The 144,179-nt window shown below is 38.0% G+C and overlaps 2 protein-coding genes across 3 annotated transcripts in view; one reads left to right on the forward strand and one right to left on the reverse strand.

Annotated features, from left to right (window-relative positions):
• Positions 1-1,684: 1,684 nt before the first annotated feature.
• Ccdc93 (coiled-coil domain containing 93) lies at positions 1,685-80,459 on the forward strand. 2 transcript variants are annotated; one of them, XM_013142499.3, is made up of 25 exons: positions 1,685-1,897; positions 6,237-6,350; positions 7,705-7,799; positions 13,377-13,488; positions 17,754-17,852; positions 18,495-18,551; positions 32,060-32,160; positions 32,705-32,722; positions 35,334-35,370; positions 37,946-38,038; positions 38,288-38,335; positions 39,152-39,238; positions 53,891-54,007; positions 56,804-56,866; positions 60,705-60,778; positions 61,913-61,994; positions 62,849-62,914; positions 63,977-64,033; positions 65,215-65,277; positions 66,810-66,918; positions 67,991-68,073; positions 69,777-69,814; positions 71,208-71,292; positions 74,975-75,088; positions 80,064-80,459. In XM_013142499.3, the coding sequence occupies exons 1-25, from the start codon at positions 1,856-1,858 to the stop codon at positions 80,115-80,117; spliced, it is 1,908 nt and encodes a 635-aa protein (XP_012997953.2). In that variant the 5' UTR covers positions 1,685-1,855; the 3' UTR covers positions 80,118-80,459. The 2 variants fall into 2 exon arrangements, with proteins under 2 accessions (XP_012997953.2, XP_012997954.2); XM_013142500.3 differs by lacking the exon at positions 32,705-32,722 and having other exon boundaries at positions 1,686-1,897.
• A 6,479-nt stretch (positions 80,460-86,938) lies between these two features.
• LOC100715649 (5-hydroxytryptamine receptor 5B) overlaps positions 86,939-144,179 on the reverse strand; it is a 67,362-nt gene continuing 10,121 nt past the window's right edge. The window contains exon 2 of the mRNA XM_023561047.2: positions 86,939-88,222. Within this exon, the coding sequence (XP_023416815.2) occupies positions 87,887-88,222 (336 nt within the window). The 3' untranslated portion in view covers positions 86,939-87,886. The remainder of the gene's footprint in view (positions 88,223-144,179) is intronic.

Raw genomic sequence — 144,179 nt, forward strand, 5'->3', positions numbered from 1 at the left:
CTATGCAGAGGTTCCACTGCTCTGCTACCATGGCTGTTTTGCTAATTTTTTTTTAAAGCATGCTACTAGCCCAATTCTGCCACTGTCACCCTACACAGACAATAAAAAAGGACAATTTCTTACTGGGAAAGTTAGCTGCTCATGTTTATTTAAAACTTTGCAAAGGCATGTACAACAAGGGGCTGGTGCTGTAGCTTCCTTGAATCTTGTTATTCTCCAGGTCCCTTTTTTCCTGGGGTACTTTATATGCAGCTACTTAGGCTTGCCTGCTGTGTAAGATTTTGTTACCTGTCCAGAGGCATTCAGTATCTATCTATTCACTCTACAGTGGTCATAAATGATCAGTAACCCTCTACTTCCTCTCAACTATACCGTTTCAGTGAAGGACAGTTTAAAGGTTACAAAAATAAATTATTTGAGAAATTGTGAGAATGAGCACCTTAGAAACTAAGTTTTGTTTGCTTCACAATGGATGAGCACCAGAGAACTGAGGACTGGGACTGGGGATGGCACACAGCTCTGGGTAACTTTTGCTAATTACATTTCAGAAAGAAATGATGTACTTATGGCCCTTTCAACTGCTTGTGTGCTCTTGTTCCAGACAAGCTTCTGATTTTTCAGGATGAACTATGAAGAGTACAAAAAGTGCAATGAATTTTTTAATGGCAAACACAGTTACTAAGTACTTATTTTTTTAAAAAGAAGGATAAAGAGAGAAATGTTTTTTGACCTAAAGGAGCTCATTTTCTCACACTGCTCCCCACTCCCATAAGGATCTCTCTTTTTAAATTTTTGTTCTTATTAGTGCATTCACAGTACATAATGAATATTCTTCGTGGAAAGTGTTACATGTAAATAACACATCCTAATTATCTTTTCATCCCCCTCCCTCCCTCGCCTCTCCCTCTGTCTCTTGGTCCCCTTCCCTTTTGTAAAGGCTCTTTTCTACAGCAAACGATTTCATGCAATTACTTCTGTCTTCACCTCTAAAAAACGGGGGGGGGGGGATGGAGCAGCCATTTGGAAAAGGCACGGGGTTTTGGGCAAAAAAGAGAATCCCTTTAACATAGTGCCATCCTCTGGGACAGACAAGAGGTGCATAATACATGTGATGCCACAGCTAACAAAACAGACTGAAAGAAGGCTGCATTCTTAGGAATAACCTTGAGGCCGGGGTTGGGGCGAGGCAGGGGATGCAGGGACTATCCCAAACCAAATGTCCTAGCAACAAGATGTTATAGGTTCAGATGCTGGGGAGGGCAGCGGGCATGAGGAATACTTGGGAGCTACATTCTCTGGTCCATATAGGGAGAAGCTGTCCAGAAGCCCGTTAATCAGGGTTGGAGCCCGGTTTGGAGCTAGAATCCCCAAGCTTATCTGTGTCCCGACTCTGACCCGGGAGCTGGAAGCATCAGATACGGCTTGTACGGAGAACCGGCCTCACTCGGAACATTTGATGCCTGGAGAAGGCAGAGAAGGGAGCTAGAATGCAAAACAGCTCTAAGATGCGGAAAGAACACCTCTCAGGAATCCCTTCGAAGGAAATTGAGAGCCCCTACGCGGAGACTCAGTACCCCATCCGCCCCACAGGGCGGGGGCAGATTCTAGCCTACTCTGCATTACGGCCCCGCCCCCCGGTGCCCCTCTGTCACTGCGCAGACGCAGTCGCGCCGCGCTTCCGCTCCGGCGCGCATGCTCCGCCGAGCCGCGGCTCCCGGGAGCCGGCGCTGGTCGCGGCGGCGACTGAGGAAGTTTCTGCTTTGCACTCCACCCGGGTAGCGGCTCCGCTGGAGGGACAGCTTCTTCCGGACGCTTGGTGGGCTTCGCTGCCGCCCATCGTCAACCCAGGCGGATCATGGGGTTGCCCAAGGGGCCAGAGGGCCAGGATCTCCCTGAGGTAAGGACCTCAGTCTCGCTCGCACGTCAGAGTTCCTAAGGCGAGGCCGAAAGGTGGGGAGTGGGCGGAGAGGGGCCCAGGGTGCTTTAAGGGTATCCGGTCCCCTTCCTCAGGTGTCCACCTAGGGCAAGTACCATCCCGGACCGCGGAGGAGGAGAGCCTGGCGCCCTGCGTCGGAGGGGCGGTGGGCGGCTGGGGGCGAACTTCAGCGGCTCGCGGGTCTCCGGGGCGGAAGGGCTCTTCCAGCCCGAACCCTGCCTGTCTTGGCCCCGCGCAGCCCGTGCGCCGCCACCTCTGCAGCCGTCCCGGGCCGTGCGCCCCTCCCCCTGCGCTGACGGCTGCCCCGCGGCCGGGGCCGGAGTCACGAGAGGTGCTCGCCAGCACTGTCCTGCCTCCGTCGTGCAAAGGGCGTGTGGCCTTGGACCACCTCCCCTTTCTCTCCAGGTCCGTGGGGTCCAGAGGTCAGCGCTCCGGCCCCCTGTCGTGAAGGAATGCCTGTGCCTCTGCATTTACCCGCTTGGGCTTGGGCGGCAGGAGGAAGTTTGGGAGGCGGGTGTGCACTGGGGTGGTGTTGGAGTGGGGACGCGCGCTTCGGTGGTACCTTGTAGTGGAGAACCGAGCCTGGAGCGGAAATTTGCTGCGTTGCCAAACGACCACAGATATCTTCTCAGAAGTGTTTGTTACTGGGTCCCAGGGACAGGATCATCGGTGTGTTGTTTGGAAATAAAGCGAAAGCACATTCATTTTCTTTTGGTTGAAAATATCATTTAGCTAGGTGGTTTGTGTGAATTTTCTCTTCTAAAAACTAGTCTAGTTTGTTAGATTCTGGAGAGAAATTGACGCCACCAGCAACGCATCCCCACCCCTTTCTAAAGTTGTGAATCAGGCGTTTGGCTGGGAGATTGATGCTGGGACGTGATGAGGAGTCTCTTCCCACTGACCTTTTGCTTCTCTGTACCCCTCCCAGATCTTCAGTTCTTAATTCCCACTAATTGAGGAATCATTATGTTCTGTACCCAGTTGGGAATATAGTGATGGAAGGACTGGCATAGTCAGTGTCCCCAGAAGGCAGATCCATTGTCCAGTTGTTTTAAGAAGACCTAGCAAGTGTTACGTTGTTAGAACTCCTACGTCAGGTAGACGTGCAGGTTGCTTTCGTTTCATGGAAGATTGTTAAAATTTTTTTATGATTTTTGAAGTTTTCTTTTTTTTTTTTTTTGCTGCTTTTTAATTCTAGGCTGTCATCGATCTTTAATCTGGCCTTTTTCTGTAGAATCCTATCAGTTCAGTCACTCAGTTTCCATCTTAAACCCTCTTGTGCTACAAATGGGAAGGAAATCTTTAACTTGCTGCTGGGTCCCTGTAACCTTTTGCACACTGCTAGGAGGCTGAGTCTACTTTTATGATTGTTTCCCAAGAGCGTAAAATAGTTCCTCGCAGTTTTGGAGGCAGCCAGAATGAATATAATCGGATTTTTAGACCAGTCTCTCATCCAGCTATCATTAGCCCAGTCCAGCTAATTCATTAAATTCAACTTTTAAAACCCTTTACTGAATGTTTGTGAAGGATAAAAAGACAGCTGGGCTTGGCCATGCCTTCCAGCTTGCATTAACTGTAGGACAGGGCAATTGAAAATTTATTGGGCCTTGTTTAAGAGCTCACAGTCATTTATTTTTATCAGAATTTTAGTTTTAAATGTGTGTTAGTCATCTAGGTAGCTTTTTATGGCTTCAAGAGAGGTTATTCTTTTATTCTTTGTGTATTAGCTGGAGGCCCTTTTCCATTTTCAGAGTTAATCTGTAAAGGGAATTTGGAGTCAAATATTCCAGCTCCAGTGTCTTGTGCTAAAAAGTTATTTCACAGGCTGTATTGCAGAAGTACAGTTCTCTTTTCTGGGGATGAATGGATGAGAACCAGTGATCATGCATTTGCAGTTGGGTGGTCCCTAGAGCTCTTTAGTGAGATCCTCCTATGATATGTTGTGTGCTTCGTGGAAGGATTTTCCTGATATATGGTGACTGAAAAATTGAAGTATTCCAATTTTACTTACCAGGAATTTTAAGACAATATTTGTATCGTCTGATTATCATTTTCTACTGCATCTTCATGAATTGATATTTGTCTTTTTCTCTGAGGCTCTTCACTTCTAGTTGTTTCTCAGCCATCCCAGACCTTTTGAGAAGAAAAACAGGGTGTGAATAATATTATTTGATTTTTGTGTGGTCAGTAAGAACTAGTGAGTGCTAATCTTTAGAACCTTTCATAGGCTGGACCAGAGTCTTTTTGAAAAAAAGGGGATCAGTAAAATGTACAGTAGCTCAAGAGTGTCACCTCCCCAAGGTGATTAATACACCCAATTAAAATTAAAATTCTGATGAAAATGAATGACTGTGAATAAATTTTCAGTTGCCCTGCACTATAGTTTCATTAGCATGGGACATGCTAATTGCATGTTTAACTTTGTATTAATGTATATCCTCCCATTCCTGAGAGTTTGAATTTGATTTTCTGTTATCAGTGTTATGACTATAAAAACACTGCTAATACATGACTTCATGTAACACTTGTGTATCATTCTCTGTTTTGTAAGTATGTCTGTTCCTTTTATTACACACAATACTAGGCACCCACAACTTAAAGTGGAGGTTTAATTTACCTCATGTTTTAAGGAAATTCAGTCCATGGTCAGCTGACTCCAAAACAGAAACAACATGGCAGAAGGGCACAGTAGAGTAAAACTGCTTAGTTCATGGCCTTTGAGGAGAAGAGCAGGAGAGAAATTGCCAGAAAGGGACAGGAGAAAGGAAGTTGGTAACCAGGGCCATAATCCTGTGATTCACCCAGACACACCTACCAGTTCTCCAGAGAAATCCCAAATCCAGTCAAGTTGAGACTCCACCCTAACCACAACAGTATTTCTTTGAACCAAATCTCATTTAGCTCCAGTGAGGTAAACAAATATGTATAATATATAGATTCTTTAATAAGCAAGCTGGTAATTCAGTCGATAATACAGGCATGTATGTAATACTTGACATATTACTCAGAAGAGCTACTTGGTACTTCATTGCATGAATGGCATGGATGGACATAAAATGGTGATGCAGAAATGAACATTTCAGCAGGATTTGTAAGGGGTGGCATCTAATAGGAGCTAGAATTTGACAGTGATCACGAGATTATTAGAAAATGTCAGGGGAAGAAGAATTTTGTGAAGTAAAGAAATGAGAATGAGCAGTGCTTGGTTGGCCACAACCATGTTAAGATTGTTTGGTGGCGAAATAAAGGGATGAAACTGAAAAAAGAGGAGGTTGTAGCCAAATATCTAATTGCTGAACCAAGAAATTTGAAGTTTATCTTATAAACAGTATATGATACATTGTGATAAGGACTGGGGATTAAAGAGGAACTATGTGAAAGCTTTAAGACAGAGTGAGGCAAAAAAGATTTAGAGGCAGTTATAATAGTCACAACATGAAATATGAATAAAAGGGAGTGCTATATGTGAGGTGCACAGCAAAGGAAGATATAGCAGGTGGTGGTGTACGAGGAAAGTCAGAGATAAGCATGAACATTTGAACCAGAACCCTTTGATGATGTTTTGTACGGAATAGTGATTTTTAAATTTTTTACAATAATGGAAGACAGGAAAGGCAGCTCATGAAAATAAATGATGGTTGCAAAAAACCTAGAATATTTAAGTGGATTTAAGTATTAAATACCTGTAGTAAAGAGGATATAATTGAAAATTTCAAATCAATCCAAATTTAAATATATTGATGCATTCATATTTTTAAGGGCAGTATATTATGTGGCAATAATTATTCCTTTATATGTCTGCATTGAAAACCTTCTATAGATTTGCTTAGGGATCTAGAAAAGAAATGCAGAAAAGGTTACTTATTTGAATGTCATTCTTTGTTCTTCTCGTCAGTAACTTCCCAGACTGAATGAGTACAGTTTAAAATCCAAATGTCTTGTTTTGTCTGTGAAGAGCTTATAATGTAGTTGAGAAGCTTGTCGTGTAGACCATGTATTAAAGAAAAGAAAGATAATGTGCTCTAATCTTCCTTTTCTGTGGATTCCTTTAGCATGTGGTAAACTCTTCTCCCAACCAGCTATGGTGATTAACAGCTTCTTGAAGAGTAGAGACCTCATATTTTGGAATTCTGGCAACACTGACCGTGTTTGTGTAGATGCTTATTGAATTTCACAGAAAATCTGGGGCAATGAATAAGCCATTGTCATCTATTCCTTGATAATGAGATTGTGGCATTATACTTGGTTTCCCTTTATTCAAGATAGCTTTTACTAGCCACACTTGTGACTTTTGTTCTAGGTCGAAACAAGAGAAGATGAAGAACAAAATGTCAAGTTGACTGAAATTCTGGAACTCTTGGTTGCAGCTGGATATTTCAGGGCAAGAATTAAAGGCTTGTCACCTTTTGACAAAGTAAGTGGAAAGTTTACCACTGGACTGTTTCTCATGAGGATTTCACTGTTTGTCATGGAAGAGAATGAAGGAAGAGATTGTTTTTGCTTCCTCCATTTCCTTGTTAACATCCTTAATGCAGATTCATTATGGAAATATTTTTTCCTAGTTAAAGAAATTAAGGATCAGCCACCAGATTGTTAAGTTACTATGCATGAAGTTTTAGAAAATGCAACAAGCCAAAGAAATACTTTCTTCATTCAAGGAACTTACAGGTAGAATGAGGTTATAAAATTCATGTTATAAAATAATCTGAGTTAACAATTATTCCAAGTCACTGTGTTCACAGGCAGTTGACATATATTCCATTGATAGCAAATGCTCTGAGTTTGGAGGAGGGAGAAGCCACTGTGAAATAGAATATTTTAATGTAGAAGAACCATGAACAATTACGATACCACAACAGAGGTTAAGGGCACTGATACCCCTGCGGAAGAGAGACAAATAAACTAACATGCATAGAATGAATGGCATGATACAATAAGTGGCACAGTATACTGTGCGCAGAATGTATCTGACCTATGGAGCAGGTTGGGAAATTTTTAGGACTCTAATACTGAGTAGTTTAGGAGGTCACAGTCCTGGCTGTGCATAATGACGTCATGTGGGTTATTTTATAATATGTGTCCAGGCCTAACCCATAGAACTTCTAGTTAGATTTGGGCTGAGACCCTGAAATCTTTATTATATTGGACATATCATATGAGTCTAAAATGTAGCCTGAGATAAACTTTACTGTTTATTGCTATATCAAGCCGTGTTTGAAAAACATTTTGTTTCAGAGTGGTTTTTGGCCTGAGACTTATTTGCATCTTAGAAATCCTGTAAAAAAGTAGAGCACAGATTTCCATCTTCTTTAGATAGATGAAAATTTGTGTGGAAATTAAATAACAAGCCCAGAAATGCCAACCCCACTGCACTTATGTCTGGTCTATAAAACAGTTCCTCTGGAGTCTGGCACTTGTCTGAAACTGGGTCAAGAAAATCTTTCAGCTGAAAGTTGATGTCTGTCCTCTTACTACGAAGAAGATCTGTAGATAATATACCCATTTAATAATAAAAATGACATTATCATTTCAAATACTCAGAAGCCACACATGACTGACTGGTGTTGAACAGTTCAGGTATAGAACATTTCCAAAATTGCAGAAAGATTTACTTAACTGCTATTTTAGATGAATGTGAGGAGAACATTTTCTCTTGAAGTCACATATTTTCTATATTTACTGAGAACAGTTTATGTAGTTTATCTACCTTTTATTTCTGCTTTCCCTGAACTAGAAAGAGAAAACAAATATTTCTTTGTTTCTTACAGGTAGTAGGAGGAATGACTTGGTGTATCACCACTTGTACCTTTGATATAGATGTTGATTTGCTCTTTCAGGAAAACTCTACAATAGGTCAAAAAATGTAAGTTATTTGAGTTTGCGGTAGAAGAGCATAAAGTGGGTTGGAAGGAAATTTTTGTGGGGCTGGGTCATTATGTGTTATATTCACATTCTTTTTCATTCATATTATGCTGTATGTAGTTATTCTTAATATAAACTTTAAATGCATACCTGTGGATTATCTCCAACTCTTTTAGCCCGAATTTGTTACTCTTCATGTAGCACATTTCAGAGTATATTTGATTTGATTTTTTGGTTTTTTAATTGCTATTACTATTTATTTGCTCAGTAATAGAAACTAATGGTACTAAGCCAAGGAAAATAGAACTGGGTCAGAAAATCCTATAGAAAATATTCATAAGTGTGTTCCAAAGCTGTTTGTGATTTTTCAAAACACATTGTCCATGCCATTAGTATCTTTGTAAGAAGGTAATAGCAGGCAAGTGAATCTCATTTCTTAGTTTCTTGGTGAACTGACCCTTTTTCCTATTATGGTCCTTATTGCTGGTAATACTTCCTGTCCTGCAGTCTACTTGTCTGATATTAACATAGCTACTGCCGTTTTCTTTTAATGTTTCATGGTATATAGTGTTTACATTCTTGTAATTTTTCTTCATTTTGAAAATTGGTTTCCTTAGACATCATGTAGTGAACATTTCCCTTCTTAAACAATCTGATAATTTTTTAATTACTCTGTTTAGATGATATTTAATGTACTTATGATATGGTTTATTTTAAAAATCTGTCTTCCTGCTGGTTGTTTTATATTTTTTCATTGACCTTTTTCTGCACTGATTGGGTAGTTCTCTGTGGCTCTACTGTATCTTTTCTCTTGACTATTAATTTTCCTTCTTTTTAAAAATTTAGTGACTGCCTAATATTAAGATATTTGTAACATGTATTTTTAATTAATTAGTCTTTCAGTAATGCATTACTTCAGATATAGTGTAAGACCCATATAACATACTGCTAATTCCTCCTTTTTCTCTTTTTGTACTGTATGTTTATTTTTTAAATGTGTTATATAAACTTCACAGTACAGTGCTCATAGTTTTTGTTTTTTGGTACTGGGAATTGAACTCAGGACCTGCACTTGCCTGGCAGGCGCTATGCCACTCAGCTATACCACTGACCCTTTTGCTTTACATCATAGATTAGCAAACTTCTACTGAATAGGTCCAGATAGTAAATAGTTTAGGCTTGTCTCTGGTTTGTTGTTATACTGCAAAAGTAGCCATAGATATATACACACAAGTGAGCGTGGCTGTGGGGACCTAACTTTTGAGTGTCTCAAGTTGTGCTAGATGTTTCTTGTATTTTTCAACTTTCATTGCAGCAAATACTCTTCCAGTTAATAGATGGAACTGAAGCTGAAAGAAGCCAGAGTGACACAGCTAGTGTATAGATTGTTTAATTTTGAGGCTATTGCTGAACATGTTTCTCGATCACATTTCCATTGACTGTATAATTCATCTTTGTGAAAGACATTCATCTGGGTGGAAATAGATTAGAGAAAGAAAAGGAGACTTCTCCTTTCCATTGCCTTCATTGTGTTAGGCAGAACCTTATTCTGCCTGCCTTTAAGAGAAGGCAGCTTGGGCTCCTTGTTAGGGATTTCACATGACACTTTCACAGTGTCATGATTCAGCAGAGCCTTGACCATGTTAGTAAATTATTTAGGATACACGGTTCTGCTCTCACACCTGCCAGTGGCCACCCTGACTTTGGTCAGGCCACTTCTTCTTTGGGTCTCAGTTCTGTAATCTGAAAGAAGTGAATTTTTGAGTTCAGATATATACAATTCTGTGATTTATTTCATTTTCTGAAATATTACCCTCTCTCAAGAAAAAACACTCCCAAAAGGATTAAAAATGGTTATAAATATACACAAGAATCAATAATAGTGGAAAAGCAGAGTAAAAGAAAAGGAAAAAAACCTGGGGACATGTGTAACAGGTCCTCAAAATGCTTTGTTTTCCAAAGATTTGGCAGTAAGCTTTCTGGCAGTGAACAGAAAGAAAAACGTGATAAATCTTCCTATTCACATTTGACTTATAGAAGGAAAATTGGTTCTTAGGAATCAAATTCTTAGTAATAAGACCAGTGGACTACTCTCAAGGCTTCATTAAAAAGAACACTATTTAGCATTGTGCACTTTAGTGGTCAACCATGAGTAGCGGGGCTCTGCATCCCTGCCATCTGCTGCTCTGAGATCATGGCATCCCAACAGGCCACTTGTAGTGAAAGATTTCCTCAGGAGGCAGTACATGGAGTCCAGGTGTGTGCCCTCCTCTCTTTCTCTCTGGAGGTAGGTTTTGATTATACAGTATAGGTGTGCTATACCTGAAGTTAAAAAAATCCATATATAACAGAAGGATATAAAAACAAAACTGATGTCTCTTCTTTGCATTCTACTCCAGATTCTACTGCAAATTCTTTGCATTTTATTCCCTGGAAAGAAACATCTTCAACTGTTTGAGGTTTTGGTTTCTTCATCTCCAATCACAGATTTATCTGTTTCATTAAAGTCTGATAAGAATGGGAAATTATCTCACCTAAACTCCTCACAGCATCCCCTTCATCTTCTTTCAATCTTTTATTACTTTTAAAAAATATTGTTGCCTAGTTTTAAACTTTCATTTTTTGATTTGTTACCTGTTTTTTTTAACTACTTAGGATGTACATTTTTAGCATCTTTATTTTTCCTCCTATTTTCATCTATCACTACCTTTAAAATGGTATAAGAGGATATTCATAATAAGTTGGCCATACTTTTCAGGAAAATTCTAAAATTAAATCTATAATCAGTTTGGAATAAGAGCTGAGAATTGTGATAGAATCAGAGTTCCTGAGTAGGTGGTAGAACTGGAATTTAGGTCTAGGTCTAACTTGCTTTATTTTAAACTGTCTGCAATAGAAAACAGTACATGAACACTTAAAAATTATAACACTTAAAAAAATAACTACGCATAATGACAAGTGGTCATTTTAAAATCTTAGACCAGGTGACCTCTGTTGTCCTCCCCCTGGTTTCTGAGTAATCGACAGACCCATCCCAAGCTCCAGAAAGAGGCTGAGTAGGGGCTGGTGGATATTTGTGGGAAATCTTTTTGATTTCCTTCTGTGCCTGCGGTATCCTTCCCTTGGGATACTGATGAACAGATGAATGGACTAGTGCTGAGGGGTATTCAGAGAGGACCCTGCTGGAAGGCAGGGTGTTGTGCTGAATTATCTTGGGGTCTCAATCTCTTGATTTTATTTAAACTGCTGACTGATTCAGTAATCCTATGTAAATCAGGTGATTTGTAACCACTAGAGGGAGCGCTCCTCTTGCTGAACCAAATGTAACTATAGAAAGGCTGTGTTCAGGGTTTGGTGCACAGGTGTCCAGCTTGAATGAAGTTAAGACATGCATTGAGCGAGACTCAGAATCAGCACTGGTTCTTATCTTCACTTGCTCAGCTTAAAGTCTGAGTAGCAGTGGCAGTTAAACACTCATCTCTTCCTCTCTTAAGTTTCAAAGGAATTGAACAGGCATGGGAGCCTGGTAGAGATCAAAATAAAAAATAAAGCTTATTAGAGAAGGCCTCGATGTGTTACCAAGGGGATTTTTTTATATTCCACTGCCAGACTATCCCGTTGGATCCCTGAGAAGACCTGTTAGCCACAAACTTCCTCATTGGTGCTGACCACACATTTCTTGGCAGAAAAGATAAGTGTCCCAAAGCAGCCTCCTCACAAAGCAGTGGCTACTGGAATGACTGAGACCTCCACGTGACAGCTTCCTTTATCCTCTCAGCCCTTTTAGAGCAGCTTCACTGCTTTCTGTTGGAGAGAGGTGAGGAGAAAGAGGCAGAAAATATTCTCCCATCTGACTCTCTTCTATAGGTAGAGACTTATTCCCTCTCTGAATATATGCAGTAAGGTATCAGCCTGTCCTCCCCATGTGTTTTTCTTTTAACATATGAGAGTAGACGTGGGTCAGTGGAGTTGACTGTTTCAGAAGTTTTTCCTTACTTATATCTCTGAAACTGATTTCTAGATAACAAACTTTAGTGTGGCTCTAGTGTGGACTTAAAGACCATTCTCTAGGGAATTGTTCTAGTCACTTTCCTTTTACTGGACAAAGTACCCAACACCACAACTTAGAAGATGATAGCCTTATTTTGGCTCAGTTTCAATCCATGATGGGCTGACTCCAAGGCAGGAAAAGAATAGCAGAGGTTTATGAAGGAGGAATAGCTGCTCCATCCATGGAAGCCAGGAAGTGGGGAGAAGGCATGATCTGGGATAGGAGATCTGTCCTCCCAAATCATGTCCCTAGTGACCCACCCACCTGCAACTAGCTCTCACTTCCTAACAGCCCATCCATGGATGAGTTCACTAGTGAGTATAGTGCCCCCACGATCCACTCAACCTTCTTCACACATGAGGATTTAGGGGGAACAGCTTAGATCTAATCCATAATGAGGGTTGTTTAGTTTTTGCCTCTAGGTCACTTTATTCTTACTAAGACTACCAGGGAGTAAAAATATCATGCTCCCACACAGGTCTGCATGCTGTGTTGAAGTTTAGTGTCAGTTGAAAGCACTAGCCTATTCATCTGTGTTGAAACTGTGTGTCATTTTCCCAGCAAGCAACTACAGCAAGACAAGTGGAGATTTCTTTGAAAAAGGAACTTTTTGGGAGACCCAAAATCTGTTGAATTTGAAATATCTGCTAAGCTATAAGTAACTCTGTTCACCAGGGCCTGCCTTCATGAGGAGATAAGTCCTTCGCTTATAAACAAGATCACAGTTGCTGCTATGACCAGCTAAGATTTTTTTTCTGGGTGTGGATATTACAGAAATGTAACTTAGAAGCCCTATTTCTCTGTACAGCTCCAGAAAGCCATTCCAAGTAACTATTTTTAAAGTTTCTCAGTCATCGTGCCTTGGCTTTTGGTATTACAGTCTTACCAAATAATCTTTTTTCCTTTCTTCTCAAATTGATATAAGTAAGGTATAAGAAACAGATCAGAGATCTGATGCCTGCTGATTAGAGAAAAGTGATAAGAGTAGATTTGCACACAACACCTCCTTTCTCTGACCATAAACTGTCCCATCCAGGCTGAGCTGAGAAACCTCCTCATCATAGCGAAAGTTTCCCTTTCTGTGGCAATAGTAGCTCTCCCAAATCTAGGATTGATTTTAGAGTACACACACATAATAATGTGTGTACTCTTAAAATATTTTTGTACCAAAGTATAAAAAGTATAGGTCATTAAAATTAAATGTGAAAGAATAGGGAGCAGTGATAACTTTATTTTACTATGTACAAGTATTACAAGTATTGCCACTTCAACATCACTATCATTTCATAAAGAAAACACTTCAACATTGAAAAAAACAGGAAGAAAAACATTTTAAATAAATGAAGTTTTGTGACCTTACATGCAAACCTAAGTTGTGCTACTTTTTCTTATTTTTCACTCGGCCAGGAGAAACTCAGTCATGCCCTTACTCTTGATCTATGAAGCCTAAGTCCTTGTATGATGCCCAGAATTTAGAAATTTATTGCTACTCACTATGTTTTCACTCTGCTTGTTTTTCTCTGACAGAGCTCTGTCAGAAAAGATTGTCTCAGTCCTTCCAAGGATGAAATGTCCACATCAGCTGGAACCCCACCAGATCCAAGGGATGGATTTTATTCACATATTTCCTGTTGTGCAGGTAAGATCTTCTGTGTGGTTTCTTACCCTCTCATTCCTATAATACATCTGGCCCTTGGATCATCTGGCCTGGATCCTGGGGTTTATAGGTGTGTAATGGATTTTTTGCAACAGAATGTGATAGTGTTGCCTGTCACCGTTTTAAAGGTTTCCAGTACACTAGGACCCTAGTTCAGTGGTGGTGGACCTACGACACACATGTCATTTTTCTTTTAGGATGAAGGATGTTAATGTGTAAGTTTTTTCTAAACTAAACCCTCAGTATTCGGGTTTAATTGCAGTGTTGGCACTTTGCGATAAATGAGTGGGTTTTGAGTTGCTGTTTGGGCACTCATCTCTCAAACGGTTCACCAGCACCGCCCTAGTATTACACTGTTACTTGTTATGCTCTTTCAGTGTTCTTCTCAGTCATTTTTATTATATTGTGAATAAAGGTAAAGCTCCAGAGCCTTGTTCTAACGTCTTTCTATTTAATATTCAGCTTTAGTTCATTCTTTACTTTTTTATTTTGTTTTTCATTTTTTGTTATTCTAGCCCTTCTTACTTTGTTCCAGATTTTTCTAAACTGATGCTTCCTCCTGCCACCAGACCTTTGTATATCCTTTGGGCTGGAATGCTCATCACTTCTTTCTTTACATGCATTATTCATGTTCATCCTTCTGATCTTGATTCTGCCAATCCTTCCTTTGCTACATATTCCTTTCCTACATATTCCTTTGCTTTGTTCTTCATGTAGTTACATTCCCTTCCTTCACAGGAATCTTCCTCCCTGGAGTTTATAACTGTGTGTATTGATGTGTGTGATTATTTATCTGTCTGTCCCTTAAGACTGCAAGCTTCATGAGGGCAGGCACCGGGCTTGTCTTGCTCACTTTTTATATCAGTGTGTCTGGCAATTTACAGGCACTTAGTTCTTACTTGACTGTTAAAAGTCTTCTGGGAGACTTCTCTTTGGCCAGCTTTTTCCCAAGGCTGTGATTGAGTGGCCTTTGCTGTCAGCTTCCTGTATTCTAGGCAGTTCTTGTTTCTGGACTTCCTAAGCACCTGGAAAAAAGGAAGAGCAGAGGACCTTATGTTTGTTTCCGCTGTATAAACATTACCTTGCACCTGATCCTAAAAGTGTTTCTATTTTAGACATCTATTATAATTCCAGTCCTACTTTTGAGGAAAGTGAGACTCAGCATAATCAGTTTGCTGAGGTCAGAGAACTGGTGGGTGGACTAGTAAAGATTCTAGTCTGAGCACTCTCTCTAAGCATTGTGCCCTCCTATTCCACCACTCACACAGCCATGAATAAGGTAGTTGCACAACTCTTGTTAGAAATCTTCTGGTTCTGTAGGATTTCATAGTGAGGAGTTAGGAGCACAGACTTTAGAGACTCCCTAGGTTTACTTCACCCTGAAGTTAAGCTTGGTGGTACACACCTCTGATTCCAGCACTCTGGGAAACTGAGTCAGGCAGGTGAATTAGAATTTTGAGACCTTGTCTCAGAATAAAAATAAAGGAAGAAAGAACTGGGAATATGGCTCAACATGAAGGCCCTGGGTTCAATCCTCATTTTAACAAAAAGAAATAAAAAAGCTTTGCCTCTGTCACTCTCTGGCCATCTGACCTTTAATGGCTTAACTTTGCATCTGACAGGATGAGAAATAAGTTAGTACATGTAAAGTATTTACATACATTACTGGTAGTGAACATTTTATAAGCATAAAATACTGGCTTGTGTTGTCATCTGTTCAGTCTTCCTCTGGACTAGACTTCAGATAAAATGTCTGAGTTGTGCTCACTTCAGCATGTATACTAAAATACCCTAAATTTTATAAATTTATAAGCTAAATTTGTTAATTTGAGGTTGAGAGAGTTCGGTTCAGAATTTGACTTGTATGTTTGATAAACTTTGTTTGATGCAAGGAAATGGTACCTTACCTTTTTTGTGAATATGAAAAGTCAGGGCCCCGTGTTGATGATTGCTGAATGCTCCAATACTGCCACACTGTAAAGCTGTTACGTATCCCTCAAAGCATGGCTCTTTTAGAGGTTAAACTTACTCAATCGCATGTTAGACATTTGGGAACAAAAAATTTAGTTCTGATGTTAAAAGATGAATGGGAAATGATGTTCCACGATCAGTTTTGGCATTTTGAGGATTTGTGAATGTTCCATGTTGTGAGTGGAATTTTGAGAAGTTACGGTCTGGACAGGAGCGCCTAGACTAGTGGTTAGCTAATTTTTTGATTTCATGAACGCATAAAATTATAAAGCAAAAAATGAAGGTTGATGTTGGGTCAGCACTTGTCCAGGCAGGAGTATTTTTAAAAGTAACTACAATCTTGTTTTTCCTATAATTTCCTAGAGGAAAGGCCATTTAAACTTCCCATGACAAGAGGACAGTCTTTCAAGTTGAATATGTTTAGCTTTATGGAAAACTCACACATGCCTCAAGGGTTTTCCTGTTTCTTAAAGCCTAGCTATAGACCAGTGGTTGAGAACAATTAACCTAGCTATTGCAAGTAATTCTGGAGGCTCACCAGCTATGTTCACAGCGTTTGACAAAGTACTCTGAAAGCCAGCTGAGAAAAAAATACGATTTAACTTCCAAACCTTTGTAGTTCTAGGGCATATCTTATTCTACCATGCCAGAAGTATGAGTGCTTGGAGGTAAATATTTGTCTCAAGCCCTGAGAGACCTATGGCAGATCTTGACTGCATAAGAGCTATCCCACTACAGCCCTTCCCTCTGGGACCCCAAAACAGAGCTGTTTATTCTCTGAGAGAATCCTGAGACTCAGCAGGCTTTCTCTGCCTTCTTCACACTTCAAGATCCCACTTAGGAATAACTAAGATTAAATCCAAGATTAATGGAGTCAGATCTGAAAAGGAAACAGACACAAAAAGCTAAAAACCGGGTTTTCTGATCTGAAAGAAAGCGGAGCTAAATTGAGTTGAGCAATAAGTTACTTTAGTGGTCCAGAGCTGTGGTCCTAGGGTGGGAGTATGGATGGATGCTCTGGTATTCTGGATGCTCTCTGATCCTCTTTTGCTTCTGCTTTCAGTCAGTGCCCAGAGCCACTGTTTGGATGCAGAGTGGGGTAGAGCAGTAGAAATAAACAGAAGGTACTAACACCAGAGGAATATTTCCCATCTAGTTATTGGCAGCCACTCCTGTCCTGGACACCCATTCCTAAATATGTTCTTTGCTTAAGCTGGGCACCCTCTACACATGATGTTCTTCTTGTATCTACTTTCCTAAGCTTCATCAGATCTGAGTGCTTTTGGTAAAAATATAGCTAGTACCCAAAAACTGTTTTGGGGGCTGGAGATGCTTTTTCTGGAAAAGGAACAACAACTCTGACAAATGATTTCCTGTGTTATATCCTTCATTAATAAAGGGAATAAATAGCAAGGAGAAGCACAAGATTTTTCTGCACCATATACTCCTTTCTGCATTCTTACCTGTAGTTCTAGGACCTTCCACAGGTTGTGGCGTGTGTGTGTGCGTGTGCGTGTGCGTGTGTGTGTGTGTGTGTGTGGGTGCGCATTCACATGCATGCACATGTGTGTTTTAATTACCTGAAATTTTGAGTTGCTTCTGGGTGTCAACCCAATCAAGCGGAAAGGATCTCCCCAGCTTTGTGGCTACAGAAGATGAACAAATTACGTTGTCTGTGCCTCAGATTCTGTGAAACTAGGCTAGTGTCATCTACCTTATAATGTCTTGAGGATTAAAAGAAAGTGGTGTATCAGGCTAACCCAGTGTCTGGGATTTTTAGTACAGACTGTTTTCAATCCTAATATTGTGGGGATTTTCTTATCAAATGAAGGGTTGTGTGAGATACTGTCTGTGACCTTTCCCAATTCCCTGTTCTGTGATGCAAGCAGCACAGCAAAAAGTTTCTGTACGAGCCACCACTAGGGCCAGTGGTTGGAGAAATATTTGCCTTGTACTTTAGATATTTACAGAGCACTCTCTGTTATGATTTCATTTGCTCCTGTTTCAACTGTGTACGATCAATAATATCAAGGAATTGATGATCTTTTTTTCTCAGAGAGGCAGACTGAAGCCTGGAAATGTGAAGTACAGTTTCAAAACACTTACGCAGATATTTGGCAGTAGTCCCACTGGGTCTTACCATCTGGAGTGCCCTGCCAGCTGCTTCTCTGTTAAGACAACTGCTGATTGGCATTCAGAAGATACATTATGTCTGAGCAGGACTTTGCCACAGTGAGATTTTATGACGACTCACATTTTCTCACTTATTTCTCTAGTGGCTGGTGAAACGAGCTATAGAAACAAAAGAAGAGATGGGTGACTACATCCGTTCCTATTCTGTATCCCAATTCCAGAAAACTTACAGTCTCCCTGAGGTCAGTATTGTGCTCTTCCTTTTTGTCCGCTGAAAATGCGTGTATATTTAGAGACTCCCAGGAAGGAGGACATAAAATTGACTGCCCTTTCTTGGTCTCACCTCAGCTTTGAAATGGGCTTTGTGATGCAATAGAAGTGCCCCTTTAGATTGCCATGGGGTGTCAGGCCCTACATTGCTGCCATTTCCTTTGAATTTTGGCACTTAATCCAGAACTTGTATTAAACTACAAAAACAGGGATGTATTTTTATGTAAAGTTTTTTGAGAGATTACTTGCTTAGGACATTTCTATACTAGTGATTTTGAATAATTAAGCTACAGTAATAGCTAAGTACTATGGAACAGTTACTGCATGCTAACATTTTGTATATTTTCTGCCCTTCCAGTTATTATTGTCCTTGTTTTGTTGAGATCACTTGTCTTAATTGCTACACTCCTTATGGCTGAACAGACCTATGCTGGAGGTGTCTACCGAGATTCTAGCCTTTTTCCTTTGCAAATACAGTACATTCCAATTTGTTGGAAACTTGATATGACTTGAGGCAGTACAGTGATAAGTCAGTTTATATGGAAGATTGTTGAAGAAGCCTATTGGGTTTTAATCTGTCTGTGGGATTTGTTTAATTCTTGTTTATCTTTCAGGATGATGATTTCATAAAGAGAAAAGACAAGGCCATCAAGACATTGGTCAACCTCTCAGTAAGTTCCCTTGCCCATATTTCTTGTCCTGGCACCACGTTAGTTTCTGGTAGCCCTTTTTAAACTTACAGCTCAGCTTCTTGTTTGCTCACTGCCCAGACACCGCTGTCTACAGGTAGAATTTGTCACAGCCAGTGCCTGAGCGCTTGCTTTCAGTTTTAAGGGAGAAATACCCAAATGCAAAGTGCTTCCTCATTTATTCCAGTGGCAGGAGTAAATTTTGAATTGCTCCAAAGAGCAGATGGTCAACTGGAAATGATAAATTGAGGGTAGTGCTGCACATCCATTCCCACTATGACTGGAGAGACTGAGCAGTTTCTGGGTCTCGTGGGTAACAATGGGGTGTCCTTTGTCACCATACACAGTGCTCCTTAATCACAGGGTATCTATACACCTGCACGTATTTCCCAGCACTTCTTTTTTTGAGACAAAGTATCACTGTTTAGTTAAGGCTGCCCTTGAACTCACTGTGTAGCCCAGGCTGACCTTGAACTCATGGGGATCCTCCTGCTGTGGCCTTCTGAGTGCTGGGATTACAGGCCTATACCACCACTCCCAGCAAGCTAGTGCTTTTCAGGACACTAAACCAGAGCCACAGTAGCATTATTAGTGGCACTTTCTGTCCCTGGCAGGAAAGAAGCCCTCGTGCCTCGATGTACAATCTTCTAGAAACAATGCATAGTATTACTTTGCATTTTGTTTACTTCATCTAAGCTGTATTATGCCTAAAGTTTTAGTCAGTTTTGTAAGATTGAGCTTGGCTTATGTATGTTGCATTAGGTGACTTTTATACTTGCGTTGCCTGTTAATATGCTACCCAGCTTCACTATCAGATACTTTACTCAGGTGATTTGCATAGCATTGTAAGTTAAAGGTTGAGTTTGTCTGCCATTTATCACTTTGTGAACTTGCTATGGAGTTTTTCTGGAAAAATAATTCTAAACTGATTTAGCTTAATAAGTTTGTGGTCTCCAAAATGATTACCCTGAGAAGAACAGTAGTTAATTGCTGATGAAAAACATGAAGTGCTCATGTAGAACAAGAAAGTTTTTGTCTCTTGATAGTTGTAATCTGTATGTTTTTCTCAGTTATATGGTGGAAATGGAAAGGATAGAAAACTTTTAAGATGGTGACACTTATTATTTCCAGATTTGGTGGTAGGGCTAAATAATAGAAGAAATGGTATGACATCAGAATAATTTCTTTCATGGTTATGAAATTGTATTAAAGTGTAAACAGTGTTGCAACATTCTTAAAGTTTTTTTTAAAAAGATTGGTGATACAGAGGAAATGAACATTAATCTCACAACACAGAAACAACCATTTTTAATGCCTATATTTCTTCTGTATTTTTAATGGGCGTTATAACCTTATTGGAATCATAATTGAAATCTAATTTTGTCACTTTCTTTTTGCTTGCCAATACAGTGGTATCTTGGTTTACAAGCTTAAGTCTTTCCACAATTTAGGTTACAGACCGAATTGGACAAGAATTGAATCTCCTCATAAGGTCAGCTTTGAACCGAACCATTGAAATTTGATTTGATTCTCATCTAATTTGGTTTGCCACTAGAATCATAGAATTAAGTCCATGAAGGTACCACTGTACAAGGTCTTGCATATACTATTAAAAATTCTTCTTTAACAGTATTTCTCATGAAATAATAACCAATTAGTTTGCTGTGCTGTTACTTTCTCCTGTCTTTGGTAATATTTTTTATCTTGAAAAAGTGATAACACTTTGAGGAAGGAAGTTGGGGGTCTGGTAGCTGGAGAGGAAGGGAAAAGAAATTTTTGCTGCAAACTACTATTTGAATTTCGTGCTAAGTTTTATATCACCTATTCAAAAATAGTAAGTACAAGTTAAAATTTTAATGCTTACTTGTATATACTTCATGTGCAAATCTCACCCTGAAACTTGGGTACAAAGTGAGACCATACTGAAAATAGTGCTCAGCCACATGACTGAGAAATTAAAAAGGTCTACATAGCTATTGAACTTCCTATCAGTAAAATTGGGCCTGACATCTATCATCTCTACACCCATGAAATAGTTATAGACCATTAGAGACACATTATTTCTCTTTGTTATTTGTAATAATGTTTTTCTTTTTTAAATCCACTTTCACTTGATGCTATGACTGCAGAGAGTTTGAAGAGATATAGCTGGGTGTGGTGTCACCCACCTGTAACTCCAACACTTGGAAGCCTGAGGCAGGAGGATTGCCATGAGAACAAGGCCATCCTGGCTACATAGTATGCTTAAGACTAGCCAGAACTACATAGTGAAACCGTATCTCAAAAAGACAAGCAAGCAAACAAATAATTTGAAGAGATAATGATGATGGACATAGTTCCCAAACATTATTCTGAATGTTTATAATTAACCCTTGATAGAATAAGTAGGAGAGAGGTAGGGATAGTACTATATAGAAAATGTAGGGGGAGGAAACTTTATGTAATATGTTCTGTTTTGTTGCTTGCTTATTTTGCTTGATAATATGGTGAGAATATCTTCCCATGTGAATAAATGTATGTCCAGGGGATTTTTTAGTAACTGCAGATTATTTGTTGCAGGGAACTAATTCAACTTAGTTTAGCTGGCATCCTTTTCCCTCTTAATCATTATGTAGAATATCCCATAGCTAATTTTTCTTTTATCTCTATTTACTAAGATATATTTCATAAAATAGAATTGGGTTAATCATTATGCTGACCGCTATTATAATCACTTGCCAGATCCCCAAGGAGAAAGCTGTAATGCACTTTAATATTTAAATTCATCATTTGGGTGTCTCTGTGTCTGGGGCTCATTCATTTTCCTGGAGATTATTCTGAATATTTCTGCTTTTTTGTTTGAATCTGTTACTTTCTTCTTCCCAACCTTTTTTCACAAAATAGTTATCCATTTTACACAAGGTCTCTTCTTGAAGATGGTATTTGGAGAAGCCATAACAAATGGAAACTCCCCAGTATAAGCCTCCTTATTTCTCTTCCACTCTCAATCATAATTATAATTGTCTTACTTGTGTGTTACACTGCTTACTTCTTCCTTTTTTGAGCAGTCAGCCCTCCATATCCATGAAGGATATATCCTGTGAATGAGATCTTTTACTTGCTTTTAACTTGAAGATGGAGTCCCTTCAAAATTTTACCCAAAGCCCGTGTGTGTGTGTGTGTGTGTGTGTGTGTGTGTGTGTGTGTATTTTTAATGCTTAGAATTTTGTAGAAGAATAGAGAACACTGAAGAAGGGGGAAAAAAAGACTTTGGAGCTTCCAGTTGAAAGGAAATGCTTTATTGAATTTACTGGATCCTCTAAGAGAAATTTCCTACTGCAGTGTTTTCTTCCATAGAGAATGCTGTGAGGAAGACCTTTTCATCCAGCATATAAAATGTAGATGTGGTGATAGTAAAACAATAGAGTATATCTTCCTAATAATAACATGTACATCATATATGGGTATGTGATATATATCAGTATTTTGTATTAGATAAGTACAGATGTATGTATATTTTTGCCCCACGTGTCGGGTACAGTTAACTATATTGATTATTTACACCTCACAATTCTTCATATACCTGTTTTACAGATGGAAAGCCGCAGAAGTTAAAGGAGGGAAGTGTTGCCTCCTGAGATTTGAGTATCACTGACCCACTAGTGCTTTGAGTGTAGAATGCCAGATTGATAGTGGCTGCTCTGTGTTCAGTAGAGTGGGTGTCTGTGGTAGTTGGCAGGGCAGCAGTCAGGGATTTGCTGCAAACACTGCAGTGCTGCAGTGATTCTACTTCCTGCACTGCCATTTGGAGTGAGGGCTCAGAGGTGTCACTTTGACAGGTGGAACCAACTAACCAGACCCGTCAACTGAGACCTGACTCTCACGGTGCAGGAATGCCCTTAAGTTTTGTTTTTTTACACCACTTGTGTCCTTTATCTTCTACCGGGACAAAGTAGCAGAATCCACAATGAAGGATGGTCATATTTGAGACATAAAACATTTTACAGACTACTTCTGAGTTCCAATTCTGGTGTCCTTTTGTCTCTGTCATTTATTACCTTGGTAACCACAGGCAAGTTTAACTTGTTTACCTCAGTTTTATATAGGCAGCAAGGATAACTATGTTCATGTGTGTAAGAATCAAACGGGCAACACAGAGAGAGCAGTCTACCTGTCTAGCATATATTGGCCATTAGTAAATAACAGCCATTATCACCATGATCATTATTAACGACAAAAGAGTAAGTTGATTCTGTGTATCTATTTTTAAAAGACCATAATCATATACAAAGCATGATTTTTAAAATTAATTGCAGATCTGAAATTATTGACACAATTATATTACAAGTCAGTATCGTTATTGATTTAAAAGAACGTAAAGAATGATAGACTGGGAATATCCTCCCAGATTTATTAGTCCATGATTACTTTACAGATAAACTGAGGCTTATTGAGGGAAGATCTCTCGCAACTTTATGTAGCTGAGTGGCAGAGTAGTGGCAGAGATAGGACTAGACAACATGCCTGAGTATTGTTACTTTAAACAGTGATTTGGCAATAAGTATTTTATAGTGTCCTAGAAAACTGTGACATTTAGGTCTATTGCAATGATCCATGTTATATACAAATTGTACATTACGTATTGTGAGAGGGCTAGATGAAATGGCTGATGGGTAACTAGAATGTCTACATAGGTAAATTAGTATAGTAGGAAACTTGGAGGTTAGAAGCCAAAGAACCTATGGGTTAATACTAGGCAACATAGTGTTGTAGGGATTTTAGACAAGTTACTTCATCTCTGCTTCCTTAGCAAAGTAAAAATCATTATTATGTGCCTTGTCTCTCCTTCACAGTGTGGTTAAAAAATACAATCATTTCATGAACTTAAATCTGTGATTCTGGTTGCAAACTGAATTCAATGAGAACTGAATCAAATTTCCCCATGAGGTCAGTATTGAACCTAACTACTGGATTTGATTTTGTTCTGGTCCAATTTGGTTTGTGACCAGAATCATGGAAAGAACTGAGTTGAACTGAGGCACTACTTTATATGAAGATTTGTACTTTAAAGTGGAAAGTATGTAAAATGCTAGCAATGTCATTGTTTGGCAATAAATGGTACTTTTAACTGTTTTCAGTATTTTGTTGTTTTAAAATCAGTCCTTTTTTAGAAGAATCCAATTTCATGTCTTGGGTCATTGACTCAGTGGTAACTAAGGAAGATCAGTTAAGCTCAATTATATAGCACTCCTATATAATTGTATTTAACTCCTAATTGTATGTATTTGTAATAGAGCCATTCAATTTCAGTGAAAGTTAAATAACACAGTAACTATGTCATTATATTTTTCACTTCACTGTAAGTCTGTTTGTGGTATCTGTAGCTTGCCATTCATGTGAACACCAGGAGCAAATCAGAGAGCATTTGTAGCAGCAGTTTGGGAGAACAGCCCTGCCAAGTCTGCAGCTGTCTTACTTTCCCTGTTCCTCAGAATTGTGGAGAGTTTATAATGTGGGTCACAGATTGTTTGAAACTTTTTATACTTAAAAGTAAAATAGAAATAACGTTCTGATTAATTCTGTGTGGTTGGGGGAGCAATTCTAATTGGAATAAAATGCCACTATTTGGAGAAAGCTGATGGTAATCCTTGTCATGGAATTGTCCAGAGACAAGCATCTAGTTCCTTGTTGGCACAACAGCTGCCTAGTGGCAGCAGCACCCTCAGCAAATTTTACAGAGGTATTACTTGACTGTCCATGTAACAGAGTGACAAAAAATATTTTTAGTATTCAAAATATTAAAAAAATTTATTGAGCACCCACTTATTTACCTCATACTGTATATGTAATATGTGTATAAAATGACTTCAAAATGCCATATAAAATAGATCTGTATTTGCTTCTACATTGTTATCTATTTTAGCTAAGCAGTGGCACAAATCCTAGACTCAAGAGGCTAACGTAGAGAGATTCCTTGAGCCTAGAAGTTTGAGAGCAATATAGACAACATAAGCTACATAACTGAATTTTTTAATCACTCTACTTTTCTGTATTAAAGGTTAAAAATCGCCAACATACGAAAATTTTAATTTTAGTACTGTATTAACAGATGTCTGTGTTGGGCAAACCAATTGTGGCTCTTGGTGTAGAAGGTCTTTGATTGGGCTGGGGATTTAGCTTAGTGGAACCTGCCTGGCAAGTGCAAGGTGGTGAGTTCAATCCTCGGTACCAAAAAAAAAAGGTGGGGGGGCCTTGATTATATAATGACCATTCACTTGAAAGCTTACATTCAAGAATAAAGGAATTTCAGAGGAAAAATCTGAAACCTTGTTTCTCAAGGTGAGAGTCAGTATTACAAGGGTCTCAGTTCTTCCCAAAGTAATCTAAATTCGATGTGATTCTAATAAAAACCAAGTGTTTTTTATAGTTAATTTGATGTGCTGATATGAAGGTAAGAAATATAAGTACCATTTCTAATTTTTAGCAGGATGAGCTTTTAAATTGACAGTATTGGGTTTCTTAATTTTCTATTCAGAAAAAAGAATTGGTTTTTATCTTTCATTATACCAAAGAAAAGTTTAACAGTTGAAAGTCCAAATGTAAGCTATAAGCTAAAGTAAAATGAGATTTTTTGGGGGTTGGGGATTTAGCTCAGCAGCATAAGCACCTGCTTTGCAAGCAGGCGGTTGTGAGTTCAATCCTTGGTACCAATTAAAAAAAAAAAAAAAAAACAATCTATGGGCTAAGAAGTGAAGCCAGGTACAGTGGGAGGTGGAAGCAGGAGGACCACTTCTTTGAATCCAGCTTGGACAGCTGGAGACCTGACGAAACCTTTGCTCACAGTAAAAAATAAAGGGATGTTAGTGGTGTGGTAACTCAGTGCAAAGTCCCTTAGTTCAACCACCAGTACTGCAAAAATAAACACAGTACAATACAATACAGTACATATCTAGGCACTGTAAAGAAAATGACTGATAAAACTGAATATGGAAAAACATTGAAATGTCATAGAACCAAAACCTACACATAGAAAGTTGATAAACTTTACTATTTGGATGAAAGTATTTGCTACAGAGGTAGAAATGAAAGGAACAATGCTCAAATTATAAAGCTTGCTTGCAAATTAGTAAGAAAGTAATGCCAAGTGTAGTGGCACATGCCTGTAATCCCAGAACTTCGGAGGCTGAGGCAGGAGGATTGCTTGAGTCTAAGGCCAGCCTGAACTGCAAAGGAAGACCCTGTCTCAAGAAGACACAAAAGAAAAAAAAAAAAGCTAAAGGACAGAATATGATTGAGATATATGGCAATAAATAAGATTCCCAGTTCCATTAATAATTTAGAGAGTGCTCATCAAAGTAAAGTTTTTTACCTATAAGATACATAAAAATTAAAAGCTTGTACATGTTGCTATTGCCAAATTATGGCTAACAAACTGGTAGTCACTTAAATCAGCACAGTTTGTTTCTTTAGCTCAACTTGATGAGTAAAACACCTTGGAACCAGCAAATTCACAGCTAAGTTCTGTGTTACTGATTTACTTCCACATAAGTACAAGCACTGTCTATAATTAAAAACGTGCAAGCTACCTAAATATGCTTCAGTGGGTAAACTAGGCAGTATCTATCTGTGTTAAGTACCATTTGCATACCACACAGGAATATTATGTTGTTTATTTTTAAATTTGTTTTTATTTTAAAGAGGAAAAACAGAAAAGGAAAACAGAAAAATGATATGTACAAATTCTAACTACAAGAACAACAAAAAACCCAAAACAATAACAATATAGGCTTTCAAAACAAGATGATAGAAACTTAACAATGATTGTAATATTGTGTACTGTTATCTTCAAAAGAGTTACTTAGATTACCAGATATAGACATACAAAATTGATTTAATCAAGCGTATTGTTGTTTTCCAAGAACTAATAGAATTAGTAGTATAATAATCATCTTAGAATAGCTTTTTCTTTTTCCCTTTTCTCTTTTCTCCTGTCTCTTACCAAGTTCCTTTTCCCCTTTGAGTGAGCACTTTCTTATTCTTTCACAATATGTATTGTAGATTTTAATCTTATTTACTCTTTGAGTTTCTTACACTAGGGAGACAGTAAGGTATTTACACGTGTGAGTTTGATTTACTTCACTTATGAGTATGGTCTTAAGTCTCATCCACTTACCTATAAAAGCCTTGGTATGGTCCTTCTTTATAGCTGAGAAGTACTCTATTGTATACAAATACCATATCTTTATTCATTCCTCCCTTGTTGCATTTGGGTTGTTTCCAAGATTTGTCTGTTACAAATTGTGCTGCTATAAACATGAGTGCATATACATTACTGTGGTATGTTGTTTTCAATTCTTCTGGGAAAAGGCAAAGAAGTGGAATTACTGGGTCAAATGGGATCTCTAATCCTAGCTTTTTGAGGAATCTCCACATTGATTTCCACAGTGGTTGCACCAGCCTACACTCCCACCAACAATGGAGAAGAGTTCCTTTTTCCCCACACTTCTCCAGCATTTGTTAATGATGGATTTCTTGTTCTTAGTCATTTTTTCTGGAGTGAGATGGAATCTCTGTGGTTTTAATTTGCATTTCTCAAATGACCCATGACCATGTTTTCATATATTTACTTGCCATTTGTATTTCTTCATCTTAGAAGTATGTATTCATCTCAGATGCCCATTTTTGGAGTGGGTCTTTGACTTTTGGGGACCTGATCTTTTTTAATTCTTTATATGTTCTAGGTAGAAGTCCTGTGTCTAAGGGACAGTTACTAAGATTTTTTTCCCCCAATTTGTGGGTTTTCTTTTCCTTCTGTTGGAGATTTCTTTTGACAGGCAAAACTTTAGTAACAGGAGATTGCAGCTGTTGATTCTGGGAAGGATTTCTCATGCAATTTGATTTTCGTTCATAAACTCTGCTTACCCCTGTGTCTTCAAGATTTCTACGTAATTTGTCTTCCAGTAGATTTAGTGTTTCTGTTTTAATATTTAGATCTTTGATCCATTTGACTTAGAGTACATGGCAATAGGCATAGGTCTGGTGGAAAGCCAGTTTTTCCAGCACCACTTATGAAAGAGGCTATCTTTCTTCCAGTGAGCTTGTTTGGCCCCTTTTCAAAGATAAGTGGCTGAGTGTATTTGTAGTTTTGGCTATTTCTTCTAATCTGTTCCATTAACCTTCAGATCTGTGGTGGGTTTGTTTTTGTTTTGTTTGCCAGTACTATACTAATTTTATCACAGTAGCTTTGTAGTATAATTTCAAGTCATGGGTTGTGATGTCTCCTGCCTTGCTTTTGTGGCCCAGAATTGCCTTTGCTATTCTAGGTCTCTTCTGGTTCCATATGAGTTTTAGGAATGATTTTTCTAGATCTGTGTGGTATGCAAATGGTACTTTAATCTAGAATTGCATTAAATCTGTATAACAATTTTGGCAGGATGGCCATTTTCACAGTGTTTGTTCTTCCTATTCATGAACAAGGAATGTTTTTCCATTTTCTGAAATCCTCTTTGATTTCTTTTTTCATAGTACTGTAATTTTCACTGTGTAGATTTTTACTTCCTTTGTTAGACTGATTACTAAGTATTTCATTTTTTTGGATGCTATTGTGAAGGGTGTGGGTTCTCTCACTTTGTCAACAAACAAAGTGAGTTTGTTGTTTGTGTATAGAAATGTTACTGATTTTTGAGTGTCGACTTTGTATCCAGCTATGGTATTGAATTTGTTTGTTAGATCTAGAAGTCTTTCAGTGATGTTTCAGGGGTCATGCATGTAGAATATCATGTCATCTGCAAATAATAATTTAACTTTTTCCTTCCTATCCTTATTCCTTTTATTTTGCACTCTTGTCAAATTGTTCTGACTAATGTTTCCAGAACTGTATTGAATTGGAGCATTGATAGTGAATATCCTTGTCTTGTTCCTGATTTTTGGTTGAAAGCTTTCAGTGTTGTCTATTTAGTAAGATATTGGCTGTTAGTTTTTCATATGTGACTTTTATCAGATTGAGATAAAGACTAACTACTCTGATTTTCTGTAGGGTTTTTATCGTGAATGAGTGTTGGACTTTATCAAAACTTTTCCTGCATCTAATGAGATGATCATGTGATTCTTACCTTTGGCTCTATTTTTTTTTTTTTTTTTTTTTTTTTGGTCTTTTTCGTTTTTTATCGGTACCAGGGATCGAACTCAAGACTGCCTGCTTGCAAGGCAGGCAATCATGCCGCTGAGCTAAATCCCCAGTCCCTTCCTTTGGGCTCTATTAATATGGTATATCATGTTTACTGATTTGTGATGTTGAACCATCCCTGGATTCCTAGGATGCATCCCGCTTGGTCCCAGCATATAATCTTGATTTTTTGCTGCATTCTGTTTGCCAGTATTTTATTGAAGATTTTTGCATTGATATTCACTAGCGAGATTGGCCTGTAATTGTCTTTTTTGGTTGGGTCTTTGTCTGATTTTGATATTAGGGTAATACTTGCTTCTAGGAATGAGTTAGAGAGAATTGCTTCCCTTTCACTGAGGAGTTTGAGGAGTATTGGCATTAAGTCTTCCCTAAATTTCTTACAGAATTCTACAGGTAGGCTAGGGATTTAGCTCAGTGGCCTGGAATTTAGCCCAGTAGCTCAAGCGTTTGCCTGCTACATGCAAGGTTGTGATGTTAATCCCTGGTACCAAAAAAAAAAAAAAAAAAAAAAAAAAAATCAGCAGTGAATCCATCAGGACCTGGGCTTTTCTTTGTTGGTAAGGTTCTAATTACATTTTCAGTTTTATTAACTGAAACTGGGTTATTCAGCAGTTTTAAATCTTCTTGATCCAGGCTTGGTAATTCACATATTTCCAGGAATCTGTCCATTTCTTCTGTGTTATCAACCTTATAAGAGAACAGGTTTTCGAAGTAGGTATTGATGAACTTTTGTAATTTCACAGGGTCTGAAGTGATTTTCTCCTTTTGATTGCTTACTGAATTTAAGTTTTGCTTTCCTTTTTTTGATAAGGTTGACTAGAAGCTTATCAATTTATTCTTTCAAAGAACTAACTCTCGATTCATTAATTCTTTGTATTTTCTTAATCTCAATTGCATTAATTTCCACTCTGATCTTTTTAATCTCTTTTCTTTGGGCTTTGGGCTTTACTTATCTTCTTTTACTAGATATTTGAAGTATACATCAAATTATTTGTGTTCATTCTGTTTTTTTGATGTGAGAGTTCACTACAGTGAATTTCCCTCTGATGACTGCTTTCATTGCATTCTGCAGGTTTCAGTAACTTGTATTTGCATTTTTATTTGCTTGTATATATTGTTTAATGTCTTCTTTAATTTTCTTGGTGATCCATTGATTATTCAGGAGGATATTAATTAGTTTCTATGTTTTTTCAGGTTTTTTTTTCATTAATTTCCAATTTCATGGCACTATGGTCAGATAATATGCATGGAATAATTTTGATTTTTTTGCATTTACTTAAGCATGTTCTGTGGGCTAGTATATGGCCTATTTTAGAAAATGTCCCATGTCCAGCTAAGAAGAATGCATATTCTGATGTTGTTGGGTGGAATATTCTGTACCCATCTGCTGAGTACATTTATTTACCAATTTGATTCAATTCTGTTACTTTTTCTCTGATTTTTGTCTGGTTGATCTGTCTCTTTTTGACACTGGAGTGTTAAGTTCCCCCGTTATGACTGTGTTATTGCTTATTTGATTTTTCATGTCTATTAATATTTGTCTTACATAGCTGAGTGTTCCCATATTTGGTACATATATATTTAGGATTGTTATCTCTTCCTCTTGAAGTTTTCCTCTAACAAGTATGTAGTGACCTTCTTTATCTCTTTTGATCATTCTTGGTTTGAAGTTTACAATGTCTGCAAACAGAATTGCTACCTCTGCTGTTTTCTGAGTTCCTGTTGCATGGAGTATTGTTTTCCATTCTTTGATTTTCCGTCTGTGAATTTATTTTTGAGTTAAATGATTTTCTTTTATACAGCATATTGTTGGATTTTGTTTCTTAATCCACTCTGCCAGTGTGTTTCTTTTGGTTGGTGAAATGAGACCATTTACATTAATGGTTATGACATATATATTGGCTTATCTTTGTCACATTATCTCTCTGTTGTTAGTTCCCTACTTTTACTTCTCTGTTTAATTGCTTGTCTTGCTTGTTGGTTGCTTTTTCTTCTTGTTGTTGTTCTTGGAATTATGGTTATTTCTAGCTCTTTCTGGGATATCTTTTTGTACTCTTTGTAGAGTTGGTGGGGTTGTCATAAAGTTGTTCAGTTCTTTGTTACGAAGTATCTTATTTCTTCATTGATTTTGAAAGATAGTTTTGCAAGGAACATCAATCTGAGTTGGAAGTTGTTTTCTTTGATTACTTGAATACTTTACTCCATGCTCTTCTTAACTTGATCTTTTGTGTTCAGAAGTCTGCCATGATTCTGATAGGCTTTCCTTTATAGGTGATCTGTTTCTTTTCTCAAGCGACTTTTAATATTCTATTCTTATGCTGAATTTGTAGCAATCTGTATGCCTCACTTATCTGGAAGTCAGCTTCTTTTCCTCCCATGCTTGAGAAATTTACCAGATGACTGCTGGTCACTGGGTGCAGGCTCTGTTTCTGCAGGCCTCAGAGATGCTTTTCAGGTGTGGACAGAATACTGGGTGCAGACTCCCCTACATTTAGTTTAAAAGAATGAAGTGGCATTGTATGTTAAATTTATTTCATGGAAATCACCAATTTATTTTGTTAAGAAAAAAATAGTTATAGAATGATACATTCATTACATTTTCCCTTATATAGGAAAAGCTATCCAAAAATGTGCATATATACCTGTAATTATGTAAATATACAAAGGTTTGGAAGGATCTACACCTGTCAGACAAACAGTGGTTGGTTAGAAATAAGTTAGATTTAGAGAAAGAGAGAGTAAGGCAGGACTTTGAAAAAAATTTGTGCGCTTCATACTGTTTGAAACTTTTTACAGGAATATATCCACTTAAAAATTTTGTAACAAATACAGAACACAACAAAAAACTGAAGAGTGTTTGATTACTTTCTGAGTTTTGTTCCATTATTTTTAGTTTATACCACAGCTGTTTTCACATCTGTAAATGATGTAGAAGGGTACCCAGCAAATATGATGTTAACTTGTTGGGCAGGGCTGGCAATTCATAAATTTATGTACTTGGACCTTTTTCAGTGAGCACTGATCATTTTAATAAATGTTTAAAAGTGAAGCCCCTCTTTTGTAGGCAGTAGTGTGCTGTGTAGGCAAAGCAAATCATCTCAAGTAACCAGAAGTCCCACTCATGGTCTTACCCAAGCTTTCACAAACTGTCTCTCTGTCACCTGTAGAACATGCTCCCTAAAAGCAGTTTCCTCAATGCCCTGTCCTACAACAGAAGCACTCACTCTATGCGGGAAAGGCTTGTAGCCCTGCTGGCTGGAGGCATCTAGCATCCTGTTTAGGTGAGTCTTATTAACCGAGTAATTTGTCTGTCTCATCCACTTAGGATGTTTACAAGCCACGTCGGAAGTACAAACGCCAACAGGGGGCAGAGGAGCTGCTTGATGAAGAATCTCGAATCCATGCTACACTTTTAGAATATGGCAGGTAATGAATGAGGCCCAGTCTAGGTATCTGTTTAATAAAAGAAAAAGCTGGTTTAAATGGCTTCAGTTGGGTTAACTGGAGTCTGTCCGATTGTGTTTCTTGTTATTACCCCTGAGATTTCCAGCATCAGGGACTTGCCTGTCTGATGTTAGCTAAATATCTGTGGCTTGCCTTTGCACTTGCCCTTTGGAAATGCGTTTGTGACAGTGGCTCTGGCTCTGCTCTCTTGAGCCTTTTGTAGAGGCTATGACATGTCTGAGCTTCAGATAATGCCACGTATTAAAACCTTAAGTAAACAGAAGAAATGGAAGTATTATCATCAATTTTATGTTTTTAGAATAATAATTTTGGATTTGTGTCACTGCTGTTTTAGGGAAATGACTAGAAAATTAGTGTTGTCACTTCTTAATAATACCTAATTTTTAAAAAAAAATTTTATAACCTATTTTTACTTTTGCAACCCACAAAGACTGCTTCTCTCCATTAAATATTTTGGCTGATGCTAGGTATTAACCTCCATTTATGTCCTGCATTCTCTACTTAGGGTATCCAATCCTTTGATGTGAGTATATTGCTGCCTGTTCTTTTTGCTGTGCCGGCAGAGGTTCCTGTCCACTGCTTTGCTTATAGCCCAGCCCTTGTTGGGTGGCTGGAACTAACTGCACTGACATTAGCATCTCCCTGAATGAACATCTGCTTTCTCCTTTTGTGTACTGGAGACCAGTAGGAAAGAAGTCATGCTTAATCCTTATAAGCTTCCAAGGAAAGACAACAACTTTTTTCTTTGAGATGATAACATAAAGGCAAGTCTTTCCTTCTAAAGGATGAAAATTAGTCTATCTAAAAATAAATGAGTTGGTTCTGGCCCTCAAGCCAGATGTGACCACCATGATATTTGTTTTAATTTTAAAAATAAATATGAATAAAGTAAATTCCTCCTTCTAGAAGCTCACGACGCAGGCCTGAGGGTTATGTATAATAGATAGTTCTTTGTGCTGTGTGGTGTGTGCTTGTGGTATAAATGAAAAAGCATACAACTGGGAGGGTAACCTGTCTTTAAGTGGTCAGAAGAGTTTTCCTCTATCATTATGGAGAAATACATGGTACTTGGTGATTGAGTCATTCAGATTTAGTTCATTGTTCCTCCGGTTAATTTATAAAGTCCTAAGGCCTTAGGTAAGGGCTAACTACCTGAGGGCATGTCCTCTGCCCCATGGATCTCCACAGACTAAAGGTATAGAATAGGAAGGAGTGTTCTAGATGTGAGGACACTAGCGCCAAGCTTTGGTGAGACCTGTGTTGGTTAGAGTTCCTTGTGTGAGAACAGGGTTCTGACACTGATTTCAGCAGAAAGGCTTCTTCAGCAGAAGGGCTTCCCATCACAGGGAAGGATGGGCACCAGGCTGGCCTCCCAGGCCTCACAGAGCTGGGCCAAGGGCACTGCTTATGGCTGCATGCTTAGGAAGATAGTCAGCAGCCTGGGAAATTAGGAAACTGGGGCCACTGCCCATTGCAGACCATGCCACTTCTGCCCAAATCAAGAAGCCCTTGTTGAAAGACCAGGAAGCCTCTGTGACAGTTGCTGGCCCTGAAATCACAATTCTTCTGTGGCCTTCAGTGGAACTTCTGTGCCCTCCTTCAGTCCTTGATTAATTGTTCCTCATTTACAACTCCAACAAATGCTCCCGATTGCTAAGACCAAAATAGTAGTCAGAACCCTAGCTGTCAGAAGTCTGGAAAATAGTCTTATTTTTCTGCTTCTGCAACAGTACTACAAGAAGATACAATCAATATTGATTAGGCTAATTCACAGAATTTTCCCCAAGGCTTTTTACAGAATTTGTGTGGAGACCTAAATAACTTTAGATTCAGTCTGTCATATTTTAATCCTATAGTTTTGTGCCTAAAGAATGGGAACATTGCCCGGTTCTCCAGTTATGGCAGAAAACCCAAGCTAAACTTATAGCATCTTGATTTTTCTATTTTTTCTTCTATGTTTAGTTTATTAATTCAGTAACATTGGAGATACAAAATGTAAAAGGGAGGCCTTGAATAGCTCTGTGATAGTATGCTTGCTTAAGCATGCATGAAGCGTGCGTTCAATCCCCACCATCACAAAAGAAAGACAGAATGTAAAAGTAGGATCATTACCCTCAAGAAGAAGGATACAGACAGATAACTAGGTAGTTGAGTGTAATTGATTCTGGGAAATAAGAGGAGTCTGCCCAGAAGCTAGATGGGGCCTGAACTGTAAATCAGGAAATGAGGGGGAGAACAGCACATGCCACGCTTCCTGTTCAGGCAGTAGTGGAGCAGGAATGTACAAGGTGAGGAGCTGCACTGGGGCTGCCATGGAAATCCCTTTCCTCCTGAGAGGAGAGGCATGCCTTTGACAGACTGCATAAAGAATGAGCAGGAAGATGGGAGGGAATGAGGCTGCAGGCACCAGAGCAGGAGAAACAGCACATGGGTGGGCAGGTGAGGCATGGCCTGAGTGTGGTCAGAGTGAAGTGTGCAATTGTTTTTCTTAAGCAGGTGCATGTAACTTAATTTCCTTACAAGCTCTTTAAAAGTATGTGAGGCTGGGTCTGTTTCCTTATGTTTTTGTTTTAGGTTTAATACTTTTGCTTTGTTATATTTCTTTTTTAAGACATAGATTAATTCGAGCCAGAAAGTAAGCTCATTTAAATGGAAATGCATTTCTCTGTGTGTGCGTGTGTGTATGGTTTAATTCAAGTTGCATTAAGTGAATGCACATTATTGACATCATCCCTGGATTATGTTTGAAAATAAAAAGATAACATTGTAGAGCATGTTTGGCTTGAGCAAATACATTCACATATTTTGAAGATATTTTGAAGGCTTTTAGCATACATTGTGGTTCTGAAATACAGTTCTTGCTTCAGAGTAATGACTGCACTTAAGGAAAATGTTATATTCTGCCAATAAAGAATTCCAATTTACAGTAATTGTATAGCAAATAGGATAGCTAGCCTTTACTTGAAAGTGATGGACTGTATTTCTGCATAAGGCATTTAAAACATTTTCTACAGGGACCAAATAGGCTGAATTCTGTTTGGTGCTTTTCATATAAAAACCAAACCAGAATGCATTCAACAGACTTTATTGTGATTTTTGAATAGTAACTGAACTCTGTTTTTTGTGGCCTGCAGGAGATACGGATTTAGCCGCCAGAACAAAACAGAGAAGGTAAGAAAAAAGTATAGATAATGGGAGGGAATATTTGAGAAGTGGCAGTGACCACCCTTTGGCCTCTACCAGACACTGACAGCCTGGGACCCAGCTCCCTGGGAAGCCTGGCATGGGTGGGAGGTATGGGCCAGCTGCCCTTTTCCCCTGTGTACCTGTCCTGGCATTTCCATTCTGCTGCTTCTTTAGGCTGAACACTTTCACTTTTGGCACTTGAAATGTAGAGTGATTGAAAGTAGGTTGCATGGGGTCTAAGAATGTGAAATCCTGTCCCAGAATGAGGACTTCTAGGTGTGAACAGGGTACTAGCAGAGAGATGGCCTTCAGCTGTAAATTACAGGCCTGCCCTCCAAAAGACAGCTGAGTGTGAAAGAGCCAAATTAAGTTGGGATTGTCTAACTTCACAAATGAGTATAAATGATTTCTTTTCATTTGTGTATTTATTAGTGATCCTTAATTGTTAGTAGCAGAGAAGGCACATAAATATTACAGTGCCAGCCCCTGTGTTTCAGGCCATTTGTTAAGAGATCTGCATGCATTGTTTCACTTAACAATGCTATGAAGAGGATTCTTGTTCCTGTTTTTTGAACCATAAAACGAATGCTCCAAGAGGCTCAGTGATTTGTCCAAGGTCACAGAACCTTAAAGTGCTGTAATAAGAATCCAAATCTGTCTGATATCAAAGACTAGGCATTTATAATCACTGCTTTGTGATTTAGAGAGAGCCTGCTAAAGTGGTCAGTGGCTTCTTAAAAATAGTGTCCCTCAGTTTGAGATTTGTTAGAATTTCTTTTCACATTTCCCACCTGACCTCAGATTTCTTCAACTAGCTCCTCTCCTGCTTCAACCTGCTCCTCTCACTGTTTTGCTGCTGCCCCCTCACTTGTCCAGTTCCTCCACCCCTCTGTGACCTTCTGTCGTCATTGTCATCTTAGTCATTCAGGGGACTGATGGTGACCAGGAGCATATATTCTATAGCCAGACCTACTGGCTTCAAGTCTGAGCACCTCCCCTTCACTGTGTGACTTTAAATAATTTGCATAACCAGTATACCTTGTCTCACAGCATCTGTAAAATGGGGTGGTCATTGTGTCTGCCTCAGAGTGCTGTGAAGGACCTAGAATGACCCCACACATAATAAACAATTAATAAGCAGAAACTGATATTAGCATTGGTTTATTCGTAGTTAGGAGAGTATTGACTGTGATGCTTCCTTCCAATTTTTTTCATTTTTTCTCCATATTTGTGTTTCATTCAGCCTGATAATCATTTTTTGCAAAATACTTTGTGAATTTGAATTATGTCATGTATCACCTGGTAAATAGCAAGGGATTGATGTGTACTTTTAATTTGATGTATAATTTGAATCTGAAAAGAATTTTGTGTGTATGACTATTCTGAAATACAGTTTGACTGAGACAAAAAAAATCACAAGATGTCCATAAAATAGCATACAAATTGGGCTTGTTTTGTCATTGTTATATCAGATGGCCCATTTGGATTGGAATCTTATCTTTTGTGAACATATCCAGGTAGTCAGGAGTCCATGCTGTTTTGTGGAGAATGAAAGACTTGTTACAGAAAAGCATCCTGAAGTTTAGATGGCCAAGAAAGGAACGCAAGGCTAATCCTCTCCTTCACATATGATAGCCAGAGATCAGCAGTGATCCTGAAGTGAATCAGCTGGTGGATGGTGGAGTCGGGGTTAAAACCAAGAACTCTAGGCTTACAGACTGTGTTTGAGGACGAGCAGTTAATGCAGGGTACCTTGGGCATGGCACAGAACATTGACAGCCCATGGCTGTGTCCAGATGGAACAGGTTGATCAATAGAAGAAGCAATTTAAATTTTGTTTTCCTTTAGACCAGTGGTTTTTAAACTTGTTTGATCACTTGTAGCAGTAAAAATTTTATTTTTTATTGTGATTCAGTACCCATATTCATATTCTCCCCCAAAGCAAAACTTTCATTGACCAATCCTGTACTGAATTCTTTACCACCTACAAAGCAATCTGATGTGTACTGTTACTTTTATTTGTATAGATTCTAGTAATACCTGTTAGATTACCTACTAATGGATCTCACCTGACAATTGAAAGAAACTGTGCCTTGTCTGTTACTTGTCCTTGAAGGTCTTGGAGTAGGAGGAAGACAAAATCAGAGCAGAAGAATAAGTCTGGTAAATGTGACCTGGTATTCATTTAATCAGTGAGCAGGTGGGAAATGGAGACAGGCATTAGCCAGGCCTTGAATGTCAAGTGATGGCTGTGTGGCTTGAATGCAACCTTTGGCTATGACTGTCCATTCTCTGTCAGAGACTGACTCAGCTCTCTGTATCTATGTGTTTTCTTTCTTTCTTTCTTTTTTTTTTTTTTTTTTTTTTGTCTTTTTTCCTTTTTATCGGTACCGGGGATCGAACTCATGACTGCCTGCTTGAAAGGCAGGCGCTTATGCCGCTGAGCTAAATCCCCAGCCCCCTGTGTGTTTTCTTTAACAGACTCATGACTCTTTGCAGTGCTGCCCTTTGTTGAATTTCCAACTCTGGTGCTCAGCTGTTTTTACGTCTTCCTTTGTAGGCTGAGGACAAGAAAACACCACTTCCCACAGGACTGTCAGCTACAGAAAGAGCAGATGTCCATGAGGAGGATGAGCTTCAAGCAGCTGAAGAGGTATGTGCTTTATGTAGATCTTTTGAGTTTTCAGTCATTTGAGAAGAAAGTGACTGCCATCCTTAGCTTTCCCAGAGAGCCAGCCAGGGGCTGTGTCTTCTGTGCCTTCCATTATCTGTCATGAAGCCTACCATAAAACCAGACCAAGAAAATGACCCTGGGATGTTATCACAGAGACCTACAGGGGCATTCGCTTCATTTTTTTGTGGGCAGAGCCACTCACTGCTGCTCTTTCTGTTCTTCTTTCAGCAGCGTATTCAATCACTGATGACCAAGATGACCGCCATGGCAAATGAGGTGAGTGGCCATGGATGAGGAAGATATGGAGGAGGATTTGACTCTTATGGTTCTGCTCTGGGAGGCTTCTTCCTAGTGGGGTCCTTTCTTTTCAGGAGTAATGCCTTTTGTTCCTGTGGGTTCCTTTTTGGAAAGCCGGTCTATAATGTATAGGATTGTAATCTGCAGAGACCTGTGAGAAGGAGACTTGAGGGCCCTTGTGAGGTTAGGATGTTCCTGCTGGCTCACTCTGCAGGTTTCTGCTGGAAAGAGGGATCAGCCTTGCCTCTTTATAACCACAGATTCCACTTTCCCTAAGGAACCCCCATCTTCTTCCCCCTTCAAATGGCATTAGGGAAAGTATGGAGTTCAGAGTTTATAATTGATCTTTTCAGAGAACAAGCCCATCCAGAAAGTTTAGCCAGGCACAGTACTCAGAGGATCATTTATTTTGCATTTGAGAGATGTTTGGTCTCTGAGGTTTCTTGTCCTGTAGTTTTGCTCTTCTCTTCCTTGAGTTCTGGACCCATGAAATACCTTATTGGCTTTATTCTGTAGCCATCAAAAGGCCTGGAAGTGGGGCAGGGAAGGTGAGGAATAGTTTCCAGGGGTACCCGGGACCTGAGATGTGGCTAACAAAGTCAGCTGAGTGACGTAGGAGGTAGCTTTGACTTTTGTCCTAAGGCTGTTTTCTTCCTTATGGTGAATAAGGGAACAAAAGGGAAATTATTTTACTCCTGGAAATATCATCTGTTTTGCAATAATTCTTAGTGTTTAAGGTTTCTAGGTCTGTTAAGACATTGCCTGGCTTTGAAAGCATACCTCATGTGATTGCAGAGCCGTCTCACCGCAAGCTCCGTGGGCCAGATCGTGGGCCTCTGCTCTGCTGAGATCAAGCAGATTGTGTCTGAGTATGCAGAGAAGGTAGGTGCTGGTGCCCACTGGAGCACATGCCTCAAGCAGCTTCCCAAGGCTTTGCTTTCCCACCTGCCCGGTCCTGCTTGCTGCAAGTTTAGAGTTTGAATTTTTTTTTTTTTTTTTTTTTTTTTAAGTTTAGAGTCTGATTGTAATTCATCCAGCATTTGTCAAAAACAGATACCAGGCTTTACCACACACAGCTATCAGCATTTACCCACTAGCTAAATTAATTCTGTTCTACAGTGCCCATTTTTCTATAAATATTAAGAGAAAATTTGTCTTTCAGAGCTGTTACCACGTTTGATGTATCGTACCCTGAGGTATAGCATAGGCATTTTTTGTTCCCTATCAGGCTTCTTGTAACTCTGGCTCAGTTTGGCAATTGGACTGAGGAATGAAGCTTTTTGCCACTTAAGAGATAAACCCCATAACTCAGCCAAGCCCAAGGCAAAATTTTTTGTTCTATTTTATTAAAAGAATATAGAATGAACAAAAGCCTCAAAGTCATATGTCAGCATTAGATTTTTTTTTCCATCCTAAGAGGCAGGAGGACCTTGAATATTTCAGAGAGGTGGTGATTAATCATTTTACACACACTGATCCTGGTCTGGCTGAGATATAGTATCAGTAAGATCAGATTTACAGGGCATTGTTTAACATCTCTCCTTCCTTAGCCATACTCACACTGCTGCCTTAAAATGTTGATGTCTATTGAAGCATTTAGCTTTGCTTTCCTTGTCTCCAAAGCCTTGATGACAAATTAGTTCTGCCTCCACACTCTGTGCAAAACGACCTTCTGAAATGATTGCACAGGTGGTATATTCAGGGAAAAACTGTTGCCTATAACTTAGGGATATGATCTTTCCAATCTGCAAAAGTGCTGATGAACAGACAGTCCATAGGACAGGGGTCAGGTTTTCCGACCCCACAAATGCATACTTCTTAACATGAACTTTCTATTTCTATTCTCATAGACTCCATAGTTTCCTCTCCTTATCTTTACTCCCATTTTCTATTTACCACTGACCTGTGTCATCTGAGATTTGACTGTTAAAAGAATTCTTCTTATCTTAAAAGAGCAAGTAAAACTCAAATGGTTTGATAATGTAGTTGTGAAAACAGTGATTACTTGACTACTGCGTCAGCACACACCTGAATGGTGTTGAATAAGTCTGTGCCATCCTTAATTTATACATTACTGAACCCAGTTTTCTTGGGAAGGGATAATTAAACTACATCAGGCCACCCCACACCTATCCCTATATTTCTACAGGGGCTCTGATTTTTATCTCTAAACTTAACCAACTGTTAGCAGACAAGAAATCTAATTTTGGTAAGATAGAAAATAAGCAGAAGATCTCTCCTTTGCTTGGATGTGCACCTGTCCTTTCCAGCCCTCTTCTTCTCTAGGTGGCGGATTTCTTATCTGCCTTCTGCAGCCAGTTTTGCCTTTACCACCTCTCCTTCTGGGTGTCGTCTTGTCTCTTGATCTTGTTCTTACCTTTATGTTGTGGTTTCTACCCAACAATCAGGCATGCATTCTGCTATTGATCCTGCACTATTTCCTTCCTCATCTTATTTTTCTAGAATAGAGTGAAGTTAGAAGTAATTTGAAGCTAGAAAAGATGCCAAACCTCTTTCCAGGGATATAATTTTACTTTGCATGGAAATTGTAAGTCAGGTGCTCAGTGCTTGATTGTTTTCTTGAGTAGATCATATAGCATTTGCTGGTTTTAAAAATTAAATTCCTTTTAATTCTATTCCTGTTTCACAATTATTTCACATTTGCTTTGGTCCCAGATACCCATAGTTGTGCATATTTGCAGTCTTCATTATGTTCAAGAGAAGTACGAAGTGCAGTGATTGGAAACAGTTTGTGGAGTCGAATCTTGTTTTGTATCATCTTCTCAACTTTTCTGATGTGTAATGTTGGCCTTCTCTTTGCTGGAGTATCTTTATCTGTAAAATGAGAATAATATTTTTCTGGCACATGTTTTGAAGAATAAATGATATGTGAGCATAGAATGCCTCAGATGCCTAGCATACTATTGCTTTTTGGTTGTTTGCATTGTTAATGTTTTGTTTTGTTTTCAGTACTAGGAAAGGAACCCAGTGCTTCACTCATGGTAGGCAAAGCACTATGCCACTGAGAGCTATATCTGCAGCCCTTTTTTGTTATTTATTTTTTGGTCACATCATATCTGAAACATTTTCCATGAGTCTAACCTTCACATTTATTTTGACATCTATTAATGTGTGTTAATACAACACAATTCACCACAAATCTCCATATCACTAAACTTTTAAGTGATTTCTGTTTGCCTTTTAGGTAGTACTGTGAAATCCAAATCAACAATTTCTGCTGAAAGATTTCCTTGGCCTTGCTTAATTAGATTGACTCTTCCTCTGTGCTGCATTCCAAGTAAATTGTAGCAATATAAAATACTGTCACTGGTGAAGGGGCTTCATACCGTGCCCCACCATTTCTCCACATGTTCATTGTCTAACTCACTGCATAGTAACTATGAAATGAACCACTGAGAACTGAAGATGGTTCCATGTTTTTATTTACTGTTTTCTCCATGTCATCCGTGGTATTTTGCTCATTTATCTTTTGGAACAGGTGATGCTTTCCTTGTACTTTGAATGAATCTGTTGTAAATTTAAATATTTTATCACTGTGATACAGTAATTTCTCAGGTACTTCATTTTGATTTTGTGTTTTTGTATCTATGTCAGTCCATTTCTTTTTATCATTTCCAAATGAGAAGTTAATTGTTTTCCTGTGGATCTGACAAATAAGACCATTACTTTTTCACTAATCTATTATTTATGTTTAATTCGTTAACCTTCATAAGAGTTTAGTTTTATTTAGTCTTAAGCAAGGAATCCATCCTAGTTTTGTTATTCTTACTCATTTATGCTAATACCACTATTTACCAAATAATATCTCCATACTCATTTTGAAACACTTTATATTCATGCTTTATGTCTAATATACACTGCAGGTGGACACTTCTTGTTTTACTGATTTATACTTCTGTTTTCATTCAAGTTCCACGATAAAGTCAGATGGTTGTATTTTTGTTGTGTCTTGACATGATAATTTGCTTGTTAATATTTTGCCAGTGCTTTCCAAACAAAGACCAGTTGTGTTTAACTAGGAACACACCTGTGATTGGACAGGTTGAGTTTATTGCTGGTTGTGACCAGGTAGTGTACCTACCAGTGGGATTGCGGTTTACCTAAGTGTGATGCTGTTTGAAAGGCCTTGGGGTAGGATTTGGATTTGTGTTAGGTAGCTTTCAAGATGTGGAACTTTGTTCTGTGTCGAATGTTACAAGTAAGGGTATGTCTGTGAATGAGAATCTTAATAAATCTTATCAAAAAGACACAGCGGATAAATCAGTATTAAAGTTATGTGTGTATAATGGTGAATATAGCGCATGTTTGGTCATTGTGATTTGAATAATGTTTGTTTCTGTTCATGTTCAAATGTGGTTACAGAGTGGTTGTGTTTTTGCCTGGATCCCTGTTGGCAATCACAAAAATAGTTTGCTCTGTTGTTAGTGTTCTTTAAAATCGTGGGTATTAACACTAAAGCCTGGATACGAGTGGAGGGCAGCTCTTTGTAACCCCAAGGTCTTGCTGAGGCACCAGGCTAGCTCTCAGATGTCAGGAATTCCTTTTTCATCTTGAGGTCATTAGTGTGTATTTTGCTGCATAACAATATGACCAAAAACATTGTAACTTAAGATACCTACATTTATTTTTTCACAAATTTTGTAGGTCAATAGTTGGCCACATCTTAGCAGAGTCCTCTGTTTCACACTTCACAGGTAGAATCTCACCTTGGGAAGGATCTGCTTTATATGGTTATTGGCAGCATTCAGTTCCTTATGACCTGTTCACTGAGGTTAACATTTCTTACTGGCTCTTTCCTGGAGGCCACCCCTCATAGTTTCTTGCTACAGGGGCCTTCCCAGCATCGACAGTGACTTCATCAAGGCCAGTAGCGAGGGATCTCATCTCCAGTTTGTAATACATACATATATCCACATGTATTCTGCCACTTTTGCTATGTTTTGTAGACTGACATCAAGTCTTAGCTCCCATCTGTAGTCATTTGAAAGACTATTACAGGTGTGAAAGCAGAAAGTAGGGAACATGGGCCTTCATACACTTGTCTACACTGTTTATCTTTTTATCTCCCTGCCATAGATTGGGCAGAAACTAGGTACTGAGATTTCATTATAAAATTGATGCTGCTACCTTCAGCTTTCAGTTATAAAATCCTTGGAAGCAGAAATGAATTGAAGAATGCTCAGGAGAGAATCCATTGGTGGTACTTGAGAAAAGTTAAGACAGACTGTGACATAATGTATTTTGCTTATTAAAAAATTTTTTTGAATGATAAAGTGACCAATTTTTGAAGGAAAATGACTTGAATAACCTACCTCGAGCAAGTGTTTGGAAAGTCAACCAGCATTGGGATATAAAAATGAAGTAAGGCCGGGTGTGGGGCTCACACCTGTAATCCTAGCGATTGGGAGGCTGAGGCAGGAGGATCTATATGAGTTCGAGATCAGCCTAGGCTACAAAGTGAGCTCAAGGCCAGCCTGAACTGCATAGAGAGACCCTGTCTCAAAAAGACCAAAAAAAAAAAAAAAAAAAAAAAAAAGAAGTAAGATAACAAAATGTAATTTATCAATTAGTGACTTCTTACTGTTTTTTTAAATTCTGTATTATTTCTACCCTTTTTTCTATTTTGCTTTTTTTCTCTAAATAAAAAAAGTATATCATTTAATTTTTGTGGGTTTATTTTCTGCCTCTATTGGCTGTGGCCTACATTTTATTCTTCTTTGTAACTTTGAAGACTCACTTCAGTGTTGGAGCTTAGCAAATTAGTATGTGATACTATACCCATTTTGCACATAAAGGAGTTAGAATTTAAAGAACTTAAGTGATTTCTCCTGTACAGTGTAACATACATTCTAGGTTTGAATACATGACTGCCTGACTTGAAACTTGTCTCATTAGACAGATGGAGTTTCCTTTTGGAGAAGCAAAGATAGGCTATCCTTAATGTCCATCTTGAAGGCTTTGTAGTGACCAGGCCTCCTTTACCATCCCATTGCAGTAGGGAAGAAAGAGAACGTGATACATTGGGAACTGACTGCAGAAGCAAGTAAAAGTGAGAATGGTGAGCCTGAGCACTCAAATAAACTCACCTAACCTGCAGATGCTGTGGACGTTTCTGTTTGAGTATACCAACTGGCTTCTCTTATTACTGAAGAATATCATATAAGGTCCTCCTCTGGCTTATTAAAGTGTAGCATCCTGGCCAGAATACTGTCAACATCTTGATCTTATGTCCGTAATGAGATGTGTGTTAGGTGATAAGGGACTAATTTGTAGAAGGATTATTTTCTTAAGGGGTCTTGGAAATTTTCTTGTACACCAGTTAAGAAATTCTGGCACTGTTGCTTCTGACCTTTTGCTTCCAAGATCATTCTGTGGCAGTTAGTCAAAAGTCTCTGTCTTGAAGTTAACTCTTTCAAGAGCAGCTAGAGATCTCATCAGGTAATTAGACCCTGGGCATCTTCCAAGGATGCACATGTGGAAACAAAGAAGAAAAGTCTTTAGTGAATGCCCATAATTACATTTGATTCAAATAGATTTTATCCCTTTCGACCATAATTTTTATTCTAATTTATGATATAACCAGCAGAGAAGGCTGCCTCATAAATTATGTCACTCCCCTGGCTATTGTGCCACATAAGCCTTTGGATTGCAAATGATAAGGGCTCTGCCAGTAGTAAGCAAAGATTCTTCTGTTTGCATTTTTTGGATCTGTATTCCTTCTCCAGCCAACTGTTGTGTCCCAGAGTTGAAACTTCTGACAGGCAGCCTTTCTGAACTACTCAGAGTGGGAAATGGTAATTTCCAAAAGAAAAAAAAAGCGTTGTTGTTACTAAACTAACATACGGCTGGCAACTCTGTGGGTCATTGTTCTTGGAAAGTTTATTTATTAGTTGGATGTAATCAGTGGAAAAGAATCATTTGTTAATATGCCATCTAGTTGGATGGAATCTACCCAGAAGAATCAATTAATATGTCATCTGTCCTCTGAAAGTAGCTGGCCTTGTGTTGTTCTTTTTCTGCCTTAGTTTTATAACTCTTTTACTCCAGTTAGGGGAAAAAAAGCTTCTTCTTAAAACATTCTTAAAGAAAATTGGAGTCATTCATAATTTTGGAGACATTTTAAATTTTTAGCTTGATTTTTTTTCTGCCAGAAAACTGCAAGGGCAGAGATATAGTTTCATGTAAGTCATAGAGTCAGTCAACCTATAGAAAGAAACAGGAGACTGATAAGATCTTTATGCTCTCAAAGCAGATGGCAGTTACTGTATTATATGCAGCCTTCTCATTGCTGAGATACACCAATACTTACAATGCTTTTTCTTTATTGGCCAGTTTTTGTTTTTGCTTTTGTTTTGTGAGATAGGGTCCCCCTTTGTAACTCAGGCCTCGAACTCATGTAGCCCATTCTGGCTTCAAATTTGTTGTGAGACTTCTGCCTTAGCCTCTGAAATGTTGGGATTATAGGTATGTACCCCTTCCCTAAGTTGTTTTGAATATTTTTGACATATAATAAACTTGCAAAAAATACCTCAAAGACCAAGAAAATAACCTCTGCCCCCTTTGAGCCAATCCTGTTTCTGTCAGAAATATCACCATTCTGATTTCTTTCATCTTGGATTTACTTTAGTCTGTCCAGCAACTTTATATAAATTGAATCAGGTGTGCTTCTATGCCTTTTTAAATTATTTATTTTTATTAGTATATGTTTGCAGTACATGTTTGCATTTCTTATGTGGGATTAGTCTGTGTATATCACACATCTTAATTCCTTTGTTCGTCTTCTTTGCCTCCATTCCTTTCTTTGCGTCCATCTCTTGATATTCTTGCCATTTGAGAAAGTTCTGTCTTTCTGCTTCCTGTTGTCTTCAGTTTTGCTCTTTATTTATAATCTGGGTTCTCAGAGGATCCCTGAGATATTTAAGGTTAATGTCTTATTTATTTTGTTTGACATTAGGTCTTAAGGTGCATCCATTTTTCTACCACTGGCACAACATTATCTCTCTTATGGCAGAGCAGTACTCCATTTTGTATAAATGTCACATTTTCTTTATCTAGTCACCTCCTGATGGATACACAGGACATAAGAAATAGCTATTTTGAATTGTACTGCTATAAAGATGATTATGAATGTATTGCTGTACTACGATGTCTAACTCAAGAAGATACCTAGAAGAGGGGAATAGATAAGTCACATGGAATTTCTGGTTTTAGTTTTTTGAAAAATTTTCATATTGATTTGCATACTACTTTGCTGTATAAACTTACTAATTCACAGTTCTACCAACAATGTAGAAGGGTTCATTTTTCCTCAGAGCCTTCCTAGCATTTGTTATTATTTGATTCCTTGATGATGGCTAGGAAGCACAGCAGGGGAACAGTTCTAGAAAGAAAGGGACAAGGGACCTGACATAAAGCTCTGCTGAGACTCAAGGCAAATTCTTAGCTGTGAACTTTTGTAAAAATCAAAAAAGCAAATTACATAATCCCAAGACACAGTGGCACATTGCAGGTATTCTTATTCCAAAAGAGAGAAGAAAAATAAAACCGAAGCAAGACCAAAACTTAGCAAGGCAAGTATTTAAGTCCTATAGCATCAGGCAGATTTTTAAACTGCTTCTTTTTAGGCGTCACTTCTTGGGCTGATGTCACAAGTGTTACACAGTCCTGCCTTAAATCTCTTCTGGAAGGCCATGAATGCGTCTTTCATCTTTATGTCCCTGTTGTACATAATGCATAATAAATACTCAAGATAGGTTAATAGATGACTCAGAGACTCTGTAGATACTCACCCAATAACCATGAAAGGAGAATCCCCTTCCTGAAACAAAATAGGCTCTTCCATGGTGTTGCGGAGATCACTCCTTGCCATATCCATAGCACTACTCACTCTACTGTGTTTATTTGTCCTTTTATTCTGTCACAGGATTAACCACAACTACTGCTAATCTCTAGTGCCTAACAGAAGAGGATTTTCACAAACATTTCTTGAAGGAAGGGAGAGAGGGAAGAAAGAAGAACAAGAAGAGTTTTCAGAGCTTTTTTCCCCTGTAGCACAGTTTAGGCATTAGACAAATAGCATCTAGGATACAATATCTTTATTTCTGAATGAGTCTGTTTTGCTAGGTTAGACTGTGAATATATAGAAGTAGAATCTTACTCTGCTTCTCCACTGTGTATTCCTATACCTCTCATGTAGAGGGTCTGAGAACAGATTAGTTAAACTAAACCAAGGAAGGCATAGGGAGAGATTTAAAACTAATCAGAATGAAGAGAATAAGGAGTCCTGTTAATCTGAAAAGAACAATAATACTAAATATGTTGGTATTTCCAAACTGCTCAACAATTTCCTAAATTCTTTGTGAATAGTTATAAACACACAGTAACAGCACAATTGTCGGTAAAGAGAATATTAGTGAATAGTTATAAACACACAGTAACAGCACAATTGTCGGTAAAGAGAATATTAGTCAATGAATAATGACCTAGTTGCATTGTTTCAGGCCTGCAGCCTGATTTCAGGGTCTTTGTCAGTTCACATAAAGGCATAAGCGTTGGCCTTGTCAAATTTGAGTCTCAGTGCATTAGTTGAGAAAATAATTGTGAGCTTTAATTTTAGAAAGTAAATTTGTACCAATCTGTGACTTGCTCAGCATGCTCTGAGCGTACAGTAGTTGATGGGAACTGAAGTGGGAGGTGTCAGATTTTGTTCATGCTTCCTAAATGTTAAGTATATTCTGAGCACTTCTGAATTGCTAGCCACTGGAGCCCTGAGCACAGCCTCAGACTCACTGAGGTTATATAAACATCAGGCTTTAAAATTCACAGAATTTCACTCGTATGAGTCAAGACTATTGAAAAGAACATTTGTATTTTCAGTTTCATTAGTAGGAATAGTGTAGATCAGAGAAATGCATGGTCACAGCTGTGAGTTCGATCCCTGGTACCAAAAAAAAAAAAAAAAAAAAAAAGATTTTAAAGTACATCTGGAGGACAGCAGCCAAGTTGGTGAAAGCTACCTGCATTTTGTTATAGAAAGGTTCGGTGGAAAAACTGTGGGCACTCTAGATAGATTGGATTGTCATGTGAAAGGGTAACTACATTTCATTTCTGTTGCTTCAGAAAATAGTGGGGCTCTGTGTGTATTTAAGTCTTTCCAGATCTGATCCTTTGTCTTTGCTGGCCTTTGCTCATGATGTTTTGACTTAATGTGCTTTTGATTTTTAACTGTAAAACCCACCATCTTCCTTGGAAATTTATCTGTAGAAGTTTTTTTAAGCCCTAGGGTTTAAGATCTGTTCTTCCAGGGACTGTCTGTTTTTGCTTCTTATACTTTATTCTATGTCCATTTTAAACATAGTTCTGACTTTGTAATGGGCCATCAGGTAATGGCACAGATTTAGATTATAGAACAGCAGGAGGGCCAGTTGGTGTCACAGACATCAGTGTAGTTTTATTATTTGTTGGTTTCACTTACATCAGTGTTAATATACATGGGGCAGTTGTTGCTAAATTGTGCACATCGTATAATTCAGCAACAACTCAGATGCTGACTGAGTTTTAACAAGAACTCTCAGGGAAAAAAGCCAACTTCACTAAATACACATGACTTCCTGAATTCTCACTTTCATTTCTTTTTTGGATTTCCTGAATTTCTTTATATTCTTGCTAGCTTATAAATTTTTTTAAAATATTTAAAAATTAGGATTTTGTGTACCTGTTTTCAGTTGATAGGCAGGTCAGGGTACTGAAGTCCCTCTGATCATTGTAGAGAATTTTTGCAACCTTTTAACATATGGTTTCTTTTGACAACTTAGTGACCTTATTTTGATGGTGGGGGTAATAGAGGAGAGAGCTCCATGTCAGCTAGGGATGTGTAATTTATGTGGAACACTTGTGTAGCACGCAAAGGCCTTTGGTTCAGTCACAGTACTATCCCCAAAACAGTAGAGGGTTAATATGTAGGTAACCTTTAGTGTCCCTTTCATTTATGAAGATATATAATTTTGGGTAATCGTTTTTGTTTCTCTTGAGTATTTATCATTTTGACCTAGACTAATATTGAGTGATATTTAAATACATTTCCTCTAAGAATAGAAGTTTCAAGTATCTGCCGACTATTAAATGTATCTGTACCAGAAGTTGTCTTAATCCACACTGTGGTTTTGAAATCATGTACTAAATCTGAAACTGTTGGACAAAATTAGGTTGGCACTTGAGCCTTTACTCCAGTATAAACACAAAGGGTTTATTTGTAGATGGTTGGCATCCTTTGACAGATGTTGCATTTTTTAAGATGAAACCACTTGAGATGCCCCAGTATTTAATTTTTTTCCATCAAGGATTTAATATAAAACTCCTTCTTCTCCTCCATTTGTCCAATTCATGTCATTGTTCAAGATTCAACTCGATCATCTTTAGCTTTCTTTTCTGTTGTAATACTAGTGAATACACTGTTGTGGGAGCCCTACCAATATGAGGGCCAGTTTCTTTCTTCAATGGAAAGAAACAAAAAATTTAGAAGTCAGTTTTCACTATCTGGGTTAAAAGTTTCTTCATTGCACCTCGGTGATAAATTATCCCAGAACTTCTAAATAGACAAGACTGAAAGGCAAGTGGAGAAACTCAGAAACTCCCATGTATGATGGGCCTGTACTTGTGCCTTTTGGGCATCTGGACTAGAGAAAAGTAAAATTTAGAAATGATACTTAATATGCTAATATTAACGTACATTGATACTTTTGTAAATGCAAATTTAAGAGTCCTCACAGAGAATGAGAATTGTCACTTAGCACTAAGATAAAATATTTTGAAAGCCCCTGTTTGTGTTCATGGAATATGTACTGTCGTAGTAGAGATAGACTTTGAATACAGACTTCAGGAATTTCTTATGCACTGGAAGTGGTTTTCTCTGTTTATATTGTTCTGTGACTAATCTATCCTGCAATAAGATAGAGTTAGAGAGACCTTTCCTTTTTTATTTTTTTATTTTTTTTTATTTAAAAGGAAAAAGAGAAAAAAAGCAGAACCAAAACAAAACAGTGTAAGGGTAAAAGTAATTCAGAACTAAAAAAAAAAAAAAAAAAAAAAAAAAACAGTAAGCTGTCACCAGTCAATAGATTACTCGCTATCATCTTTAGAAACGGTGTTTCAGGTCACAGGATCAAAGCACACAAAGCGAATATTCAAACAGTGAGACTGCAAACAGTTGTGTTCAGTAATCCAATCAAAAATATTAATATGGTCTTCTATGTAACGCACCTAAACACCCTTGTTGTTGTATCCTTCAGGGCACTTTTCTTTCTCTCTCTTTATTACAACAAAATTTACATATTTTGGGTTTTATTGTTCCCTTAGATCTTATTACTTTTTTTTTGTAAGAGAATAAAATCAAGTATGATAAAACAAAGCTGTCAGTCAAAACCAAGGATAGACATAGCACCTGATGTAAAAACAGAGTACAAGGTTATCAACAATGGTTACCATAATGCCTCTTGCTTCCTTAAGAAGAATTGTCTATCTCATTAGGTATTATAAAGTTAAACAAAACAGTAGAGAACAAGACCAATAAAACCTAAACATTGTAAATCTTACAGAACCTCAAAAGAGGATAATAGTCAAACCAGATTAGGCATCATAGTGAATCTTATTGCCTTCAAAGTAGTTGCCTATACTCTGATACTTGATACTTTCATACAAAGCAGAATAGAGTCTAATCAGTCAAAACAAGATAACGGGGGTTTTACAGGACTTCAAGTTAATAGGAAACCAAAAAAGTTACTATAATATATCCTGCTAGTTTTTTTTTCCCCTTAGTTTAAAAAAGAAATTTAAAAAATTAAGTAATTTTTTAATGAATAAGGGAGAGGTTGAGATAAAAGGGGGCATAACAACATAAGAATACAGGTTAAAGCATGACACTTTCAGCAACCTAGTGCTTCACCACCAAATAACCCGACTTAATAGTAGTTACCATAGTGAGACCTTTCCTTTTTTAATGTTATACCCACTTACCTCTTAGTCCACTCTATTGACTGTCCCAATCAATGAGTACATTCATGAATTTCAGCCAGTGGAAGATTCCTGAGTGAACCAGCCCTCTTAGATCAAAGTAGTGGATCTCAATACTTTCAGTTTCAGGACCTTTTAAGGATGCCTAAAAATTACCAACCCCAATAGCTTATGTATTAATTGGTTTACAAACAATAATAAATGTGTTGTATTCTAACATCAAAGCAATGATGACACATACCATGTAATATCTAGAAAATTTCACTCTACCATCATGACAAAATTAGAATGAAAACAAAATCTTAGTATTATTATGGAAAGAACGTTGATCTTACAGAGACCCTGGAAATTTTTTTTCCAGATATTAAGATAGCTACTGGTTTTCCTGCAGGAAGGGTTCTTATGATTGAAGTTTGAAATCACAATTTAAAACATTTTTAAAGCTATATGCATGCCAAATTTACTAATTAGAGGAAACAGAAGCTGAGTGGAAAATGAAGTTTTTATTCTCTTCGTACTTTGTCTATAAAAGCAGTTGATCAGCAGGAAATTCAACTAATAATCAAAGACATTGTCCCCCACCAAAGCCACAGAATAGAGTCAAGTGGTAGATTATCAGCCTCTGCAATCTGGAAGTGAGTAACACTTGGTTCCATTGGCGTCTGCCTTCCGTCATCTCAGTCTGGAAGCCATGTGGGCAGCTAGAAGAGGTCAGGACATGTAAGAGTAACTCTTACGTCATGTATAGAGACATGTCAGGTGTGGTAGTTCCAGCAAATGGGGAATTAATTATTTCAAACAAAATAGAAGACTTCTTCAACTCTGCTTATAAAGTAAAATACTCTTGGGATACACCACTGACACTTTGAAAGTCAGTATCAGGGGAATCTTAGTTGGGTGTTAAAGCCCAGCACTACTGTTAACGATAAGATAAAAGCTATTAAATGCAAAAGAGCAGTCAGGTCAAATAGAGAAGAAACAGTTAACTATAGTTCTGTTTCTGGTAAGTAATTTGGAAATAGGGAGTGGATGGTCTTTCTGCCTCTCCATTTTCTGATGCTCTCAAATTTCAGAAAATTTCTCCTTTTCCAGATGACAAGTTATGAATATCTCAGTGTGTCCAAAATTAATTTTAAAGTTAAAATGTTAGTTGACATTTTCTAAAGTCTGAGGTTTCAGAGCTAGAAATGTTGTTACCAAATGTTTAGGTTGTCTGTTTCTCCCATGGACTGTTTGCATACAAGGTAGAAAATTACATTTCTTACTGTTCTGTGCAGCCAGTACCCTGCTGGTTATTTGCTGCTTCTAAAGCTTTTAAGCAGCAAAGAAGCTGAATTAATGCTGCTGAATTATTCAGAAAAATCCATACTCATAAGAAGTAGTAGTTAGAAGTATACAGTTTCTCTTCTTCCTAACTTCCCATCTTTTCCCAAGGGGTACATTTTTCAAACTTTAAATACTGTCATTACTGTTAAAATACACAAGGAAATTCAAGTATCTGAATAGCTTGCTGCCCTTGGACTTAAAATCAGGAATTAGCTTAGAATCAGGTGCTTTGAGTAAAAAGGGGAAATACGGCATTATGAAATATTTGACTGCTAAAGCTGTCTTTAGTGATCCAAAAAGTATTTTAGGAAAAGCTGTAGCAACAAAATAGATTTTTATGTTTTCTTTTCCTGGAGTTTCTCACAAGGGCTTTGAGGTTACTGCCAAGCTGCTTCCTCCTTTGGCAGGTTTCTCAATAATGAACATTCCCTGTCCTATAACAGTGCCACATTTGCCTCATGACCAATCCAGAGATCTCTTTTACACATTTCCAGTTCTACAGTCTCTGAGTTTTCAGTCCTTTGTGTCCCCTCCTCACATGTTTTGAGAAGTGTCCTCCTTGGCCTTTCAGCAACTTTTATCCTTTTTAAACCTATCCTCTGTTTTCATTAGAAGACCACAAGTAAAAAAAACTTAGAGTGAACCTATGGATGAGAGAAATGACTTGGAAGACCTGCTTTTCATTATAAGTACTTCTAAATGGTTAGACTTTTTGCCCGTATGTTTGTAATACTTTGACCAAAGTCATCATTCTTGATGACTGCAGAATAGTCCTATGAAGATATTACAATAACTATGTTATTCCCTTACTGAATATTCTTGGAGTGTCCTGTTGTTTATGTATCGTCAACATAACCACAATTATGTGGCCCTTGGCTTCTGCCGATGCTTTTCTCTCTGACAGGAATGCAGATTCTATTGATGGAGCTTTTGGTCATCATGGCAGAATATTCCCTGGAATGGAGTTGTAGAGGATAATGTAGTTGCCCTTGGGGCATGAGTGATGAATACATTATGGTACCTTCTCCTGAAGATCCTAAAGCCTTATTAGAGACATACCCTTAACAAAATATGCATTGGTGGCCTAGGCATGCTTTGCCCAGACTGAGCAGGGATAGGTCATCTGAACTGACATGAACTAATTAAATGCTTTGACTTTCCTCCATTCCTTTCCCACAGCAGTCTGAGCTGTCAGCTGAAGAAAGTCCAGAAAAATTAGGAACCTCCCAGCTACATCGTCGGAAAATTATTTCCTTGAACAAGCAGATTCTACAGAAGACCAAACATCTGGAAGAGGTTATTGTTTTCTTTGTGTAATTTCAGTCACATCAGTGAAATCATTCTTCAAGAGGGGAGAAATTGGAGAAAAACATGAAGATCTTCCTGATAGATTGATCAGAGGAGATTTCAGAATAGGAGTTAGCATATGTAGACCTTAGCCCAACCCAGCTAAGCCTGGTTTTTCAAATAAAGCTTATTAGAACATAGGAACACTAGTTTCCTTACATATTTTCTTTGGCTGCTTTCAGGGTGCAGTGGAAGAGTTGAGTAGTTGCAGTAGAGACCAAGTGACCTGTAAAGCCTAGAATAAGTACATTCTGCCCATGTATAGGAAAAGTTTCTCATGGGAAGCACGGTCTTTGCATATGTTTCCCATGTGCTTCACAAATAATTATTGTGCACTATTTTATGCTAAGCACTGAACCAAGCCTTGGGGATGAGTGACGAATACATTATGGTATCTTCTCCTGAAGATCCTAAAGCCTTATTGGAGACATACCCTTAACAAAATATGCATTGTGCCCATCACATTTATTTATAGCTGTAGTGGGTACTTGAAGAAGTCTAGGGCCCTGAGAGAGTGATAGGAGGACCTAATCTAACTTCGTGTCACAGAGAACAGAGTCTAGAAAGGTGAGTGGATGCTGACTAGGCAAGAAGTCTGCATAGGAAATGTGGAGGTAACATGGAGAGGAAGAGTCTTGATCAGTTTCTGTTCTATGGTCAGAGGTCACAAAAGTGAGCAGTTGGTCAGTAGAGTCGGATTAAGGACAAACACTTAAGTGTTGAAGTAGGTGAGTGACATAATCCAATTTGCATGCTGCAAAGACCATTCTATTTGCTATGTGAACATGAATTAATTGGATTGGGTGAGAAAGAAGGGTTTTAGAGAGCACCAGCTGTAAGGAGATTAATGCAACAGTTCACATGAGCAGTTGATGACAGGAGAAGTGGAAGAAACGATTGTTTTTAAGAGAGCTGCTGGAGATGACATTCTGTAATACTAGATAATAGATGAGATTGTTCTGAAAAATCTTCTTAGGTTTGCCTTGGAAAGTAGAGAAAACTGGAGAGTTTGACTCAGGATCAGTCATTGCATGATAAAAAAGTCATTATATGCTTCAGTTACATGGGCAACAATATTTAATTAAACAATTACATGTAGCAGAAGATTATAGGAATTAATATGATTTTCTGTAGAACAGTTCATAGGAAGTTGCTTCAACAATTGGTTTTTCAGAAATGAATACCAGTTGGCATTTTGAGCTTGTGAATTTTTCATTCTTGCAATTCTCACATATTCAAAAGATATTAACATATTAAGTGATTTTGCCCAATCCTTTCTTTGTTTGAATTTTTTCTGTTAGAATTTATTGTATCTCAACTATGTAAACAATAGGTTCGTTTTATCCAGAGGCTCTGCGTCATAAGCAAAGATAGATGCATAGATCAACTGTGATTTGGTTTTTGTTCAATAGTTTATTTAAGCATCGTAATGAGTTCTTAGCTCAGAGATATCATCCTCCTCCTGATCGTGGCCAGTGATAATAACATGGGAATGGTTGGTTCAAAAGGAACTCATCACAGAATCAAAATGAGCAGGGAGAGAAGAGTGAGGCTTCTTGATCACAGTGTCTTTATCCCTTGAGAGAGGGGAGTTCCAAGTGTGCAGGTGCCAGGGCCAGAGCATCTCAGCACAAGTGGGTGTTTATTCTGCCCCATCTGAATTTGAGAAGCATTGTTGAGCTTCATTCTAAATGGCAGTTCTGGCACAGATTCAATCCATTTGGGTGGGTGGGAGGCATCCTCCTGACTTTTGGGTCAGATTTGCAGTTGGTTTATAACCTTGTTTACTAAGAATCTGATATTTTTTAGGCATACTGCCTTTCAAATAGTGTCTCAGTAAAGGACAATGGTTACTCTTCCTGTGGTTAGCGTTTATATTAAAGTTGAGTAAGCAGCAAGACCCTGTCTCAGAGTGAAAAAATGGGCTGGAGATATCACTGAGTGTGAAAGCCTCAGGTTCATTCCTTAGAACCAGAGAGACAGACAGAGACAGAGAGAAAAGGAGAGGAGAGGAGATGAGGGGAGGGGAGAGGAAAGGAGGGGAGGGGAGAGGAAAGGAGGGGAGAAGAGAGGGTTAGAAAAGAAAAGACAAGGCCAACATGTAATCAGTCCCCAGCCGTGTAACATGAGCAATGGGATGAGGAAACAGAAAAGATTGACATTTTAGAGATATAAGATTACAGTTGTATACTTGGAACAGTAAAGGAAATTAATTTTATTTCTGAGTGCTGAAGTTCCAAAGCCTTTCTCACATTTGGCATTGTTTGCCAACAAGTCATACATACTCTATACTAGAATCTCGAATTTTGGGATACAGTTTGTACTCTGAACAGGCAAGTTGGTTAATGAAATTGATTACAGCCACAGGAAGGTCAGGTAGATTTGAATTTGAACTTTGCTTTTATCAGTTGTCAGCTGTGAGACTGTAGTCCAGTAACTTAACACTTTTGTCTTTATTTATTTACTCTAAAATAAGAACAATGTCTTTTCTTATTGAATGTAATGATTCAGTGACAGGATTTGTATAGAATCCTTGTAAATGGCCTGACATACAGTTGGTGCTGCTTAAATAAGAGGTAAATTATGTTTTAATGTGTTATTGACAACTCTTCTAAAATTACAATATTTGCTTGATTTAAATCTTTTTGAGCTTCCATTTTCTCATCTGTGAAATGGGAATACTGTCCACACCTGAATTTTTCTAAGGATCAAATAAGAGCTAATGTCTTTATCTTTTATTTACAGCTGCAAGCAAACCATACCAACCTCCAAGCCAGATATAATGAAACAAAGAAAACACTAACAGAGGTGAGCAGATCCTCCCTCTTCTGTGGCCTCTGGTAAGAATTATTTCTAACCAGCACTGCTAATGGAATGCTGAATTTTATCATCCTTTGTGGAGGAGACCCAGCTCTGTCTTCAAGAGTCCTGGTCTGTCTCGACATAGAACAGTTACACTGTGATGTGTGACTCCTGCCATTAGTTTATCCTTGCTCCTATGTTCTAAATCTTCAGTGGTGTTGGTAAGAGAGGACACTGTGGGTTTTAGAGGCTCTTTGGGAAAGACCAACCCAATAGACAGGGGGCAAAGAGAAGACTCTTCAGGGTCTCACAAAATGCATGGCCCCTGCTCCTTAAGCACTGGTCGTCTAATACTTCCCCATACTGCATTTCTTAAGCACATGAGGGTTTCTTGTCAAAGATGAGAGAATCTCAGAGTGATAGAATTTCTTTTCAGAATTAGCAGCTGTCTCCTAGATGGAATGGGAGTGGTGATCACAGAAGGGAGAAGAGGGTTGGCGGGTACATTTGAACCATGCCACACAGTTTGCCATTCAGGTCGCAAATGTGTTATCTCACATCAGCATCACAGCATGGTTCTCCTCCCACTTCTGATTGCCTAGGAAACCAGGCGAGGAACAGATGCCTCTGATGCCATCTCTGTTGGGAGGAATATTTAGATATTCCTGTCCTTTGAATTTCCACAGAAAATTGTCCCTATCTGGATTTGAAAAGTTCTGGTGGTTTTGGAACTGGATCGGTGGCTATATCCTGGAAGGTCTCTATCTTGTACTGTTAGATGATTTGGAAGCTGGGATCTTGAAAGACATCTCTAAAACCAACCCATCCTCTGCTTTTATAAAGTTTCACGTGAAATTTGCTTATTTAAAATTCTTACTTCTGTGGCAATATATAGTAACTATTTACCGCCTTGCTGTAAACCTGACAAAGCTTTTCAGTTCTGACCAGCACTGACATTTTCAGTAACTGTCCGAATATTGGAAAAGGGTAGAACACAGCTGAGCGTGGTAGTGCATACCTGTATTCCTAGAATTTATAAAGCCTGAAGCAGAGGAACTCCACAAGTTTGAGGCCAACTGGGCTACACAGTAAGGTCAAGTCTAGCCTTAACTACGTAACAGGCCTTGTCTCACAGACAAAAAGGACTGGCCTTAACATAGGCTGTTAAAATAAGGGTTTTTTCATTTTCTCCCAAAATGACTGTGTTGCTTTTAGATGGATTGGTTTTCTTTACATTGTTCTGTGATTGTATTCCTTATGGATTAGACAGCAAGTTTTTTGGGGGGTAGAATCTTTACTGCTTTTTTACTTTTAATGGTAGAGTCCTTGACATGGGATTTTCCAAGTCCTGGATCAATCTTCAGGTAATAATGTGGAAGAGATTAAATGTAAAATATCTTGACACCAATATTTAGGACATTTTCTGTGCCTTAAGATAGAAGTCCTCAGTGGTGGCAACGTGCTTTTTGTACTAAACACTAAAAAAGGATTTGTTGAGCTTTTTACGTGTCTTAGAACTGTGGAAGAAGTGATTTAAATCACTAATAAAGGGAAGTCTTCCAGTCATCAAATAATAACAGCAACATTACCGTGTGCTGGATGTGCTCTAACCCAGTGTTGTATTCATTGATTAAACCTTTACAACAGCCGTCACAATATGCAGTTCTCGTTGCTGTTCTATCAGTAGGGAATCTAAGGCTAATGCCCTTGACAGGATTTCAGTGCAGGTTATCTGGAATCAACACCCTGCGAGAGGGCTTATAATCTGGTAGGATAAACTAATTTCCATGTGCAAAAATGCAAAGCTGTGCAAACCTAGTGCTGAACAATTTAGGAAGAAGCTTGAGCAACCTGTGAATAAATAATGACCCTTCCCTTTGGACACAAGTCTAACTTATCTGTTCAAGGCAGACGTGGGCAAATGAGCTCTTTAATGCCAGGATTCCCAGATTTTACCTCTTCAGCAAAAATTCCCTTTGCAGGATAACCGAATAGTACTGAGAACAGAAAAGAGTTAATATTTTTAATAAATTTATGAAAAGTAACACCAAGGCATGGAAGGCAGTAGTAGGTGGGTGCCAGCAGTATGTGACCCATGTGGGAGGCTGTGTGGCTTCCTTCCATGCTAGACCATGTTGGCAGCAGGGCTGTCAGTGTCTAGCTTGTCCACTTGCTGACCTCACCAGTACATCAGTTTCCTGTGTGTGAAACTGATTCTTTGTAGTGTGCTTGGTATTCTCTTATGTATCTTGTGGCACTTACTATATCTGATGTTTTTCTTACTACCTGTTTCTTCAAGTCAAAATTCATTTGTTGAACTGATACACCTTTTTAATGATTTTTTTTTTCTTCTCATGTTCAGGATTCTTGATTATGAGCTCATAAATGTTCAAATTTCTTGCTACCATCACTCTGGATGCTGTATCCATCCATTCAACTCAGCCTACTTTGTGTAGGGTTGACATTCTTTAATAAGTTCATACTGACATCGTAGTATTTACCAACAATTATGCTGAATCCAGTAACATGATACCCCAGATGGTAACATCTGTTGGGTTGGGTCAGCGATATTCAAGGTCAGGCCATTTCTCCTAATTTTGCTTAACTATCTGAAGCTCTGCCCTGCCTCTGAGACTCGGGCACCTGTCCTTGTATTTAAGAGAATCAGGCTTCATGGCTTTCTCCCACAAGGCTGTTGCTAACACAGATCTCTAACTATGAAAGCAAGTCCTTTCTCTTTCTGTAAGTCTCCACAGCCATCCTCCTCAGTCTCCTTCTATCCACAAACTCTCTATTCTTGTCCCATGAGATTAATTTCTGCAGTCTTGCAAAACAGTGAGTGCGTTGTTTGAGCACTTGAAGCAAGAAGGAGCTGCTGCAACTTGTTCTTGATCTGCCCTCTTTAGTTAAAACTAGAACTTTTTCCTAATTTTCTTTTTAAAAATGCACATTCACACAATTTAAAATTCAGCAAGCATTAAAACTCTTAACCCACCATCCATTTATCCTCTGCAGAGGTAATCTGTAGAACCAGTTGCTTTTGAGTCTTTAGAACTGTGTCCATTCAAGCAATTATGTATACAGTGGTACCTTGACTCATGAACCTTTTTGTTTGCAAACAGTTCGGTTCTAAACAGAATTATTTGGAAAAGTTTTGTTTGCCAATTCTGCATCGAGTGACAAACACAGTTGTGACCATCTTTCTCAAACACGAACATCATCTTTTCAAAATTGTACAACAAATTAAGTTTGCTGTTTGCATTCCTTGTCATGCTTATGGTTTTATACCTTATTTTCTTCACCTAACAGTAGATATTAGAGATCAAAGAGCTACTTTACTTTTTAAAAAATTGTAGTATCATATTCTGTTGTGTGCTGTTACTGCACACTTTATGCATTAAATTTTGAGTTTCTTTAAAGTTTTCACTTTATCTGCCTCAGAAAAAGAAGGTGAAATTACTCAAGGGGCTAGGAGGCTTTGGCTCTGCTATTCAGTAATACTCTGAGATTGAAACCCAGTTCTCTATCTTACAGCAACTCTTTTTCTTACCTCTGTACTACCAAATGTACCTGCTCTGTCCATTCCATTTGGTTTTTCATACATTTGCTGCTGTGATTTGAAGCCATCACGAAGACAAATTGACTAGAAGTGTGTGATTTTGACCTTCTAACTCTGCCTTTCCACCCCTATTCCATTTCTCTGGTTTGTCAGTTTTCTTAGTGTACAGCCAAATCCAGGGGACTTAACCAGCTATTGAAAGATGAGTTTGGGTCTGAGTTGGGAGGAAGACAAGCAAATGTACCTTCCTATCTATTGCTGAATCTCCTCCATTCTTTATTGCAGTTGAAGAATCATAGTGAGAAACTGGATAAAGAGCAAGCAGCCCTTGAGAAGATAGAATCCAAAGCAGATCCAAGGTAAGAGATTTCATCATACATTTGTTTTCCCTTTGAAGAAAGTAATTCTGCCAATATTTGAGGACTTAATTTGTTTGTGCATGACATATCAGCCAGGAATCATGGTTTCTGGTGCATGTAGGTCAGTTAATTGCACATAGCCAGAGAGGGGTGTCTATACTCATGTGCTTGCTGAACTGTCTTTGAACTGCACTAAGTTAACCACTTTTCTCCCAATTTCCCTTTCAGCTTCTGTTGTTGATGGTGTTGTTTTTAAAAACAGTAATATCTTTATGATGCAAAAAGACATATGGGGAAAAGTCTCCTGTCTCTAACCCAGTTCTGTCTGCAGTCATCCTTTGCCAGATTTTTAACAGCACACATTTTAGCCATGTCTGCTTGGCAGAAAAGATGCAGTCCTTTTTGCCAAGAGCAAGCTGCTATAGTTCTGTTGTTGTTTTTGTTTGGTTTGTTCCATCACTCCTGAGGTAAGATTAATTATAGTTAGAAGAGAAGATGTACTTAACATTTAACCTTTTTTTCCCCTAGTCTTTGGATGGTTTGGCTGATAAAATCTCGTGTCACTCACTTGAGTGAAATTGTGAAATCATAAAAGGTTTCAGCACAGAATGAACATTTCTGGCTTGATAGATGATATTACCAAAAAGTATCCACAGATCACTTGGCTTCTTAACTGGAAACCTTTCACGATTTGGAGCAAAGTGCTGTCAGATACTTGACATTTTTACTTTTGAATTAGTGCTTTTTTATAACCTTAAGCAACTTGTTTCCCTTTCAGAATGGATATTAAAAATGGTTTTTGATACTATCTATACTCTGCATATAGCAGATTCTTTAGTATCACTAAATATAGCCAATACTATTGAAACTCATTGATATTTCTACAATTAACATTTTAACTCTGGAGTCTGTAATGTTTGTTTGGATCTGCCTGATGATCTCGGGTATGTAAGTGAATAATAAGATCAGTTAAATAGCAGTCTTTACCATTTGCAGAAAACCTTTTATTAGGCATTCATGGGGGAGACAAAGGAAATTAAAAACAGAGTCCTTTCTAGCTGGGCTCTGGTTTTAGCTGTGATTTATAAAATCATAATGACCTACTATCTATCTTTTTTTTTTCTCTCTCTTCAGTATTCTGCAAAATTTGAGAGCGCTTGTAGCCATGAATGAAAATCTGAAAAGTCAGGAACAGGAATTTAAAGCACATTGCCGTGTAAGTGTGGTATGGTGTTGGCAGACAAACCAAGGACTTTCAGTAAAGCTCTTGGTTACCTCCCATGAGCTGTTGGGACGTCCTTCCTGTTCAATACAGTATAAAAAGCAGATGTGTCACACCATTCTGTTCCAATCATGTAAGGACACCAGAGAGAGTCAGATAGTACCTGTGTGTCAGGCCCCAAAATGGAGAGGGTTGTAACTAGTTTTACAAATGTCTTATAAAGAAAAATCTTTAAAAATTTTTTAAAATGCACCGTATTTTGTTGGCTTTTGTGAAGATAATACTGTCATGCAAAGTCAGGGTTATACTAAAAACCTAGGATTCCTGGATGCTTCACGTGTAAGCCCAAGCAGCTGCCATCTGGAAGCTTGCATTTTAGTGGTGTGGGTGACCTGTGCACAAGTGACTGCTGCAGGAGGCAACAAATAAGACTCAGCAGGTTGAGTGCACTCAAGGGAGAAACGGCCAGTCCTACAGTAGCCATCTGGAAGCTGTGTCTTAGGGCAAGGTAGACAGTTGGGTGAGACAGAGATAGGGAGAGGCAGCAGATGAGCCTAATTGAAACTAGGCTCTAGGCTTCTCACTCATTTCATGTCTGAGTGATTACTGCACAAGTCAACAGTCTTTTAGAAAGAAAGGCACTTAAGAGACAGCTGCCTTTTCCTCCTGAAAAGAACTGTCTCAGACTGAAAATTGGGATCAAAGAAAGCTTATTCCTAATTGGTTTGTTACTTGTAACAAACTCCTTCATGAAATGAAAATAAGACTTCTGGATCAGTAACGTTTAGATAATTTCATCCAGTTACTACTTTGCCTGGTTTTTATAAAAGTTCATATTGCTTCTCAAGGAGGAGATGACACGGCTACAGCAGGAAATTGAAAACCTGAAAGCTGAGAGAGCACCAGATGAGAAGGTAAAGGCTTGAATTAGTCTTTTAGGCCAGCAGCTGCTGTTAGGGCCTATATGGGTCTAGAAATTCTAATGTCAAAAAGGGCCTCCCTTTCACTTAACCTGAGCTTGTAAACATATTTCTCAACTGCTTTCCTCCCCTGATTTTCTTAGGCTTGTGTCTGTCTGTCTTCTTTCCTTTGGAAGTAAAAGGCATCAGGAAATGTAGAAGGAGCAAGCACAGGCACCAGAAACCAAATTGTACAACTCTGACCTCTTCCTCTATCAAGAGGTGTCAGTCTGAGCTGTTCCCATTCTCCTTGTTCATTAAATTTTTGTTCAGTTTGCTCATTTAACCCTCATCCATGGCTGTGTGGGATGTGCCTCACTCACAAAAAAATAGAGATGGGAAAATGCGCTGTTTCTTCTGTTAAAGAAGATGATAGGATCCCTTTGGTTGTAGTTCTCATACTTTATTCATAGCTTATAACTGAAGAGTCCTTGTGCTTAGTAGAATGTAAGAATTCAAGGGGACCTTGAAGCTCTAAAGGGAAGAAGAGACTTCTCCAGTGGCTTGGAAGTCCCATGCTGGGCCTGGCACTCTCCACTGACTGCTCTGAGCTGTGCAGGACCCTACCACAAACTGGAGAGATCCAGGCCTCATTTCAGCCTGGTCATGTAACTTCACGTTTCTGTGGCCTGTTGACCAGCACAGCCACTATCTCAGTGGTATCTTGCCCCGTCACCACACAGTCTGTCTTTACAGTCCCTTCTCGAACTTTGAACATTTCAGACATGAATCATCAGATCCCAGACTTTCAGGATTACCTTATCTTGGTACATCTTGTTACAGAGGTACTTATATTCAGAAAGAGCTACAGTTAGCTTGTTAGGGTTTAACTGGCAGACACTGAAGAACAATTTAAAACCTAGAGCTCAATATATGGGCTTTTTTGATTTCTGTTTTCTCTTTTGACCTGCTGAGTTAGCTCCACTGTTCTTCCCGCCTCCCACAGCCTTCCTACAATAGCCTCCATCCTACTTGCTTTTATCAGGAAAAGTATTTATTATGCTTCCATCCTTTTAGACTCTCGCCAATGAAGGAGGGCCAGATGGTGTGCTGACCTCTGTGATGACTCACAATGTAAGTACCTGCCTCAATGTTATACTCAAGAGCAAGTGGCAGCCAGCTTCCCATTCTCTCAACAGTTTCTCGTGCCTACTTTAGTAGTCTCCTCAAGCACCTCCTTATCTGCTGGGCTTTTAGAGGCACTATATCTGTCTGCAGACCTGGCTCCCCAAGTGGAGATAGGGCCTCACCAAGAGTGGCCCTAATGCTCACCATTCTGGTGAATTTTCTTCCAATCCAGAGTGTGAGTGTTTTGTATTCATAGCTGAGAAGGGGAGACCTATGCTGGTCTGTCTATAGTAATCCTCCAGGAGTAAAAGGAAAGAAAGAGGATGAGTAAAGGAAAGGCAGGAAAGCTCTAAAGCATTGTCATATTCATGGTGCCCCTTCATAACCTGCTAGGAGAACAGGCCTCTGGATTCCTAACTGTGAAATCTCTTGGAGGTTGCCTACAACTGAGCCCTGTGAAAGATACTGTGTGTGTGTGTGTGTGTGTGTGTGTTCCTGCATGTGTGTAGATGTACACATGCTGGGGACAAGGGCACCTCTGATCCCTTTTGTAACTTTCCCTGAAGCAGCAAAGCTTCCAGCCGTGACTATATCAGTCAGTGCAGAGGTAATGTCTCATCTCCATATAGGTACTCTCCAGTAGAACTTTGTGTAGTGATGGAAATGTTCTGTGTTTGCACTAATATAGTATATGTATAGTATAGTATAGCTATATGTGGTTATCAAGCACTTGAAATGTGTCTGTTATAACTGAAAAACTGAAGTCTGAAAAAATTTTAGTTCATGTAAATATAAATAGCCATGCGGGGCTAGTGGCTGTTATACTGCAATAAAAACATCATCTTCAGAGATATAGAACAATAAATTCTAACTGCAATGTCATCATCACAGTCTTTTTATTTTTTATTTTTTATTTTTTGTATGAAGGATGGGTACATAGATAGGGAAGTTATTTCACTTAACATTAAATTCAGCCAAGATTGGTGACTAAAGAAGAATTGTTACAACATACTATAGAAGAAGTATATGGAATTTTATGTGAAAATAGACCTTGAACTTGGTAATTTGACAAAAGAAATTTGAGGTCTCAATATGGGGAAGATATGATGGTAGTCATCTTTCAGAGATTCGATGAATAAATAAAGTTTTCCATTCCCAGATACTCATGGCCTTTTTTCAACTTTTAGGAAGACCTAGATAGGCGATATAATATGGAGAAAGAGAAACTTTACAAGATCCGTTTATTACAGGTGAGTAAAAGCAAGAACAAACAATATACAAATACATCTTAACTAGGTGTGAATGTCCTGGTTCACAAGCAAGAAGGTGCAACGAGACTGCTGTTTACTAGTCTCCTTTCTATCTGGAGTGTCACTCCATGATTTAAGATGTTAAAAGCATCTCACATTGCTATGTTACTTTTACCATCACTGATTTGAATTGAACTTTACCCTGGTGGAAAGTAAATTGTAGGTTTGTTTTTTGTATGAAAAAGTTGACTCAAATAGGGTAAGTACTTTCCCTGAATCAGTAAATGCAGCTTCTATCCAACTAGAAGAAAGCTGCAATAAAATCAGTTGCTTATTGAATGCCCGAGTCAGGCGGTGGGCAGGGCATGCATGAAATACATTGTGGGGAGAGTGAGGATCTATGTGTGATGGAACTTCCCAGCTGGATGGGAAAAAGTGGAGTCATGGATGATGTGGCAGGTTCTTACACAATGGTAGATACTTGTGCTACTCATTGAGAAAACGGATAAAGAGAAACAGGAATGGAAAAATGAATAGAAATGTTAATGAGATGTATCTAGGGGAGCCAGCCAGGAAGAAATACCCAAGAAGTGACTAGTTGTTGGGTCCAACTTACAGTATTGTTTAGGCTGGAGATTTGAGTGTCCACCCTATGTAGCTAATATCTGAAGCTTGTGAAAATGTAGATGGAGCCCCAGACCTTGAGGAGGAGAAAAAAGAGGAGTTTGCTAATGTGTATAAGACCAAACTGTGGCAGGTGGAAAATGAGAGCAGCTCCCAGAAGCTGAGGAGGGCTCAGTGACAAGGATGGGAAGTGCTGCTGGGAGTCGGAAGAGCTAGAAGCAAGAACCATTCTTCAGATATGTGGCTGAGAAGGTCTACACTGACTTTCAGGAGTAGTTCAGTGGCCAATGGGGATAAGCCCAGCTGCAGTGGGTTGGAGGGTGTATGGAGGGGGCAGAAAAAGCTCTGTGCTAATGTGGCTGTCAGTGAGGTTGTTATGAAAGGAAAAAACAAACACTGGAGGCCAAAAGTGATATTTAAGGAAGAAGGTTTTTGAAAAAGTAAAGGACTTGAACATATTTAAATGTCAGTGAGTAACCAGTAGAGAGGGTAAGATTAGGTTAGATAAATAGACAGGGAAACAAAGACCATAAATACAGTACAAAAAGTGAATAGTTGTGTAGAGCATTCCTTTTTTGGTAGCCCACACCAGGCATTTAGAGGAAGCTTCTGGGACCTGGTGGCCTCTCTGAATGGAAGTCTATTCCATTCAGAATCTTTCCTTTCTGGTCTGTTGTTACCCTGACACTTTCTATGGTTCAGCTCGCAGCACAGCACTCTTCATCTCATATGGTAGAAATAAAGTCCATCAAAATTTCAGGTGGGGCACTGGAACCAAAGACATAATTTTCTTTCTTCATTCTAGGGCATGTGATTGAGCTCAGTTGTGGTTGGACAATATTTTAGTTCCACAGAGGATTTAAAGTCTTTTACCAAGTAGGTTGTCTTCCTGTCTCTTTTGCCTTTAGGCTCGAAGAAATCGAGAAATAGCGATTTTGCACCGCAAGATTGATGAAGTGCCCAGCCGAGCGGAGCTAATACAGTATCAGAAGAGATTCATTGAACTCTACCGCCAGAGTAGGTGCATTGACCACACAAACTCAAGGCTGGGAGAGATAGGAAGCCTGGGGCCATGGCTCACTTTATCATGGTGGAGGATGGGCCAGAGTACAGACCACAAATGCTATCCCAGAAAAGGATTTGTTTCATTGTCAGGCCACATTGAAATGCCAGGAACAGCACTGTGGTGCTATCACTGCTGGTGAAGCTGAGCTAGTCCTTATTCTGGTCACCCATGTGGCCTTCCCAATGAGCTCCCACTCTTGTGTTTCTACTTTACGTGGAGCATGGGTTCTCCCTGACAGCTCCTTACTTACAGACATTCTTGCTACTGTGATCTTTACCTTAAAAACATTATATTCACCCAGTAATCCAGGACCAGTCTCCCCTTATCCTGGATCAGTGACCACATCTCATTACACTCAGAATGGCCCTCAGAATTGCTAGTTTTGGCTTCACAGGCACCCTTGCTGGTTCAGACTTGAGCACTCACCTTCCTGGAGTTAGGTTCTGCTGCTTCCTCACGTCTCACTGCAGTGAGCAGCTTGAACTTTCAGCCAGTCTTCAGACATGATTCAGATGGGTAGAGATGGGGTATCAGTGTTGACTAGAAAATAGTTTTTTGCCTTAACCAAAATCTTGCCCATTAATATTTCTTTTCCTGCTTGAAACCTGTTAACAGTGGCAATACCTTGCATCCATATATTTCAGAGTGAATTCCACACATTAAAGTCATTTGTTAGAGACATGTTTACACCAAAGCCATTTTCAAGCAAATATCATATCAATTTTTATTACTATTGTGAAATATCCTTAAACTAAACCCAGTTCTTGAGCCACATGGGGGAATGGTTACTGATTCATTTATGGCAGTGGTTTAAGATTTTGGCTGTGCAGTGCTATCACCTGCTTGCATTCCTTTTAATTGGTCCTGAGCCTTTAAAAGTTTACAAGGTGATTGCTTTGGTATACTGTGAGGTTTCTCAGCCCAAGTAGACCTGAATCTGGCATTGTGCCTCATTGGTGAAAGAGTGTCGAGGTCAGTTTGTTAACTGTTAGTACTCATGTGCTGATTTCTTTCCATTTATAGTTTCAGCAGTCCACAAAGAAACCAAGCAGTTCTTCACTTTATATAATACTCTGGATGACAAAAAGATTTATTTGGAAAAAGAGGTAAGAACTCTTATGAAAAGGAAATAATGAGAGGAGCAGTTGACTCCAGGAACTTCAAATGGACTGATGCTTGAATGGATGCATTCAGTATAAGTAGATAAAGAGTGCCTTTTGTATGCCAAAGATTCTTCACCAAAAAGTTCAGACTCTTTGGGAGTCCATTTTCTGGGGTGAAGTAAGGCTGGAAGGTGGCCTGTGAGAAATGCCATCATGAAAAGAAGTACACCATGAGCTCTGGCGCTGGGGAAATTAGACTTAAAAGAAGGGTGGGACCTGCTGATTGAAATGGGCATAGGTGAGTGGTCTTTTGTAGCACAGGTGAAGAAAAAGTGGTTGTTTAATCATCAGTGGCAGGCAAACACATGAAAGAAAAGGAATGAAATTCAGAGCAGAGGCAAAGAGTTGACATGGGCACTGGTACCTTCTCCATCTTACTCTGACTCTCCCACTCAGTTTAAATCCACTCATGATTCAGGGCTCCCCAGCACCAGACACATATGGTAAGAGCAGGATAGGCAGCTGTGTTTAATGAAAAAGCCGTTGGGGCAGTCTTTATAGCTATACTATGTAGTGAAGAGAGCACAGCCTTTGGAGCTGTATTTGAGCTTCAGTTTGGCCTCATTTTCCTTGCCTCTAAAATGAGGGTCACATTGCACACACTGATGAAGAGAGGGTGATTATGATCAAGATAGAATGAGGAAGTACAAGATCCTTGTGTGTGGTAGAGTCTTGTACATATTAATTCCTCCCCACCCCACATCTTGAGGCTGCCTCTGCCTCCTATAATAACTTAGGGATGGGCCAGCTCCTTCTCAGGAGCCTTGAACCCATTGCCCTTCATTCACCAGCAGTGATTACAGTTGTTATATTCTTTAAGAGTTGTAGTATTGGCCAGAGATAGGGAACCAGAACCGAGTTTTAAATTCCAAACTGTATTTACACAGAACTTGGCATTTGAGATGTGTATTTTATTCTCGATGCATTTATGCCTGTGATAGTTTAGCTTTAAAATGTCTCTTTGGAGTACTAACGGCAAGAATATTATTTCCACATTGTAGACATATGGAATTGTTGAATAGATACACTGCCAGGAGATGACTCAGATTTCTGGAGTCTAGACCCAGAACCTTCCTGGGATGTATCACTGGAGTGCATCAATGAGGCTTTCTCTGGGGAGCTGAGGAAGGCCCATAAAAATGGGCCATGAAAGACGGATTCATTCAGAGGCTCTCAGAACTAACCTGCAGCTGGGCACATCAGGGAGATTCCTCTGAGGAGAGGAATAGATTAGGTACTGTGTTTTTAGTCTCTATAGCAACTAACTCTTCCTGTGCCAGTGGCCCTGAAAACAAAGTATAGTGTTGGACAGTTGAAACTGGCTATTGTAAGGACTTTCCAGAGAGTCCTGGTATTAACTTAGCATTTGTTCAGCTGGCATTTAGGGCCCTCCTATATCCTGTGGTAATGCATAATAGGAAAAGAAGTCTCCCATGAGTAGATGCGGATTCCATAAGGAAAATTATGAGACTAAGAACATGTTCCTCTGTTCTTTCTTTCATGTTATTTTAATCTGCGTAAATAAGCTGTATGCTCCTTTTGCAAACAGTATCTGCAGAGGAGCCAGGCTTTCTATGGCTCAGATAGTGTGAGGATCTTTCAGCCTTTTACTTAGAGTTTCCCTTTTTTGTTTTTTATTTCTCCAGATTAGTTTACTCAATTCAATTCATGAGAACTTCTCACAGTAAGTACTTCCCATCCTTTTGTACACACTCTAGTCACGCTACTCTTTGCATTCACCCACCTTGCATTACCATAGTGTGGCAAAGAAAGGTGGATCCAAGGTGTAATGCCAGGCATGTAATTCAGACACTTTCTCCCTTTTTGCTGAGGGCAGATATAGCTAGACTTACATTGCTTCAGTTCCTGCACAAATATAATGATTAGAGTAAATTTTAAAAACACCAAAAAAGAACTCAGTTGCAAAGGTTACCTTTCAAATAATCTGACTTTGCCTGTCTAATTTTTCTATATATCCATTTTATCTAAATTCTGATTAATACACTTTGTTCTTGAGCTTTAAAATTTAGGTAATAAAACCTGTATAATTTTAAAAGTCTTAAACCTTGGAGAAGATTTCATTTTTAAGTTAATGTACATTTCTAAAGTACTGTGTTCAGATATGAATTATTTTCCTTCAAAAATTGGATGGAAGGCCCATCTGTTCCCAGATCATAAGAGCCTTCGAGCATATCCCTGACGGACTGTAGCCGCCACCATCCCAGCGGCCCAGGGCTGGCTCCCTGGATACCAGGTTTTCTTTCTAGCACAAACTTCTGGCCCTCGACAGGTGAGCAGGGACACAGTAAAACTGAGCACTTCATGAATTACAAGTTCTAGATTTTGAGCGTCTTTTCTAATTAAAAACAAAATCCTAACCACCATAGGTCCCTGATAAGATTTGGATTCAGTTAGCACTTTCCAGTCCTGTGACATTTCTAAAACTGGTGCTTTATTTTTCCCTTTCCTGACAATTGAGAGAGCCAGCAGTGTGAGGGTCTTTGTGAAGAGTTCTGTTCTGTCTACTAGCCCTTTGGAAGAATTCTCAGATCCTATGTGTACTTTGTCCCCACTCTGTAGAGCTGGAGGGGAGGAAGAAATATACTGGCACATTAGGTAATCTACTGTTAGTTGCTGCTTCTAGCAATAGAACCCAGGCATTCAAACCCTGGTTTTACGAACACTAAGAACATTTTTATAAATCCTGAGCAGTGTCTCCCAGTTCTCAGATTTTTAAAAACTAAATAGATTTTAAGTTTTATGCAGTATGTGCCACAACTTAAGGTAAATAATTGATGTTATTTGTAGTCTAATTTTACTTTAAAGAAAACACATATTGGTTAAGAAAGTTGTAAAAAAAAAAAAAAAAAAAAAGTAGGAAATAAAAGATTAATAGGTAGTAGACCAGGCTGATTCTCATGCCTCCTCAGAGCTTGAGAACCCTAAATTCCCTGGGCTTGAGGGGCTCCTGTTCTTTGCAAAGGCCCCAAGTCTTAGGCCACATGTGGGTATGGGGCTGCTTCCTTCCATGTCTCCCCTTCTCTTGTGTACTGACTGTAGCCCTGCTGTTTTTTCAGAGCCATGGCCTCTTCTGCTGCCCGGGACCAGTTTTTACGCCAGATGGAACAGATCGTAGAAGGAATTAAGCAAAGTAGGATGAAGGTCAGCAGCTGCTTTTCTGTATTGCAGCAGTTCTGTGGGGGTCAGTAAGGTGGTGCAGAGTAAGTACTCCATCCTGCAATACTCCTTTATTGTATTGGGCAGCTGACTTTGCAGGGACAAGACCTGCTCAGGGCTTCCTGCACTGCGAATTTCAAAGGCTGCTTTTGTTAGTAGCTCATTTATCCTTCTGAGCCTCCTCAGTGAATATTGCTGCCCCATATTACAGATGCAAAGACCATCTTTCCCTAGCAGGCTTCTTCTCTTAGCTAGCCATTTCACCAGATCTCAGCTTTTTGGCATTCTGTCACTACCACTTCATTCCTTAGCAGTCTTGGGATCTAGAGCATTTTGGTTTTCAAGATCTTTCATATAAAAAAGGGAAATAATCACTGACTTCTGCTAGAGTGAGATGAAATGAACCTCAAAAGTCAGAAGGAAATGGAGAGGCACTTTCCAAGGGTATAGGAACCAACAGAGCTTTGCAGAGAGCCACAGTCTGGGGGCAGCTTAGAGTGCCCTGCCTTTGTGGAACCTAATATGGGCCCACTTTATCAATAGGAATGTGGGCTTACTGACAGCTTAAACTGACAGCATACACACAGGTGTAGTTTCCTACCATGTTTTCAGATAAATCCTAATGAGTACTTCCAGATACCTCTTGCTTTCGGTCCTATGTAAAAAACATAACAGACTATAATGCTCATTAGATTCAATAGTAAAATCCTATGGAGACTTAAAGTGTTTCTTCTCATGGTCTTCAGGCAGAGTGCTTTAGTGACTTCAGTTTGTAAACACTTGAAAGAAAGAGTTGCCTCTAGGTCTTGTCATTCTAAAAACATTTTTTATGAGTTAATGGTAAAATGAGTTAAGGGTAAAAAGTGCCCCATATTCCTTTCATTTTAGAAAAATCTCATTAGTGTTTCCATTAATCTCCTCAATGAAATAATGTGAGAAGAAAAAAAAAATACCAATAGAAGAATTATTACTGCCACTATTCAGCCACAAAAATGGCAGGAAACTTGAGTCAGCACATACGAGTAACATGTTAGGCAGGATAGAGTAAATGGAGTCCTTTCTTGGTGATCTTGGGTATGAGGTAAGTGGAACCTGACTGCCTAAAATCCAATGACAGCCCAAATCTCTGTGGTGGACAGTTTCTACCTTGCTACTGCTTCTCCTGAGGGACCCTCCCTTGGTCCTGTGAAAGAACAGCAGGAATTTTATAAGCAGTACTAAAATAAGGTTCCATATAGGGTTTGAATATTGGTTGGAATCAGCTGGTCTCCTTTGAGCTACAGCACTCATTGGAGTAGATGTCATGTTTGTTTAAAAGAAAGAAGAAAGGAAAACATAACCTTCCCTATAATGGTGCCGTAATGGGTTTTGTTCTCCTCCATGTGACAGGTAAAGTCTGTATCCTTCCCAAAGATAGATTCCCCGAAATTGGTGGATCAGGCTGTCACAGGATGAAAGCTACTGTTGGGTACAGATGATAGAATAGGTGTTTATATTCTTTCTGTGGACTTTTGAGCAAAGAGGGAATCATATCAGTAGGTCTTTGTCCCTTACTCAGAGGAAATACAATCTCTGGATCTCTGGAGTTCCTGAGGTGATGAGTGAGGAGTAGGAATGGTTTAAAAGGTCAAGGAGAATTAAATAAGGGAATATGAAAACATTCAGAGATGCAGAATGAGAGATCTGATCTGAAAAAGGGAAACTCTTAATGCTGTCTAGTACATTAAATGTTAAGAAAAGTTGCCTTGGTTGAATAGCAGCTAAGAACCAAATTACGTATCATCCACTTAACATATTCCTCATAGCAAACCCTGTGATTTAGATGATAAAATGCTGATTTTACAGCTAAGGGTGACCTGTCACTCAGAAATTGAAATAGTCTACCCACAATCTACAGAAAAAACAGCTGTAAATTGAACCTTAGCTTCTGGCCTTATGCTCATAGTCTACTATCCCATTGCTGTACTATCCCATAGTAAGTCCTGGATAGATTCATAATTCAAGTGCATTTTTTACATCACTAGAACATAGTTCATCGTAGACAGAATTTTGCTAAAGCCCTGAGAAGAAAGGAGAGGCCTGGGCTACCACCTGTTGTGTTTAGAAAGAGGGAAGGATCTGGCTGTGAGACCCTACCTCAGTGAAAGGTCTGATGACTGGGGGAACTGGGGTCCAGGGGAGTACAGAAGGGGGAGTTGTGACTGGCTGGTACTAGTGATACAGGGACAGCCTCTGACCCTGAGTATGGGAGGGCACCATTGGTATACCCAGAGGGAACTGCCTACTTGGGGAGACCTCGGTAAAGGAAGGTTACCACACTGGAATCCTAGCATAGGGTGCAGCAGGGTCCTTTTGCTGTTTGATGTCCATATTCAGACCTGTTGAAAAAGGAAAGCACAGATCCTGGCTCAGGAGCTGATTCACAGTCTGAATTGGACCATAAGTGCATATGTGAGCTGGACCCCTTGAACAGTGTTGGGGTAGGTCTTAGGGATGCCAGGTTACAGTTCACCTTTGAGGTCGACAGAGGCCCTGGGTACACATAGTGAAGATAACTACTAAGGTATAGCCAGTTGATCTGAAATTTGTTCTTACCAATTATAAATTCCCTTTGATGAGTGAAGCCAGAGGAGGTGTCACGATTCATTCAGCAAGCACCAGGTCTGCACCGTAACTTTTCCTGTGCTCTCTTTTTGACTGGCTGATATCTGAGTCTGTCTTCAGAAGATACAGCACACAACCTTTGCTTGCACTGTAGCAGTGTCACTCCTTAGAGAACCTTGCCTTCCATGCAGTTTGAAGAAGCTGTGTGCCCACCCCATGCTTGTTCGTCTTCAGAGAACTGATAGTGCCTGAGAATTTTAATCTGTGTCTGTTAGATGCTGGTTTAATGTCAGTCTCTAAATGTACACTGTGAGGGCAGGACTGCCTTATTCGCTGCTACCTTTAGGTATTCCATAGGTTTTCAACCAGTGTTTATTGAGTGAGTAAGCTTTTGGGTACCTTACAAGAGCCTCTTTAAATCAAAGGCTAAGATTCTGTTTATGAGATCAGAACCCTGGAAAAACCTTTGTTTTCTATCAGTAGAAAGATGAATAAGCAATGATCAGGAACACTATACAGTTTTAAAAATTATAAAGAGTTTGCAACATCGGACTAGATGATACACAATTTTATTATATAACATACAGCTATATAAATTACAATTTCTCAGCCTCAACACAAGAGGTACTTTGGGCCAGAGGTTCTTTGTGGTGGGGTGATTCTCAGCATTGTAGGATGTTTTGCATCTTTGCCCCAACCAGTGATACCAGAAGCAGCTTCTCACAGTTAGAACAATCAAAACTTCCTCTAGACATTGTCAGATGCCCTCTGAGGGCAAAGAGGCACCAGTTGAGAATCACTATTTCAATTTCTGTACATTGTGAAGCTGTTTATAGTAACAAAAAACAGTTGTCATGCATTAATGTTCAGTTAATAAAGTTTTCCTGAATGAATTATAGAATCTCTGTCATATACAAATAATTTAGCTAACTGCAAACATTTGCAGAAGCAAAGTACTGGAAGGGAATCCATGAAAGTGTTAATGGTTGCTATTTGTGTGCTGCTGGCACCTTTCTCAGAATGGCTTTTTATCACCCACCGTTTCCTAAAATGTTTTGAACAGATGGAGAAAAAGAAGCAAGAAAATAAAATGAGAAGAGACCAGTTGAACGACCAGTACTTGGAACTGCTGGAAAAGCAGAGACTATACTTTAAAACTGTGAAAGAGTTTAAAGAGGTAAGTGTAAGGTTTGCCAGGGCACAGAAAGGTGAAAATGAGATTTATGTTCACCTCCACATGAGCCTTTCAGAGCTACAGCAGGGATTTTGTTTGTTTGTTTTTATTTTTATTTTGGTCTCGTTTTCTTGTCTGTGGTGAGAATAGCAAGTTGGTGGTGTGATCTGCCAAGACAGTGTAGCACCTAGGCATTGACAGTTGTTCTCGGATCCATATGTAGGATCTGCAGCAGTACCCCAGTTCATGAACACTTCTGTTTGCAGACATTATGCAGAGTCTTCCTTTTGTTCACAAACTCCACGTTGAGTAATGAACACAACCATGGCCATCTTCCTCAAAATAGTAAAACAGATTATGTTCATAAATCGAGGTGTCACTGTTGTCATACGTTGTAAGATACCTCACATCTTTATTTTCTTTTTCCTAACATTTATAAAGCCTGTTAACTAACAAGTACAATGGCTTCATTACCCCACATCAAGAGTATTTCCTGTGGGTTTACATAGAGAATAAATCTTCTCTCCTGCTAATTTCAGGATAGGAATGGATCTGGGGAATCTGAGTAGGAAGAGAGAATTGTAACATATGGCAGGGTTGAGAATGAACCCTACCGTTTACACTGTGCAGCCATACCTTTCAGCACTGGTCAGTCTTTGCAAGCCCAACTGCCTCCATGGTGGTTCTGTGGGTCAGATGGGAGAGAGAAAATACATCCAGCATCCAACTGAATTCTGTTTGTCCATTATTTTTACTCCCTTCATTTGGTTATGGAGTGTCTTCATTTTTCCAGGAAGAAAAATGGTAGCTTTTTTATTAGATTTTCCACAAAAAGAGAAAGAAAGAGACAGGCAGATTACAGACAGGCAGAGTCTCACTAGCCAGGAACTCCTTGCATCTTCCTGAACTAAATCCATCAGGCTTTGGTGAGGTCAGAGGCTGCTGAAAATACAGGGGAATTAGAGATAGGTTTTATCCTGGTGCTTGATCTAAGGAATAAGAAATGTAATCTTCTGTGACAGTAGTTTTGTTCAAGACTTTCTGTCTTCTCTTCCAGTCTTTCCCCTTTCAACTTGTCCTGTGTGTTTTTTGTGTGTGATTTTTAACTTTTGGAAATCACAACCTCAGGCATTTCAAAATCATACATCCTTTTAAATATTCTCATAGCTCCTGCTGTACTCTTGGGAATAACCCAAGTTGTAAAACAGACTAGTTGTTGTCTCCACAAGGAGCTTACATTGCAGTGGGAGAGAAAGATAAGAAGCTAAAGAATAAAAACAAACTCTAGTAGGAAAGACATACTAAATAATTTCTCAGATTGCCACGTGAGTGAACCAATTCAGACAGCACGATCAGGGAAGGACTCTGTAGACGAACAGAGCTCAGGCATAGAAAAGCAAGTGCATGTGGGACAGCAAGAGGTTAACTGTGAGGCAGCCAGGGCCTTCCTGGCGGAGGACTGACTGGCAGAGTGGTTTGAGCTGAAGTCTTTGTAGAACCAGCGAGGAAGCTCGCAGGGCACAAATAGGACATGCTGCTCTCCTCTGTAGTGCTTTCTTCCCTGTAACCCAAATAACTCAAAAGAAGAAAAGGCTGAGAGAGAAGCGTTACATTTCAAATGTTGCTTAGACATGCCAGCAGCACTGCTCTTTTGACAGTGTGGAAGCAGAAGGCAAGCAGTAGAGAGTAAATACAAGCTCTCAGAGTTGGAGCAAACAAGAACAAAATGCTCGCACTGCAGGCTCTCTGGGCTAAAGGCTTAGGTGACCCTGAAAGAAAATGTTCCTTCTAAGTTATTGAGCTTCATGGTTCCCCTTCAGGGCCCAGCTATTATCACCTCAGAGACTAAGTCCTCAAAAAGAGATGCTTGCCCATGCCTAAGTTCTTTTCAATGCAAAACAGGGGGTGGGTGTGTTATTATATAATGTTTGTACACATTTTATTTAACTGTGTTTTACTTTTAACCAGGTAACTTGCTCTCTTGCTTGTGTGTATGCATGTGTGTGTTTTAAAACTTGCCTTTCTCTTTAAAAACAAGTATTAGTAGTCTTTTTTTTTTTTTTAACCATTTTGCTTGGCAAAAATTTTAAATTAACAACCACTTCTCAGCATTCCAAAATCTTAAATTTCCTCCCACTACCTCCCCTGAGATAATCTGGAGCCACTGTAAGTGATGAGGAGGCATTGACAATGGGGTTTTCTGGCTGTTCACAATTTCTACCATACTTTGAGCCAGAATCATTCTGCTGTACTCTGTTTCACAGACTGAATTCCAGGTTAAGATCTCTTTTGTGGTAGAGTTAAAAAGTCAGGCTCTCATCCCGCGTGGTATCTTCTCTCAGAATCTTCTCTGCTCTTTACTCTTTACCTGCCTCTCCCTTGCTTGTTTGGCTCTCTCTTTCTGTGTTCTGAATTTTCATCTTGGCCCTCTAACACTTGTAATGGACAGTAATTCTTCATGGGAAGCACAATATTGTCATCTAGATCATGGAAGCCTTTTGCTGCTTCCACAGTTGGGTTTACTGGGTTTGGATTAATCCACATTAATTGAACACCACTGATGCCTCATGAAAACTGTGTAGACACTGTGTCATGCCCTTATCCTGAGTCCTAGCCACCTCTGATATTAACAACTTTTTAATTAGAAGCTTTGGATTTTCTCTAAAAATGATGTTAACTTGCCCATTCTAGGAGAGTTTATTAACTACAAATCTGCTGGGGAACAATACACACTGTGCTCTGAAATCACCTGAATCACTGTACTGTACCGATTGTGTCACTAAACCAGCTTCCCAAAAGATCATAAAACTAAGATTTAAGTTCTCGAATGGGACTGGCGAGTGCAGACTGTGTTTTTACGGTGCTACCTTTGGAGACATAATGTTGAATGAGCTGTGCTCACTGCTAAGTACTGTATCTGGTGGTGCATGGTGGCTGATGATCTCAGCAGGAAAGAGCATGGCCATAGTGGTCTCAGCAGGAAAGAGAGGTGATGAGACATTTTTCCTTTTCCTGTTCTAGAAAGAAGTACGTTCGGGGCCCTTTTTGTATTTACTTTGAAGAAAACAAACAATATCATTCTATAGTCTACAAAAAAGTTTTAGGGAGATTTCATGAAATTTAATCAGTGCTCACACATGGCAGGTGACAGTCTAGGATATTTTTACTGAAAAAATGCAAACAAACACAATCTCAGTATAGTTTGATATAAATTATTCATGGTGGGGGACTTTTATGGCAGAAGTATTTTAATGCTGCTGAGTTGTTTTTGCCTCATTTAAACCATGAGGTAGAATGACAGTTGAAACCTTACTTAGTGTTCTATATTTTTATTACAAAAAATCTCCAAAAATACACAAAAGTAGCAACTTAAAACAATACAGTGGTATAACTACTTGTTTTATTCCATCTCTTCCTCATTTCACTCATTTTTTTAAAACTGAGTGCCCCCCAAAGAAAATCTCAAAAATTCACCTTAAAACTTTCTTTACTTTTGTAATATAACAGATAGACTCCAATATCACCTTATTTCTTTTCTCAATCCCAAAAAACATTAACCACCTCTCCCTCTTAAAAAGTGCTTGAAAGATATCAGAGCATGTTGGTTCTGACTTTCTGACATAAAAATCCACGCCTCCTCTCAACCTAGGAGCCCAGCTTTTCCCACCTTTCCAAGTAGAAGAGATTCTAAATTCTGGGGTGAACCAGCACTTGTCTTAAGGAAGCTAGGGTACACGCTTGTTGCAGCTGTGCTGCTTCAACAGTAGGTTGAAGAGTAAAGAGCTTCTGGAGTGCTGGGAGCTTAGCCCAGGGAGATGGAAACGACTTCGGTGTCTTCAATGCAGAAGGTTTGGGGGTGAAAGGAAACTTTTCTCCTGTAGCAAATAGGTCTCCAGGAAAGTCTGACCTCCAGAGGCTTGATTACTGCCACATCTGAATCCTGGTGATGCAGTTGGGAGTTGGAGGCTTCCTAGCAAGTGAAAGTGTTAAGCTAAAAGGACAGTGGAAACAAAGGGTTAGAAAGTGCGTAGCAAGACTTTCAAAGAAGGAAAGACCAAACAACACAAAGGTGATGTGGCTTGTGGTTAGATACTCACAAAACCTCATGCAATAATAGGTGGAACTTTTCCAGTGGTGGCTGGATCTAGAGTGTGTGGTGCTGAGATTTAGGGTGTGTAATGAGTAAAAGAATCCACTATTTGGTTTGGCATCCAGTCTAAACCTAGTAGCCTAACCTAAAGTCTAAACCTAGAGTATAAACCTAAACCTAGTAGTCTAAACCTAGAGTATAAAACGGCAAGAGAGAACCTAAGATCTCTTGGACTTGCTTCTTCACTACTTTGTTGGTTTGCTATCTTCTGCCCACCATGAACTGTTTCTCCTCTGCAATACCTTTCTGCCAGGCCATCTTGCCATGGGTCAGCCAACTACATACTGAAACTTCTACAAACTGTGAGCCAAAATAAACCTTTTCTCCCTTAAAGTTGAGTATAGTCCTAGCTTTCACTGTTAGAGTGTAAGTGTATGGAGTTTTGTTTGCTTGTTTTTTCCTATACACTAAGACTACCTAACTTACTCCCTTAGGGTCATGTCTCAAGGCCCCTTCTGATTTCTCACCAAGACTGGTGGGTAGATGTCTGTTTTTCTGCTTCTGACACATTGAAGATTTTAGAAAATTTCAAAGCCCTTTGGAATAACAGTGCCTAATCTTCTCATTTCTTTAGTCTGACAGCCTGGATATTGAGCAGCATCATAACCTGTTTTCGTTTTGGATATAGGTCAATAGGTATTGGGAAGTTGCATCATGCTGGCATATGATTCAGTTGGTTTTACCATGCTAGGAGTATAATTTAGTTGGTCAGGTGTCTCCTATGGGACTTGGGCAAAAAGAAGACCATCTGGCCCTGATAATGTCATTACTATTAATGACTAATGTCATTACTACTTCTTTTTAACACCCTCCCTGTTTCTCCTCTAGGAGGGTCGAAAGAATGAGGTTCTGCTGTCCAGGATGAAAGCAAAGGCTTCCTGATCACTCCTGGCCATTTTCGTATGTCACTGATTTTTTATTTAAATGCCATGTATCAACTACAGACATGAAATGGTTCTGAAGGCAACAGTAGAGAGGTACAGGTGTATTAATTTCAAATTCCTGAATGTTTTCTCTCTCTGCTACTGTTTCATCTCTACTAGCTGTTGATGGAATAAAAAAATGTAAACACTGGCTTGGATAACACCCTGTTGTCCTGTGAGGAAATGTGAGGAGTGCTTACTGTCTATGTCCACTCAACTTTTATCCCTTCAATAATATTGCACTTTTTAAGGTACTTATATTTGTATAGACTCTGAATAAAAAATTCTTTTGTCCTGCAAATATTAATTGAGCAACCACTAAGAAATAAACACAGAGGGGTATTCATCAAAATATAAATCACACTCTCCACTCACTTAGCAAATGGTGCAGGGAACAGATGTAGCCCACTGGACACCAGAACTTGGCCATCTGAGGTTTGCTTTGTTTTGTTTCAGTAAACAGAAGGCTAATGAGTGAATGATATGCCCATGAGAGTGACAGTCATGTGGCCTTTCACCTCCCCTGATGCCTTTTGTTCCTGGCTTCTCAAGGTACCACCCAGCAGTCTTGGATGACATACAGTGTAACTTAAGTTCAAGCTCAGTTTCATTAGTTTAATTCTTATATACTCCTTAGGTTAATTGTACCAAAAATGTTGAATTTAGACCTCATACTGAGGATGTTTCAAAAATATTATACCAGTGTCCTGCTTGTCATTTGAATCACAGGCAGTATGTGGATAGGCTTTCTGATCCCTTTATTGGAAGGCACATTTCATGTGACTACACTGCATAGAAGCTCATGGTCTAATCAAGAAGAGAGATGTTCACCATGCTGACTGCTACCAAGGTGGACAGATTGAAAGACAGACAGGTACCAGGAGTAGAGGAAGAAGCGCTGGATGGTGTAGAAGTGCAGAAGTCTTCGTAGAAGGGCTGCTGGTATTTGGGTTAGATCTGAAGAGGGAATAAGATGTTCTACATAGATTGCAAACAGTTTTTGATAAAGATACACTAATTGAAACTCGAGGTATAGGAGAGTACAGAACATTCATATTGGGAGAATAGAGAATGATCTGGAACCTGTTGAAGGATTTAGAAGATGAACTGGGAAGACTTACAGTGTAGCTGATGAGTGTATCCTTATCAATGAGCAGTCCAAAGAAAACACAGAGCTCCTGCCCTGGCTCTTGGGAACCCAGCAGTTCACTCTTGGCCCATGTACCCCACTGTGAGGTTTTGCTGCATTTTACGTAAACCTAGCCACCCAAACATTGCAGTCAGCAGGTTTGGACTGTAACAGAGAAGCTAGAATGCCATAGGCAAGTGAAACATTCTGCACATTCTGTTCATTTTTAGTTCTCTAATTTATGTGATTAAGAAGGGCTGAAAGGTACAGGCTTAAGAACATCCCACTCTGCCTTAACACTACCATCAATTTCTGTGCCAAGGCCAGCCAGATGCTTCAAGAGCAGCGGCATTTGAGATGCCCCCCCCCCCCCGCCAGAGCATTTCCTGTACATATCCAGCTCCACTGCTTCCTGAGCCCTGGTCATGTGGAAATTCTGAAAAGCTCAATGAAGGTGAAGTAGGTGTTTTTTTAAAGTGGCATGTTGAAGGTAGGAGACTGCAGCAGTTTGACAGTTTAAAATTACTTCAGTTTCAGAAACATCTGTTAACATGTGAATAAGCTTACAGACCATGCCTGGCTAATTAGTCTTGTGAGCAAATTAGGAGATCATTTGAGTATTTGTCCCCAGGTGTTAAGAAAACAGGATCATGTGATATTCTGGAGTTACTGGAGTCCACCTGTCTATATCGGGGGAAAGTATTACACAACTAATCCAAAGCAACTAACTGTGCTTTTTAAAAGCACAGCCCTTTCTTTTGGTGTAAAGTATTAATAGATGTTTTTGCCCTTTTTTTGGTCTACAAGACTTAATATAGATGATAAATTAGTCTTCATTGCTTGAACATACTTTGAATTAGACTACATTTGTCTTTCTTGTGAAGTCCACAATTGCTGCAGTAGCCTGCAATGTGGACACTTTTGTGAGTAAGACATTAGCCAGGCAGTACAGTCAGGTGTTACAGGCTGAAACAGTGCACTGAGGTCCATGGTCATTTCAGGAGCCACTCATGGTTGGTGCAGGGTTTCCCCCACGGCCATATCCTTCTCTGAGGCCAGAGATAACACATATTTGCTGAGTTCAAAGGCTTTTCCAGAAGTATTATGAAGAGAGAAAACACCCTTAAGTTATTGTTTATGAATGTGTGCTTCAGGAGAAAGCAGGTAGTTCCCAGTCGGAGCACTGAGCCTGCTAATGGTGCCCTGTATATCCTCATGTGCATGTCATGGAGTACACAGGGTTCGCTGATACAATCCAGAAAGCAGCATGTCTGGAGATACCTTGGATGTTTGGTACCTGTCATTGACCTCTGTCCCATCCTTGTAGATGACAGGACAGCAAGCAGCACTAGAGGAAGGTGTATGTACCTTGTATTAGAAAAAAAGAGTTATGCTTTCTTATAACAGAGGATATAAGAAAGTATGCTGTCTTGTAATAGAGGATAAATTCCAAGTTTGTCAAGCATAAACTTTTGTTGGAATCTGACATTCATGGATTTAACTGGATTATGGTTCACAGCCCATGTTTTGAGATTAGGCAGGCCCTGTGGCCATGTCTACCGAGCCTGGCAGTAGAATTAGAGGGCAGGAAAATCAGTAAAAATTGGAGGTTTTTCTCTCCCAAGGATGAAGAAATAGTCCCTAGTATAACACCACAACCCCTGTGACTTCCCAAAATGCTGAGTAGAGGACAGGGAAGGCCATCAGACAACACTTTACTCTCTTACAAGATGCTACTCCAGTGACTTTTCTGGTGTCATATTGGCAGGTCCTGAACACATGTGTAGTGACTAAAGCCAACCTGCCTGAAACAGCACTTGAAACGGTCAGCTGTGGCCTACAACCTGTGACATCTGGATTTCTGCTGCTCAGCATGGTCTTGTTTTATCTTCCTTTTGGGTGACTAATGATCAGTTGAGAGAAATAGGCATTCTTCTAGCAATGACTTTTGTTGGTTGCTTTGGCTGAGCCCAAGTCTCTTGTGAAGTGCAAATTTCTGGGTTGAAACATCATTTGAGGAAAACCACATTAAGGAAGTTCTTTATACTTATTCATGCCCAGTGTTGACTACAGAGTAAAAGAACATAATGTAGAATGTACAGTGAACAGCGCAGTAGGGTGGGTGCCATTGTCTATCCCTATGGAGGAGCATTGCCAGGGGAAATACCTTGTTTTATCCACCTGTAGAATCCTCCATGCTCTCTCTCGTTCTTCTACACTCAGTTCAGCACAGACCTTTATATAGCACATGGCATTAGGCTGAAATACTATGTAAAAAGAAATGTTTCCCTCTCCTCATAATGAATATATTGTGAAACATTATTAATAAGGATTTCATAGCTGGTCTGTAACATATCTGAAAACATGGAAAATTCTGATTTTTCCCACATCAGCCTATGTCAGTTCCACTGCGGGCCAAGTTCAGGCCTTTGTGGCCATTGGCCTTCAGTTCCTTCTGCCTGGAGCTCTTTTTCCTCCAAGACCTTGGGCAGTGGCTTTCCCTAGTTTCTTAGTACACATCTAGACCAATGTGCTAGTGGCCTCTCACCCTAATCTTGCTGTGCCCACTGCTCTCTGTCTTTATAGCATATGCCACTTTCCATAAATCTGTTAGGCTTTTGCCAGGTCTGTTACCTGCCTTTTCTTCTTGGAATGTAAAGGCAAAAACAAAAAGCAAGGACCTTGCCTGTTTTTCCATGTTCTGCCCAACATCTGGCTCAGGCAGATCATCAGGAAATGTTGATTGCATAAATTGCAGGTTTGCATTCTTCTATTAGGAACATTTCCTATAATTTTATGCGTAGTTTGAAACAGGCTGACATTTCTATTCATCTGCCTAGGAACTCTCTCAGAGTATGTTTATTATTATTTAGTCTTAAAGGTCAGGATGAAAAAAGGTGTTAAGAGTTTCTAAGCCTTTTGAAAGTGTTTTTTCTCCCAAGGTAAGAGGAAAAAAGAGGAATGGTGCATGCTAATGTCAAATAAGATCATGAGTATGTCTTGGTTTCAAATATTTCACGAATCTAAAGTTAATTTGCCTGGTAGAAAATGCCTCAGCCTCATGGAACCAACAAGTGAAATGCTAGTACAAGGGTGTGGTGAGCAACACTGGAATATGACCTTGGCAGAAGTATGGATTATATAGCTCCTTGCAGGACTCTTAGACAACATAGTTCCCAAGTGCACACACAGTCTTTTGAAGTAGCAATGCTACTTTTAAGAATTTTTCCTGTGTGCAAGGATTTTTGTTAGAGCATTGTTTGTAATAGCAAAATGTTGGAAACTACCACCAATATAGGGCAATAGTGAAATAAATCATGGATAGTTCCTCTAATGAAAGTATTTTGTTTACTAAAAGAATGGAGCTAATCCGTGTGTACTACTATGCGTGATTGTGAAGTAGTGTTTGGGATGGAGGAAAATGTGTGTGTATATGTGTATGTACATATACATACATATATGTTTATGGTAGATGTCTGCTTGTATATGCTTTGAATGTCTCTGGGAGGTTATGCATCAACCTGGTAGCTTTGGTTGCCTCTGCAAAGAGTAGAAATAACTTCACTCTATACCTTTTGTACCTTTTGAATTTTGTACCATGTACATATGTTATTCAAAAATAAATGTTTTGGAAATTTTTATTTAGTTTTCAAAAAAAAAAAAAAAAAAGATGATTCTGGCTCCTTAAATGTGCTTTGCTTAGAAAGATAAAGCCCTTGGGGGCTGGGGTTTTAGCTCAGTGGCTTAAGTGCCTGCCTGGCAAGCGTGAGGTCATGAGTTCGATTCCCAGCACCCAAAAAAAAAAAAAAAAAAAAAGCCAACTAAAAAGAAAAAGATAAAAGTCCTGGAGTTAAAGCAGTTACATTCATTTGCTTTGGTCTTAGGGGCAGTGGGCCAGTACAGAAGGAACTGTCCTCTCCTGGGGAAGCATACTGGAGGAAGTGAAATACCAAGTGGCTGGCTCTGTCCATTGTGTGTATTTTGGTAGTAGGGAAAGAAATGAGGACAGAGGAATGGACTGTAAAGTGGCTGTGCCTTGGGAGCAGACTAAATCTGTGGTCCTTCCTATTCCTCTTTCCTGACTAGCAGAACTCCAGTTTTATCCAGCCCGAGAAAAGGAATCACAACAACTATTCAAAAACAGTGATAGGAATCCCATTTCTGCTTGCCAGGAGTTGGTTTTCAGATGGGTATCTAATCCAGTTATAGCTTTCCAGGAAAGTCTTGCTGGTGATCAGCACATTGTACATCAGCAGAGGTTCTCTGCCTGTCCTTCCAGTTTGTTCACGTTGTTGAAAAAAATGACAAAGTATAAGCAACTTCATCCTGAGGCGATGAGAAGAAACATCCTGACAAGACAACATGGAAGAGTAAAAGATGGAAAGAGCCTGTTTCTATGAAGGCATCATGAGCTTCTGAATCAACCAGGGGACCACTTGCCTTGTGTTCTTGCTCTGTGAGAACATTCTGTTAGTGGGCACATTCAACCGAGAGGTATTTGAGTTTCTTGTCAGTCAAATCAAATTTCCCTATAAGGTTAACAGTTGAACCTGACCACTGAATTTGATTCAGTTCTCATCCAATTTGGTTTGCGATCAGATTTGTGGAAAGAGTTAAGTTTGGAAACTGAGGTGCCACCGTAATTGCAATTTTATATTGAGATGCTAGAGAAGGCCTCAGTCACTGACTAGTTGAGGGAGTAAGTCCCATAGAGACCTAGTAAATACAAGGCAGAGGAAATAGCAAGTGTAACAGTCCTGAATTATACCCAGGTCTGTTTGGGGAACATTAAGCAGACCTGTGTAGCAAGGCAATGGAAAGTTTGAAAGGAAAAATAATGTGATTTGACTTCATTTTACTGAGTTCCCTCTAGAGACTATGTTGACTATAGACTATATGGAGCCCATTTAAGAACACTGTAGTAAGCCAGATGAAAAGGTTAAGACAAGATTTATCCTTCCTGTTTTACACTGTTTTCTCTGTTCTTTTAAAATGGTGAACATTCAATTATTGTTTGCCATTCATCATACCAAGTACCTTTGTTATGGCAGTGCAGTGTTTTTTCCCAAGCCCTTTATTTTGAGTTTTTGCTTGGCTTGTGAGTTAACTGATCCCCCCACCCCCAACACACTTTTTTCGGAGGTCAGAGGATCCTCACTGAGTTTTTAGGGTACTGTTGAACTTGCAGTCTTCTGCTCAGCTTCCGAAGTAGCTGGGATTACAGACATGTTCCACCATACCTAGCTTAGACATGAGTTTTGAAAATGTGTCTGTATGGCTTGCTCTTCTCTCTTGAGTAAAACATTCCCTGTTGGCCCAAGGAGTATGACAGACACATGAAGTGGACTTAGACCTAACCTGCAGTTTGAAACCAAGCCCAGAAGAGTCCAGCTAAGGTCACTGAAACCTCAGTCAGTCCATAGGCATATCTGCAAGAAATTCAGACTTGTTTCTAAATGCCACTGCGATTTTGTTATTGAACATAATTATTGAGAACAGAGCTAAAGATTACTTCTAGTGTCTTTCAGCGAAGATTATTAATACAACCTATAGGTTTTGTTGGAAATGCTTTTGGGTCCTACAACAGGCATCGTTTTCCCCAATTGGATGTGCGTGGTTTAAATAAAAATGACTTAGAACCTTCACAAGGATGCCTTAAAAGTATTTTTTATTATACATACAAGTGAGTATAGTGAAGTAATGGGAAAAGTTCTCATGTCTGGTCTCCCAAGTCATGAATAAACATTGCAAAGGCCTAAGCAGGATTTCTCAACTCTGGCTAAACATTGGAATTGTGGTAAGCTTTTAGAAGTGCTACCCGAGTCATCCACCAGGAATGCTAACTTATACTGTTCAAAGAACAGCATCTCTCACTGGTTAAAAAATCATCCTCATAGACTGTAATACACAGATCACCAGACTAATTCTTTTAGAGTCTAATTCAATAGGCTAGAGATAGACTGAGGGTTGTTAACAAAATGGTCCTTATCTTCCTGCAAATTGAGATATACCTTGGTAATGTGGTTTGTATTACAACTGTGGGGAAGATGTTATGACCATGTTTGTGACCTGATGTGGAGTTTGCTTATAGAAGCAAATTTTTACTGGATGCTTTTGTTTGTGGACCAAATTGTTTGCAAAGGGAAACATTTGTGAATGGAGATATTATTTTGCCTTTTGGGGGATGTATAGTAGCTAAGAAGAGAGTGTCTTGAGTGGTTTGAGATATCTTTGCCAAGGAAAGGAAGTCAGTTTTGACCCATGTGTCAGTCAGTGCTAACATTAGCAGTAACTACCTCAGATGTTGTCATAAAAAGATTCTAAGGTGGAGTTTCTTAGTGGGAAGACGTGTGATGATCTATTGGCAGTGCATGCTATAACTATATGGGAAGAGGGCTTAGTTAGGTTTGCCATACCTTTGCTAGCCTTCATGAGACAGTAAGTATATGGCATAGTTGCTTCCATAGTCCATGCCTAACAACATGACTTTCAAAACATCATTAGCACTTAACTATGAGGGAAAGTGCCCAGACCACTGAAGTTGATAGATCGAAATTCATTTCCTTCTCATAACTCTGCCCATATGTCTTCAGCCCCTTTTATCTCTGCCTGGTAAACAGGCCTTTGAAGGCATTGTTATAGTTCTTGTTAAAAGCTGTGTAAATGAGGGGGTTAAAGAAAGAATTGGAGTAGCCAAGCCATAGGAATACGCTTTTCCAGATTGGGGGTAGGCTGCAGGCACAGAGAGGGCTAATAAGCTCAGTCACGAAAAAGGGGATCCAGCATAGCACAAACACTCCAATCAGAATCCCCACCATCATGGCTGCTCGTTTCTCCTTCTGCTCCCGCCAGGAGTCTGCACTTGCCTGGATGGTCACAGTTGCTGGGCAGCGTGCTGTGAACACCATCTCAGCCTGATGAGGTGCCTCCTTCACCTTGGAATAAAGAAAATGTGGCATTAACAACAAACAGGTTGGCTCTCAGAAAAGTATCACTGGGCTAAATGCTCCTTCAAAAATAGGAAATGCAGGTGAATGCTAAGAATCATAACTTAACAGAAAAGAAAGAAGCAGAAACCTCTATAGGAAGCATTGTTGGGCTAAGAAAATTGAACTCCAATTCACAAATTGTTGGGAGGCTTACTTAGTGTGGACACATTGGAGAACTAAAAACTCCAAGAGGATCTAGTCATGGAGGGGAAAGAGTCAGGGTGCATATTTTTGTAAGTTTATTACAAAATAATTTATGCACTCTTACTGCTTCAAGGAGTTAAACTAAGTCCTCATAGTAAATATTGAAGGGGGAAAAAAATCACATTATCTTTGTGTAAGTGGAAAGGGAAGAAAATCCGTGTTCAAACACATCAGGTCCTTCTGTCTTTAATAAGGAGTATCCTCATAAGTATAATTACAGGAGCCTAATTTACCACAGAGAAGGGAAATACAAAACACAAGTAACCTTTTGCTTATTACCTAACAGGAAGACTGAGAAGCATTAACGTAGTCAACTAGTCAACAGCACAGACTCTGCAGAGATTATGACCTAATCATAAGACTAAGTAATGCTTTCTGTCCTACTTATCACAGTTCTTTTTACCCAGTACATTATGCCTACCTTTCTATACTGCCCCCAAAATTACAAGACATACTGTCAGGCCTTAAAAAGCAATTTGAAAAGACCTAACAAGCATCATAATCACACATGGCCATGATGTTGGAATCATCAAACCAGGATTTTCTAAAAATCATAATATGCTAAGAAGATTAACAGAAAATAAGACAACATTGAAGAACTTTTAGATAATCTAGACAAATTTTAAGATTAAGTAATAGAGTTCAGAAACACTAATGAAAGAGAATGCTTTTTAGACTGGATGTAGCTAAGGAAATAATTTCTGAACTTGAGGCTGTGACATAGTGCATTTGTTTGTTTGTGGTTTTTTTTTTTTTTTTTCTCTCCTTTACAACGGGATCTTGCTGCATAGTATAGGCTAGTCCTGAACTCACTCTGCCCCAGGGTAGCCACAAACAGCAATTCTCTTGCCTCTCCCACCAGAGTACTGGGATTAGAGGCAAGCATCACCAGACCCAGCTTGACAATGGCAATTTCTGAAGTTGAAAAAAAAATTGAAAAGAGGAAAAAAATATTCAGGGTATCCAAAAATGGAAACATCTAAAATTTAATGTACATAAAATAAGATACCAGAAACAAGTATTAGGAACAGAAGCAGTATTTCAAACTGAGAATTTCTTCTAATTAATGTTAAATACCAAATCAGAGTTGTAGGCAGGTCAAAGAATACCACACAAGATAAATGCCAAACCAACAAACAGTAATATACAACTAGGGCTATTTAAATTACAGGAAAACTGATTAAAAAACAAAATCTTTTAAGAATCCCGAGAGGAGCAAAGGTAAAAAATACATCTAACTTCTCCAAAACCTTAAAAGCATAATGAAATTCATTTATGTTATCTAGCAAAATTCAAGGAACAAGAATTTGAAGAGAAAATACTCTTATCATATTCCATTGTTATAGGCATTCCAATAATGAAAAACTAGGCATTGAAGTGTTAGTGTTGAGGAGGTATCCTCTCCAATCTTGCACTATTACCTTTTTAAAATAAATACTTCCTTAGACAAAACTTCAGAAATTTTTTTTTTGCCAGTAGATCTACTTTGCAAGTTTTCAAGTTCACTGGGAGATGGAAAATGACATAGGTCAGAAGGTTTTACATGAAGACCGTAAGAGAATAAATGAAGGCAGTAAAAGTGTTTATTGGGGTTAATATTCGAGTTAACAAGTTTTCTCAAAAATATTAGCTGCAATGATATATTTAGTTATGCATGTAGGTATTTATGCATGCTTGCAGATAAACAGTTAAGTGAATTGAATGACAGCAATGATACAAGAGATGAAAAAGATGAATGGCGGTACTCATGAAGTATAGTGTTGACATTGGACTTGGAATGGTTGTGTATGTACATTGCAAACGCAAGAGCAGTTACTTAAAAAATAATTGCATGTAATTGATATGCTAAGAAAGACAAAATGGAACCATACCGAATTCTCAAACTACAAAAATGAGAAAGAATACAAGACTTTTTAAAAAGGAATGAACAAGGGCAACAGTAGTAAGTGCAGATATTAATACTACTGTCAGTAATCAGTGAATGCCATGAATCAATTACAGAAATTGTCCACCAGATGTGGTGGCACACCTGTACTCCCAGCACTATGTGAGGCTTCAGCAGGAGGATCACAAGTTCAAGCCCAGCCTAAGGCAATTTACCCCTTAACAAGAGCCTGCTAATAAAAAAATAATAAAGTAGGCTGTGGGGCTGTATAAGCGTGAAGGGTCCGGATTTAATCCCCAATATTTAAGGTAGGTGGAAAGTCAAAGAATTGAAAAAAAAAAAAAAAAAAAAAAGACCCAACCGGTTCATAAGAAATACAGTTTATGTTGTTTTTCTTGGCATCATCTTGCAGCTGTTGAATTATTATTTCCTGATTCCTTGTTATTTTGAAAACATCTTCCCTGTTCACTAGCTGCAATCTTGTCTTCAAGGTCTCAAACTCTATGTTCACTTTCATTTAAATGGTTTTGCCAACTTTGATGGGCTTTTTGAGTTCCTGTATATCTCTTTGAATCTGCTTCATGCATTCTGTTTGTTTCTTATATTGTTCATTCAGGGTTTCCATCTTTTTGCATTGTTCCTCTAGCTTTTTACTATGTCTTTAGGTTTGTTCAGCATTTCTTTCATTACATTTATTATTTCTTCTTTTACCTGGGAGATTATTTCTGATCTGAGTTCTTTTATAGCTTCCTGGAGTTGTTTCTTTATTTCAGTTGTTATCATTTCAGCAATTTCAGGTGTATGGCTTACATTTTCATCTGTGTCCATGTCTCCTAGGCTTGCTTGGGTTGGGCTAGAAGTTTGAGATTGCATTTTGCTCTTTTATTTTGCCATTTTCCTGTCTATCCAGGTTATAGGCCTCTGTTAGCCACTTAGAGTTGGCTGGGCATGGCCAGTTAGGCCTGCAGGGACCTCCCATACATCGTGTGGTGATTTAGGAAACTGGGTGTGGTCTTACCGCCTGGGAGCAATGTTCCAAAGCCTCCCCTTGCACTGGTATTCAACTCCCACACTTATGGCTCCTGGGACTGAATTCAGGCCCCTGCTATCTGCTTGGAATTCACTGGGCATGGCCCAGTTAGGCCTGTGAAGACTTCCAATGCTTCCTCCAGTGACTTGGGGTTCTGGGCATGGTCTTATCTGCTGGGAGCAATATTCCAAAGCTTCACTGTGCACTGGGATTCAGCTTATACACGTTTGGTTCCTGGGACTGAATTGAGGCCGCTGCTAGTTGCTTGGAGTTCACTGGGCGTGGATTGATAGGTATAAATGAAAAAGAATGTGACAACACAAATGATATCAAGAGGCTGTTTACAGAAGTAATAGCTGAAGATTTCTTAAACATGAATATAGAACTCCAGATAACCATAACCAAAAGAAAACTACACCCAGACATGTAATAATCAATCAACATCCCAGAAGGCCAACATAAGAATATTAAAAGGTTCTAGAGAGAAAGATCACCTATAAAGGAAAATCTGTCAAAATCACAGCAGACTTCTCAACACAAACAAGTCAAGAAGAGCATGGAGAGAAGTATTTCAGATTCTAAAGGAAAATGACTTCCAACCCAAACTGATGTACCCTGAAAAACTGTCCTTCAAAATGGATGGAGAGATAAGATACCTCTACAACAAAGAACAGCTGAAAAACTTAATGACCACCAAACCAACCCTACAAAGAATACTGAATAATATTCTAGATAGGCATAGGAAAAAAAAAAACAGTAAGCAAGGCAAACAGAGTGGCAAGGTAAAGAATGAATAGCAGAAAGATAACATGTCAAAAGTAAATCAATAAATACCAGTTATAACCATTCATGTAAATGGCCTCAATTCACCAATTAAATAAACTACCAGAGTGAATCAAGAAACAACATCTAATCATATGCTGTATATGGGAAACCCATCTAACCCAAAAGGAACTCACAGACAGAAAAAGGATAGAAAACAATACTCCATGCAACAGGATCCCACCAAAAAGCAGGGATACCTATCCTGTTTGCAGACAATGTGAACTTCACGAATACACCAAAGAGATAAAGGTCACTACATACTAGTTAGGAGAAACTTCAAGAGGAAGAGATAAAAATCTTAAATACATATGCACCAAATTCAGGAGCACTCAACTATACAAAACAAATATTAACAAAAATAAAAAATCAAGCAATAACAATTATAACAGAAGATCTTAGCATGCCCTTGACACAAAGGGACAGATCAACCAGACAGAAAATCAGCAAAGAAATAATAGAACTGAATCACACCTGTAAACAAATGCACTTGGTAGACATATACAGTGTCCCACCCAATAACATCAGAATATACATTCTCAGCAGCACACGGAATGTTCTTTAAAATTGAACATACGCTAGCCCACCGAACATGCTTAAATAAATGCAAAAGAATTGAAATTATCCCATGTATGTTGTTGGATCATAGTGCCATGATACTAGAAATTAATGACAACAGAAACTGCAAAAACCCACAAACACATGGAAATTAAACAATATTTCAGGCAAACAAAAATACAAATACATCTTACTGGAACCTGTGGGGCACCATGAAAACAGTCCTCAGAGGAAATTTTATTACGGTGAACTTCCATTTCAGGAAAACACAACAAACACAAATAACCTGGTGCTACACCTCACACATCTAGAAAAAAAAAAAAAAAAGAAGTCAAGCCCAAAGCCAAAAGAAAGGAGGAAATTACAAAGGTCAGAGCAGAAATCAATGCAATAGAGACTAAGAAAACAGTACAAAAAATTAATGAATCAAAGACCTGGTTCTTTAAAAGAATAAGTAAAATTGATAGGCCCCTACCCAACCATATTTTAAAAAGGAAAGAAAAAACTCAAATTCATGCAATAAAGAATGAAAAGGGTAAAACCACTACAGACCCTGTGGGAATATAGAAGATCATCAGTACCTATTTTGAAAACCCCTACTCTCATAGGCTTGATAACACAGAACAAATGGAAAGATTCCTAGAAATATAGGAACTACCAAATTTGGATCAAAATGTAAAACTGCTGAATAACCCAATTTCAATTAACAAAATTGAAAAGTAATTAAATCCTTACCAACAAAGAAAAGCTTAGGACTAGACGGGCTCACTGCAGAATTCTACAAGAAATTCAAAGAAGATTTCATGCCAACACTCCTCAAATTTTTCAATGAAATTGAAAGAGAAGCATTCTCCCTAACTCATTCATGGAAGCAAGTGTTAACCTAATACCCAAGCCAGAGAAAGACCCAACCAAAAAAGATCACTACAGGCCAGTCTCCCTAATGAACATACATGCAAAAATTCTCAATAAAATATTGGCAAACAATGCAGAAACTCATCAAGAAGATTATACACCATCACAAGAGGGATGCATCCCAGGAATGCAGGGATTGTTCAACATATGCAAATCAATAAATGTAATCCACTGTATCAATAGAGCAAAAAACAAGAACCACATGATCATTTCTATAGATGCAGAATAAGCTTTTTGATAAGGTCTAACAGATTCATGATAAGAACCTTACAGAAAATTGGAATAGATGGTCTTTACCTCACTATGATAAAAGCCATCTATGAGAAATCAACAACCAGCTTTATAGTAAACAACTGAAAACTGAAAGCCTTTACCCTAAATTCAGGAACAAGACAAGGTTGTCTATTATCACCACTCATTCAGTGTACTGCTGGAAATACTAGTCAGATCAATTTGGAGAGAGAAATAAAAGGAGTAATGATAGGAAAAACAGTTAAATTATTGTTATTTGCAGGTGACATGATACTCTACATAGAAGACCCCAAACTCCATTGAAAGACTCCTAGGTGTAATAAATAAATTCAATGCTATAGCTGGATACAAAGTCAACATTCAAATATCAATAGCATTTCTATACACTAACAACAAAACCACTGAGAGAAAAATAAGGGAAGCCACGTCCCTCACAATAGCATTCAAAAAATGAAATGCTTAGGAATCAATCTAACAAAAGAAGTAAAAGATCTATTCAGGGAAAATTATAATACCCTGAAAAAAATTTGAAAAGGATCTCAGAAAATGGAAAGACATCCCTTGTTCATGGATAGGAAGAACAAACATTGTGAAAATGGCCATTCCCAAAATTGTTATACAGATTTAATGCAATCCCAATCAAAATACCACTAGCATACCTCACAGATCTAGGGAAATCACTCGTAAATTTAATCAGGAAGCAGAAGAGAGCTGTAATAGCAACGACAATTCTAAGCAACAAAGGCAAGCCAGGAGGCATCACAATCCCTAACTTAAAGTTATACTACAAAGCTACTGTAATAAAATCAACATGGTACTGTAATAAAAATAGACCTGAAGCTCAATGGAATAGATTAGAAGATGTAACGACAAACACTGGGCCACCTTATGTTTGATAAAGGGATCAAACACATTCTTAATAAAGGTACTAGAAAAATTGGCTCACCATATGCCGAAAACTAAAACTAGACCCATGTACTAAAGTAAAATCTAATTGGGTCAAAGATTAAATATTAAAACAGGAATACTAAATCTGTTGGAAGACAAAGTAGGTAAACCTCTTGACATAGGGGTAGGTAGAGAATTCATGAACAAGAATCAAACTGGATGCAAAATGCTTCATAGAATCAATAACTGGGGTCACGTCCTATTAAAGAGTTTTTGCATTTTGAAAGAAATCTCCAGCATAGTGAAAAGAAAACCCACAAATTTTGAAAAAAATTTAGTGAACTGTCCCTCAGACAAAGCACTTTTGCCTAGAACATGTAAAGAATTTTTTTAAAAATCAGATCCCTGAAACTCAAAGACCCAATCCAAAAATGGGCATCTGAGATGACTATACAGTTCTCAAATACAAATAGCAAATAAGTGCATGAAAAAATATTTAGCATCATTTGTCATTATAGAAATACAAATTAAAACAGCACTGAGGTTCCATCTCACTCCAGAAAGAATGGCCAGGACAAAACTACCAACAACAAATGCTGGAGAGGCTGCGAGGGAAAAGGAACACTTCTGTACTGTTGCTGGGAGTGCAGACTGGTGCAAGCACTGTAGTCAGTTTGGAAGTTCCTCAAAAAGCTGAGATTGGAAGTCCCATTTGACCCAGCTATTCCACTTCTGGGCATATTCCAAGAAGAACTGAGAACATCATACCACAGTGACATATGTGTACCCGTGTTCATAGCAGCACAATTTGTAATAGCCAAATCTTGAAAACAACCTATATGCCCATCACCTAAGGAATGGATAAAAAAAAGCTGATATTTTTATACAATGGATAAGAAAGTGGTATTTTTATACAATGGAGTACTACTCAGCTATAAAGAATGATCACACTGAGATATTTATAAGTAAATGGATGCAACTTGAGAACATACTCATAAGTGAAATAAAGCAAACTCACATGTGTAAATACTGTATAGTCTCCCTAGTGTAAGAAATGGTAAAAGTATGTAAGATACAAAAAGCTCTTTTAAGTGTAGTGAGAGGATAAGAATCTGCTTGAAAGGTAGAAAATGGTATCAGGAAAAATGAGGAAAAAGAAAAAGGAAGGGAAAGGAAAATATAAAATTATATAAACACTTAGGATAGCTAAAATGATTGTGCTACAAATTCCATAAGTTCTTGGAACAAAAAGTTAACATTCATATGATTGGTACAATTGTGCATATTATTGTTTTCTGATCTGGGGAATTCTTGAAGATCATTATGTAAACTAACAACCCTAGTTATGCTCATATCACTTTGTTTTGAAGGCCTATATTGTCAGTGTTTTGGGCTCTTTGCTATTGTTATTTGTCTTTATTTTGTGTTTTTTCTAGCAATTTGTTTTGTTTTTCCCTCAAATACAGAAAGAATAGATATACATGTAGAGACTCATACATGCGTAGAACTTCTCCTGAACAGTTTATGAGGATTGATTATATAATACATGATGAAATGAACAGCTACTTTGAAGAAAAAGAGACACTAATGTACCCAGTGCTGATTCCTTAGCGCCAGCTGTGAAATCCAGCAATACTATTATTCTTTGTTCTGAGTGATTTTAGTCTGTTTTGTATTGTTTAATTTCAACATACATGAAGGCATGGACAGCTATTTTGAAGAGAATGAGAAACATTATGGCAGCCATTGTTGACTTCCCGATTGTCTGGTTTTCAAGACCTAAAATATCTTCATCATCCTATTCTGATCAGTTTAACACTATTTTGTTTTGAATGAACTCATTGTGTGTGAAGATATGGACAACTATTTAGAAGAAAATGAGACAATATGATAGATAGTGAAGATCTCCTGTTGTCTTGCTTTGAAATCTGTGTCTGTTACATTGTTTTCTTTGGATCTGTTGTGTTATGTTTAATTTTGCCCTCTTTGAAATAAAATTTTAAAAAAATAAATACAGTTTAAATGTAACGACATACACAAGTAAAAGGGATGGAGAAATATAATCCTGTACTACTAATGAAGTAGGAGTAAGTATGTTACAGAGTATAGTTTAAGAAAGCTATGTAGATAAAAGAGGAACATTGCATAATGATAACATGGTCAGTATTCTAAAAAGACATGACAGACTTCAATGTGTATATACTTAACAGTAGGTCCTCAAAATGCAGGAGACAAACAGAACTATAAAAAGTAGATGGATGAAGTATTCTGTTTTGAAACTTCAGGACTTTCTTAAGAAAGATTAGAGCCAACAGGCAAAAACAAAAACATTGATTATGTTGAACTCAACTGTTCTGCAACAGCAAACAAAAACACTGAAATGACACCCAGGATTTGATAACAGATGTATTTATGTCAACGGGCACTGATTGGGGTTATTCCCAAAATGTCAGGCTCTGATCTTTGGTGGTCTAGGGATTATATGGCATAAGCAAGAAGGAAGTACAGAGGTAGAATGGCTTATCTATTGTGGATTGGCTTATATAGCGTGCATCATAGTGAGCAGTTATGCATCACAGTGACCAGCTATTTCTATGAGACAGAATTAACCAGAACTAGAACAAGAATTATTACCTGTGCAACTAAGAAATTGAAGTATACTGAAGAGGAGGGTGTTGAGTATTTTCTGTTATAGTAACAATAATCAAGTGGATATAATTGTCATCTATAGTCTGTTTTAGTAACTATAGATTACATATTCTCCAATTCACATGCAACATTCTTCAAGATAGACCATATGGACCACAAAACTAATTGACAAATTTAAAAGAATAGAAATTGTACAATGTCTAGTCTTAGACTACGTTATGTCTTAGACCATGTTTATGTCCAGATGTACCCCTCTCCCAAACCTCATGCAGTCATATATCATGAGGCTTTTTAGAGGTGGCTGAATCAAGAATGCAGACTGACTGATGGTACACTGCCAGGATTAAGGGCACTAAGATTAAGGATGGATGATTACTAAATCTGAATACTGTTGGGTTTAGCACCATTGTATTTAGTGGCCTAAATACAATATATGGGACAGAAAGGCTTGCCTTTGTCCTTCCTTATTGCTTGCCATTTTCTGCCTACCATAAACTGTTCTCTGAAGCCACCCTGCCTTGGAACCAGCCAATTATGGATTGAAAGCTCTACAAACTGAGCTAAATAAACTCTTCCTCCCTTAACTTATGTGCATTGGATATTCTGTCTCAGCAATAAGAAAAGTAACTAAAACCCACAAGAGAATTAAATAAATTAATAATAGAAGGATAGATGGAAAATCCTCAGGTACTTGAGAGAAAAATGCCTAAATAACATATAGATCAAAGAAATCTCAAGAAAGTGTTTTAAAATAAAAAATGAAAGGAAAACTTACCAGAATTTGTAAGATGCAGCAAAAGTTGTGTATAAAGGGAAAATCATACCATAATATGTATATATTTAAAGAAGAAAAAAATTCCTAAAGTATTAAGTTTACATTTTAGGAAACTGATGGGAAACAGCAGCAAATGAAATCCAATATAAGGTGAAAAATAAAAGCCAGAAATCAATGAAGACAGAAAGTCAGTATAAAAAAGTCAATGAAACAAAAACATACTTTCAAAAGACAAGATCGATAAGCCACAGGACCAAGAAAAAATAAATAATATCAAAAATGAAAGAAGGGACATCATTACAGATCCCATGGGCTTTTAAAAGGACAAAAAGAATATTGTGAATACATCCATGCTCACAAATTTAGTAACCTAGATGAAATGGAACATTCCCTTCAAAGACACAAACTGTCAAAAGTTATGCAGTAGGAAATGTTCAATCTAGGAAGGCAACTAAGATGGCTCAATAGAAGTATCTTCTGTGTATCTCTGCCACAGAGAAGAGTTAAAGAAAAAAATTATTTTTAGAACAATGAGACCAGTTCTGTAAATTAGCAAAGACATGACAGGAATCCTAAATAATAGTGAGACTTGGAAAAACAACAGAGAGAAGGAGGCCTTTTGAACACTCAACCCAAGGTCCTCAAGTAGGTGTAAGGCTCCCAATACTACAGGCAAAGGATAAATGGGGAAATGCCAGCAGCCTTAATTCTAGCAGCAGATCTACCTCCTAATGGCATGAGATTTCTGAAGAATTTTCCTGCTTTAAGTCCAATTTTGAGAGCTGGCTGCTCTACAAGTGATTCCTGTATCACAGAGAAGACATTGAGTTTGGACCACCCACAATCCAAGAAAACAAGCCACCAGAACAGGTAGTGTTAGATAACATCTTGGGCTGATTGCTGAAAGCTCAGCCTGCCAGCAGCCCAGGATCAATACATGCTTCATTGGGGTGAACTTATCCCCCTCATCATCCTGCTACATCAGATCTAGTGGCTATTATAGCCACAAGTCCAAAGCACATCACCCATTCTCAACTTAGAGAATCTAGTGGTTTTCCCAGATTTTATATTTTCAGGAATGTGGAAACCAGTGCCACAGTCTCAAGTGTTACCTGCATATGCCTTGGGTGACCTAGAAAATCTTCATATCCACAGCCTTTAGACCACAGCTACTGATACTAAAAGCCCTGATACCACTTGTCCTTCAAACTGGAGAATGTATCATCTAGGACCCACAGCTACATTAAAGAGGTTAACAGGGTTACAATACACAGTACCGACTGTAGTCACTTTACAGGAACAGGAAAAGGTCCTTCTTGTGTTCTAAAAGTCCAAGTCCAGCATTACCAATGACACAGACCAGAACCCAGCCTCACCTTTTTCACTTGCCAAGATCTGAGAAAAGTCCAGGCTTATCCTGTGGCTCATAATTATGACTGCTGATATCACAGACTTAAGCATCTCATGTGAATCTTGTGAGTCCTGGGAAAGGTCCCTTTCAAATCATGTGCTTCAGGAACCATGTCTGCTGATGCCACAACCTTGTCATCTGTGATTTCCCTGAAGAATCTTGAGGTGATCCTCCTCACATCTTGCACCAAGACTTGGAAACTGCTGCTACAGGCTCTATTGTTACCAGGGCTAGATTCTGGAGCCAAAATACTATTGCAAGCCTGTCCATACATGATTTTACAACTACCTTTATAGAACGTTGCAGGCTAGTTCATTAAGGAATTCATAAGATGTGTGAAATTAGAGATAAAGAAATCGCAGAGACTGCATTTATGCTCCTTATAACCAAACCCAAAGATAACAAACTAATCTGTATCCCAAAAATCTTTTCTATAAAAGCTACTTCATAAAGTTGGAAGAAATAAATGTTATAACAGGTACATAAGCATCAGCATAAGGACATGAGAAATGTGGAAAAAATGACACCACCAACAGAGAAAAATAATCCTATATCATTAGACCAAAATTTGAGCTAAATCTATGAAATGTCTGAAAAGTAATTCAAAATGATCCTAAGGAACTCACTGAGGTACAAGAGAATGTAGTAGAAATGAGAAAAATAATGAGATATAAATGAAAAGTTTGCTAAAGATATATTAAAAAAACTATTAGTACTAAAACATTCAATAAATTAAACTAAAAGAGATTCTGCAACAGACTAGAACAACAAAACAAAGTATTTCTGAACCTGGGGGCAGGCCTTCTGAGTTAATCTGGTTGGGCAAAAAAAGAAAAGAAATGTAAAAGATGGAAAGATTATGATATTTATGACATCCCCATAAAGTAAACAAAATGATTTGTATTAGAGGAATTCCAGAAAGTGAAGAAAATGAGAATGGTATTAACCTATTTTAATAGCTCAAAATTTCCTAAATCTTCTAAGAGAATGTGATTTAAAAATGTGTGCATATGGATTAAGGATGTGATAACTAAACTGGATTAGTATAGTTCTGGATGTGAATAGTGGCAAAAACCAGTTTATTCTGGGTGACACCACCTAAAAGGTAGTTTGGTTAGAGTAAAAGGAAAAGGGGGCTTGCTTTTGCTGCTTGCTGCCTTCTGCATGCTTGGTTATGGACTGTTTCTCCTCTGTGATATTCCTCTGCCATATCATGTTGCCTCAGAGCTGGCAAACAATATACTGAAACCTCTACAAAATGTGATCTGAAATGAACTTTTCATTCTTTAGCAAATGTTGGATGTTTGGTTTTTAGCAACAAGAAACTAAGATAAACCCACAGTAAGTAAACCTACCTTCATTTTTCCAAAACACACATCCTTGGTCAGCAAAGTATGGTCAGCAAAGCATGGTCCTTTAGCCAAATCCAGCCCCCATTCTATTTTTGTAAATAAAATTTCACTGAAACACCATGCCCATTCCTGTATACTTTGAATATGCCTACTTTACTTCAAGGGCAGAAATCAGTATATGTAACAGAGAATACATAACCAGCAAGCCTGAGATACTTACTCTGTCCTTTATAAAGAAAGCTTGCTGAATTCTTATCTGTGTCATTTCCTTATTGCTTTAATGCAGCATTAAAACTTCAGTGTTTCTGCATGTTTTGATGGGTTCTAAACTCCTGACAGCAGTATGCATGAGTAGCTTTTTTTTTTTTTTTACTGTTTTGTAGTATCTAGCCCAGAATAGGTTATCAAACACTAGCCAATTGGTTGACATTTTAATTGACGTTTTTAAAAGGTAGAATTTACCCCAAATTCTCCATGTTTTGGTTGATACATTGTGTCAACTTGAAAAGTTTAAGAGCACAGGGAACCAGGATCTCTACTTTACAAAGGTCCTCATCCTGTGCAAGAGGAGGGCACAGAGATTTTGTGAGCGCTACATCTGCCCTGGGGGACAGAAGAGTGGTGTGATCTGTATATAATGTAAGGGAGCAAAAGAGGCTTGCTCTTCTCCTTTTGTTCTGGCTGCTTTTGCTGACTGCTTTTTTAAAGTGTTGCCCTGGTGCCATGCCAACCGTCTTGGAGTCAGTTGATTATGGACTGAGACCTCCACAAACAGTGAGCTAAATAAACCTTTCCTTCCTTCATTTTAGGTGTTGTGTATTTTGTCCCAGCAATGAGAGAAAAATAACAAAGACAGAATTTCATACCAGACAAGTGGGGTCATTGCTGTGACTATACCTGATGATGCATTTCAAGAGCCTTTGGAAATGGCTTCTGGGAAGAATTTGAAAAGGTTAGAGATGTCACCTGAAAGAGTAGCCCTGGAATTGCTTAAGCTGTTCTCCATAGGAGATTCTGGTCAGACCTCAGAAGACCAGAAAACCAATAAAGACCAGGCTCATGAGATTTCTGCTAGGAAGGACTGCACTGAGTGCTGAACTCCAGATGATGTGTGTTATGGCTTGGCAGAAAGTTTGTCTGTATTTTGCTTGTGTCCAGAGATTTTGCCTGAGACTAAGATAAAAGGTGGTAGACTAATCTGGCAGAAGAAATTTCAAGGCAGTAAAATGTTGAGGTGTGGCATGGCTGTTGTTGGGAGCCAATAGCCATATTTATGTTATGAATCAAGAGCAAATAGCTCAACAGGATGATTTAAAACATGTTGAGTTTGGCCAGGAAGGAAGCTCCAATAAAGCTGTGGACTGCAAAGACAGAGCTGAAGAAATGTCTAATGCGGAGAAGCAACAATAGAATAGGAAAGATAGCCTGAAGCCATCACAAAAAGCAGGAAGTCTCAAGCCTGTGCAGCCTCAAAACTGCAAAAATGAAAGACTTGACTTGAGGTGAAAGCCACAGAGCACCATGTTCCAGAATGGCAGTGGCCACACAATGTTCTAGAATGGTGGCAACATATAAAATTTGTTCCTCAGAATTGGATTCAGAGTACCCAGTGATCCACACATTCAACCCTAGAGCCAAGAAAGAGAAAAGCCTGGCTACTGGTGCAGCTGGCAGCAGACCTCAGCATCATCCACATGGCACTAGTTTTACATGCATACAGAATACAAGAGTTCTGAGGTATAAAAGGCTTCCACACCAATTTCAAAAGGCTTGAGAGGCCAGAGAGTGCCTCTGAGAGGGCACTGTGTGAAGCTATGAGTGTGAGGTCAAAACTGCAGTGGAGACATTAGTAGTTTGGAAAAGCCAGGAGTATAGATCATCTAAGGAAACTTGCAAGAAGGGAGCAAAGCCAACCAGGAGAGGTGTGGGAGCTACAACCTCCATATGTACCACAGGGGTGGAGTCATTCAAACGTTTTGGAACTCAAAATCAGATTGCTTCAGATACGAGATGTAGAAATACAGGAATGTTTTGGATTTTGGATTTGCTTTAGCCCCTATCCTTTATATCTCCCTGTTCGTAAATTTTGGAATGAAAATGTTTATCTTATGCCACAGTATTGCAGGTGTTTAACTTTATTTTCATTTGTATATGGGCTCACAGGTAAGAGTCTGTATTACATGTCAGAGGAGACTTGGAACTTGGACTGTCCTGCAGTGCTCAAATGGTTAGAAGTTTGCCAACTCTTACAGATGGAGTAAATATCTTTTGCATAAATGGATGTGCATTGGTTATTGTGCTAAGGGCAAAATGTTATGTTTCTAATGTAATGTAATGTGGATAGACAATACTGGTTCTTAAGGATTGTTAAATCTGTTTACAATGTGCAAATTATGAAAAAATATGAATAGCTACGTCTTTTTTCTGGGAACCGGTTTAAAGAAATGTGTCTGGTTGAAAAGGGGTGGATTGTTATGGTTGATAAATTGTCTCAACTTGAGAAGTTTAGAAATTAAGAGACTTGGCAGGGAGCCTTACTTTGCAAACCTCCTGAGCCTGTGCAAGAGGAGAGCACAGAGGTAGTGAGTGCTACACCTGCTCTGGAGGAGGGGTGGCCTGTGAACAATATAAGGAAAGAAAAGAGGCTCCCCCACCACCACCCTTTTTGCTCTGGCTGTTTTTGCTGACTGCTGCCTGGTGTTGCCTGGTGCCATGCCACCCTATCTTGGAGCCAGCTGATTATGAACTGAAACCTCCACATACAGCTCAATAAATCTAACCTTTCTCATTTGGGGTGTCACGTATTTTGTCCCAGCAATGAGAGACAAATAACCAGAACAGTTACCATTATGAAAACAGATATCAATTCTTTAGAGGGACAGATGCACTACAAAGAAAATCAAACCTTAGCATGGCAGAAACTGTCAAATCACAAAAATAGAAACATGGAAAATAACAAAATGCAATTAACAAAATGACAGGAGGAAGTTCATCTTAATATCTTTGAATGTAAATGGATTAAATTTATTGCTAAAAAGGCATTGGTTGAAGGTGTAAAAAGAGACATAAAGTTTCATAATTTTTGGAGAAGTAAGGAGCAGCAGGTCAGCCTGAGACTCAGAATCCAGACACCAGAATATAACAACTTCGGGAAGCAAAGAAGGGAGGTGGCTTCCTAGGACTCAGCAGATATCCAAAAGGAGACTGGAGCCTACAGGGAAAGTGAAGAGACAAATCTCAACACAAAAAAGAGGTGTAAAACTGCACTTTCTCCCTGACTCCTTGCTTACAAAATGAGAGGCTCAAATATACAAAAACAGTGAGGGTGGAGGATCCCAGAGGCCTCTATGAAGAAACACACCAGTGGAATGCAGTAGTGGATGCTGTGAACTACCACAGCTGGTAAGTGACTACAGTCCAAATGTCCCTTGGAGAAGTATTTTGGCTAGACACCGTTATACAGAGGACTGAACTGAACCTGGGATTCAGAGCTCGCCCCTGATAGGCTAGTTCCCTCTCAGAATTCTCCAAAACTGAATGAGGTACAAACACAGGAGACACCCATGGTCCAGTAGTTGAGATGAAGCTTGCAAGTGGCACCCTTACTGTTATATGATAAAGTAGTCAGGCACCAATCCCATAAGCAGGGCCTGGATCAGCCTTATGTGGAGCTGGAAGCAACTTAATGTCACCCTACCCTATTCCTACTGCTTACTGAAATCATCCAACATGGATCTGGCCTCTGTCTGACTCTTATCTACCAGAGACAGTGAAAACATCCCCTGATTTGGACATTATCACAAAAAGATAACTGCATGTTTTAAATCACAGAGAATGTTTCATTTTTTAAAGTTTTCTATTTTTTCTAAATTATTTGTTGTCATTTCTTGATTTGAACATTGTTTGTTAGGTTTTGTTTTGTACTTTTTTAAATTGTCTTTTCCTCTTTTGTTTCCTTTTGGTCTTCCTGACTAGTCTCCCAAAACTTTGAAAATCTTCCTTTGTCCTTCAGCATTACTTCTAATCTCTTTCTCTTCTTCTTCTTCTTCTTCTTCTTTTTTTTTGCTCTATTTTTTCCTTATTCTTTTTTAATTTTTCCCTTGAAGGTAAAATCACTCTATTGAGGAGATATTTATGGTATAATTTTCTGATTTGTTTTAGATTTTATCACATAAGTCTTGCACACATGATTTAGGTGGGAAATTTACAGTTACCACAGTGTGTCATATTCTAGACACTAACTGATGCTATTGTTTTACTGACTGTACTGCTTTAACCAAAGTGAACACAACATAGTAGTTGTGTTCAGCTATTTTTCCTTGTATACCAATACTGAGATTGTCTGAAATTCATAAACAGTACCATTACATCAGCACCACAGAACTGGGTGGTAGGCCAAATATGCAGGAACTTCTCACTTCTCAAAGCTAATAAATTAAAGAGGCAGTATCTTGGGACAGACTTAAAAGCCAAAAGCCAGTAACACCTAGAAGACATCTTTGAAAAGTGGTCATTTCCCAAGATGTTCTCAATACTAGTAACAAATCTACCATAAGCAAGTTACAAAAATCACTGCAGAAAGTAAATCTTGAAAAACTTTCTAGACATGGAAGCAAAGTACACTCTCAGACCTCTAGTACATATACCCAAGACAAATCCAGGGCATGTTGAGGTAGAAAAACTAAACTGAACTTTCTGAACTTGTAGCAGCAGAAGTAAGAAAGCAGATAAATTAGGCTCTAGAAGAAAAAAAAAAGAAACTTAATAGGTAACTAAAAAGATGATAACCATACTGAAGGATATGGTTAGTGAATCTAGAATAGATATAAAAAAGTACTTTAAGAAAGTAATAAAAATTGTGAATGCCTAACATAGGAAACAAATTGTTTCCATATAGCAGATTCAAACAGATAATCAAGACATTAAAAAAATCTATTGAAAATATACACAACAGAATTAATGTGAGCATAGAATATGAGATCTGAAAGATGGATTGGTGCTTAGTGATCATCAAATAGAGATACTAAAACACAAAAAGTCCAATAGCTGCTAGATGATGCAAAGAAGAATAACATAAAACTGATAAAAATCAATAAAAAATCAGAAGATAGTACAAATGACATTTTAAAAGCTTGTTTACAGAAATAAAACTTTGTAAGCATGGGGGGAAATTTTGACATACAGATAAGTGATGCACACAGGACCCCAATTAACCATGATCAGAAAGAAAACTACAACAAACTGCATAGTAGAAAAGATTCCAGAAATTCAACACAAAACAAAATACTAAAAGCTGTTTAAAAAAAAAAGAAAAGAAATCACCTGGAAAGGAAACCATCAGTATCCCAGCAGACTTCTCAATTCAGCAACTGAATACTTGGAGTAAAGTATTCAAAGCTCTAAAATAAAACAACCTGCATATAGATTGATATACCCTACAAATTATCATTTTAAGTTGATGAGAAAGTAAGGTAATATAAGGATAAAGAACATCTGAAGATATCCAGGGCCACCAAACCAGCACTTTAAGCAGTTCTGAAGGATATTCTAGAAAAAGACAAAACAGCAATTTCGTGAATCCCAATAGAAAAAAATCTACCAGACAAGGCAAGCAATTAAGCAGGGGAAAGAACGGGAACCAAGAACAGGAAAATAATACAACAAAGATCTGACATAGGATAATATGACAAGGATGACAGACTGGAAGACTGGATCAAAAACCAAGATCCAACAATACAGTGCATAAAAGAAACGCATTCAACTCACAAACAAATTCATGGACTGAATGTCAAAGGGTGGAAAACAATGTTCCTTGTAATAGGAACCCAGTAAAAAACCAGGGATAGATATTCCATTTGCAAAAAGGTATTTTTCAAGCCAAGACAGAGAAGACACAAAGTAAGTCACTACATACATTTAAGGGAGCAATCCAAGAGGAAGAGATAACAATCATAAATATATATGCAGCAAATACCAGTATACCTATGTAAAACAAAAATTAATAGACATGGAAAATCAAATTAAGCACTAATTCAGTTACAGTGGATTTCAGTGCTTTATGGTCACAAATATATCAACTAGACAAAAAAAAAAAAAGAAAGAAAGAAACAACAGAGTTGAACCAAACCTTTGAGCAAATGGGCTTAGTATACATTTGCACAATGTTCTACCCCCACAAAAATACAATACATATTCTCAGTGGTATACAGAACATTTTTAAAAAATAGAGCACATGCTAGCTTATAGAATATGCTTAAGGAAATGCAAAGGAATTGAGATTATCTCATGCATATTTTAAGATAATAGTGCAATAATATTGGAAATGAGCAGGAAAAGAAACCACAAAATTGTATAAATATATCAAAATTAAATAGCATCCTCTTGAACAACCAATGTGTCACAGATGAAATTAAAATTAGTTTTTACAATTAATTAGACCAGTACAACATACCATAACTTATAAGATAATGAAAGCATTTTCCAAAGAGGCATAATGATGAATAACTACATCAGAAAAATACAACACAAGTAACCTAATATTGAATTTCAAGCTTGTAGAAAAACAAGAGCAAATTAAAACCACTTATGAGGGAGGAAATTATAAAAAACCAAAGCATAAATTTAATTTTGATTAAGAAACTGCAAAGAATTAAACAATCAAAGAGCTGGTTATTTTAAAGACTAAATAAAATTGGTAAACCCTTAGTTAATCTTATCAATACAAGGAGGGGAAAGACCCAAATCAGTGCAATCAGTAGTGAAAGAGTGAAATCACAATGAGTCCTGCAGAAATTCAGATTTTCAGCATGCACTTTGATTACTTGCACTCTATCAAGATGAAAAGTTGAAGAAAGTGACAGATTCCTAGATACATATGAATTATCAAAGCTTAACCAAGAAAATGAAAAAAATCCTACATAATTCAGTATCAGTGAATGAAATCAAAGAGTTAAAAAAAAAACTGCCAACAAAGAAAAGTCTAAGTACTGACACATTCATGGCTAAATGCTACAAAACTTTAGAGAAGACCTACCATTACTACTGAAACTCCTTAATGAAATTGAAAGGGAAATAATGCACCCACACTCATTCCTGGAAGCAAGCATTACACTCATACCGAAACCAGAAAAGGTTCCAATAAAAAGAAAGAACTAGAGGACAATGTCTTTAATAAACATAGATGCAAAAATCCTCAACAAGATACTGACAAACATAATATGGCAAATCATCAAAAATATACACCCTGACCAAATAAGATTCATTCTAGTGATACGGGGGTGGCCAACACATGCAAATCAATAAACGTAATACACCACATTAACAGAACCAAAGATGAAAGTCTCTTGATCATCTCAATAGATGCACAAAAAGCATTTTACAAAGCACAATGCCCATTTATGGTTTCTAAAACCTAAATAAAATTGGAACAAAGGATCTTTATCTCAACCTGATAAAAGCCATGTGCGACAAACCAACAGCCAACATCATACTAACTAGTCAAAAACTGAAAATGTTCAGTCTATATAGTTGCTCACTATCACCACTCCTGTTCAGTATAGTTCTAGAAATACTGGGCAGAGTAATTAGACAAGAGAAAAAGGTGAAAAAGAACCCTCGACACATTTAGTCACCTAATCCAGCATTCAGAGCATGATAATCATGAAATAAATTTTAAAATACAGTATGTTCAGTGTACACAACTAGCAGAATCTGGCACTTCCCAGTTTTGCCAATATAAGAACTAATATAGAAGTACTCAGGTGGGATTCTAGGGTCAAAATCAAACAGGGAAAGTAGAATCAATACACCTCCCAATCTCTCTGATTCCCAGCCCATATGGTTTTTGTCTTCCCTGCTAACACATGATTAAAAGAATGAGTTAACTGTTTCCATAGAGTTTTAGGTTTTTCTAGCCAAAATAAATTGAGGGTAATGTCTGATAAATAATAGATTCTCAGACATTTATTGATGTCCTACTCTGTTTATAGGCCTTATACTAGCACTTTTCCTATCAGCACCATGCTATTAGGGTACAAAATTTGAATTGTCTTTCAGAACACTGTGTCATTGGAACCAGGAAACTCAGGTGGCAGCTGCGGTGAGTCCGTGTGCCATTCCGAACCTGGGAGACTGTATTAAGATCATTGCTCCCAAAGTTCAAGGACCCACCCAGAGCCCAGCCACACTAGGCTGTGCTCACACAGCAGGTTTCAGGCTTAGGAAGTAGGAAACTCTGGTGGTGGCTGGGGTGAGCCCGCGTGCCATCCCAAACCCAGGAGACTGTGTTAAGATCATTGCTCCCAGAGCTCAAAGAACTGCCCAGAGCTCAGCCACACTAGACTAGACTTGGGAGGTTTTGCAGCCTAGTAGATCACCCCCAGTGACCTTCTTCAATTATGGGAGTTGAGAGCAGGTGAGGTGAGTTCCAGGGCATTGGTCTTTGCCCAGGGAGAGCTTTAGCCCATCATCCACAGTGATTAGGGCCTGTCCAGCTGCCCAGAACACTGAAGGTGGCATGGGAGGGCCTGACTGGAGCATGCTCAGCAACCTCCATTTAGTCCCAGGAGCCTAGGGCATAGGAGACAATTTCCAACACATCCAGGAGAAGCCTTACAAGTTCTTGAAACATAGAAATATAGAAAAATGACAAAATGAAAGACCAAAATGGAATCTCAAACCTCCAGCCCATCCCAAGAAAGCTTAGGAGCCATGTGTGTAGAAGAAAATATGTGCCGTACACCTGAAATACCTGTAAAAATAGCAACTGAAATAAAGACACAATTCCAGGAAGCTTTAAAGAATTCAAACTAGAAATAACCTCCCAGGTAAAAGAAGAAATGATAAAAGTAATGAAAGAGATGCTAAACACATCTAAAAAAGACACAGTTAAAAAATTAGAGGAACAAAACAAAAAGATAGAATCCCTGGATGAACAATTTAAGAAACAAACAGAATACATGAAGCAGATTCAAAGAGATATACAGGAAATCAAAATTTCCATCGAAAGTTGTCAAAACTGACTCAACAAATGTGAAGATAGAATTTCAGACCTTGAAGACAAGATTGCAGCTAGTAAACAGGAAAGGAAAGATCTTTAAAAAAAAAAAAACAAGGAATCAGGAAAGAACAATTAAACAGTTGCAACATGATGCAAAGAAAAACAACACAAGATTAAAAGGGATAAATGAAAAAGAAGGGAATAACACAAATGATATAAAAAGGCTATTCACAGAAGTCATAGGTGAAAATTTCCCCAACACGAGAATGGGAACTGACATTAGGATTAGTAAAGCATATAGAACTCCAAATAGCCATAACCAAAATAAAACTACAAGCAGGCATATAATAATCACCATCTCAGAAATCCAACAGAAGAATAGAATACTAAAAGCTGTCAGAGAGAAGAGACAGATCACCTATAAAGGAAAGCCTATCAGAGTCACAGCACACTTCTCATCACAAACAATGAAGTAAAAAAGAGCATGGAGTGAAGTATTTCAGATCATAAAGGAAAGTGATTTTCAACCTAGTCTGATGTACCCTGCAAAACTATCCTTCAAAATGGATGGAGAAATAAGATACTTCCATGACAAAGAACAGCTGAAGAATTTCATGAAAACCAAGCCAACCCACCAAAGAATACTGAAAGATAGTCTAGATACACATAGGAAAACACCACTGAGCAAGGTAGACAACTAAACAGAATAGAAAGAGAAAGATGCAACAGCAGAAAGATAATATGTCAACAATAAGCCAATATATAACAATTATAACCATTTATGTAAATGGTCTCAATTCACCAATTAAATGAAACAGACTGGCAGAATGGATCAAGAACCAACATCCAACCATATGCTGTCTACAAGAAACCCATTTAACCCAAAAGGAAACTCACAGACTGAAAGTCAAAGGATGGAAAACAATACTGTAAGCAACAGGACCTGAAAAAAAAAAAAAGCAGGGATAGCTATTTTGTTTGCAGACAATGTGAACTTTAAACCAATAATGATCAGGAGAGATAAACAAGGTCACTACATACTTGTTAGGGGAAAACTTAAAGAGGAAGAGATAACTATCTTAAATATATGTGCACCAAATTCCAGAGCACCCCTCTATAAAAAGCGAGTATTAATAGAAATGAAAAATCAAATTAGCAATAACAAAATTATAACAGGAGACCTTAACACACCATTGACACCAAGGGACAGATCAACCAGACAGAAAATCAGCAAAAAACAGAACTGAATCACACCTGTGAACATATGGACTTGGTAGAAATATACAGAGTGTTCCATCCAACAACATCAGAATATACATTCTTCTCAACAGCACATAAGAAATTCTCGAAAATAGACCAATGCCAGCTCACAGAACATAGTCAGTGCAGAATTGAAATTAACCCATGCATGTTATCAGATCATAGTGCCATGAAACTAGTAATTAATGATAAAAGAAATGGCAAAAACCCCACAAACACATGGAGATTGAATAATATACTGTTGTGCAATCAGTGGGTCACTGAGGCAATTAAAGAAGAAATTAAACAATACCTACAAGCAAACAAAAATACAAATACAACTTACCGGAATCTGTGGGATGCAATAAAAGCTGTCCTCAGAGGAAAATTTATTGCACTGAGTTCCCACATTAGGAAAACAGAATGAATACAAATGAACAACTTGATGCTACACCTCAAACATCTAGAAAAAGAAGAGCAAGTCAAGCCCAAAACAAACAGAATACATGAAGCAAATTCAAAGAGATATACAGGAAATCAAAATTTCCATTGAAAGTTGTCAGGGAGGAAATTATAAAAATCAGAGCAGAAATTAATACAATAGGGACTAAGAAAACAATCCAAAAAATCAATGAATCAAAGAGTTGGTTCTTTGAAAGAATACATAAAATTGATGAGCCCCTAGCCAACCTTATTTTTAAAAAAGGAAAGAAACAGCTCAAATTCATGCAATAAGGAATGAAAAAGGCGAAATCTCTATGGACTCTGTGGAAATATAGAAGATCATCAACACCTATTTCAAAAAACTCTATTCTCATAGGTTCGATAACACAGAAGAAATGGACAGATTCCTAGAAACATATGAAGACTCAAAGCTGGGTCAAGAAGATGTAAAACTGCTGAATAACCCAATTTCTATTAATGAAATTGAAAAAATAATTAAGTCCCTACCTACAAAGAAGAGCCCAGGCCCAAATGGATTCACTACGGAATTCTACAAGAAATACAAAGAAGACTTAATGCCAACACTCTTCAAACTATTCAATGAAATCAAAAGGGAAGCAATCCTTCCTAATTCATTCCTGGAAGCAAATTTTACTCTAATACCAAAACCTGAGAAAGATCCAACTAAAACAGAGAACTACAGGTCAATCTCCCCAATGAACACAGATGCAAAAATCCTCAATAAAATATTGGCAAACAGGATGCAGCAAATCATCAAGAAGATTATACACCACAAACAAGTGGGATTCATCCCAGGCATACAGGGATGGTTCAACATACCTAAGTCAATAAATGTAATCTACCATATCAGTAAAGCCAAAAGTAAGAATCCCATGATCATCTCTATAGATGCAGAAAAAGCTTTTGATAAGGTCCAACATTCATTCATGCTAAGAACCTTACAGAAAATTGGAATAGACACTCTTTACCTCAACATGATAAAGCCCATCTATGACAAATTTACAGCCAGCATCATATTAAATGGTCAAAAACTGAAGGCTTTTACCCTTAAAATCAGGCAGAACATAAGGATGACCCTTATCACCGCTCCTATTTAACATAGTACTGGAAATACTAGCCAGAACAATTAGAGAAGAGAGAGAAATAAAAGGGGTACAGATAGGAAAAGAGGAAGTTAAATTATCATTATTTGTAGATGACACAATACTCTACATAGAAGACCCCCAAAACTCCATTGAAAGACTCCTAGATATAATAAATAAATTCAGCAGTGTTGCTGGATACAAAATCAATACTCCAAAATCAATAGCATTTCTATACACTAACAAAAAAAATCACTGAAAAAGAAATAAAAGAAGCCACACCCTTCACACTAACATCCAAAAAAATTAAAATACTTAGGAATTAATCTCACAAAAGTAGTAAAAGACCTATACAGGGAAAATTATAATACTCTGAAAAAGAAATTGAAGAGGATCTCAGAAAAATGGAAAGACATCCCTTGTTCATGGATAGGAAGAATAAATATCATGAAAATGGCCATTCTTCCAAAACTGTTATACAGATGCAATGCAATCCCAATGAAAATACCACCAACATACCTCATAGATCTAGAGAAATCAATCCTAAAATTCATCTGGAACCCGAAGAGACTTAGAATAGCAAAAGCAATTCTAAGCAGCAAAGGCAAGGCAAGAGACATCACAATCCCTGAGCTGAAATTATACTACAAAGCTACTGTAATAAAATCAACATGGTACTGGAATAAAAATAGATCTGAAGATCAATGGAATAGACTAGAAGATACAACCACAACTACAAACACACTCAACCACCTTATCTTTGATAAAGGGACCAAACATATTCACTAGAAGAACGTCAATCTCTTTAATAAATGGTGCTGGAAAAACTGGCTCTCCACATGCTGAAAACTAAAACTAGACCCATGCCTATCACCATATACTAAACTAAAATCTAAATGGATCAAAGATCTGAATCTTAAAACAGAAACACTTGTTGGGAGCAGGAGCCAGGGGTCCGGCAGTGAACGGGTGTGGGAAACCACACACTGAAGCTGGACCTCAATCAGTTCCTCATCCTGCAGTGACCTCAGCCTTCTAGACAAAGCATCGCGCTGATATTAACCTGGGAAAAGCTTCATAACATAAACAATAGAAGTTTCTCATGGGCCCAAGAACATGTTTACCTCCTGGGCTGCACAACATAGAAGTTTCTCACGGGCCCAGGAGCATGTTTACCTTTGCTGTGTGCACAAGAAAGTGTCCTGAAGTGACTTGTACTGCTCTTTGTTTTGAAACATTATAAAAACTCTGTAGTCCTTCAATAAATCGCCTTTTGCCTCCTGAGCAACTGGTCTCCCTGAGTCTTCAGTCTCTCGCCTGACTCCTTCCCCGCGCTGGCCGCGGCACCTGGCAAACACTAAATCTGTTGGAAGATAAATTAGGTAAAAATCTTAAAGATATAGAATTCATGAATAGGAATCAAACTGAATGGGAAATACTTCCCAGAATCAATAGCTGGGATCACCTCTTATTAAAAAGTTTCTGCGTGTCAAAAGAAATCTCCAGCATAGTGAAAAGAAAACCAACAAACTGGGAAACTATCTTAGTGAACTGTCCCTCAGACAAAGGACTTCTGTCTAAAATATATAAAGAATTTTTAAAAATCAGACCCCCAAAATTCAAAGACTCAATCCAAAAATGGGCATCTGAGATGAATACACAGTTCTCAGATGAAGAAATACAAATGACAAATACGTGAAAAAATGTTGATCGTCATTACTCATTAGAGAAATGCAAATTAAAACCACGCTGAGATTCCATCTCACTCTTGAAAGAATGGGCAGGATCAAGAAAACTACCAACAACAAATGCTAGAGAGGCTGTGGGGAAAAGGGAACTCTCCTGCACTGTTGATGTGAGTGTAGACTGGTACAACCATTGTGGAGGTCAGTCTGGAGATTTCTCAGAAAGCTGGGATTGGAAGTCCCATTTGTTCCAGTTATTCCACTTCTAGGCATATTTCCAGAAGAACTAAAAACATTATACCACCCATATATATGGTGATACATGTACACCCATGTTTATAGCAGCAGTTTGTAATAGCCAGATCTTGGAAACATCCTAAGTGTCCATCAACTGAGGAATGGATAAAAAAGCTGTGGTATTTTTATACAATGGAGTACTACTCAGCTATAAATAAAGATCACATTGAGATATTTATAATTAAATGGACACAACTTGAATCCATACTCACTATTGAAGTAAATGAAACTCACATGTATAAATACTGAATAGTCTCCTTAGTGTAAGAAATGGTAAGAGTACATAAGAGTTTAGAGTAATCATGATTCCCCATTACATTGCTCTGAAGCCTCATAATGTATGCATTCATTATTTGGAATGGTTTTATCCTAGTCTGTTTGATTTTATTATCTATAATAGTATAAACAGCTACTTTAAATAAGACATTAGATTAGCCAGAGCTGATTTAGTATCATCTTACTCTGAAGTCCTACTATGCTTTTGTTTTTCTGTTGCCTTTGGTTCTCTCCTGTTATATCTTATTGGATATTAGTATGTGTGGTATTATTAAAAATTTTCTATAGAAAATTTGATAATATAGTAGCCATTGTTCATTCTCTGCTATTTGGTTCTGAAAGCCCTGTAATGCTTTCATTCTCTTGAATGGTTTTGTACTGTTTTGTTATGCTTGGTACTATTGTATATGAAGCTACACTCAAGTATTTCAAAGAAAAAGACACTATGGAAGTTACTGTTGTCTTCTAAAATGGTGTGTTACTTGCATTGTTCTGATCTGATCTGCTTTGTTATGTCCTCATTTGTCTTAGTCTCCTTAAAATAAAAAAATTTAAAAAAGAATACTGTGTCATTACAAACACTTTAAGAAGTCAGAGACCTTTATACACAAGAATTCCCAGCACCTAACCTATGTCATATAATAAGCACTCAACAACTACTTACTGAATAAATAAATATTTGGAGAAGGCAAGTGTCTTGGATTCCTGCATATTTTGCTAGCACAAGCACTGACAACCATTGTTTTGGACTGGCACTTGAATGATTATTTTTAGAACACATCGTTGAAAGACATGGAGAGCATTTCCTAGCAGAAAAGTGAGTAAGTTTGTTTGCAACCTTTTATAAAAATAACAGAATGTAATTTATAATAATATAAAAATATATAGCATAATACTATAGCTTGAATGTCTATCCAATATTGAAACTGCCAATGTAATAATATTAGGAGGTGGGGCCTTTAAAAGCTGATTAGGCCATGAAGACTCTGCCCTTATGTAGGCTTAATGTAATGAAAGAACTCTGGGAGAAAGTAAGCTATCTCTATTGCCCTGTCGTATTTGTACGTATAATGACATAGCAAGAAAAGTCCTCGCAACATGCTGATACCTTAACACTGGACTTCCAGCCTCCAGAACTATAGGCCAATACATTTCTATTTATTATAAATTATCCTGTCTCAGATAGTCTGTTATAACATTATGAAGTAGACTAAAACATGTAATACAAGTAAAATAAGAAGTTACATCAGGTTTGTTTACAGGATTTCTTGATGTCCAATAATAGCCAATATTTTGGTCCTTAATCTGAGGTTTCTCTACTGTGATCCAGATCCATTATGGCAATTCCATATGCCTCCATTGGAACCTTGAGGGAAAAGGCAAACAAAATACACACTGTGTAATAGCATCACTTGATTCCAACATAAGGAATGAGACAACCCAGTGTCTCATGTCAGCATCAAGGAAATTGGAGGCTGATGTATTAGCATGAACTTATGACAAAATGACAGGCCCTTCACAATCCTGGACATTTGTCTAGTTCCTGTCTAGGTGGTTAAACACACTCTCATATTCAATTATGACAGAAATCAGTGTAAGTAACAAATGAAATCAAAGAGGAGGAAAATGGATTCATGATGATTTCCATTTATATTCTGATTTCTGTATCTACAACATGGAAAACCTTTGCGAATTCACATGCTTATTGTGAGGATCACAGTGAGACATTAATACAGAGCAAGACCTCAATAAAATCAGCTTCATGTCTGCATTCCTCTCTTCTCTAAGAAAACCCTACAATTGCCACAGAAAGAATCTATAGATATTTGTAATCATTTAATGTTGTCAGAGAAGCATCTTAATAACAAATAGAAAAGCTGAAAGGTTCCTAAGCACTGCCAGTTTATGGTGTGACCACACAAGTCAGACAGCCAGTATTGTGGGACCTTAAAGGTGCGTGTCAGGAAGCCACACTAAACCTGTAAGCTAATCATGCCTGACATCTGCAAGAGGAGAAAAGATATTCATAGCTTCCCAATAAGGGCTGAAAGCAAGCTATAGTACAACTGCAATGCCCCATTTCTAAACAGGGCCAGGTTTGGAACACTTAAGTCTTTAATTTTTTTTGAGACATCAAAGTTCCAAGTCACATTTCTCCAAGATACCTTAAAGAGATAACCAAAGTGTCACTCAAAATGGACAGACGCTGTCTAGCTTGTCTGATAATTTCCAGAACAGGAAATTTTCTCAGCGGCTATCAAGAAAAAGCAAGTGAGAAAATAATGTAAGGAAGTTTTCTTACAAAAATAAAAGCAGAGCACTGCTATACCTGATGAAAATAAAATGTCTCTTCAATTTTAATAAAATACACAGATATAGGTTTTCTATGAGTAAAATTGTTATAGTTCTTGTATTTGAAAAACATAAATTTTTTGTTGTAATTTTAATCACTGGTATGGTTAAAGATCCACTGTGGTCAAAGCTAAAAAGTGAAAAAATGTAAAAAAGTACACATTTACAATTTTGGCTCTAAAATCTTGATCTAAAATCATCCCCTTTTGCATGTCAATGCCAATAGAAGGTCCTCTGTTGGTCAGAGCTCTTACTGTTAGGCCTCTGGGCTCTCAAACCAGTGGTTCTCAGCACAGGTGAAAGTTGCAATGAAGAAAATGGAGGTTTTGTCTTTTGTGCTGCACTGTTCAGCCTGAATGTTATCCTCTGCCTACTACAGGACTACATCTCCAAGAATGAAGACCATTCTCCACCTCAGAGAGTACCAGTTATCATGCACTGTGGATGCCATTCCTGAGGCGAAGCAAGCAGGACACAGGCTGAGATTACTCCACCCTCTTGGGAAAAGCTTCAAAAAGTGTGTGCACATTCAGCATTTCAGCAACTACGTAATTTACCTGCTTTCTTTAATTTTCAAGAAATGCTGTGACAGGGGAGAACATGGTGGACAGATAACAGCAGCTACGGAGGCTCTCTGAAAGTCTCAGCTCAGAATTCAGGAATGGTGCGGAGTAAGGAGACATAAGCAGGTGGAGATATGTTCTGCTGACCAGGAACGAACTGGGCTGAGAGAAACCAACTTGGAAGGCAGTCCTGGTGCTAGAACAGGAACAGAAAAGCCTCAGTGTGGAGGCTGGAGCCCGCGCCATTGGAAGCCGCGATTTGGGTTTCCCTCCGCACAGCGGCTGCGTCTACATCGGCTCTGCAGGGAGAGAGACGTGCAGAAGCTCTGAAAATGGGAGTCGGCGAACGGAGTCGAAAACAGGATGGGCAGGGAGCCGTGCACTGACTTGTGGTGAGGTGAGTGAGAGAAAGTGACACTCTACCACAGTTTGACTCCAGCGGAGGACATTCTGGGACTGGGCAGACTTGCGGGAGCAGGGCGCTGCAGCGACTCCAGCCACGTATCCCCCGATCAAGCGGGATTGGTGAGAAGTGCCTAGCCTACGTGATGCTACTGGCGGACCCAGTAGGCTAGCCCAACCCAGATCCCAGAGCCTGAGGGTAGCCTGGAGGGGTGGGACCCGCATAGGCTGCCTGGTCTGGAATTTCCTGGTGTGCTGCGGTGGGTGGGAACACCTAGCCGGTGCAATTCGATCAGGCTGTGGCTGACAGAGAGGGAAGCTGGGCCTCCTATATAAGCTTGCATATATAAGGAACAAAGAATATGGGAAGAGGCAGCAACAAGAAAGGCTCCTCGGCCCCTAATCCTGAGAAACAGGTAATAGCAGACACCACACCAATAGACATAAAGCGCCATCTAGAGAGCCTCATAGATCAGTTCAGGAATGAAGTTATTAATGACCTGAAGCTAGAAGTAAGCAGAATAGTTAGAGAAATGCTAAGCACCACCCAAGAGAGAACGGATGGTGGAATGGAAGAACAGAAAAAGAGGGGAGAATTGTTTGATGGAGAAAATAGAGAAAGCATAGAATACGTGAAGCAGGTTCAAAGGGACTACCAGGAAACTAAAAACTCTATCGAAAACTGGCATAACAGCTTGAAAGAAACTAAGGACAGACTACCTGAACTGGAGGGCAGATTTGTAATATGGGAGAATGAAATGAAAAACTTCTTAAAGGTAACAAAGAAACAAACAGCAATAATACAAAGACAAGAAGATGATAAGAGGATCCATAACTTAAGAATTAAAAACATAAAAGAAGAAGTAGGGACACAAACGAATGAACTACAAAAGCTACTCACAGAAATAATCCAGGAGAATTTTCCTAATTTAGCAAAAGGTAAAGATACTCAGATGTATGAGGCATACAGGACCCCAGCCACCTACAACCCAAACAGAGCAACACCCAGGCATGTAATAATAAAAATTCCAGAAATTCAATACAAGAACAGAATATTAAAAGCTATCAGAGACAAGAAACAGACCACTTACAAGGGAACACCCATCAGAATTACAGCAGATTTCTCTGCACAAACCATCAAATCACAAACAGCGTGGGGGGAAATAATTCAAGCGTTGAAAGATAATAATCTCCAGCCAAGATTGAGATAACCTGCACAACTGTCCCTGGAAATTGATGGAAAAACAAGGTGCTTCCAGGATAAAGAGGAACTGGGGGAATTTGAAACCACCAGTTCAACTCTACAGAGAGTATTGCAGGATATTCTAAAAAAAGAAAAATACAAAGAATCCAGAAATAGTGGCGGGAGGCCACAATGAATGGAGCAGAGAACAAAATGAAGATGACAAACTGACAACTAATGACAGAAAAAGAGCTCAACAGAAATGAGGCAGAGAAGATTGGATGATAGGAACAGCTATTTTGGAGAAAATGACGTCTTAATAGGTAATACTGATTTAGTATCATCTTGTTTTGAAGTCTCATCAAGCTTTTGTTCTTCTGTCTCCATTGGTCTAAACAGGTTGTATCTTATTGGATTTTATTATGTATGATAATATAAACAAAAACTTTTAAAGACAAGGAGATTATACAGAAACCATTATTCATTTTCTGTTAGTTGATTCTAAATACCCTGTAATGCTGTCATTCTCTTAAATGGTTTTACATTGTTTTGATATATTTAATGCTACAGTATACAAAGTTGTACTCAAGGATTTCAAGGAAAGAGACAATATGGCAACTACTTTTATGTCAGGATTATCTTGTGGTGAAACACTGTTCTGCTTAAATGGTTATGTTTTGATCTGCGCTGTTTTGCTGTTATGCCCTCTTTTATCTCAATCTCCACTCCATTATTTACTTTTTTATTTTTATCCTTTTAATTAAGGGAAAAATAAGTAAAAATAGCAGGATATATTATAGTAACCCACTTTGACTTTCCATTATCTTGATTTAAAGCCCTGTATTACTCTCACCATCTTGTTTTTGACTGATGTCCCCCTATTCTGTTTTGCTTGATAGTACCAGGTTCGAAAGTTTAGGCAACAGCTGTGAAGATAGTGAGATTCATTATGACGCCCATTCTCGATGACTTTTATCTACTTTTGAAGACCTACAATGTCTCCAGTGTTTTGGTTTTGTCAGTTTTGTTCTTTACTGTTTTGTTCAACTTTATTATAACTGATGATATAGGCAATTCTATTAGAGATAGCAGGAGACATTATGGTAACCATTATTGATCACCTTGTATTATGCTTTTACATTATCTATTATGTCCACCCTTTTGATTTGATTGACTCTGTTCTGTTATGTCACATTTGGTTCTACTCCCTTCCAAAAAAGTAATAAGAACTGTGGGAGTAACTGTTGGGAGCCGCGTCTGTGATAGCTCGCCTTGCGCGGTGGACGTGCGGCCTGTGGTAAAGAGCAAAGCCTGAGGTAGATTACCCCTCCCATCGAATATGTTAGTTTCCTGCTTACCGCGTAAACAACCCGCTCAACAATATAGTCTGCCTGGCAACTGATGATGTTAGCCAATCAGCTTGCCTTGCTTACTTTAACATGATTGGACACTGTACCCGTATATATACCGGTGCCACCCCTGGGCGGAAGAAGAAGCCAGGTAGAAGCCCAGAAGTAAAAGCCCAAAAGGAGCCGCGGAGAGCGGACCGGTAGAGGCTTTGGGGCAGACTGAAGCACAAAAGGAGCCGCGGGGAGCGGACCAGAGGAGGCTTCAGCTGGGAGAACCCAGGGCAGGCTGTACGGAGAAGGAAAATAAAAAGAAAAGGTTGTCCACTACCAGACTTTGTCGTGTGTCCTTCCTGCCGGCCGGGAGCGGACATCGACAAGTAACAAAACCCAAAATGTGTAATTGTCATTGTACAAAAGAGAGGAAAAGAAAGTGCTCTAAATGATATAACTGCATGTATATTTAAGTGTATAAGATAGAAAATGATATCACTGAGTTTTATTGGATCATCAAACAGAACTGTTTGCAGTATCATTGTTGGAATGTTCACTTTACAAGCTTTAATTTTGTGACTTGAACAATTATTTCTGAGATGACAATATGTAATCCATTAACTAGCGATTTCCTACTGTTTATTTTTTTCTGTAAATCTGTATAACTTGTACCCTTTCTCTGCTTTTTTTTCTCCTTAAATAAAATTAAAAAAGAAAAGAAATGCTGTGACATACAAACTTTAAGAACCATATTTGATTTTTCCTTTTGTTGAAGGCCGGCCTTCCTCGAAGAACTTAATGAGTTTAAAAACTAAACTCATTTAAGGTCATATGTGAGAAGGTATGGTACTTGGACCCTACTTATCTGTTTTTCTTCTCCATTCACACTTGCCCAACAAAGTGGGAATAATAGAAAAAAAGAGAAATTGACTTAAGCCTTGAAAGACAGAGTAACAAATATGTAGGTAGTAGAAGAGAATTTATAGGGAAGGGAGAGCCAGAGATATTTCTAAAGGAGTAGAAGAAGCACTGCTTGGTACAGCCAGCCACGATGGTAATTCTCAGTGACTGTCTAAAAAATCAAAGCATAAACTAGTGCTTTGTTTGTCACTGACAAAACTATCATATTTAATTTTCTAATAAGATAATTTTATATTACAGGAATGTGTTTGGGCCCATAGTTTTATAGGCAGAGATACTGGAACAAAAGTGGCAATTGTCTGCTATCCTTTTTCACATATCTAGCTCAGACTGAACCCAGCTTCCATGTATGAATCTATCTATAATCTCACTAGGTTCTTACCCTGCAAGGAGGAGCCAATAAGGAGTAAGCAGCATTGGGCTAACAACAAAAATATAAAAGACTTAGCCAAGGATGCTAAATAAAATCACATGATAATATCTCTGATAAACATAGATATAAACATCCTCACCAAAATATTAACAAAGAAACTTCAACAGCACATCTCAAGGGCATTTACTATGATCAAGTGGAATTTACCCCCAGGGTACAAGGAGATTCAACACAAACCAATCAATGTGATATAACACATTTTTCTTACATTAACAGAATGAAAGACAAAAGCCATATGATTACCTCGATGAATACATAGAAGATATATGACAAAACTGAATATCCTTTCATCAAAATACAAAGAGCAAGACTGAGTAGGATATTCTGGTAATCTCTCCACATACATACATGAAGTTGAACAGCAATTGTGTTGGTCAGCTTTCATCACTGTAACAATACCTGATAAAAACAACTTAAATGAGGAAAGATTAATTTGGATCATAGCTTCAGAGTCCAAGGTCAGCTGACTCCATTGTTTGGGCATGTCATGAGGCAGAAATATGGAGGGAAGGTGTGCCAAAGGAAAACTGCTCACCTCATGGCAGCAAGAGAGCAGAGAGGAAGGGCTGGGGATTTAGCTTAGTGGCATAAGTGCCTGCTTGGCAAGTGTGAGATCATGAGTTTGATCCTTGCTACCAAAAACAGAATAATCACAAAAAGCAGAAAAGAGGAAAAGCCAGAGAGGAAGGGGCCAGGCAACAAACATACCCTTCAAAGGTTTTCTCTTAAGCATATGGGACAGTCTCTGGGATAGATTATAGGACAGGCCTCTAAAACAAGTCTCAAGAGCTTTTTTTTATAAGTTGAAATACGAGTATCTTTTCTGACGAAAATGCAACAAATCTATAAAGAAATAATAAAAATTTTGGACACAAACACATGGAAATTAATTTACTTTTGAACAACAATGGATCAAGAAATAAATCAAAAAGATTTAAAGCTTTCTTGAAACAAATATATGAAAAAATTGTTCAACAGCACTGGTCATTTGAGAGATGCAAATTAAAGCAACACTGAGATTTCACCTCACCCCAGAAAGAATGGCTAGTACTAAAAAATCAACCAATAACAAATTTTAGAGGGGCTGCGCAGAAAAGAAAGACTTCTCCACTGCTGGTGGGGATGCACATGGGTGCAACCACTGGAAATCAGTGTAGGTATGGTACTTGGACCCTACCAAAAACTAGGATTGGAGGTCCCATTCAACCTACCTCCCTTCTGGGTATCTTCCCCAAACAATTAGAGACATCATACCACAATGATATATGAGCACCCATGTTTATAGTAGCACAGTTTATAATAGCCAGATCTTAGAGACAACCTAACTGCACATTGACTGAGTAATGGATAAAAAAGATATGGGATTTCTATACAATGAAATACTACTCAGCCATAAAAGACAATAAACTGGACACTTTTATAAATAAATGGATGCCCCTTGTGAACATAATTATTAGTGAAATAAATAAGATGCACATTGTAAACATATTGTTTCATTAGTGTGACAAGCTGAAAGAAAAAACATGTATATGTGTATGTATATAAAAATAAAGATAGTTTAAAAAAAAGGAAGCATAATGGCCTCCTCTGCCATCCACATGGCCTGTTCAGAAGCAAATTCAATACCTCCCTTCACTCTGTAGGTTCTGCTTTTCCTTCTACTTCTTGTCTCAGTATTTTTTTCCCAGTCTTTTTGTAACCTAGAGAGAATGACCTCAGCCAAAACAGCAACTCGGGTAACACCTGCCTTTACTTTAACCCACTGTGAGCCAGTTGGAGTTGAATTTTGGATGTCTTAAGAAATTTTTGATGTAGAGGAGGAGCTGGGCAGATCTGGGGTGCCCTCACTGGCCTCTCTGCGTGTCTGGAGGACTCTGGATTTCTGCGCCCAGACTGCTGGAGTTCCCTCAGGCTTCCAGGTGCAGTGAAGGAGAGAGGTGGGTTTAAGGCTTCCACATCAGCCTCCCCATTCCCGGCTTCATTTGGAGACCTGCTGAGCTCCCAATAGGTGGGCTGGCCCACACTACCAGCCTAGCCCAGCCTGTTTACCTGCTGCGCCTGGCCACAGGTCTGCAGAGGAGGAGCTGGGCAGATCTGGGGTGCCCTCACTGGCCTCTCTGCGTGTCTGGAGGACTCTGGATTTCTGCGCCCAGACAGCTGGAGTTACCTCAGGCTTCCAGGTGCAGTGAAGGAGAGAGGTGGGTTTAAGGCTTCCACATCAGCCTCCCCATTCCTGGCTTCATTTGGAGACCTGCTGAGCTCCCAATAGGTGGGCTGGCCCACACTACCAGCCTAGCCCAGCCTGTTTAGCTGCCGCGCCTGGCCACAGGTCTGCAGAGGAGGAGCTGGGCAGATCTGGGGTGCCCTCACTGGCCTCTCTGCGTGTCTGGAGGACTGTGGATATCTCTGCAACCAGGGAGGGTCCACAGGTTCCTGAAGTACTGCGGCCTGTGGTGAGTACCCTAACCCGGCTGCGATTGAAGAACTGTGGAGCTTCCAAGGGGCAGGTGGGCGCACAGTGTCCCTGAGGCCCAGCTTGTCTGGAACTGTGGAGTTCTGAGCAGGCAGAGGAGGGCCACTGGTTCTGTAGGCCTAATGGCTTGGAGTAGCATGGCGCCAGAGTCCCAGTAGCTCCAAACATAGAAGGGGATTTTCAACAGATCCTGAGGAAGCTTTCAAGTAACACTTGAAACACAGAAATATAGGAAAATGACAAAACGAAAGACCAAATTACAACCTCAAACCTCCAGCCCATCTCAAGAAACCCTAGGAGCAATGTATATAGAAGAAAATATATCCCATCCACCTCATATATCGGACACAATAGCCACTGAAATTGACAAGCAACTCCAGGAAGCTTTAAAGAAATTCAAACTCGAAATAATCTCCCAGATAAAAGAAGAAATGATAAAAGAAATGAAAGAGATTCTAAATATATCTAAAGAAAACACAGATAAAAATTGGAGGAACTAAACAAAAAGATAGAATCCCTAGACGAGCAATATAAGAAACAAACAGAATACATAATGCAGATGCACAGAGATATACAGGAAATAAAAAACTCCACTGAAAGTTGTAAAAACCGCCTTAATGAAAGTGAAGATAGAATTTCAGACCTTGAAGACAGGATTGCAGCTAGTGAACAGGAAAGGAAAGATCTTTTGAAAATAACAAGGAACCAGGAAACAACAATTCAACAACTGCAAGACGATGCAAAGAAGAATAACATAAGAATGATAGGGATTAATGAAAGAGAGGGAGACAACATGAAGGATGTCAGGAGGATATTTAGAGAAGTAATAGCTGAAAATTTCCCAAGCATGAGATCAGAAACTGACATCAGGATCAGTGAAGCATATAGAACTCCAAACAGTCATAACCAAAATAAAACTACACCCAGACATATAATAGTCACCATCCCAGAAATCCAACACAAGAATAGATTATTAAAAGCTGTCAGAGAGAAAAGACAAATCACTTATAAAGGAAAACCTATCAGAATCACAGCAGACTTCTCAGCACAAACGATAAAGTCAAGAAGAGCATGGAGTGAAGTATTCCAGATCCTAAAGCAAAATGATTTCCAACCAAGACTGATATATCCTGCAAAACTATCATTCAAAATAGATGGTGCAATACGATACTTCCATGACAAAGAACAGCTGAAGAACTTCATGAACACCAAACCAACCCTGCAAAAAATATTGAAAGACAGTTTAGATACACAAAGGAAAAAACCACTAATCAAAGCAAATAATTAAACAGAACAGAAAGATAAAGATGCAACAGCAGAGAGATAACATTCCTACAATTAACCAGCATTTAACAGTAATAACCATTAATGTAAATGGTCTCAATGCACCAATCAAAAGAAACAGACTAGCAGAATGGATCAAGAAACAAAATCCAACCATATGCTGTTTACAGGAAACCCATCTAACCCAGAAAGATACTCACAGACTGAAAGTCAAAGGATGGAAAACAATTCTTCATGCAGCAGGAATCCAAAAAAAGGCAGGAGTAGCCATTCTGTTTGCAGACAACGTGAACTTTAAACCAACAATGACCATAAAGGACAAAGAAGGTCACTACATACTCGTAAGGGGAAAACTCCAAGAGGAAGAGATAACTATCTTAAATATATACGCACCAAACTCCAGAGCACCCAGTTATATAAAACAATTATTAACAGAAATGAAAACTCAAATTATCAGTAACACAATTGTAACAGGAGACCTTAATACACCACTGACACCAAGGGACAGATCAACCAGACAGAAAATGAGCAAAGAAATAACAGAACTGAATCACACCTGTGAACAAATGGGTTTGATAGACATATACAGAATGTTCCACCCAACAACATCAGAATACACATTCTTCTCAGCAGTACATGGATCATTTTCTAAAATAGACCATATATTAGCTCACAGAACATATTTAAGCAAATGCAAAAGAGTTGAAATCATCCCTTGCATATTATCGGATCATAGCGCTCTGAAATTAGAAATTAATGACAAAGGATACTGCAAAAATTCCGCAAACACATGGAAACTAAATAACACACTCTTGAGTAATCAGTGGGTCACAGAAGACATTAAAGAAGAAATTAAACAATACCTAAAAGAAAATGAAAATGCAGATACAACTTACCGGAATCTGTGGGATGCAATGAAAGCCGTTCTGAGAGGAAAATTTATTGCACTGAGTTCCCACATCAGGAAAACAGAACGAATACAAGTAAATAACTTGATGCTACACCTCAAACAGCTAGAAAAAGAAGAGCAAGTCAAGCCCAAAGCCAAAAGAAGAGAGGAAATTATAAGAATCAGAGCAGAAATCAATGCAATAGAGACTAAGAAAACAATCCAAAGAATCAACGAATCAAAGAGTTGGTTCTTTGAAAGAATAAATAAAATCGATAAGCCCCTAGCCAACCTTATTAAAAAAAGGAAAGAAAAAGCTCAAATTCATGCAATAAGAAATGAAAAAGGAGAAATCACTACAGACCCAATAGAAATACAGAGGATCATCAACACCTATTTCGAAAACCTCTACTCTCAAAAGTTTGATAACACAGAAGAAATAGACAGATTCTTAGAAGCATATGAAGTACCAAAGCTAGACCAAGAGGATATAAAACTGTTGAATAACCCAATCTCTGCTAATGAAATTGAGAATGTAATTGGGTCCTTGCCCACCAAGAAGAGCCCAGGCCCAGATGGATTCACTGCAGAATTCTACAAGAAATATAAAGAAGACCTAATGCCGACACTCCTCAAACTATTCAATGAAATTGAAAGGGAAGCAATCCTTCCTAAGTCATTCCTGGAAGCAAATATTACTCTAGTACCAAAACCTGAGAAAGACCCAACTATAAAAGAGAACTATAGACCGATCTCCCTAATGAACACAGATGCAAAAATCCTCAATAAAATATTGGCAAATAGGATCCAGCAAATCATCAAGAAGATTATACACCATGACCAGGTGGGATTCATCCCAGGAATGCAAGGATGGTTCAACATACGCAAATCAATAAATGTAATCCACCATATCAATAAAGCCAAAAATAAGAATCACATGATCATCTCTATAGATGCAGAAAAAGCCTTCGATAAGGTCCAACACTTATTCATGATAAGAACTTTACAGAAAATTGGAATAAATGGTCTTTACCTCAATATAATAAAGGCCATTTATGACAAACCAACAGCCAGCATCATACTAAATGGCCAAAAATTGAAAGCCTTTACTTTAAAATCGGGTACAAGACAAGGATGTCCTTTATCACCACTCCTATTTAATATAGTACTGGAAGTACTAGCCAGAGCAATTAGGCAAGAAAGAGAAATAAAAGGGGTAAAGATAGGAAAAGAAGAAGTTAAATTATCATTGTTTGCAGATGACATGATACTCTACATAGAAGACCCCCTAAACTCCATTGAAATACTCTTAGATACAATAAATAAATTCAGTAATGTGGCTGGATACAAAATCAATACTCAGAAATCAATAGCATTCCTATACACGAACAACAAAATTACAGAGAGGGAAATAAGAGAAACTGGACTATTCACATTAGCAAGCAAAAAAATGAAATATTTAGGAATTACTCTTACGAAAGAAGTGAAAGACTTATACAGTGAAAATTATAATACACTGAAAAAGGAAATTGAAGATGATCTCAGAAAATGGAAAGACATCCCTTGCTCATGGATAGGAAGAACAAACATTGTGAAAATGGCCATTCTCCCAAAACTGTTATACAGATTCAATGCAATCCCAATAGAAATACCATCAACATACCTTATACATCTAGAGAAATCACTCCTAAATTTCATCTGGAACCAGAAGAGACCTAGAATCGCAAAGGCAATTCTAAGCAGCAAAGACAAAGCAGGAGGCATCACAATCCCTGACTTGAAGTTATACTACAAAGCAACAGTAGTAAAATCAACATGGTATTGGAATCAAAACAGAGCTGAAGATCAGTGGAATAGATTAGAAGATACAACCACAACTACGAACACACTCAACCACCTTATTTTTGATAAAGGAGCCAAGCAGGTTCACTGGAAGAACGACAGTCTCTTTAATAAATGGTGCTGGAAAAACTGGCTCTCCATTTGCCGAAAACTAGACCCATGTCTATCACCATGTACTAAATTAAAATCTAAATGGGTCAAAGATCTGAATATTAAAACAGAAACACTAAATCTATTGGAAGACAAAATAGGTAGAAACCTTGGAGACATAGGAGTAGGTAAAGAATTCATGAACAGGACTCAAACCGCACGGGAAATACTTCCCAGAATCAATAACTGGGACCACTTCTTATTAAAAAGTTTCTGTATGTCAAAAGAAATCTCCAGCATAGTGAAAAGAAAACCCACAAACTGGGAAAAGATTTTAGTGAACTCTCTCTCAGACAAGGGCCTCTTGTCTAAAACATACAAAGAATTAAAGAAACTCAGACCTCCGAAATTCAAAGATCCAATCCAAAAATGGGCATCTGAGATGAATATGCAATTCTCAGATGAAGAAATGCAAATGGCAAATAAATACATGAAAAAATGCTCATCATCATTGGTCATTAGAGAAATGCAAATTAAAACCACACTGAGATACCATCTCACTCCTGAAAGAATGGCCAGGATCAAGAAAACCGACAACAAATGCTGGAGAGGCTGTGGGGAAAAAGGAACTCTCCTGCACTGCTGGTGGGAGTGTAGACTGGTACAGCCTTTGTGGAGATCTGTCTGGAGATTTCTCAAAAAGTTGGGACTGGAAATCCCATTTATTCCAGCTATTCCACTTCTAGGCATATTCCCAGAAGAACTGAAAGCATCATACCACAGTGATATATGTGCACCTATGTTTATAGCAGCACAATTTGTAATCGCCAGATCTTGGAAACAACCCAAGTGCCCATCAACTGAGGAATGGATAAAAAAGTTGTGGTATTTCTATACAATGGAGTATTATTCAGCTATAAAGAAGGATCACATTGAGATATTTATCAATAAATGGGCACAGCTTGAGACCATACTCATAAGTGAAATAAATCAATCTCGCATGTGTGAATACCGAATAGTTTCCCTAATGTAAGTAATGATTCAAATATATAAAAATATGTGGTAATCATGATTCCCCATTAGGTGGCCTTGAAGCCTTATAAAGTTTTCACTCATTAATTAGAAAGGCTTTATTCTGGGCTTCTTGATATGAAAATATTTGAAGCTAGAGTATATGAAGTTTTACCCAAATATTTCAAGGAAAAAGACACTATGGTAACTACTATTAAGTCAGGTTATAAGGTGGTGAAGTACTAGGTTATTGAAACAGTCATGCTGTGACCTCTATTGTTATATTGTTATGTCCTGTTTTATCTCAATCTCCCCCTTATTGTTTCAAAAAAAATTATTTAGTCATTTCTTATGTTTGTCTTAATTAAAGAAAAAATTCAAAAAAATTAGGATATATAAATAGTAACTCTTTTCGATTTCCTAATAACTTGTTTTGAAGTCCTGTAGTACTCCCACGATCTTGTTTTGACTGATTAGACTCTGTTCCATTCTATATGATAGTATCAAGTTTGAAGACATAGGCAACTACTTTGAAGACAATAAGATTCACTAAGATACCCATTCTGGTTTGACTATTGTCTTCTTTGGAAGTCCTGTAATGTTTACAATGCCTAAGTTTTATTGGTCTTGTTCTCTACTGTTTTGTCCAACTTTATAATATCTAATAAGATAGACAATTCTTTTTAAGGAAACAAGGGACAACGTTGATAACCATTGTTGAGAAACTTGTACTCTGTTCTACACCATGTACTATGTCTATCCTTGGTATTGACTGACAGCTTTGTTTTGCCATATTTGACTGTATTCTTCCCCCCCCCCAAAGAAAGTAATAAGCACTAAGGAGTAATAAAATCCAAGATGTGTAAATTTTGTTGTAAAAAAGAGAGGGAAAAAAAAAAAGAAAAGGAGCTCTAACGGATATAACAGCAAGTGTGTTTGGGGTGTTAAATAGCTGACTTTATCAATGTTTTTGGATCATTGAACACAGCTGTTTGCAGTCTCCCTGTTTGAATATCCACCTTGTGTTCTTTGATACTGTGATTTGAGGAACTATTTTCAAGAAAATAGTGTGTAATCTACTAGCAGGTAATTTCTTACTGTTATGGTTTTTTGTTTTGTTTTGTTTTGTTTTGTTTTGTAGTTCTGTATTGCGTGTACCCTTACGCCGCTTTGGTTTGTTTTGTGTTTTTCTCTTTTTCCTCTTAAATAAAAAAAAAATTTTTTTTGATGTGCTACAAGTTTTGGGGTTATTTGCATGTGGATATCCAGTTGTTCCAGTATATTTATTGAAGGTACAATCCTTTCTTCACTTAATTGCTTTTGCATCTTTGCCAGAAATCAGTTGTCTGTTATGTGGGTATCTATTTTGAGACTTCATATTGTTACGTTGGTGGTTTGACTATCTTGATATCAATGCCATTTTGTCATGATTGGTGTAACTTTGTGATGAATTGTGGGACTGGGGAGGATTGGAGCTCTAATTTTGTTCCTTTATCAAAGTTGTTTATTCTGAGTCCTTTATATTTCTACAGAAAAGTAAGAATCAAAATGTTAATTTTTATGAAAAATGTTGGCATTTTGATAAGGGATGGTCTTTTCTGATCTCTGTTATTTTCTTCTATTTGTTATTTTGTTTTATTTTGTCTTTTATTCTAATTTCTTAAGGAAAGATATGAGGATATTTCATAACTTTCTTTTCTAATAAATGTACTTGCTGTTAAATAAATAAATAATTTTAAAAACTTTCTTGAAATAAATAAAAGTGGAGAAATAATGTAGCAAAACTTATAGTATACAGCAAAAACTACTCAGGAAGTTCATAAAAATGCCCACATCAAAGAGGAGAAATATCTCAAACAATCTATCACTGCATTTCAAGGAACTAGAAAAGTAAGAAAAAACTGAAAAATTTAGAAGGAAAGAATAATGAAGAGCAGAGAATAAATAAATGAAGTGGAATCTTTAAAAATATTACAGAAGATCAATGACACAAAAAGCTACCTTATGAAAGATGAAAAATAACTCCTTATCTAGACTAAGAAAAGGTAAGAAAAGATACAAAGTCACAAATTAAAAAGCAAATATTACAAATGATGCCACAGGTATACAAAATATCACTAGTCATTATTTTTTAAAAAGCCAAGAAATTTGTAAATCAGAGGAAATATAGAAATTACTAGACACACCTTACCAAGATTACATCATGAAGAAATAAGAAACCTACATAGAAGCTGTGGACTGGAAGGAGAACCAAGAAGCCAAGTTATATCCTTCATGAGCCAACAGACTGATTCACAGGAACACAGACTGAGATGATAGCAACTGAAGTTAAAAACCAATTCTATGAGGCCAACATGATATCAAATGAAGCTAAAGACACAACAGAAAATGAAAACTATAGGATAATACCCTAGATGAACACAGGTAAAAACTCTTCTACAGAATAGTAGCAAACCGAATCCAACAATGCATTCTTAAAAGTTATTCACCGTAATCAAGTGAGGTTCATCCCAGAGATACAAAGAGAATTTAATGTATACAAATTAATAAACATGATGCACATATCAACATAATGAAAGAAATAAAACATAAGACCATTTCAATTGATGGACAAAAGGCATTTGATAACATTCAATAATGCTTCATGTTAAAAATGTACTGAACAAATTAGGCATTCCAAGATTGTACCTCAACATAATAAAGGCTATTTATAATAAGCCATCTGCTAACATTATACTGAATAGGAAAAGCTGAAACATTCCTCTCAAAATCTGGAACAGACAGGGTGTCATCATAATACTGGAAATCCTGTCCAGAACAAACAGGTGAGAGAAAGACATAAAAGAATTCCAAATTGGAAAACATGAAGTCAAATAGTCACTGCTTGCAGATGAAATGATTACATTTATAGAAAATCTCAACAATGCCACTAAAAAGCAATTAGAACTAATAAATAAATTCATCAAGCTTGTGGAATAATATAAAATCAGCATATAAAAATCAGTACCAATGCTATATGCCAATAGTGAATTTTCTGAAATAGAAATCAAGAAAGCAACCTTATTTAAAAGAGCAGCCCAAAAGAAAAAAACCCTAGGAATAAATGGAAACAAAGATGTAAAAGACTTCTACATGAAAATTATCAAACATTAAAGAAAGAAATTGAAGACACAAAAAAGTGGGAAAATGTTCCACTTTCATGGATTGAATCCATATTGTTAAAAGTTTGTACTACCCAAAGAAGTTTACATAGACAATGCAATCCCTGTCAACCTATCAATGCCATTCTTCACAGAACTGAAAAAAATTAAAAATTTATATGGAAATGAAGAACTCTAAATAACCAAAAGAACTATTGAGAAAAAAGAACAACACAGGTAGTGTTGTACTATCTAACTCCAAAAGGTACTATAAAACTGTAGCAATCAAATATGATATTGGCATTTAAAAAAGATACATAGACCACTGGAACAGAATAGATAATCTAGAAATACACCTATGCATCTAACTCATTTTAAAGAAAGGTGCTAAGAATGCCTATGTAACAAAGGACTGCCTTTTTAATAAATAGTGCTGCAAAATAATGGCATATCTGCATGCAGACTGATAAAACAGTACATGTATTTTTCACATTTCAAAGATCAAGACAAAGAGGATCAAAGTTTTAAACGTGAAATCTGAAACAATGAAACTACCTTAAAAAAGCAGAGGAAATACTTTGGGACATTGGATTGGGAAGAATTTTTAGATGAAACTTCAAAAGCATGAGAAATAAAAGCAAAAATATGCAAATAGGATTACATCAAAATAAAAAGCTTTTGTATAACAAAAGAAATAGCATACAGAAACAAACTACAGAATGGGAGAAAGTATTTGCAATTTAGATATCTGTCAAGGAGCTGATATCCAGAATGTATAAGGAACTCCAAAAATGCAATAGCAACAAAAAAATGGCACCCAAAGTTTTAAAATAGATCTAAATAGGCATCTCTCAAAAGGAAACTTACAGCAGGTACATGAAAAACAAATGTTCAATATCAGGGAAATGTAAATCTAAACCACAACAAATGCCTATCATATCACTTCACCCAAATAAGAAAGCCCATTTTTCAGGAAGAAGCATCATGGTGGGCCAGTGCCAGCAATGTTCACAGTATGCTTGGAAGATGGACACTAAGGTCCATTGATACTGTGAGGGGATGGAGAGAAAACCAACTATAGAAAGGTAAGTTGAAGGAAAAGCCCATCAGATGAAATTCAGTAGCAGCAAGTCCTGTGAACATGCCATCTTGGCAAAGTTCAAATCCCTCTGTGAGAAGAAGCCCACTGGTAGTAGTGGCTACCAGGCTGCTGAAAAATGTCCAGCCTAGCAGCCACAACCCAGTGGTCCTCTGTCTAAACTCTTCCCACTGGGTCCATGAAAAAAGATTTTTTGTAAAAGAGGGGCTCTGAGGAAAGCATAACCAGAGAATCATTTAGAGGGTATTGACTGAATTAGCACTGGGGAGCCCTATGACCACAGATAAATTAAGCAATTGGTCCTGGTGTTAGGGAACCAGAACTGGACACTGAGTAATGTGTGAGACAGAACTGCAGGAGCTTGCAGTGGACGCCAATGCTAGGAGCCAACGATAGATTTCGAAAGACACTAGAACAATGTCAAACAAGGCACTATCGCATTGCTACCCCTCACAGTGCCAGTGAAGTCTGGGACTCTGTAGGTTCTCTCTTTCTCCACCCATCAAAAGTTCCTGGGCTCTACACCCATGTAAGCTCCCTCCAATCTTCCTCCAAATGCTACTGAATTCCATGCAGAAGCACTGTCTTCTACTGACCACTGAATTCCTAGACTGGAAAGAGACCATTTGGTGAAGCTGAACAATTGAGATGTAGTTCACTTGGGATTATGGGGGGAAAAACCCTGTAATTAACACCTATGGATGCTATTTGCTGCTAGCCCCCAGAAACCACTAATACCCCAGGTCAAATTGAAGTTTGAATTTCATTGTTTTTTTTTTTTAAGGAGGACAGGTTTATTGTATAATTGCCCTATGTGTAAGAGAAACCATCTGATACTTAACCTTCTGTGTTTGATTTATTTTAGTTAGTATTATGTCTGAAGATTCACTTATTTTCCTAAAACAATTCAAATACTTCTTCAAGACTGTCATATTTTCTTTATTCATTTGTTTGTGATTCTCAGCCCACAGCTTATAGGAAAGGCAATGTAGTTCCTCTCTTTGTGGGCCCCACCTGGTTTTCATGGCTTACAGAAAGGTCAAACTAGCTTCTTGATGTGCTCTTCCCAGACTTGCTATGGCCTCTGCTGACTCACGGGAATAGCAGACCCAAATCATAGATTACAAAAATCAATTTAGTTTTGACAAAGTTGCCAGAATCCTCAATGCGGAAAGTCAACAATTTATATTCAGAGATTAAAATCCACAAGCAGAATAATAAAATTGGAACTTTATCTCAGACTATATACAAGAAGCAGCTCATAATGGATTAATAATGTAAACAGAAGACCTAAAACTTTAAAACTATTAAAAGAAAACAGGGGGAAAGGTCTACAGAGTTGATGTAGGCAATAACGTTTTGAACATGACCCTGAAAATACAAGCAAAAGGAGATACATGGAGTAGCACCAATCTAATAAGCTCCTACATAGCAAAAGATAATTAACAGACAAATCTCACATTGTGAGACAAAGTTTCAAACAATGTATCTGAAAAGGAGTTAATAGCCAAAATAGCTAAGGAACTAAACTCAACAGCAAGATTAAAAATAGACAAAGGACTTGATAGACATTTCTCAAAGTAAAGTATACAAATGACCACTGGTTTACAATTGATCATGAAGGGAACGCAAACTAAAATGACAAAGAGAGACAATCTCATACCTGTTAAAGTGCACTTATCAAAAGGTGAAAGATAAGCATTGTTGAGGATGTGGACAAAAAGGGAACATTTTACACTGTTGGTGGGAATCCAAAATAGCATAGTCATTATGGGGAACAGTATAGAGTTACCTCAAAAAATTAAAAGCAGAATTACTATATAGTCTAGCAATTCCACTTCAGAGTATATTTCATTTTTTGTTTTAAAGAGGAAAAAATGAAACAATTTCAAACAAGATAATAGGAGACAACAATGATTAATCCATTGTGTACTGCTATTTTAAAATTAGTTATTCAGAATAAATAATTACCCAAACAATATTAGCACAAACCTTTCTTGTCAATGAACTAAAAGAAATTAGTAATGTAACAATCTTAACTATGTTGTATGTACAAATGGGCATCTGAGTTATTTCACTTGTGAGTATGTTGCATTCATTTACCAACAAAAGTCTCCAATTTATAATTTTTATGACTGCCCAGAATGACCTTTGCTATTCTAGGGTTCTTCTGGTTTCAGATGATATTTAGGATTGTTTCCTCTAATTCAGTGAAATATGCTGTTGAAATTTTTATCACAATTGCATTAAATCTGAATAACAATTTTGGAAATATTAAAATGGCCATTTTTACTATATTGGTTCTTCCTATCCAAGAGCAAGGGATATCTTTGTATTTTCTGATATCCTTTAAATCCTTAAATCTCCTTTTCAGAGTGCTATAGTTTTCAATGTAGAGATCTTTTACAACTTTTGTTAGATTGATTCCTAAGTATTACATTTTTTTAATGCTATTGTGAAAGGTGCCATTTTCCTAATTTACTTCTCAATTTGTTATTTGTGTATAGGCAGGCTTTTGAATGTTGACTTTATATGCACCTATGATACTGAATTTTCTTATTGAATCTAGCATTTTTAGTGGAGTTTTTGGAGTCTTTATGTAGAATGTATCATGTCATCTGAAAATAAAGATTTAACTTTTGATATCATTACTCCTTTTCTCATGTCTAATTGCTCTGGATGAAGTTTCCAGGACTATGTTGAGTAACAGTGGAGACAGTGGATATCTTTGTTCCTGATTTTAAAGCGAAAACTTTCATTTTTTGTCCATTTATATGACATTAGCTGTTGGTTTGTTGAATGAGATTAAAGACCACGTATTCCAATTTTCTGTAGGATTTTTATCATAATAGATGCTGGACTTTGTCAAAAGCTTTTACTGCATCTATTGAGATGATCATATGATTTTTGTTCTTGACCCTTTTAACATGCTGTATTATTTATTGATTTATGCTGAATCATTCCTGCATGAGTGAATCCCACTTGGTCATGCTATATATAATCTTCTTGATGATTTGCTACATTCTGTTTGCCAGTATCTTATTGAGAATTTTTGTATCTATGTTCATTTGGAAGATTGGCCTGTAATTCTTTCTTAATTGAGTCCTTCTTTGGTTTTGTTATCAGGGTAGTGCTTCCAGGAATGAATCTGGGAGTACTGCTTTCCTTTCAATTTTATTGAAGAGCTTAAGAAGTAGTGGTGTTAGGTCTTCTCTAAATTCTTTTTTTTTTTTTTAATTTTTATTTAAGGAGAAAAGAAAAGAAAGAAAAAAAACAGTGAAGGGGTACAAGTTATACAGATTTACAGAATAAAAAAATGCGCAGTAGGAAATCACTAGTTAATGGATTACATATTGCCATCTTAGAAATAATTGTTCAAGTCACAAAATTAAAGCTTGTAGAGTGGACATTCCACCAATGATACTGCAAACAGTTCTGTTCAATGATCCAATAAAACTCTGTGATATCATTTTCTATCTTATACTTTTAAATATACATGCAGTTATATAGTTTAGAGCACTTTCTTTTCCTCTCTTTTGTACAGTGACTATTACACATTTTGGGTTTCATTGCTCCCACGGTTCTTGTTGCTTTTTTGGAAGAGAGTAAAACCAAATGTGACATAACAGAACAGAATCGGTCAAGTCAAAAGGGTGGACATAATAGATAATATAAAAACATAATACAAGGTGATCAACAATGGTTACCCTAAATCTGTCAGGGCCTGTGCTTGTCTTCAGTGGTAGGTTTTTAATTACATCTTCAATGTTGTTGATTGATATTGGTTTATTTAGAATTTTTATATCTTCTGGATTCAGCTTTAATAATTCATATGTATCTAGAAATCTGCCCATTAGTTTCCATATTATTAGAATACAAGCTTTCAAAGTAGGTGCAGATTATCTTCTGGTTTTCTGCAGGGTCCATTGTGATTTTATACTTTTCATTTCTAATCACATGGATTTGAGTTTTTCCTTTTTGATGAGATTAGTAAGGGGTTTGTCTGTTATGTTTAACCTTTCAAAGAACCAATTCTTCAATCCATTGGTTACTTATATTGTCTTCTTATCCTCCAAAATGTTGATTTCTGCTCTGATCTTTATAATTTCCTCCCGTGTATGAGCTTTTGGCTTAGCCTGATCTTTTACTAGACATTTGAGGTTCAACATTAAGTGGTTCATTAGCACTTGCACTGTTTTTTGATATGTGTATTAACTGCTATAAACTTCCCTCTTAGGCTTGCTTTCATTTTGTATGATAAGTTCTGGTATGTTGTGCTATTGTTATCATTTAATTGTAGAAACTAATTTCTTCTTTAATTTCATCTGTGAGTCATTGGTTGTTTGATTTCCAAGTGTTTATGCAATTCCTGTGATTTATTCTTGTGGTTTCCTTTGCAGTTAATTTCCAATTTCATTGCATTATGGTCTGATAATATTCATTGGATAATTTTAATTCTTTGCCTTTACTCAAGCAGGTTTTATGAGCTAGTATGTGATCTATTTTGGAGAATGCCCATGTGAAGCTGAGAAGAATGTGTATTCTGATATTGTGTGGTACAATACTCTGTAGACAACTACTAAGTCCATTTACTCACAAGTTTTGTTTAGTTCTAATATTTCATTGTTGATTTTTGTCTATCTATCTTTGTTGATCTTTTTGTGACAGTGGGGTCTCACTGAGGTAACCCAGTGTAATTGTGCTAGTGTTTATTTGGATTTTTCATGTCTATTAATATTTGTTTTATATAGTTGAGTGCACTGGTATTTGCAGCATATATATTTATAATTGTTATATCTTGGATTGTTCTTTTTATTAGAATGTAGTGACTTTATGTATTTCTTTTCATCAGTTTTGGCTTGAAATTCATTTTATGTGCAAATAGAATAGGTACTCACTTTTTTCTGGGTTCCTGTTGCATGAAGTTTTGTTTTCCATCATCTGACTTTCAGTCTATGAATTTCTTTTTGAATTATATATTTCTCATATGCAGCATAGGGTTGCATCTTGCTTCTGGATCCATTCTGCCAGACTGTATCTTTTCATTGGTGAGTTGAGACCACTAACATTGATGGTTATAACTGATTCACCTCCCTCAGAGTATATTTCTTAAAGAACTGAAATCAGTATGTTGAGACATCTGCATTTCATATTTATTGCAGAATTATTCATAATAGATGAGAAATAGAATCAACCTAAGTGTCCTTCAACTGATGAGTGGATAAATGATAAATGGCACATACATACAACAGATAAATGATATTCATGAGTGAATAAATGGTATATGACACAGAAATACTATTTAGTATTAAAAACAAATAAATCCTGTCATTTTTGACATGTGGATATATGCAGAAGATATGATGCCAAGTGAAATAAGCCAGGAATGGAAAGGTAACTACTGCATGGTCTCATTTATATATGGAATATCTAAAAATATAACTTTTAGAATTAGAGTACAATGATGGTTAGAGATTGAGGTGGTAGAGTGTGAGTATGGAGTGAGAGATGGATGTTAATTACAGGATGCAATGTTCCACTTATACTGAAGGCATATGTTTTCAACATCTGTGGCATGCATCAACTGTAAATGAATAAAACAGATGTGGTTTTGGAGGTTCAACATGGGTGAAAAATGAGGAGCCAGGTTGGAGTACTCAGAGAAAATCAACTAAAAAATACAGATAATAAGAGGAAAGGGAGGTGTCACGGTTTATGTCTGTGACCCCCAGGCCTCATGAGTTTGAATTGTGCATTTGTGATTAGTTCATTGTCTAGTGCTTAGATTAATGGTGTCAGTACTCTATCTACATAGGGGTGGAGCCAGAACGTGATGTAATGGCAGGAAGAAGGTGTCTCTCTATGCTGGTTCCTTTTTGCTGTTTGCAGCAGCCATGAAAGGCAGCCCAGCCATGCCCACCTGTCTTGGAGCCAACTGAGTGTGGACTGAAACCTCCAAAAACTGTAAGAAATAAACCTTTCCTTTCCCAACTTTGAGCTTCAGGTATTTTGTCTCAGTGATGAGTAAAAAGTAACTAAGACAGGAGGGATATATATTTTGATGCCCAAATCAATCTAAAATAGAGTTGGAGATTAAACAAAATATAGACATAAGACTTAAAAAAACGATGATCCATCCCACAGTAGCACTGCCATCTGCGTGCTGAGCAAGATACTCCTACAGTGAAGCCTCCAAGAAATGGGTGGACTTTCTAGAGTGATGGAATCTCAATATTGTTTTAATTTGCATTTCTTGAATGACCAGTGCTTAATGTTTCTTAATGTATTTCTTAATGTATGTTTCTTAATGTATTTATATGCCATTTGTATTTATTCATCCATGCATGTTTATCTCAGATGCCCAATGTTTTATTGGGTCTTTGAATTTGGGAGGCCTGATGTTTTTCAATTCTTTATATTTACTAGACATAAATCTTTTGAGAGACAGCTGGCTAAAATTCTTTCCGATTCTGTTGGTTTTCTTTTAACTCTGTGATTTCTTTGAAGTGCAAAAACTCTTTAATAAGATGAGATCTCAGTTGTTGATTCTTTGAAGTACTTCCTGTGTGGTTTGTGTTTTGCTCATGAACTCTTCATCTGTCCCTATGTCTTCAAGATTTTTACCTATCTTGTCTTCCAGTAGATTTAGTGTTTCTATTTTAATACTTAGATCTTTGATCCATTTTGACTTTAATTTGCTGCATGATAATAGACATTGGTCTAGTTTTAGTCTTAGGCATGTGGTAAGCCAATTTTTACAGCATCACTTACTAAAGAGGCTATCTTTTTTCCAGTGAATATATTTAGCCTCTTTGTCAAAGATAAGATAACGGAATGTCTTTGTAGCTGTGTCTGCATCTTTAAATCTGTGCCATTGATCCTCAAGTATGTTTTTTTTTCCAGTACCATGTTGATTTTAGCACAGTAGTTTATCACAGTAAGTGACATCAAAAAATCAACCAATAACAAATGTTGGTGAGGCTGTGGGGAAAAAGGAACACTTCTCTACTGTTGGTGGGAGTGTGTAGTCAGGTATAACCACTGGGGATATCAGTGTGGAGAGTCCTCAAAAAGCTAGGGTTGGAAGTTCCATTCAAGCCAGCTTATTCACTTTCTGGGTATTTTCCCAGAAAAATTGAAAATGTTATGCCCCAGTGTGTACCCATGTATATAACAGCACAATTTGTGATAGCTAAATCTTGGAAACAACCCAAATGCCCACCAAACACAGAATAGATAAAAAAGATGTGGTATTTTTATACAATGAAGTATTAGTTAAAAAGAAGGATAAAATTGAGGCTTTTATAGTTAAATGGAGGCAACTTGAGACCATACTCATAAGTGAAATCTAACTCTTGTGTAAATATCATATTGTCTCCATAGTATAAAAAACTGAAAGAGTAATAAGATACAAAATGTACAATAGATATTGTGAAAAGAAAAGGGAAAGAAAGTGCTCAGAAGGAAATAACAACTGGGATAGGGAAAAGGAGAAAAGGAAGAAGGGAAAAGAATATATGTGTGTATATATAAATTTATATACAAAATGGATAACTCTACTATGAATCTGAATCTGTTAGTTTATCAAAAAGAAGTCTGTGCTTTCATTGTTTGATTTCATTTTTTTCCTGCCTAGATCTTGTAACCTGAGCAACTACTTCTAAGATAACAGTATGTAATATATTAACTAGTGTTGATTTCCTATTTTTTTGAAATTCTATATCATTTCTATCCTTTTTCTGTTTTGCTTTTTAAAATAAAAAAGAAATAGATGGACTGCAAAAGTATGGATAACTCAAACCAAATAGGACAGATTTGGGATAAAAGGGTCCTTACCTCTTGTGCTTTCCTTTACACAATAGACGTGGCAGCTGGCAGAAAGTTTCACTATCTCTGCTCCCTCCCCAATGTACTGTGTGTCCTAGCTGGAACCCCTAATGATGACAGGTCAGAGACTCCAGTGGAGTCCCTCCTACCTGCAATCAGAGAGAGAAAGAGATGCAGATACAGGATTTAAATAGCCATGACACTCTTCTGTGGGAGAGTAGATTGAAGCAGACGGAGCATCCTTGAACTGCCTCCAAGATGGGAGCAGAATAAATGAGTCCCTAAGGCTAGGGACCATGGCAGTGTGGTGGTGGCACATCAGGGGCAAAGATCACGAGTGAGCTTGGCACCCTTTCTGTGGGACATTGAAGTGTGATTGGCTGTCTCGGCAGTGATGATAGGAGCAGAGAGACAGACTTGTCTTTTGTGTCCTCAACTATATGTCTTGATTTTATGAAATTTACATGTGAGTGAACATTTTCTTTAGTTTTTCTGGTGTGTCTCATTAATTGTTTGCTTTCTCCTGCACCATTCTCCAGTTTCCCAAAGCCTAAGCAATCATCCTTTGTTCTACAGCCTCGATTCTACCATATTTCTCTCCATTTAGCTTTCTTTGTTGTCCCCTATCCCTCTTAAATTTCCCCACCAAAGGGTAAATCACTCTGCTGAAGGGAAACATGTTGTATTCAAGTTCCTGAATAATATTGGATTTTAGTATATAACTGTAAATTCTACCCCTAGGATAAAAGGTACCAAATTAATAGTTATCAGTTTGTCAGATTTTAAACTGTATTTGATGCTATTGTTATAGCTAATTGTAATACTTTAGCCAGAATCTCATATTTATTATAATCAGCTGTTTTCCCTTACATGACAACACTTTGATTGTCTGGGGTCATTAACCATCACCATAATCTAGTATGAAAGGACTTGGTGCTAAGTTGAATAGATAGCAACATGTCATTCTTGATCAATTCAAAAGATAGGATTTGGGGATAGACACAAAGTCCAAGAACCATGCACACCTAAAACACATCCCTGAGGAACAGATATCCCCTAGGAAAAGCTCAATACTAGCCATAAAGCTATCTAGTATAAGAAACTTACAGTCATAAATGCAGAAAACAAAACAAAATTTAAAAATATAGAAAATAACAAGATGCATTAATTTGTTAATGCAATTGAAACTAAGAAAATAATATAAAGAATCGATGAATCAAAGAGTTGATTCTTTGAAAGATTAAATAAAATTGAAATACTCTTTGTCAAACTCATCAAAAAGAGGAAAGAAATGACTCAAATTTAAGCAACTTGGCTGAAATCCCAGTGGATCCTGCATAAATCCAGAAGACCAATATCTACTTTGAGAAACTTTATTCTAGTAAAATGGAAAATACATGAAATGAACACATCCCTAGATACACATGAACTATAAAAATGATTCAAGAAGACCTAAAAATTCTTAATAACCCAGTATCAGTCAATGCAATTGAAAATGTAAAAAAAAAAATACCAACAAAGAAAAGTCCAAGTCCTAATGGATACATGGATAGCTTCAACAAGAAATTTAGAGGATCTAATAGTATTATTCCTGAAACTCTTCAATGAAATAGAAAAGAAAACAATACTCCCAAACTTATCCCCAGAATCAAGCATTACTGATATCAAAACCACAGAACTGCAGGCCAATATCTCTGATGAACACAGAGGCAAAAATTCTCAATAAGATACTGGCAAACAGAATGCAGCAAATCATCAAGATTATACACCATGTAGGATTCATCCTAAGGATACAAGGATAGTTCAACATGCACAAAACAATAAATGCAATATACCAGATCAACAGAACAAAAGATAAAAATCACATGATCACCTCCATAGATGAATAAAAAAACTCAATAAAGTCCAATACCCATTCATGATAAAAACCCTAAAGAAAATTGAAATAGATGAGGTTTATCTCAATATGATGAAAGTCATGTATGACAGGCCAAATCAAACTACATGGTCAAAAACTGAAAACTTTCACTCTAACATAAGGCACAAGATAAGGGTTTCCACTATCAACACTTCTATTCAATATACTTATGAAAACATTGGCTGGAGCAATCAGACATGAGAAAGAAAAGGAATAATAATAGGAAAGAAAGAAGAAGTTAAAGTATCACTATTTGTAGATGATATGATACTCTACATGAAATATTCCAAAACTCTACCAAAAGACTTTTAGACTTAATAACCAGATTCACTAGATTCAGGACCCACTAAAGT

The sequence above is a fragment of the Cavia porcellus genome, unplaced genomic scaffold (genome assembly GCF_034190915.1).
Source record: "Cavia porcellus strain 051 isolate PalLab524CR breed Dunkin Hartley unplaced genomic scaffold, mCavPor4.1 scaffold_12, whole genome shotgun sequence".
NCBI lineage: Eukaryota > Metazoa > Chordata > Mammalia > Rodentia > Caviidae > Cavia > Cavia porcellus.

Coding starts and splice junctions, on each gene's coding strand:
- Ccdc93 (XM_013142499.3), top strand. CDS start 1,856: ATGGGGTTGCCCAAGGGGCCAGAGGGCCAGGATCTCCCTGAG. Junction 54,008..56,803: donor AGACCAAACATCTGGAAGAG/GTTATTGTTTTC, acceptor TTTTATTTACAG/CTGCAAGCAAACCATACCAA. Junction 68,074..69,776: donor AGATTTATTTGGAAAAAGAG/GTAAGAACTCTT, acceptor TTATTTCTCCAG/ATTAGTTTACTCAATTCAAT.